The following is a 111212-nucleotide window of genomic DNA, read 5'->3' as shown; positions in this document are numbered from 1 at the left end:
GGAGAAAGGGGTAAACAGTGAGGTGGCAAAGTTTGCAGATGATACTAAACTGCTCAAGATAGTTAAAACCAAAGCAGATTGTGAAGAACTTCAAAAAGATCTCACAAAACTAAGTGATTGGGCAACAAAATGGCAAATGAAATTTAATGTGGATAAATGTAAAGTAATGCACATTGGAAAAAATAACCCCAACTATACATACAACATGATGGGGGCTAATTTAGCTACAACGAGTCAGGAAAAAGATCTTGGCGTCATCGTGGATAGTTCTCTGAAGATGTCCACACAGTGTGCAGAGGCGGTCAAAAAAGCAAACAGGATGTTAGGAATCATTAAAAAGGGGATAGAAATAAGACTGAGAATATGTTATTGCCCTTATATAAATCCATGGTACGCCAACATCTCGAATACTGTGTACAGATGTGGTCTCCTCACCTCAAAAAAGATATTCTAGCACTAGAAAAGCTTCAGAAAAGGGCAACTAAAATGATTAGGGGTTTGGAGAGGGTCCCATACGAGGAAAGATTAAAGAGGCTAGGACTCTTCAGCTTGGAAAAGAGAAGACTAAGGGGGGATATGATAGAGGTATATAAAATCATGAATGATGTCGAGAAAGTGGATAAGGAAAAGTTATTTACTTCTTCCCATAATGCAAGAACTAGGGGTCACCAAATGAAATTAATAGGCAGCAGGTTTAAAACAAATAAAAGGAAGTTCTTGTTCACGCAGCGCACAGTCAACTTGTGGAACTCCTTACCTGAGGAGGTTGTGAAGGCTAGGACTATAACAATGTTTAAAAGGGGACTGGATAAATTCATGGTGGCTAAGTCCATAAATGGCTATTAGCTAGGATGGGTAAGAATGGTGTCCCTAGCCTCTGTTCATCAGAGGATGGAGATGGATGGCAGGAGAGAGATCACTTGATCATTGCCTGTTAGGTTCACTCCCTCTGGGGCATCTGGCATTGGCCACTGTCGGTAGACAGATACTGGGCTAGATGGACCTTTGGTCTGACCTGGTACGGCCATTCTTATGTTCTTATGTTCTTATAATCACAGGATTTTTATTCAAAGAAAAAATGTAAGAGGAAACCTCAACATTAATGTAAAGGTAATATTAACAAAATGTCAATTGCTTGTTTGGGTTTTTATAAACTTGTTTGCAGCTTTAAATATAGTTATAAGAATGTTATAGCAAAAATGTCAACCCACCCCCACAAAAACAATATATATTATATCTGGTTATGGTACAAAATGTTAAAGCTAACTAAATTTCAACAGGTTTCCACCTTTGTCTCCCAAATACAATCAAGTGTTATGGAAGTTTAATATCCTCAAAGTGTTTGTATAGACCGTAATTTAAAATTCAGTTTGGTTTAATTATTTTACTCTTTTCTTTTATGTTATATTAATTGGAAATAGGGGTTGTTAAAGTTTGTGCTTCTAAACAGTTAAAAGAGGAGTTGGTATCACAAACAAATTAACTCAAATATGTTTGGGTAAAATTTGTTACTAACTCTTTTGCTAAAACAGAGTGATCAGCACGGGAGAGATATACACCTTCTCACAGAAGATTGTGAGCTTCTATTTTAGCAGTTAAGCACTACATTTAGTATAAAAATTTAGTCATGCATTTCTTAAGTTAAAAGGAATATCTATGCAACAACTTCAAAAATATTTAATACAGGCAGGGGTGAAAGTAACTTAAAGGACTTACCTGTACACCGGAGTCCTTGTTGGGGGCGTGGCCTCAACCAGAAGAGGCATGGCCTTTCAAGATTTAAAGGCCCTGGGGCTCTGGCTGTGGCTGGGAGCCGCAGGGCCTTTAAATCACCCTGAGCAGCTGGGAGCCCCATGGCTCAGGGCAGGGGCAGCTCTATAAATTAGGCCGCCCCAAGCAGCGCGGCGCGCTGCGCCGCCCTTCCCCGGTCCCACGGCGGGTGCCGTGGTCCTGCGGCTCCGCTTGAGCATGGCTCGTCCCAGGCTCCGGTGGACCTCCCGCAGGCATGCCTGCGGAAGGTCCGCTGAAGCCAAATGCCGCCCCCCCCCCGGGAAAGGGCCGCCCCACGCGCCTGCTTGGCGCGCTGGGGTCTAGAGCCGGCCCTGGCTCAGGGATGAATTAAAGGGCCCAGGGCTCCGGCCACCACAGAGCTGTGGGCCCTTTAAATCACAGTGGGAGCCTGGCTGCCGGAGTTCCAGCAGGGATTTAAAGGCCCCAGGGCTCCCTGCAGTGGCCGGAGCTCTGGGCCCTTTAAATCCCCACCTGAGCCCAGCTGCCAGAGCTCCAGTGGCACTTTAAAGGGCTCGGGGATCCCCACAGCAGCTGGAGCTTTGGGCCCTTTAAATCCCCTCCCGAGTCTGGCTGCTGGAGCTCTGGTGACACTATAAAGGGCCCGGGGTTCCTCGCAATGTCTGGAGCCCTGGGCCCTTTAAATCACCACCACACGGCATACTGGCTCTTGTCCAGTCCGGCACGGCATACTGGCTCTTGCCGGTACACCATACCAGACTGTACTGGCTTACTTTCACCTCTGAATACAGGTCTATTTGTGCTAAAGAATTGAGAAAAATAAGAACAAAAGCATAGCTTGTGTTATAAAAGACTTGGTCCCTGTTATATTGCAAACAAACGTAGTTGTTCTGTGTATTAAATTTGGGCTACTGAAAAAAAGAGAATTGTAAAACAAGCCATCAAAAACTTTATTATGCTAACCAACTTAAGCTGTTTAACGGTGCATCCCACAGACCCGAAGACACCAGGAGATATCAATGCACAGTACTACTGGGGAATTCTGTGCCACTGCACGTGTGCAGAAATTATGTCCCCCGCAGATTTATTTGCTTCCACACAGAAAAATGACTTTCTGATGAGGAAGCAAAGGGAAGCCACAAGAGCGGTCATGAGACCCTCCCCAGCAGTATGTTTCGGGTGCCCAGGGCAGCTTGCAGAGAGGTAAATCACTGTGGGGTGAGGGGAGGGATTGGGGAACAATATTGTTCCTAGAAAGCAACCAAGCCAAGCCACAAAACTGTGATGCAATTTACAGTAAATGCAATGAAATGTGTAAAGTGTATAAAGGGAAAAGGGTTTGTGTAACTTTGGACCTGTAATGTACCCTGCATCCATTCTCCCTGTGTTTGAGTCTAATCAACTCAGTGTAGCACTGCTGTATGTAACTTGCAATTTGTATAGACACATTTTCTGTTAGTTCCAGTCATAATTTGAGGTCAGTGATATTGCTCCCTGAGGCACATGTTATTCAAAACAATATTGTTCGGTGTCTGGTTACCAGTATTGAATCCTGGCACAGCAATACTTAATAAATTGGTTACTGTCCTTTCAGTAGGGTATCTGGAAGGCAGCAGCTATAAAAATAACTGGATCTATGTCAACTACTGGTGTGTCACACAGCAATGCAAACCTCAAAAAGCACCACACATGGCTTGTTATGCTAGAAATGTCTTGACATCGCAAACCCACTGGCAACTGTTACAGGAAGTGTTAGAAGTATGTGCAGAGCAACAAAAGCATTTGAAAAGAGGGTGATCATCTTATTTGTGCACATATATTCCAGAACAGCCTTTGGAGTTGATCCTGCTGAAATGTATCTTGAAAGGGCTTTCAGTTCATCACCTAAATCACTCACATCAATATTGCGCGTGTCATCATGTGTCAACACTGTCTCTAGTGCCCTGCATTGCTGGTGTAGGTCTTCTTCAGGTAGAGTGAGGAGTTTTGGAATATCATACAACATCCCAAATATACTGCTGTGCTCCTTGAGCTGCATGAAACGTTCTTCAACTGACTGTATTGCAAAATCTGGCACCCGGTTAAAGAATTCAACTTTGAATTGTTGTTTGGGGTCTCTTATGAGATTCTCCTATAATCAAAATGTTTTCTCCGGTGACTCTTGTATTTTTGAATGGGTGGGAAAATAGCTTCAGCGTGAAGTTCCTCTGCCAACTTCTGTGCACTCTTCAGAACATTTTGAAATCCCTCATCTGACTGGTAATACTGTAGGTATGACTTTGCTTTGTCCAGTTGTTCCATTGCTCCAGATATATCAAGGTCAACACCTTGGAGTCTCTTGCTTACAACATTTATTTCAAACAGTATGTCATGCCACAACACTAACCCACACAGAAATTTGAAGTTATATATGTTTCTGGTGATTCTATTTCCCTCTGCCACTGTTCTCCACAAACAGTTCCTGTCATAGCATTATCCTCCATAATGGCAACTATGGCATCATCTATCTTCCCAATTTGCTGTTTGATAGGCTTTATCGCCTCCACTTGACTTTCTCATCATGTGGCACTCAGTGTCAGAGAGGGTGTTCCCAGATGTTGCTTCAAAATTTGCCATCGATGAGTTGATGCAGAGAAAAATACATAGATGCTTTGAATTACATTAAAAAATTCAGCAGCCTCACTAGAAGCTGATGCTGCATCGCTGACCACCAAAAAGCTCGAGGGTTTAACTCTCAGATCCATGTCTGCACTCCTCTGTTCTTTCCTCTCATGTTGGCACCATTATCGCAGCCCTGCCCTCTCATGTCAGCTATCGCAATTCCCATATCTTCCAGCTTTTTAAGAAGCACATTTGTCATACCAGCTCCTGTAGTATTATCAATGTCAATAATTCTAGAAAATGCTCTCTGACAGTCACCATTGCAGGGACATTTTCACTAGGTTCTGTTGTTGTTACAAAATGCACCGTTAAAGTCATTTGTTCCGTATGGCTGACGTCAGGTGTGCAGTCCAGAATAACAGAGTAATATCTTGCTGATTTCAGATCTGCCACAATCTTCTGTTTGACTTTTGTTGCCAGTAACTGTATGATCTCATTTTTAATTGTTTTTCCAAGGTAGTGGTGTGTGTACATTTCTTGGGTGGTGACTCTTCTTATATGCTCCTGAAGTACAGCATCAAACGCAGCAATCAGCTCCACAGTTTTAAGGACGCTTCCATTGTTTGGCACATACAGCTGATCTGAAATGCTAAGTTTTGGGTAGCAAGCATTCTCACAATGGCAATGAGCTTTTTCAGAACATTTTGCCAATAAAGAGACTCTGATGCAATCTTCTCTTGATGATGATCATCTATGGTGGCCTTTAACCTTAGTCTCATCTCAAGCTCTTTCCACCTATGGAATGCTTTCTGGTGAATTGCTGCCTTCCCATGGCATGCCAGATTTCTAGCCAGATTTTTCCGGTCCTTTGTTCCTGTAGAACCCAATGTGGCTGGAACATTAGACTGGAAGAGTTTGCAACAAAAACAGTATGCAGTATTCTGGGTTTTTGAGTACATAAGCCATGGCCTCTCTACTTTGTCACCATTGGGGATTTCACGCCAGTAATGTGTTGGATGGAAACTTCTATTTTCATTGTCTTTGGGGAACATGAAGTTTTTCACTTGCTGTGGCCCAGGCAGTACAAGGAAGTCCCTCGGGCTACTGCTCAAGTGGGTCCACAGTCCTGAATCATCTAGACTTAAGGAACTAAACTCAGAAGCAGCTGTTTCTTGCGCCTCCACCACACTCTTCTCTGATCTACACTTTTTTTCAGGAATGTGCATGGTTACATACATTTGAGATGGAGATATGGATGCTGCAGTAGCTGCCAGGTCACCTGCACTGTGACTAACTGGAAGATCAGGCATCTCCTCACCACTCACATCCTCACTGGGGCTGGAAGGCTCACCGTGAACGTTTGTGTCTCTGTATCTCAGGAGAGCTCCTTCCTGCTTAGGTAGAAAAGCTTCCTTTGCTTGCTTGCTTTTTCTGAATGCTGCCCCAGAGGGGCATTTTCTTCTTTCACTCATGACTGCTGTTCTGTGCAGGGGCGGCTCTAGGCACCAGCAAAGCAAGCTGTTGCCTAGGGGCGCGGGGGGGGGGGGGGGGCGGCAGGCTGCTGCCTGCGTCACATGCGTCATGCCTGAGGGAGGAGCCGCGCGCGGGACCTGGACCAGGCCTGCGAGGCATGGGGGGGGCTGGTCGGCGGCCGGGGCTCCCGCTCGCGCAGGCATGACTGCGGGCACTCAACCGGACGACCGCGCCCCGCCGTCCGCCGCCCGCCGCGCGTGCGGGAGCTCTCGTCCGCTCCGGTGGAGCTCTCGCTCCATGCCTCGGCGGGGTCCGCTCCCCCCGTCCCCCCTCGTGGCCCTGGCCGCGCGGACTCAGCTGCAGGAGGAGGGGGGACGGCCCGCGGGACCGGAGGAAAGCGGGCGCGCGCACCGCGCTGCCTGGATGACTGCCCTGGTTCTGTGCCAGCTCTAGTGGCTCTCAACACTCAGTTGAAGGGGGCAAATAAGCAGGCTGGTAACAGGGCCTGAGTGAGGGAAGATATCAGCGTCTTAAGGGCCTAACTGGCTCCTACTACTTCAGTTGACTGCCTGTTCTCCTCAGGTGGGTTCAGGGAAGCAGCAGGAAACTGGAAGCTCCCTGAGAAGCTGGTGTTAATCAGTCCAGGCTCCTGGGGGTGCTAGAGAGGTACATCAGAGGCTCCTCCTCCTCTCTCTTCCTGCAGCTCCTGCTGCTTTCTGTTATTCCCTCTCACCTTTTCTCTTGCCTGCCTGTTATGTCTCTTGTGCCCTCCTTCCTCCAGCACAGCACTCCACCATCTCTGTGCATCTAGAGCAGAGAGAAAACATATGCACCAGCAGCAGACACAATGTTCTACACTCTGGATCCTAGCGGTGCCCCCCCACACAGTCTGGCACCTGAGGCAGCCGCCTCAGTTCACCTCATGGTAAGGCCAGCTCTGTTATATGAAGGACTCATTTGTGATGTCACTCACCAGATTTTCGGTTTACTTTTTATATATATTGCATTGTGAAACACAATATAATAATGCCTAGCCCATTGTTTCAGAACACTCAGCCTAATCCTTATGATTGTGCTGGTGGCAACAGTAATTTCCCTACTTGAACTCATGGGTGAAGTTTGGGGGGGGGGGTACAGGAGGCCATTGCCCTCCCAAACAGAGGGTAGGTGTGGGCACATGACCCTGTGTGATACCTACCACTCCCCCCCCCGCCTGCCACACACATTTCTGCGAGTGCTGAGCTGCCCTGCAGGGAATGCTCTGCTCAGCCTGCCCGGGAGGGGGCCTCTGCCCTTCCCACGCTGTGCCTCCTGCTGCCCTGGCACAATTTGGCTGGTGGGGAGAGGAGAGGGTGGGGCAGAGCAGCTTTTCCCCTATGCTCCAGGCTGCTGCCTCCTGGGTCCTAGTGCCAACCTGTTTCCTGTACAATGATGAGTGTCCGCCACTGAACTGATAGAGAGACAAAAGGAGTTCAGATGCAACAGGTATTCTATGTCTAATCTCTGTGGTGATGGCTGCCCAGACCGAAAACCTTTTCCATTTGGCTGCATACAAAGTTCTGGTGTAATCTCTTCTACTGTTCACTAGAATGTACCGAAAGAATGAGATAGGTGCTTCCTAAAAAGAAGGTCTGCATGCAGGAGATGAGATATGGTTGGTATTCTGGTCTCAACAGAGATATAAACATGATTGTTTCAAAGTCACTGAAGTCTGGTGAGAAGGACCTGTGCGAATAATGCTAGTGTGTGACACCTAGAAAGCTTAAATCTCCTTTAACAGACTTCCTGAGGCCTCTGCGGACAGTACGGTTTGAACTGCATTTGGGGCTTAAACTGATTCCTCTTTGTCACTGGGGTGTGGATACCCAGCAAATGAAGGGTTACACGAGAATCTTTCAATCCTTGCATCATTGGTTTTCTGGGAGAGCAGTTTAGCACGTGGTACCTGACACGTCAATCACTGCTTGGAGGGACGTGGGACCAGAGATATGATCTTCAGATACTTTGGCCAAAAACTGATCCCTGTTTTTGCTCTGGTAGTTTGCCTGCAAATTTTGACATTGCTGATGAGTTAATAAAAGTATATTTGAACAAGAGTGCTGGATAATGTGACACCCTCATTTGAATGCTTGTGGTGGCATGATGGGGTGTCTCAACTCCACACTGGTGAGGTGAGGATTAAGTAGCTGCTTTAGAGAGAGAAAGCTACGCCCCCTTGCCTCTACTAGGCATGCTGCCAATGGCAGTAGCATTTAAAAGCTCAGCTCAGTCTGGGTTGACCAAGGAGGAGAGCAGTAGGGTTCAGCAGCCTCCTGCCAAGAAGTCACTGGGACTCCAAATTGCAGGGACTGAGCCTCTTAGCCAAGACACTGGAAGCCCATTGACCATGGGAGCTGCGGGTGATGACTCGCTATCACCAGGGGAAGACACTCAAAGTCTGTGGACAGTTCAGTGCTCAGTTTGATTTCATCTACCTGAAATAAATGAATTCAGAATGTTCCCTTTTGAATTGACAGCAACGGTCTGAGAAAAGTTCACTATAGAAACCATCAAGGATTGTCTTGGCCGCCACCTATGGCTGCTGTGAAGAAAAACACCCACACAAATTGGGCAAGGGAGTGTAAAGAACCTTCTGTTCAGTGTTGATTCCCCTCAGGGTTTCAGATCCCCCCTCTCTCACCTCCCCACCTATCATGCCTAGACACCATGATGATAGACATCTAGTAAAGAGTTTATAATATTTTATATTTGTATTTTCCATTTCTAGTGCATTATGCACCTTTTCAAAATTAGAGGTTTGGTTCTCTTTGCACTAATGAGTATGTGGAATTACACACAGTAAGATTAGTATAAGCGGGAGAAGAATCAAGGCGTAGAATCACAGAATATCAGGGTTGGAAGGGACCTCAGGAGGTCATCTAGTCCAACCCCTTGCTCAAAGCAGGACCAAACCCAACTAAATCATCCCAGCCAGGGCTTTGTCAAGCCTGACCTTAAAAACCTCTAAGGAAGGAGATTCCACCACCTCCCTAGGTAACCCATTCCAGTGCTTCACCACCCTCCTAGTGAAAAAGTTTTTCCTAATATCCAACCTAAACCTCCCCCACTGCAACTTGAGACCATTACTCCTTGTTCTGTCATCTGCTACCACTGAGAACAGTCTAGATCCATCCTCTTTGGAACCCCCTTTCAGGTAGTTGAAAGCAGCTATCAAATCCCCCCTCATTCTTCTCTTCTGCAGACTAAATAATCCCTATTCCCTCAGCCTCTCCTTATAAGTCATGTGCGCCAGCCCCCTAATCATTTTGTTTCCCTCCAGTGGACTCTCTCCAATAGGACATTAATGTATTTTTGTCAATTAAAAGAGAAATTACTTAGAATTTAGTCCGTGCTAGTTTGTGTCTTGCAGTTTACTTCAGTGATGTATTGTGGAACTTGTGTTTAGAAGGAAGGAGAGTTTGGGCTTGAGTATGAGCCAGTGAGACAGATATGGCTCAAAGGCTTGAGCAAAGCAATAAAAAGGGGTGGTTCCCCCTACCGCAGCAGAGCAAGCTGGAGAATTCAGGAACCGTCACCACTCTGATACAAAGCAAGGACTCTACCATTTGAGCTAATCAGGGATGAAAGTAACTCACAGGACTTACTGGTACAGCCGGAGTCCTGGGGAGGGTGGCCTCATCCAGAAGAGGCGTTGCCTCAAGATTTAAAGGCCCTGGGGCACCAGCTGTGGCTGGGAGTCCCAGGGCCTTAAAATCACTCAGGGGGCTCCCAGCTGCAGAGGTGGCTGGTAACCCCCGGGGCGAACTAAAGGGCCCAAGGCTCCAGCCGCCGTTGAGCTCCGGGCCCTTTAAATGCCGGCCCCAGCCCGGCTGCCAAAGCTGTGGGTGGGATTTAAAGGGCTCTTCCGGGCTCCCCACTGTGGCGGGGAGCTTGGAGGAGCCCTTTAAATGCCAGCCCCAGCCCGGTCGCCGGAGCTGCAGGCTGGGGCTGGGATCGGGGTCAGGATTTAAAGGGCTCCTCCGCAGAGGTGAAAGTAAACCAGTACGGTCTGGTATGGTGTACCGGCAAGAGCCAGTATGCCGTGCCGGACCGCATCGGCTTCTGCGGCAGGGATTTAAAGGGCTCTGTGGGGAGCCCTGAGCTCTTAAATCCCAGCCCGCAGCTCCTGCCGCCGGGCTGGGGCCAGCATTTAAAGGGCTCCTCCAAGCTCCCTGCTGCGGCAGGAAGCCCAGAGGAGCCCTTTAAATCCCAGCCGCGGTGGCTGGGCCGGGCAGCGGGGAACTTGGAGGACTCAGCTAATCCACCTGGCAAAAAAATGGCTGTAATCTGATGTCCCATTGCAGCCTGTTGCTTGTATCTGAAATGGCTGGAGGAGGTGTCCTTCTCTGGGCCAGGGTAACTCAGACTGTGGTGCTACTTACATCAACATTGAGTCGCTAGGCTGGTTTCTGATAGGCTTTTGCCTCTGGTTCTTGCTCTTGTCCATGACCGCTATGGACAAGGGCCAAAAGAAGAGTGAGGTAGGTGGCCCAAACACTCCCCAGGGAGCAGGTGAGGGCTGTTGTCCCAGTGCCTAGAGAAGGCATCAATCCTAAGTGAGCGCTAATCCCTGTGTCAGGTAACTGACCCATGTTGGGTGGAGCTGGACCACGTGTGGTGACTAGTATAAAGTGTGTCTGTACTGAAGCATGTCAATTACAGTCGATGCAACTCCTTTGGAAGGTCTTGGTAGGATGGAGCTGAACAAGCTTCCACAGAAACAGAGTGAAAATGTTTATTTAGATTTATTCGTGACTTTTACAAGCAGTAACACCCATACGTTACCCAAAAGAGATTACACTCCAAAACAGAAGAGAACATGAAGCGAATTAGGAAAATATTTCAGGGCAGCGATAGTGAGAATAAAAAAAACAGAGTGGCTGCTGTTCTCACTCCTAAAGCACCTTCTCTTTGGTGGGCCTGAACCCCACATCCTTGATGCAAAAATGTATTGTCCTTATTTTAATGCATTACTTGTGTTTGAGTGGTGATAGGAGACCTAGTCATGGCCCAGGACTCCATTGTGCTTGGTGTTGTACAAACACAGAACAAGAAAACTGTCCCCAATTCTGAGCCCCAGAGAGAAGCAAAGGGAGAAGCATGTGAAGGAAAAGGAATGGGTTTTTTTCAAAACCAAACATCATTCCTGGAATCAAACTTTCTTAGCAACCCCCACCTCCTACTAGCCAGGCTTTCCCATTTCCCCAAATCTGCTAGCCTTACAGGAGCTTCATAGTTGTGTTTGTTTTTTTTCTGCTGTATTTGGAATGTCTCGTGGTGCTGCTGCTTATTTATGCAGATAGGCATCAAGCCAGAGCTCCTCAGAATCCTTCAGAGAGCTGCAGGAGAGAGAGGGGAACCCAATTAACCATAGCAATTGTTGTGCTACATCAGCCCAGTAGCTGAACGACTGCTTTATCTTATTACTGGCATTTCCTACCTTTTGAGTGCTTGACTCTGCCACCCTAGCATTCTTTTAACATAGTGTTTTAAATACAATTTGATATACTTTTAGCATATCCCCTCTTATCTGTCTCCTTTCTAATGTAGACAGTCTTGTTCTTTTTCATGTTTCTTCATTTGGAAGTTTATCCGTGCCTTTAATCTCATGTCTCTGAACCAAGTTTACTTCTGTTATATGCTTTTTGAGATTGAGGTTATCTGCAGTGAATACTGTGCTCAAGGTGAGAGCTTCCCATTAATTTAAACAGCGGCATAATATTTTCATATTCTCTATCCCATTCCTTATGGAGCCTAACACAGTCTGCTTTTTTGACTGCTGCTTCACATTGAGCAGAATTCTCCATTGAGTTATCCACAACGGGACCCGGGTCTTTCTCTTCAATTGTTTCAGTTAATTTAGAAACCAACAAAGGTGTCTGAGTATTTCAAAATTAAATTATTCTTCCCACTGTGCATTATCTTGCAATTGTCAACATAAGTTCCATCTGCAATTGTGTTATCTAGTTCCCGATCTTTGTTAGGTTCCAAAGTCTTTCCTGGTCTTGGCTGAATTAAATACATTTGTCATCTGCAAACTGTACTACCTCTCTGCTCCCGGCTTTGACAGAGCTTTAATAAATATATTAAGTAGCATGTTAATACCCTGCCATGATAAAAATGGACCATTTTCCTACCTCTTTATTTTCTGGCTTGTAGCCAGTTTCTGATCTGTGACAGTCCTTTGGCTCACATCTCAAGAAGCTGAAGTCCAGTTTCTCTTCAGAAAAGGTATGACAGGCAGTGGTTGGAGCAGTTTCCCTTATGCGGTCCCCTGCCAGTATAGCTCCTTCCTAATCTAGAGGATCCCCTCTAGGGGTCAAAGGGCAATTCTTTCTACAGTCCATTCCATCCTATGCATCTCTACTGACATTTACAACAAGAGAGGAAAACAGGGCCAATTATTAGCGTAAGTTTTGTGATGCAGACACATGTCCAGTAAGAATTAAAATTAGAATCCTACCAACAGTGAGAAACGAGAGGGGAAAAGTCTGAGTGTCTGGTAGTTAAGAACTCAGGGTAGGGTGGGGTGGGTTTGGGGAGACTTGGGACCAGAAGGGCTTTTGGGGTCACCCTGCAAGGAGTAATGAGGCTGCTGGAAGCCAGGGTGAGACCTTTCTGCTTGTGGGCTGGCCACTGATGCAGGGGCTCTGGGCCATAGCTGCCTAGCATTAAGGCATCCAAAGTTACAGGTGGTAACAAAGTTACAAAGGGCTCAGAGAAGCCCTAACTGGTTTGGGTGATGACCAAAAGTCACATCTTCCTCCTTTATCTCCAAGCCATTGTACATCCCTCCCTGCCGCAGCCATGAGTTTCTTGCTGGCCCCCTGTGAGGGAGCAGAGAAACTGCTGCCTGGCACAGCAGAGGTTAAAGAAAACCTTTGGGTTCAGCTATCCCCGCCCCACTATACCTGCGGCCAGTGCCAGGCCTGGAGGGGGAGAAAAGAAGGGAGACTGGCTCTCAGTTGGGGTTGGTCTGGAGAGAAGTCAGGAGCTCTCTGTTTGCCTGCTGGAAGGGATGGATCAGCGACCTGCCAACCAGTGCAGCCCCTGGAGCCAAGTAAGTCTTCCCCTGCCAACGGGAGCCTGCAGTTAAGCCCCGATGGCAGGGCCACTGGACTAGCAGGGCCATGCCCCAAACTAGAGAGACTTTAGTAGGAAGTCAGGAGAGAGCCCCATCTCCCCTGTTTAGGACTTGAACTACACAGGGCCTTGGGCAGGGACCTGGGGGGAAGGGAGAGCCTGGGTATCCCTACTACTCTATCTGATTAATGATCTAGCCACTTGGCTGCCCAGCCACAGAAGGCCCTATCACACCCCCACCCCCTAGACATACCAAATGCTCCCTGTGCCTGTGTACTCCTGGACTGTAATTCATATCATAGGGGCACAGAGTGTGAGAGGGGAAGGATCGTATCTGGGTAGAGAACCAGACCAGGTTCTTATCCAGATCAGTGTTCATTGGGACATGGCTCATTTGTGTCACCCAGACAAGCCAGATACTCTCTAGAACCCTGTGGAGACAAACACACACAAGGCAGTCACTGATTCTCTGCTTGCCCAATCCACTAATACACATATAGATCTACTTGAACACTACAATACAGGCAAGTGACAATCCCATGGACCCAAGCCAACAACTGTTGAGTCAAATGTCTGCCCAAACAGTCAGACTCCAGAAAAACATTTGCATACTTCAGCCAGCCAATGGTAAAAGGGCTGTACAAGGGATGGCACAAAGGGAGACCATGTATTATTTGAGTCAGGGTCAGGGCCCATTGTACTAAGTTCTGTGCAAACACAGAAGTTACAATCCTTCCCTGAAGCGTGTACAGTCTAACTGAGGACAAAACACAAGATGATGCATCAAACAAGCAGGGAGGATGAGGATAGGAGGAGACACAGAATAGGCATGTGCCCAATTTGCATAATGAAGGTTGTTTTGAAAAACCCATAGTTTGTCCTGCTGGTCCCCTGCCTTGCTGTTGGGAGCTGGTGATTTACTACCATAATCCAAACAGATTTAGGGCCTGTAGAGGACCTTAAAACCAAGCTATTTTTGTCATGAACAGAGTGTATTTTATCAAAGAATTGAATGTAGAAACTCTGCATCCAGGCCAGGTCCTGCCAGAGAGGAGATGAAGAAGAATAACAAATCCATGCCCCTCCCCTGTCTCCACATAGGTTCTAGAAACTGCTGGATTCTGTTGAACTTTTTCTTCTCCCCTGGTGACTGAGATATGACTAGTGGGTACCCACCCACAGCACACCTGAAGAGTGTATTGTTTAGGGTTGAGAAACACTGGACTGCAGCTTTGCAGCCCCCACCCCAACAGCATCCTATAGCAGCAGGCATCCTGCTTTGCTCCTCCCTATGCATTGTAGTGCACATCCACTATATAGCTGTTTTATTTATTAACATTTGTGCCTATCACCATGATCAAAGGGCACATTTGGATAACTAAAAGAGAGCAAACTGGTGCTGGTGAGTGATTCAGATCAAACAAGTGGCCCTGAAATGAGAGATTTCCAGAGCCAGAATTATCCACTATTAGAAATGCCCTGCCACCCACATCTCACTCTAGAGAGCTCCTCCCTGGGTACTGAGGAAAGGAGCTTTCCATCAGAGTGAAAATGCCATGGCCACAGCATAGCAGGTGAGAGGCAGACTTAGGGACACTCAGCTCCTGTGACGTTATTGATATAAACTGGGACCATATAGAACATGGTTTGCAACCAAGGTAGTGGCACCAAATCTTATGTAAAGGGGGTCATATAAGGTGCTGGTTATGATTATGCTGTCTGTATGTCTGTATCATTTTGTAGTTGAAGTTATGAGTATTGGATCTATACTGTCTGTATTTCAAATTTGTGCTGTTTCTGGGAAACATCCCAGACAAGATGGTGTTAGCTCTGCCTAGCCTGCTTGATGGCCCATTAAGGACCATCAGCTACACAATTGACCCATGGAGAGGAGGCAGATAAACTTGTAACTCAGCAAAGTATGCAGGGTCTTGCCCATGTGACTCCAGACTCCATTTTGCTGTAACTTTCCACAGTAAGAACAAAGGGGTTCTTACACCTGGAAAAGCCTATATAATACTAATGCCCATCTCCATCTTGTCTTCAATCCTGCTTCTTACCTCTGGAGGGACTTTGCTACAATCTGAAGCTCTGAACAAAGGACTGATGACCCATCCCAGCGAGGGATGTTCTCCAGAGACTTGATTTAAACCTGCAGTTTATTCCATCACTGCTACAAGCCTGAACTAAGAACTTTGCCATTACTGTATGTAATTGATTCCATTTAACCAATTCTAGCTCTCATCTCTACCTTTTTACCTTTATAAATAAACCTTTAGCTTTTAGATTCTAGAGGATTGGCAACAGCGTGATTTGTGGGTAAGATCTGATGTGTATATTGACCTGGGTCTGGGGCTTGATTCTTTGGGATCGAGAGAACCGTTTTCTTTTATTGGGGTGTTGGTTTTCATAACCATTCATCCCCAGGACGAGTGGCACTGGTGGTGATACTGGGAGACTGGAGTGTCTAAGGAAATTGCTTGTGTGACTTGTGGTTAGCCAGTGGGGTAAAACCGAAGTCCTTTTTGTCTGGCTGGTTTGGTTTGCCTTAGAGGTGGAAAAACCCCAGCCTAGGGCTATGACTGCCCTGTTTAAGCAATTGGTCCTGAATTGACACTCTCAGTTGGGTCCCGCCAGAACCACATCGTCACAGCTCCGACTTAGTCAGAGCTTTTATAGAGGGTAATGAATAAGGAGCAGGTGCAGAGTTACTAGAGCACAGTGCGCTGAACATCCTACACACAGGAAAAATTTGGTGGAGGGGGTGTGAAAACTTTCTTTAATTTGAAAGCTAATCACAACATTCACTATGGAGAGAGAATTTAGTAATATCCATCTTCACACCGCTACAGAGAGAGTAAATATTCTGTTGTGAAACCTTTACAGTTACTACACACTCAATATACCTGACACAAAAGCAAGGAAATAAAAAGCTAAGCCACCTGCCAGTTTATCATTGTTTACAGGCACACGCCTGGCCTCTATCACAACTCCTGTACCTCAAAGCAAAGCTTCATTGTGCCCCCTCTAGGGATGCCAGGCTTCCAGCACCCTCTTCACCAAACTTCCCTCACCAAACACACTACGCTATACCAGAGCCTCTCTTCTGCTCTCCTCCCCCGCAACACTGCTCACTGTGCATGTTTAGTGTCATAGTCTGGGTCAGGGCTGGCACCAGCACGCGGGAGCCGCCAGCAGGGGGCGGCATGCTGGCGGGGGGCCTCCGCTGGCTCCCGCCTGGCCGGTATGCTCCATGCATGCGGAGCCGGCCCGGGGCGAGCGGGACCTGCCGCGAGTCACGCCCGCGCGGCGGGCCCGTCTTCCGCGGCCAGCGGCTGGCTTGAGCCGGCGGGACCGCGCTCGCTCTCCTCCTCCCGGCCCCCTGCCCCGCCCGGGCGGCGCCGGCGCGAGCCCGAGCTCCTCCCCTCCAGGATGCCGGAGCCGGGGGAAGAGGGGACCGGACTGGGGGGGGGGGGGCGGGCGCAGCGCTCCGCGCTGCTTGGGGCAGCCTACTTTGTAGAGCCGCCCCTGGTCTGGGTGTTTGGAGGAAATAGTTTGGTAAGAGGGGTCCTGGATGGTTGGCATCATTAGGGGGTCAGAATGAAGGTTACGGTTTGTGTGGTCTGGGAAGATGGCGACCAGAAAACAGGGGACAATTACATTATTGTCATGGAGGCAATGAAACCTGGATTTCCACATGAATCATTGTATATCTGAATTAGTGATGTCACCCAGGCTAGAACAATAAATCTTAGAAACTCCAGGCCCAGTCCCAACAATAGCTCAGGCAGTAGGGTACTTAGGAGGTCATACAGACTTTTACCCTAAAATCATAAATCAGATGTCACTGTGAAACAAATGTTCTAAGGGTGTAACACCTCATGTGCTCCTGTGTCCTTCAAAGTTCTTTGTATATACACAGTTGTGATTAGGCAGCACTTACCACCCAGTCTTTTCTCTGGATTGTCTTGTACAATGGAAAGTACTGGAAGTAGACAGGAAACAGGAATGGGGGCAGTGCTGGAAGAGGGTATGAGGAGAACATAGAGATATTATTAATCCCATCAGCTAATCATTGACACCAGCAACTAAGGAGGGGTCAGCTGCTGTTTACCATCCTCTCTATTTACTGTTGCAATAGAATATGTTTTATTATCACAGTAAGATGTGAATACATCATCTTGCTTCTTTCCAAATCCAGAATGGAAATACACTTTGGCCTTTCATCATCATTAATGACAATTTTACCATCCCTGTCTGGTAATACAGCTCTACTCTTGCTAAGATTTCTCTTGTTCCTGATATATTTTATTAATTCCTTCTTATTGTCCTTAATCTGACTGGCGGTATATTTTTGTTCATTGATATCTTTAGCTTTCCTAATCAATTGTCCATTTCACAACTGCTAATTTCAATTTATTATATACTGTTCTTATTTTTTATTTCTTCATTCACTTTCTTTCTTAACCAGGATGATTTTTTTTAAACTTAAGAAACTTTCTTTCATGAATGTGGAATTGTGGGGGTTTTGTGCATATAGTAACATTTTCTAACACAACTTTCAGTTATTATTCACATTATTTTGTTTAATTTTCCTCCCAGTAAATTTTGTTTTCAACTTCATAAAATTGGCCAAGTCCTTCTATTACTGGGACTATAATCAGTTTGTACAAAATGAATATAATTAGGTCATGCTCATGTGCACTGAGGCAACTACTGATTCTTCTTCAAATATGTGTAAACATGGATCCCACTGTAGGTGCACATGTGCCTTGTGTTTATGAACTTTGAATTTGTTCTAAAGTAGCAGTGTCTGTTGTGGTCACACATGCTTCCTTGTGCTACCATGTGACAGCATAAAGGGCAGAGATATTGGGACCATTCCCTCACTGTCCATGGCAGCAAGACAGAACTTGGACAGTGCCTGACTTGCTGTTAATTATTAGACTTACATTTCAGGTGCTTACTGAATTCTGTGAAGTTCTATCTTCATTTATCTCTTTTTGTTTTCTAATTGGATTTAAAAATAAAACAAAACATGCAAATCATCAGACCCCTGTACACCTTCCTGTATGGCAGGGTGAAGTTTCATCCTTGTTGATTGTACAATATTTTAATGCCCTTGATTGATAGGCATGGCAGATCTCTGTTCTGCGTCATTGAAGGACATATCCCAACAAATGCTCAATCTGCCTCTCCTTATCCTACACCCAGAAATCCAGGGATGTGAGGCTCAAATTACATTTCCTTGGGCAATCTATGAAAGTCACATCTGATCCTGAAGGGGTAGGAACCACTAAGATGGAGTTGAGATGACTAATTCACGGCAAGTGTCCCCACAGGCAGGCATCATACCCTGAGTTTGAGCAAGGCGAAGAGGACATACATAATGCATACAAATCCACAACACTGGCACTGGAATCCTCGATACCATTAGTACCGGCACCCTCAACGTGAGCAGCGGCTGACATCAGGGCAGGTAGATCTGATGCTATGCCTTCTGCTTTGAAAGGTGCCAAGGGGCAGACCCGTGTCAATCATACGCACAGCTCTGGGTGTTCCATGGGGCCATCTTGCAGGCAGGACTCAAAGTGCAGCTCCAGAGACAAACCATCCAAGAGCACATTGACATCAAGTGCTGCGATGAAGTGCTGATTGTGATGAAGGCCCAGAAGACACATCTGGTACCAACTCCATTGCTGAGACTCAGACTGATACTGACTCTGGCACTCATAAGCAAGCCCATCTTGTTACCGAGATACATATTGCCAGAAGAACAGCCAACTCCTCTTACTTCAGCATCAAGACTGGGACCACCTGGTACCAGGACAACATCCAATGGCACCTCTGTTCCAGATGCACGTTTTATCACTGTCTCCTAGATGCTCCTTCTGTCCTATACTGAGTGGAGAGCTTTGTCCCCTCAGGCTAGCAAGGCATGCTACAGGGAGTTCCAGAGATGCCCTATACAGTGTGCTGCTACACAAATGGCAATGGGCTAGGCCAACACAGCCTGGCCAGTATCCCTACAACTCACCTCCTTGGCCTCCTGGGCTTTACTGGGGTCCACCCTCCCATACATCTAGGAGCAGATCCCCAACACATGCCTTAAGGAAGAGGGGGAGGTCTCAGTCACTGGTAGCTTCTGTGGTTAGGGCCTCTACGCCCAAAACTGAGGGGAACCCCATAACCAGGCAGAGAAGATTCTGGAGACACAAAAAGAATCTTCATCTTCACCTGAGACAGCATTCATATCAGCCCCAACACCTGCTGTCAAGGCCTTCCAGGACTTGGTTACAAGAATAGCCTAAACTTTAAACACCAAGGCTTTGGTGATCCAAGACAACACACAAACTGTTTGACATCCTTGGCTCCTTGGCCATAATGAATTGCTCTCCTGATGAACTAGGGTTACTGGAACCAGCAGAAGCATTTGGGGGCACTCCAGCCTTACTTCCCCCAACACTGAAGCCAGAAGAAAAATACTGATCAGATGGTGACTGAAGGATTCAAACGCTTTTACACTTATCCAGTCCCAGGGTTTCTGGTTGTGTCTGTGGTGCAAGAAAAGACCAGGTCCATCAAGGGGATGCTAAAGTATGAGGATCCCAAGAAACTGGACCTTTTCAGTCATAAGCCATATTCATCTTCCTTCCGCCAACTTTGGATCACAAACTTCAAGGCCTTTTTAATGATTGCAGTTTTTTGACGTAAAAGGGCATTATAGTTCCCATCCAAACTCCCACAGGAATGTAGAGAAGAGCTGAGGAACGCCATCAGACAAGGCCAGATGGTTGCAGAGACAGTACTGCAGGTATTGGATGCAGCCAGCAGATCCATGGCCCTTGGTGTTACAGTACTGTGCCTGTTGGTTGCTGGAATCCAGTATTCTATAGGAGGAGCAGATAACTAGAGAATTTGCCCTTTGAGGAGATGTGGCTCTTCAGCAACAAGATGAGTGAAGTACTCCAGTCCCTCAAGGATTCAAGGGTGATGCTGAGTTCACCAGAGATCTACGTTGCAGCACTGTATTGTGTTTAGCCTAGAGAATAAGGCTGATGGGGGTGGGTGACATACCAGGGTACCATCCAGACTGAGTAGCTGTGTCACCCCTATCCTCTATCTTCAGCCTTGTGTGAGATGGATCACACCAGACAGGAGCAAAGTACTCTGCTGTTGAATAGCCGAGTGCAAGGGCTGATGTTATAAGCATCCGGTCACTTGCACGCCAGGTTCAGCTGACCAGTTTTCTGAGCACCTTGTTCCGAGTGTTTACTTTGGCTGTTGTCTTCTCCAAGTGGTTGAGGTATGGCAATGACCTATACAAGGTCATGCTGAGGTAAACCAGGTTTGGGTCATGCTGCAGGCATTGGCCATTTAAGAAAATATTTAATTCGTGGCTTGAGCTTGCATTATGCAGATGGAATTCTCTAGAAACCATCTTGGAAAAGCTCAGCTGCTGGCGCCATCAACTACAATCATCTGCCATGAGCTTCATATCATCATTCAGGTCTGTGTCAATTACTAAGAAGGACTGAGATTGATAGCGGCAGCAGACATTGGCATAGATAAACATGCATGAGAGTGTTGCTGGTAAGTCGCTGATGTGCACATTGAACAGTATTGGTGAAAGAACTGAACCTCAAGGAAGACTATTAATCTGACACTTCCAGGAACTGCAGCAGTCGCCCATGTATACTCTGAACCACCTATTTTGGAGGAAGAGCTCTACTACTTTGACCACCCAATGCAGAGCAACTTGAAAGAGTTTACACAGAAGGCCTCTGGGCCAAACCGTGTCATAAGTGACGATCAAATCCAGAAAGACGGCTCTTGTCTTTAGATCTTGTTGAAAACTGTTTTTGATAAAGGTGGTCAAGGCCAAGACTAGGTCACAGCTGCTACATCCTTTCTTGAACCCGGCCTGCTCAACTGAAAGACATCATCCAGTTTGGGAGTGATTTGTTGTATGATCAAATGCTCAAATATCTTGAAAAACACTGACAGCAAGGATATTGAGCAGTAATTTGCCATGTTGTTTGTGCCCTTACCTGGCTTAAGCACGGCAATAATCTTTGCTTGATGCTAAGTGTGTGGTAGCTTCTTCTCATTAATGACCCATATATAGAAATTAGTGAGCCACTGTGATGCCTTTTGACCAAGGTGGCTCCTTGGAATTGGTGGTAAGTTTCATCGTCTGGCATACAATGTGACGGAATGGTAACCACACTACATTCCAGTGCATTGTAGAACTTTTCCCAATTTGTCTTACGAAAATTCCATCAATGCTTGATTGAACTTCGAATGATGGATAGCTGGAGCCCGATGAGGATGAGTGATGGTGGATGTTGGCTGCGAGGGAAGTTAGGAAGTACAATACAACGCACTGGTTGTGGATGGCAGTCTAGCGAACTGACACAACAAAGATCAGTTGACTACTCTTTAGATCATCTGATTGACCACTCCTCCAAATGAAAAAAATTCTTCACATGCACTACCGAACATGGCCTAGACCCAGTGCAGGCCCTGACAAGAAAGATTCTCAACAGTTTGCTGCAGTTAAAATGCTGTGGACTTTCCTTTAGCTCAATCAAGATCCACGTAGCTGTAATATCAGTGTGTTTTCCACTATTACAGCTGCTCTTTCTTCTCTCATTTGATGGTGTTGAAGCTTCTCAAGGGCCTAATGTATACTTACACAGAGGAAGAGATTCCATGCCAGCATGCAACATCATCCTTCTGAAGCCCCATCATATGGAGCCCCACTATGAGCCCCCCTCAGAGTGATCCATCTACCATCTCACCCTAAAAAACAGTCTTTTTGGTGGCCATCACTGTGGCTAGGAAAGTGAGTGAGTGGGATCTGCACAGACTACCACATCTTGAAGAACCACAGTTACTGAAGGTTAAGGAACCATTCTCTTTCGTTAGTTTAGTAATCAATTCATCTTGTTCTGTTCGAATGAGGTTTAATAAAAATTACCCCAGGTCTGGTGTTAGAAAATTATCATCTACAATTTTTAGAAACTCCAAGTAAGTTTTACTAGTGGCAGCATCTGTCCCCCCAAATTGAAATCCCCCATGATGAAATAGTTTTACTTTCTATACATTACAGATAGGGGGTTGAGCTGTTCCTCCTGTTCTCTACTCTGACTGGGTGCACTTAAACAGACTGTCACCTGTGTCCTGTATTGTGATTTGTCACTTTGAACATTTATCCATGAGTATTCCAGCTTCTGTGCTTCTGAACTGTCAATTAGTCTAAAGCAGGTCATGATATCTGTAATATAGAGTGCCACCCGCACTTCCCTTTCACCCTCTCTGTGTTTAGAAATTGTGTGCACCCAGCGGTTATAACATTACAATATTATGAATCCTCCCACATGTTTCAGTATAACTTATGTCAAATATATTTTTATAAATTAGCATTGCTAATTCCTCCTGTTTATTTTCCAGACTTCTAACATTGCTGATGGATAATTAAAGAATAATTTACATATTGCATATCTTGACACGTTGATCCTTTATGTTCATGATACCTTGAACATGAGATCTTTGTGTAAATTTACTGTGTTTACCCATAGCACTCTCCCCTTCTATTACTAGTTTAAGACTGACAAGGGAGTCTGAGTCATAGAACAATGAAGTAGGGGAGGAGAGAAATGGCGCTGCTTGTCAGGACCAGAAGAGATCATATGCCAGAGAGATGACAACAAAGGAGGACAAGAGGTGATGGGAGAGGAGGATCCTGTGCCCCACACTCTGTAGCTCACACACTATGACCTGTCAGACTGTACAGAGGAAGGGGAGTCCTGTCTCTGCCCCTTTCCCACTGGGAAGAATAATTCAGGCATCTGTGGCAATTGCTGGGTGAGTGCCCTTTGGGGAAGTAGTGATACTCACTGACAAAGAAGTACTTGTGCTGGTGGTTGTAAGGCATGAACTTCTTCTTCATCCCGAGCTGTGAAGGGAGAGAGGACCATGGCAGGTCAGCTGGGCTCAAGACACCCAGGCACACGCTTTCCAACCCTAACCCACCCTGAGAGTTACCCATTCAGCCACTTCCCAAGTTAAATGACCTTACAGGTAACAACAAGATTCACAATTGCAACCAAAATACTGTAACCTTAGGTGTCTGTCAGAGGTAACTAGAATACAACATGCACCTGCCTGGGATAGGTGTGTAGGGTTTGTCTCTTGTTCATTCCTCAATATTCTCCTTTCATCCCTTAGCCTCCCTGCCAGAGGCACCAGCCCATGCAGAATGGGCAGGCAATGGACTTGTCCAGAACTAATTAAACACAGGAGCAATCTCAGATTGGGAGAAGTAGGAGATGGGATAGAAAATGCACAGGTGCGTGCCCCTAGCAGGGAGAAACCTCTTGTTATGGGAGTTGCCATAAAAGAAAGGACTTTACAGCCATTCAGATCCCTGCTGTTGTTCGTTATTTGGACATGAAAAGCTGCTGCAGGATATGCCTACTGCAGCCTCCATGTTATACTCTATTTTAAAAAGAATGTCTCAGCTGTTTTTGCTCTAACTTTCCCAAAATATTCACCTTTGGGCAGAGACCATCTCTGAATAATACAGTTTGGAAGATGAACTTTTGAGAAGCTGTGATAAGCAATTTAAATGGAGTGTTAGAATGGAAACACGAAGGCAACCTAAACTATTTGTATAAATATCGATGTGGAAGTAGAGAAAGAACTGACAGGGATTTGATGGGGATTTCAATGCAAACAGTCCCCTCTGTGAGCAATTGTCAGGCTAAGCTGTAACCCTAATAATGTGAGATTTGTAGAAGCGAGAATTGTGTGAGGCAAGTGGGAAAGAACTGCATGAGAAGTTGTTGCAACCTTGAGTCAGATAAGTATGGAATGTAGACTATAGTCTAAATTGGTGAGAAAAATAAGATATCAGGATGACCTATGTATAAACAAAATGCAGCTGTTGCACATTATTGTTTGTAACAAAAGGTATACATGCTTGCTGTAATTGTTTGTCAGGGAGAGATCTGTTTAGCTCTCTCCCTCCACACAGTTGCTAGAGATAATAAAGTATCTGACTTTGCTGCACCCAACCAGAGAGTGAGAACTCTGTTTTTCTCTGACATCACTAACTTTCCAGGGGTTTCTCCTTTCCTCTCTTCTGCCTTCTTTTTCTCTCTGTTTCTGTTCTTTCTTCATGTATATCTGCATGCCCCACAGGAACAAATGAGATTTTAAAGCACACGGCCATGTACCCACCAGCCCTTTCCCAGAATGCCTGAGATGCAGGTAGCACAGCTTCTCTGAAGCCTTACAGAATAGACACTTTGTTTCTATCCATGTACAACATCTCAAATTTGGAATCTTTCTTTAACCCAAACTGTCCTCCATGCTCACCTCCACCAGAAGATACAAAAAAGGAATGATCTCATCCATTATTTCTTCTCCCCTCTTTGAGTTAGACCATGTTCCCCTCCTTGCTGTATATATAGAGCAGATCCTCAGTGAGACTTTTTCTGAAGTCAGGTGGATATCCCATATTAATCAGTCCTACTGAAGCTCCAGTTAGCACTCCTAGGTTCAGGATCAGGTACTTAACAACAGTTGGCCTATCACAAACTTTTGAACTACATGGTTCCATTTGAACTTGCTGAATACCGAGAGGTGTCCCAAATCATGTTGCAGATACCCAGCTTGAGACTGGAAGGGAAAAGGGATCACTGAGCAAACAAAAGCGAAGGTAGTGAAATGTCCATTTTCTACATGTTTATTCTAGAGACTCCTCTCTCATTGTCTTGTCAGCATCCCCTCACCCCACAGTCTCATCTAGGTGAGATATCTTCTCTCTGCTGATATTAGGGAAATATTTCCAGTTCTTGCACAGTCAGTCCTTGTTAGGTATGTAATTAGGCCAAAGGACACAGGAACTTATAGACAAACTGACCAGTGGCTGAAGTTAAATTCAATCTGGCCATTGCATTTGCAGAAGTACCGAAAGACTCTGTCTCTGTTTGATACCAAAAGCCTGACTCTGTTACCTTGCACCTTGTGTAGTATTTATACTAGTGCAAAGTGGGTATAAAATGTTATCAGATCAAATTTCTTCACTCACTCACACCCATAGCAGGACTTACATTCAATGCATGCAGGTGTAAATGACTACTTAGGGCAGAGGAGAATCAGATCCCAAGGTTCATTATAGAAGAACGTATGGAGCAAAATACATTAGTGATAGCAGTGTGCTTTGTGGCAATGGCAAAAAATTGAAACATAACAACTTGGAGTACCCCTATTCCACTGCCAGTGAACCCTCCCCTCAAGCTCATAAACTGGCAGAGAACAGTTAGGTTGTTTTCATGAACAGAGGAATGAACAGGTGTCACCACACTAGCTGCTGTTATTTTCAGGTAAGTGATCTAACAGCCTGGGGTGAATGTACCAGGTTTATATACAAAAGCCCTAGGAGAGCTACTAGCAGGAGGAGCAACTGTGGAATAGCAATACATAACCGGTGCTTAGCATCCGGAATAACTGGCTCGTCCACAGCTATGTACTGTAGAGTGGGGACTTTACCAGGGAGGTTGTCAGCAGCACCGCAGAGATGAGGAAAGGTAGTAGGGAAGTCCCAAAGTACCAGAGAGTGATCCACCTGGTAGCCTCTAGCAGCAGAATTTGCTGGAAAATCAGGAAGAAGAAGAGGCTGTTGGGGTTCAGAAGTTCCATCCTCTCGATGGTGGTGCGTAGCTCACAGAAATCCTCTACCAGCAGTTTCTGGGGAAGACTCAACATTGCACACTCTGTGCTCTGGATGTGCTGCACAGAAGTCTCAGAGATGGGGGCATTTCTCTGCTTACTCTAGAAAAGCCTTTGGACTCTGCTCCCTTGGCGGGTGTGGCTGGACATTGTGAGATAAGATGCACTTGACAGATTGTGCTTCTTCACGGGATCTCTCCAGCTGTGGGAAAAGGTTATGGTTGATGAATGCAGCTCACTCACCAGCCAGAGCGAGGGATGTGTGTGTGTGTCTGAACCGCTCTCCGCTGGTGCACTATGTGGTATTTCAGGCTCTGGCTGAGCCTCTTGGGTAGGATTATCTGCTGCTTCTGCCAGTTCAGGCTCGCTGGTGCCCTCTGGCGTTGGAGTTGTTGACGGGGTTGCAAGCGCTGTACTCAATGCTGGTAATGGTTCTGGTGCTGGTTGCTTCGCGAGTTCCGGGACTGGATCCACTATGGTTGTAGCATTTGTGGGCTGAAGATCCAGCTTCACCACCTCTGTCTGGGTCTCTGGTAACACAGACGGGGCCCTGGTGGAAAGCTCAGGTACAGGGATAGATGTGAAAGCTTGCTTAGCCTGGCTGTGGGTGACCATTCCCACCCTCTTAGCTAGCATGGTTGGCCAAGTCTTCCCCCAGCAGCATGGGGATGGGATAATCATCATAGACTGCAAAAGTCCACACTCCTGACCAGCCCTTATACTGGACAGGCAACTTGACTGTAGGCAAGTTTAAAGTGTTTGACATGAAGGGTTGAATTGTCACTGGAGCCTCTGGGTTGATGAATTTAGGGTTCACTAGGGATTGGTCGATAGTTGACACTTGTGCGCCAGTGTCCCTCCATGCAATAACCTTCTTTCCGCATGTCTTCAAGCCTGACTTCACTCAGTATATTGTCCAAGCAGACATGACCTCTTCATGCTTGTTCACCTACCTACATGAGTAATCCAGTCCCTATGTTGGTGGTTAGGCCCTCAGAAAATATGCAGGGGTCCTTTTTCTATCCCCAAAACCAACTAAGATTCTGGTGACAGACATGTCCACTCCCTGCTTCACTAGCTGGGTCTTTTTTTTAGGCATGGGGGAGGAAGGGCAGGGTTCTCTTTCAATCATGAGCAGCCAGGCTGGGAGCAGGTGTGGTTAAGTTTGTGATCAAAATATTTCAAGGCTTGGGTTCAGTCTGATTATTTTCTGATAGGGACAATACTCTGTTCCCAGGGCTTGATAGCTAGAATCTGGATCTATATCATCCCAGTTGGAGCATAGTGCTCTTGGGGGATTATGGAAGTTAATGTGCTCTCTGTGGGAGGAAGGTGAACAAAGGGAGAAAGATTTATGGAGCCTTGTAGCGATTTGGCAATCAGAAGGGCAGGGTGCTTGGCAGGCTGCCTGATTACTCCACACACAGCTAATGTAAAAAGGCAGAGCCTGCACAGTGTCAGATGAGGCAGGCGACAGCAGCAGGGGGAGGATCAGTGGGTCTAAATGTGAAGTGTAGTGATCGTGCTGCCGCCAGAACCTGAAGGTAAGGTGGCTGAAAAGAACCCAGAATCTGGTGCGGGCTCCTCCCTGTAGCTCTTCACCTGGGAGGACATTGGGCTCCACACGGGCCAGGGGCACCCGCAGCATGAGCGGTTGCTGGTGATTGACAGGAAGGTCTATGACATGGGACAGTTCTACCAGCAGCACCCGGGGGGGTGCCCAGATCATCAGTCACTATGCAGGACAGGATGCCATGGTGAGATCTGGGGGTGGGGAACCCAGATTATCAACTATTCTGCAGGGCAGGCTGCCATAATGAGAACCGGCAGTGGAGGGAAGAAGGAAGAGCACCTAGGTCCCTGCTGTTAACCTCCTCCCATGTTGAAAATGATCCTTATCCCTAGTCTTTGTTCTCTGTTTTTTTTAGCCAGTTCCTAAATCCATGACTAGACTTTACCTCTCACTCCATAACAAGTTAGTTTCCTTACTGCCCAATCATGTAGGATTTAGTCAAAGGTTTTTTGAAAACGCAGATCAAATATATAAACTGGCTCATTTATCCACTATTTTGTTGAGAAGCTGAAAGTTTTCCAGAGAGGCACAACTTTACAGAGGCCACGCTCATGTGTCCTAATAAGACCAGCATGTACATGTGAACTTTATTTATTGATAGAAGATCATTGACCAAGGTGCCCTGAAGCCCTACACTGCCCTTCTCTATCGCTCCTAGTGTAGGCATGTGGCTGGAGGTGGATGAGAGGGAGGTCACAATACTATCCTACACTGCAGCCATACAGTGTTCTACTTACTTGAGCCATGGGCTGCACCAGCCCTCAGAGCATCAAGATTAGGGAAATGCAAAGGTGGTATAAAAGGTAGGAGTTTGTCCAATGATTCATTGGGAACTAGATGGACTCCCAATTTCTCAAAATTTGTGTCAGTATTTTAATACCCATATTCTACTGCCTTCCACCAACCCATCACTCACAATGCAGAAATCAAGACCAGTGGTCTCCAATAAAAAGAGAACCCAGTCAGAGCCACAGCTTTCCAGGAGGTTAAAGGGAACAGGTCCATGATCCCCTTTCAACTGGAACTGTGCAGGAGTGGTTTGTTTTCTGTATTTTTCCTGCATTCCCTTTCACTGAGCGAATTTTCCCTCTACTCTTCATGTTGGAATGTTCACCACAAAAGCCAAAAGAAAAGAAGAAAAAAAAGTCAGCATGAGCTTAGGCAGAGAAAGGAGGAGGGGACCAGTCAGAGCCACTTAGCAACCATGATGATCTCCCTCAGTAAGGGGTTAACATGGTATCTGGCTTGTGCTCATCCCAGGTGTGTGCTTTTCTGCCCCTATTTCCTCCTGCATCCACAGGAGACCTTTGTCACATTCCACGTCAACAAGGCACTGGTGAGAAAATACATGAGCTCGTTGCTGATCAGGGAGCTGGCACCAGATCAAATCAGCATGGAGCCCAGCAAAAACATAAATGTCCTGAGGGATGGCTGCAGGTTGGGATCCCAAATAGGGAGGAACAGGGTAAAATAATGCAAATCTGGGTTTCTAGTTATTTATTGGCTTCCAGGACCCTCAGCTGTAGCATTGGGCTCATGGCTTCATGGAGTCACACGGTGCCTGCTGGGGGAGAGGGGCCCATTGGTTGTTGATTTCTGTATGCCTTGAAGCAAACTGGATTGTTAGGGACTCAACTCATTAGTCATAGGCTAATCCCAGTGATACAGGGACATCCCCACCCCAGAGTCAACGAAAACAACCCCATCACCTGCATCACTTCCAGAAGGACCAAGCCCAAGTCCACAGTCCAAGGAGGAACTGATGTCTCCAGCATCAAGAGAACAGTTCCAGGCTGAGCAGGAAGCAGATGACAGCCTTCAGAAAGCTTGGGTGGCGGCACGGAGCACCCCACCGCCTCTCAGCTCTTCTAACCGATCCCGCTTTGTTTTAGAACAAGGACTTTTATATAAGGATATTCTTTCTGGTGGACACCAGGAAGACTGGCATCCTCAAAGACAGTTGGTAGTTCCAACTAAATACCGGGTAAAGCTCTTGAGCTTAGCCCATGATCATCCTAGTGATCATTCTGGGGTTAACAGAACCAAAGTCTGATTGGGGAAGTCCTTCCACTGAGAAGGAATGGGCAAGGACGTTGCTAATTATGACTGGTCTTGTGAGGTGTGCCAATGAGTGGGAAAACCCCAAGACCAGGTCAAAGCCTGTCTCCAGCCACTCCCCATAATTGAGGTACCCTTTCAGCGAGTAGCTGTGGATATTCTGGGTCCTTTCCCAAAAAAGATACCCAGAGGAAAGCAGAACATACTAACTTTCATGGATTTTGCCACCCGATGGCCAGAAGCAGTACCCTTAAGCAACACCAGGGCTAAAAGTGTGTGCCAGGCATTAGCAGACATTTTTGCCAGGGTAGGTTGGCCCTCCAACATCCTTACAGATTCGGGAACTAATTTACTGGCAGGGACCATGAAAAAACTGTGGAAAACTCATGGGGTGAACCACTTGGTTGCCACCCCGTACCACCATCAAACCAATGGCCTGGTGGAGAGGTTTAATGGAACTTTGGGGGCCATGATACGTAAATTCGTAAATGAACACTCCAATGATTGAGACCTAGTGTTGCAGCAGTTGCTTTTGCCTACAGGGCTGTACCACATCCCAATTTAGGGTTTTCACCATTTGAACTTGTGTATAGCTGCGAGGTTAAAGAGCCATTACAGTTGGTGAAGTAGCAATGGGAGGGGTTTACACCTTCTCCAGGAACTAGCATTCTAGACTTTGTAAGCAACCTACAAAGCACCCTCCGACACTCTTTAGCCCTTGCTAAAGAAAACCTAAAGGATGCTCAAGAAAAGCAAAAGGTCTGGTATGATAAACATTCCAGAGAATGGTCCTTCAAAGTAGGAGACCAAGTCATGGTCTTAAAGGCGCTCCAGGCCCATAAAATGGAAGCATTGTGGGAAGGGCCATTCACAGTCCAGGAGCGCCTAGGAGCTGTTAACTATCTCATAGCATCCCCCACCTCCAAAATAAAGCCTAAAGTATACCATGTTAATTCTCTTAAGCCCTTTTATTCCAGAGAATTAAAGGTTTTCCAGTTTACAGCCCAGGGAACAGATGACGCGGAGTGGACTGAAGGTGTCTACTACGAAGGAAAAAGTGATGGTGGCGTCAAAGAGGTGAACCTCTCCACGACCCTTGGATGTCTGTAGTGACAGCAGATCAAGAAGCTGTGCACAAGCTTCACGCCAATGTTCTCAGCCACCCCAAGACAGACCGAACGGGCATACCACTCCATTGACACAGGTAATGCTCACCCAATTAGAACCCCACCCTACCGTGTGTCTCCTCACGCCAAAACTGCTATAGAATGGGAGATCCAGGACATGCTACAGCTGGGTATAATCCAACCCTCTACCAGTGCATGGGCATCTCCAGTGGTTCTAGTTCCCAAACCAGATGCGGAAATGTGCTTTTGGGTGGACTACTGTAAGCTAAATACTGTAACTCGTCCCGACAACTATCCAATGCCACGCACAGATGAACTATTGGAGAAGTTGGAACATGCCCAATTCATCTCTACCTTAGACTTAACCAAGGGGTACTGGCAAGTACCGCTAGATGAACCCGCCAAGGAAAGGTCAGCCTTCATCACCCATGCCGGGGTGTATGAATTTAATGTGCTCCCATTCGGGCTGCGAAATGCACCCGCCACCTTCCAAAGACTTGTAGATGGTGTCCTAGTGGGACTGGGAGAATCTGCAGTTGCCTACCTTGATGATGTGGCCATTTTTTCTGATTCATGGGCAGAACACTTGGAGCACCTGGAAAAAGTCTTTGAGCGCATCAGGCAGGCAGGACTAACTGTTAAGGTTAAAAAGTGTCAAATAGGCCTAAACAGAGGGCCTTACCTTGGACACCAAGTGGGTCAAGGAACTATCAACCCCTTACAGGCCAAGGTGGATGCTATCCAAAAGTGGCCTGTCCCAAAGTCAAAGAAACAGGTCCAATCCTTCTTAGGCTTGGCCGGATATTACAGGCGATTTGTACCACACTACAGCCAAATCGCTGCCCCACTGACAGACCTGACCAGAAAGACACAGCCAAATGCAGTTCAGTGGACTGATGAGCGTCAGAAGGCCTTTAACCAGCTTAAGGTGACACTCATGTCTGACCCTGTGCTAAGGGCCCCAGACTTGGACAAACCATTCCTAGTAACCGCAGATGCGTCCAAGCATGGCATGGGAGCAGTTTTAATGCAGGAAGGATCGGATCAAGAATTCCATCCTGTCGTGTTTCTCAGCAAGAAACTGTCTGAGAGGGAAAGCCACTGGTCAATCAGCGAAAGAGAATGCTATGCCATTGTGTATGCACTGGGAAAAGCTATGCCCATACATTTGGGGAGGGCGTTTCCAGCTACAAACTGACCATACTGCGCTGACCCCTTGGATCTTAAAACAAGGGAAATAACAAAAAACTTCTTTGGTGCAGTTTAGCTCTCCAAGATTTTGATTTTGAAATACAACACATTTCAGGAGCTTCTAACAAAGTGGCTGATGCACTCTCCTGTGAAAGTTTCCCAGAATGTCCTTGAAATGTGAAAAATCTTATTAGTTTTTACATAATCAGTAGTATATGTACAGGTGCATGTGTTTATTAATCTGTTTATTCTAAATTTCTAGGAAGAAAATCACAGCCAGCGTGGTCCAGCACTGTCTATGATTTGGGGGGGCGTGTCATAAACAGATAGTAAAGGGTTAAGAAGTTCCCCTAGCCTAGCTTACACTTGACCAGAGGAACCAATGGATGGACAAGATGTTTCAAGAGGAAGGAGGGAAGTTTTTCCTTTGTTCTGTTAATTAAATTCTGTGCCGGAGTGAAAAGATCAAGGAATCACCCAGGGTAGTATTAGAGAAGGAATGAATTAGCTTATGTTTATTTCCTTTTTTGACTTTGTCTTTTTGCATTACAGGGATAATCAAATTGGGTTTTCTTTTGTGTAACTAAGGTTTTTGCCCAGGGGAACATCCTCTGTGTTTTGAATCTGTTGTCTGTGAGAGTACCTTGTATGCTAATCTTGCAGAGGTATTTCTTTTACCCCTTTTCCTTAATTAAAAGTCTTCTTTTTAAGAACCTGATTGATTTTTTCCCCTTGTTTTAAGATCCAAGGGGTTTGGATCGGTGTTCACCAGGAAATTGGTGAAGTCTCTCAAGGTCACCCAGGGAAGGGTTACAGTACTTGGGAGGGAGAGATTTTGTGGGGGGAAGACAGAGTTTCCCAAATGATTCATAAACAGCTGTTTTAAATGATTTGGGTGGTGGCAGCAACCAGATCTAAGCTGGTAATTAAGCTTAGGGGTTCTCATACAGGTCCCCACATCTGTACCCTAAAGTTCAGAGTGGGAGTGAAACCTATGACAGGGCCCCCTTACTTTTCTTACATACAAAAGATCAAATGGGGAAAACCCTGTGAAATCTTGGGGTACCTCCCTGTATGCATACAACAGAAATGGCAATAACTCATCCCAATTTTGGACCCTTTTCTTGGTGTACATCCCTAGCATGGATTTTAAGGTCCCATTGAACCTTTCCACTAAGCCATTGGCCTGTGGGTGATATGGGGCAGTTTTAAGCTGTTTCACCCCACACAACTTCCACAGCTCATTGAAAAGTTGTGACATGAAATTTGCCACTCGATCAGATAAAATCTCTTTAGGGAAACCTGCTCTGCTGAATATAGTGAGAAGGGTCCTTGCCACAGTCTCAGCTTCAATATGAGTCAGAGCAACTGCCTCAGGATACCTGGTGGCAAAATCCACTACTACTAACATATACCTGTTCTCTCTCTGGGTGGAATGCTGCATAGGGACCACTATGCCCATGGCTACCCTTAGGAATGCTTCCTGTATCATGGGCAAGGGACACAGAGGAACTTTCTGAGGTCATACAGGTATCACAATACACAAGACCTGCAATAATCTTTTACACCAGTCTGTATTCCTGGCCAGTAGAAAATTCTCTTTAGCCTGTCATATGTTCTCTGTACCCCCAAGTGAGGAGCAAAAGGACTATCATGTGCGAGCCACATTAGTTCCCCACAGTGTGGCTGGGTATAACCAACTGCTTAAAGGGCTGCCCAGTGCTTTTGTTTTTTCCCACAGGAGCCTCTCTATACAATTTCCCGTTCTCCTCAAAAAACTTCTTATCCCCCTTGGCTGGGGTTCCCTCTAGAAGATATTTCTTTATGCTTTCTAGGGTGGATCCAGGGTTTTGCAGCTGAGGAAAAGAGAGACTTTTTCATTTTGTTCACATATTCCCCATTATTCATGCCAATATCCCTCTTTCATGCCAATATCCCCTCATTATTCATGTCAATATCCCTGATACTTGACAATATCCCTCTTAAGATTCCTAAATTTAACTCTATATGTTTCAGGGGTAATCTAAAACCTTTGAAAAACAGTGTTTTTGAATTTATAATTGTCTAAAGCCTCCTCAATGGGCATTTCATTCAATACATTTAGAGCTTTATCAGTTAATTTCACAATCAAGGTAGAAACTCTCTTGGCGTAAGGGATTTCATGCACTTCATGCAGCCTTTCAAAAGTAGTTAAATATTCAGAAACATCATCTGCTTCATTGTATGCAGGACATAAATGGTCCCAATTGAGGATTTTTGGAGTGGTGGGAATCGTTGGGGTCAGTGTGTTCTGGTTCTGCTTCTTTAGGAAGTCCAGTTGGTGTTTTCTATCTCTTTCTTTCTCCTCAGATTCTCTAGCTCTTAGTTCTGGGGCCCTAAGATGTGTTTGTTTCTGGTTCTCGGATTCTCTCTTTCTCTTTTATCTTGAGATCCTTTAGCTCCAATATTCTCTGGGGCTCCCTTTCTTATTCTGCAACCTGCAGTCTAAACAGCTCCAGCTTCATAGTGGCTTCACTGCTTTCACTCATTTTCCTGCTTTTCTGTCCCTCCTTCCCTTTCCCAAAATAAGCAAACAGAAAATAACAAACTGGTGCCTCCTCCTGACTGTCCTTAACCACCATACCTGTGTTGTGTGTTATACCCCTAGTCCCTGTGCTTGGAGAACATAAGTCCACCAGGAATATCTGGTGGGCATTGCTGAGTCGCAAGGTGAAGCAATACCCCCAGTATGTCTCCTGTGAGTGAGCCATTGAATTGTAACTCTTCTGATGGACAATGGCTGGTGATATCTGTTTGGCACCTGCCCAGGCATTGGTTACCTCCCTTGCTATTGTCTTTGGGGGAGCTAATATCTGGCTCTTCCCAAACCCACAACATATTTTGGTGACAACCATACAACACAATTCTCATAACTTCATATGCATTAATGATATACATATTTAGTTGGAACAGTGGGTTTCAAAGGATCATAGCCTTTCTCATGATACCTTACAAGGCATGTTTTATATGCATGTGATGGGGTGGAAGAGACCCCGTCCACTGATCTTGATCTCCAGGCCATGAGGCCTAAGGGCAGGAGTCCATAGAGATGCCCTGATCCGCAGGGTTTTAAGGCCTACTGGCTGGAGTCTATGGAATTGCCTTGGTCCACAGGGCAATCGGGTCATGTGACCCACATCTGGGGGGCAGCCCTTCTCTGTGAGGCAGTAAGGCCTAGCATTCAGAGACCATGGGGTACCCTGGGGTTTGCAAGGCAATAAGGCCCGATGGCTGAAGTCAATAGGGATACCCTGGGTCTACAGGGCAGTAAGGTGTAGTGGCCAAAGTCATTAATGATCCACTGGGTTCCTTGGTATCCAGGTCTAGTGGCCCAAGTCAATGAAGATATCCCTGTGGGCACAGCTGTATGGCCCAGCGGCCAGAGTCAATAGGGTGGCCCTCTGGGTGGGGCTGTAGGGCCTAGCAGCAGGAATCAATAAAAACACTCTGGGCAGTGTTGCATGGGCTAGTGCTGGGATTCAATAAAGTTGCCTTCCGAGCGAGGCTGTAGAGTCAAGCAGCTGCTTGGGGTGGGGGGAAGTGTGGGACACCTCCCAGAAGGGGGGTGGCGGCCAGGTAGGGGGACCCAGGCCCTCCCTGCTCCACCAGGTCCCAACCCAGGGCCCTTGCAGTGGCGAGTGAGTCTGTCACTGGGTCAGTGGATATCCGTCAACATGCTGACTGGCCTCAGGACAATGACTTGTCCCCCCTGGGCTACTTGCTATCTTGTCACTCCCATCTGTGATCTGTGCATCTTTGCCATCTCTGGGTTCTTCGGCCGGTGCAACTTCCTGTAGCCTGGACCTCCCTGGGGTGTCCACAGGTAGCTGGGCATCCGTGTGGGTCTCAGCGCATCTGGCTTCTGCAGTTCGGGGCTTCAGTGGTTCCTGGGCATGAGCCAGCAAGGAGCATCCTTCCTCTTTGGCAGTCAGCCCAGACTGAGCTGGGTTGCTACCTCTTATACTACTGCTACACCTGGAGCATGCCCAGTAGGGACTTGAGGGCATGGCTTCCTCTACCCACAGTGAGGAGTTAACCCTTCCCCTCCAGTGCAGGGTGAGTTCACCCCATCATACACCCTCTCCCTCAAGAGGGTATCTGGTGGGGGCTCTTTCTTTCTCCCCTCCCCTGTTATGCTAAAAAAAAAAATTGGCATTGGCATGCAGTTTCCCAGGGTGATGTAGTACCTGAAAGTCATATGGTTGTAGGGCAAGATACCAGGGCATGATTTGTGGGTTTGTATCCTTCATTCTATTCAACCATCACAAGGGTGCATGGTCAGTGATCAGTCAGAATGTATTTCCTAACATAATACCGCAGAGCTTCTATGGCCCACTTAATGGCCAAGGCTTCTTTCTCAATAGTTGAGTAGTGCGTATTTGGGGTCTCTGGGTTCCCTCTTAAACTGCTGCTACACCTGGAGCCAGGGGCGGCTCTAGCCATTTCGCCGCCCCAAGCACGGTGGCACGCCGTGGGGGGCGCTCTGCTGGTTGCCGGTCCCGCGGGTCCGGTGGACCTCCCGCAGGCATGCCTGCGGATGCTCCACCGAACCCGTGGGACCAGCGGACCCTGCGGGAGGTCCGCCGGAGCCGTCTGCTGCCCTCTTGGCGACCGGCAGAGCGCCCCCCGCAGCATGCCACCCCAAGCACGCGCTTGGCGTGCTGGGGCCTGGAGCCGTCCCTGCCTGGAGCATGCCTGGTAGGGACGTAGGTGTGTGGCTTCCTCTATCCACAGTGAGGAGTTAACCCTTCCCAGTCCAGTGTGGGGTGAGTTCACCCTGTCACAATGCAATATCATAATGATATGCAAATGATTAATATGGGGGATATAGGGCACTCCCCTGAGGTATAGAGTGCCACAAACACCAGATAAACCACTACATTACTAACTACACTAAATTAAGCAACAACTACAGACAATATGAGAATTCCTGAAGGCTGGTTAACCAAAACTCAAAGAGCGACAGTGAGCTCCAGCTCTTCCCCACAGTGGTCAGAAGGAACTGAGAAAGAGGCAGCAACCATGCCCTTTTTATCCTTGGCTTGGTGCATGAAGACAGAAGGGGCGCATATGCTGCTGCAGATGTAGCTGAAAGAATCTGACTTGAGTGCATTGGGTGCATATACACCTACAGTGGAATGTATATGTGCTCAGTCACTTGAAGGAGAACATTCATTTTTTTTTAATCCTTACATGTTTCTGGACACAATATTTGCTAGTAATGAGTTCCACAGGTGATTTCTGTGTTTGAAACAAATACTTCCCCTTTGATCAGTTTAAATGTGTTGTTTTTCAGTGTCATGGAATGTCCCCTGGTCCTTGTATTATGAAGGAGGATTTGTGCATAGTGAGAGCATGACAAAGGACCTATTGAGTGCAAAATATAGTGCTCAGAGGCTCTTAGGATTTGGCCTGATTTGAATCAAGTATTAAGGATGATCCTTGGGTTGGGCTGAGTGGTGCTTGGGGCAGGAAAAGTGCTGGATTAAGGTATAAGATAACTGAGCTACAGCCTAGGGCCTCACAATATGAGAGGCCTCTAAAAAAGAAAAGAACTGACTCCATTTCAAATTTTATCAAAATCGGTTGATAAATAAAGGAGATATGAGAAAAAGAATATTCTTTCTATATAGAGACATTTTCATTCAAATATGACAAAAATATACATATCTGGCTACACAAATACCCATACCCATACCCTTCACTAATTGTTCATTATTGACAGGCGGGAGGCCAGGGCTGAGAAAAAAACAATAATTGCACTTGTGAAATTACTATTTCTACAACTAAGTCTGCTATCAGTCTCCCAAGGCAGCGTTTTGCGGCCACCTGCTCCTGCTAGAATTCTGACTGTCTCTTCATAACTTATTTAAATAAATAAAAAAATTAATGTTCTCACTGCTGATAAAATTGGGAAAAAAGTGAGGTCAGAGAGGGCAGTGTCGTGAAGCAATCCTGCCAAGCTCCTACTCGTATGTTAGTGTGGTCTTTCTTCTTTGGATCTGTACATATGTACAATTGTATATTTAGTGCACATGCTGCTTTCTGCTTCATGAGCTACCCATGCTTCACATGATTGAGTTTGCAGGTGATCATCTTATAGACTTGAGTCAAGTGGATCTTGAGGAGGATAAATTTGTGTTGGCTTCCCTCTGTCAGTTTCCGGAACCTTCACAGTAAATGTCAGAGTGCTGACGAAAGGACAAATAGAGGGTTTTGAGTGAAGTGAAGGAAGATATACATATATATCAAAATATTCTGAGTACTTGGTGAGCAAGTTATTTCAAACTATGTGCATATATGATTTATAAGCTATTAAAGCCTATACATTTCATTATATTTGCTTGAATATAGGCTAGTTTTTCTCACTTTCTCAATGCCTATCTAGAGATTACCAGTCTTTTTTCTGGTAAATTTTTTCCTTCTCTTTCATGCATATAGCTTGTTGTCACTCTGTGTGTCCAAGGTGTTTACACGAGATTAATTAGTGGTCTTCAGGGAGACAAAGGATAGAGAAGCAAACATGAAGAGAGATGTCTGCCTAGAAAAAAGACTGGGATTTTCTGCTTGGCAGCAGGGCCGCCCCGGGGGGGGGAGGGCAAGTGGGGCAATTTGCCCCAGGCCCCGGGCTCTGCAGGGGCCCCCATAAGAATGGCTGAGGCTCCCGTCCCAGCCCTGGCCCTGGCCCTGACCCAACCCCACCTTAGCGCATCCAGGAACGTCCCTGGACAGCTGCAGCATGGCTCGGGCGGGGCCCCGTTCAGAGGCCGTGTGGTAAGGGGGCAGGGCTGCGAGCTCCAGGCCAACCGGAGGGAGCTCAGGCCCCGCTGAAGCTCGCAGCCCCACCCCCTTACCATGCGGCTCTGAGTGGGGAGGAGCTCAGGCCCCTCCAGAGCCACGCTGCAGTGCTGTTCCAGGGACACTCCTGGATGTGCTGAGGCTCCGGGTGAGGGGAGAGCTGGGGGTAAGGGGCCGGAGGGGTTGGATAAGGGGCAGGGAGTCCTGAGGACAGTCTGGGGATAGGGAGGTGGGCAGATGTGGGGGCTGTCAGGGGACAGGGAATGGGGGGGTTGGATTGTGGGCGTTCCGGAGGTCTGTCAGGACTCAGCGGAAGGGTGGGGTGGATAGGGGTTGGGGCAGTCAGGGGACAGGGGGCAGGGGTGGGGTCCCAGGGTGATGGTTGGGGGGGTATCTGGGAGATGGTGAGCAGGATGGGTCGGGGACAAGGAGCAGGATGGGTCGGGGATTCTGAGGGGGGGCAGGCAGTCGGGGGGCAGGAAGTGGGTGGGGGTTGGATAGGGGTCAGGGCCAGGCTGTTTGGGAGGCACAGCCTTCCCTACCCTAAAGCTCATTCAGCAGTTTGAGGCTTGCGGAAGAGCCAAGCTGTTAGCTTTTCCATTAGGGCTACCATCCCTTTCACTTCTCAAATGCCAAATTATAGTCTATATTTAACTTCAGTGCCATAGGGAGATTCATGTCAGGGGAGGGTAGCTTCATTTAAAATTAGCCACTGGGGGAGGGATCACATGAGAAGAGCAATATCCTACACCACCTACCTCCTTCCCAACCCTACCAAGGGAGACCCCCCCGCCTCGCATTCCCTGAGGCTTCAGAGGGGTTAATTCAGTGGTTCTCAAACTTTCATACTCGTGACTCCTTTCACATAGCAAACCTCTGAGTACGACTCCCCCCCATAAATTAAAAACACTTTTTTATATATTTAACACTATTCTAAATGCTGGAGGCAAAGCAGGGTTTGAGGTGGAGGCTGACAGCTTGCAACCCCCAGTAATAACCTCGTGACCCCCTGAGGGGTCCCGACCCCCTGTTTGAGAACCCCTGGTTTAATTTAATTTTAGCATCCTGTGTCCATTCACATGCATGTGCTATTTTGAGCATTTCAGTTTTCACAACATAGGGTCATCCCAGATTCTGGAACAAGCTCAAATGCTCAGTTCGTGGAGTATGTACATAAGCTCTACTAAAGACAAACCCACAGTAACCGTCTCCAGTTTGTGTGGGACCCCATGGAGCCAGTCTCTAGGAAACAGCAAAAAGCATGTAGGTTAAGTCCATTAATGGCTATTAGCCAGGATGGGTAAGGAATGGTGTCCCTAGCCTCTGTTTGTCAGAGGGTGGAGATGGATGGCAGGAGAGAGATCACTTGATCATTACCTGTTAGGTTCACTCCCTCTGGGGCACTTGGTATTGGCCGTTGTCGGTAGACAGGATACTGGGCTGGATGGACCTTTGGTTTGACCTAGTATGGCTGTTCTTATGTTCTAAGCTAAATGAACCCAAAGTTATGGAGACAGATATGAGTCAAGGAAGCCAGCAGAGTATCAGAAACCTGGAAAAATCTCTGACTGGATGGGCTCGGGCGTTTGGTCACAAGCTGAGGTGATTCAAAAGTTTTGGATTTTTTTTAAGCAGATTTTTTTTATTGTTTCTTTAAACAATCAAACACAGCAAGCAGCAAATATTTGGCCACACACTTCTGAAACCCCAAACCATATTCAGGTTTTGGCAGACTATTTTCAGCTTTTCAATTAAAAAAACCACAACAAATTTTGAAGGAAAGCAGACATTGTCCGTGATTTTTTTCTGCTTTTTAAAAACCCCTAGTTTTCGATCCAAAAAAAGTTTTGATGGAAATATTTGTCCAACCCTTTTAATGAGCTTCAGTGCCTTTTAGCACTAGGTGATGCTGAGAACCAGTGATACCTTGTAAAGAAGTTTTCTCAAAACTGGATTTGTGCCGAGATGCGGAAGGTTTATTTTTCCCAGGGCCGCCCATGGGGAGGGGCAAGTGGGGCAATTTGCCCCGGGACCCACAGGGGCCACCACGAGAATATAGTATTGTATAGTATTGCAATTTTTTTTATGGAAGGGGCCCCCGAAATTGCTTTGCCCCAGGCCCCCTGAATCCTCTGGGCGGCCCTGCTTGGCGGGTTTGGAGCATGCAAGATAATATTTTATTATAGGCAGTATGTGATGTACAAATTCTTATATAGACTTGTAAATCACGTATCATATGCATAATACATTGCATTTTTATAGTATGGCAAAAGAAAAATCCCAACAATTCATTGTTTTGTGGCAAAAATTAAATCAGAATAAACATTTGTAAATATATTTTATATATAATGTGGATAAACTTTGTATTTCCCTAATAAAATTAATCAAATGTTTTTTTCCATTTATTCACATGAAAAGAAGGATAATTTTTCTTATTCACGGTGAAAAAAAAATTATATATCCACACACACACAATTTGTTGTTGTATAGATATAGATTTTTTTTTACTGGTTTCAATAAAAACTTTCTGATACTAATTTTAGTACCAATATTAGATAATTCAGCATAACTGTCTATAAAAAAAATCAATTTATTGGAAAAATACATCGTGCATACAATTTTCTGATGGTTTGCTTATTACCGAGGTGTAATTCATAGCAATATAACTAACAGTTGAGCTTTAAGCTTGTGGGTTATCTGCATCCTATATACTCTATTGCTTCTCATATCCTCTGTTGCCATCTTATATCCTCTAAGACAGGGGTGGGCAACCTCTTCAGAGGTTAATATGCAGCTCCTCGCTCCTCGCTGAGGCTGGAGCTACAGATGCTAACTTTCCAATGTGCTGGGGGGTGCTCACTGCTCAGCCCCCAGCTATGCCCCAGGCTCTACCCCCACTCCACTCCACCCCTTCCCGCCCCCCTCCCCTTAGCCTGTCATCCCTCACTCCTCCCCTCACTTCTCCCAGAGCCTCCTGCACCCCATGAAACAGCGGATCAGGAGGTGTGAGGAGGGAGGGGGAAGTGCTGATCGGCGGGGCTGCCGGTGGGTGGAGGTGCTGGGAACTGAGGGCTGGAGCTGATGGGGGGCTGCGGACATATTACTGTGGCTCTTTGGCAATGTACATTGGTAAATTCTGTCTCCTTCTCCGGTTCAGTTTGGCCACCTCTGCTCTGAGTCTCATTGTGCATTCAGAAAAGGAATTTCACTGTTTAGATGCCCCAACAGAGAAGAAAAATTTCCTGAGAACTCTTCTAGTAAATTGTATTATTTACTGTATTTTTTTTATTTTGTATTTTTATATTGTATTGTTTACTTCTATTTTACTTACATACGCAATTAGTTCAAAGAATTTGTATCCAATTTTTTTTGTCATGATGTCATCGTTACAGAGAGGGCTGCTGAAAATGAAGATTATTATTCTATTTTTACAATTTCACCTTTGTATGTATTCAAATATAAAGCTTTCATGTTTATATATTCAATGTCCTTTCTGTGAAAACAAATGAATTCTTTTTTTTTTTTTATGGTATGGTGCCTCTTACACTTGACATAGCTTAGGGCTTCAGAAGGTCATAATCCGGCCCTGGACAGGACTGAAGCTGGGGGGTGGAGGGAGTAAAGGCGGTTTTATGCCAGTTGAGGGTCTCTTCAGCCCCACCGCAAATTAGAAAAGCCTCGGGACTATCCTAATTTGCACTTGAGTACTCACGGCTTTAAGGGCCAGTGTGGCATCTTGCTGTATCAAAAGTACAGTGGTTCTCTGGCTGTGGACACTCTGCTAGGCTATACAGGCAAGGCACTGCCTGCAGTGGGGTAATCCTTCTGCCTGCACCAGCTCTACTCTACATGGGAAATTTCTAGCACAGGGGAACTTCAGCTGGCCAGATTCACAACCAGAGTATAAAACTCAGCTCTGAATCAGGAGAGAGGAACTAGTTCTAAGGAAGAACTTGCTGAAACCTCAGTGCAAACCCAACCTCTTTTTTAAACCTTTCAGATGTCAAGTAGTCAAATCAAAGTCACCGCTCTTGTGTTTCAGTATGTATGACGTGTGGAGTGACACAGTCCTCCGAAATGCATTCCTCCGGTTTCTGTGAAAGAGCCTAGAAAAGTGTACTCTGATCTGGGAGGATATGGTCAGCACATTGAAACTCACGTGATCTATGGTATGGGAATTCCATCCCTTGCATAGATTACTTCTGCCCATGGCTAAAACAGTCTGTGCAGAGAGCTTTCCCTGGTTGGGTCAGTATATAACCCCATAGTAATTCTGCTTTCATAGCATTGAAGTATACCCATTTTCACCCCACAAAAGGTGGCATCTAAATTTAGACCATGGTGTCTGGGGCCTGCAGAGAGGGCAAAATTTCAAAATTGAGCCTTGGGCAATTGTGACCCAGAGAAATCAGGGACTGCTAAATGCGAGGTTTCAGCATTGTAGATTCCTAACTGAGGGTAGTAAAAGAAACCTCTTGCATGTTGTTTGGCATTGGATCTGTCCTTGAGTGTTTTTCTATCATATCCAGAACAGCATGAATCTCATGGCCCATGGGGCTACAGACCTTGATAATGCTTCACATTCAGTAACTAGCATTTTCCTATTGTGTTTGTTTTCTGCAAATACTTTTTCCAGTGGAGATATTTCCAGTCACCCAAAAGTAACCCAGGTTGTCAGTGAACCACACTGGTGTTTAATTTCCAAAGTCTGTGGACAGTTCAGTGCTCAGTTTGCTTTCATCTATGTGAAATAAATGTATTCAGAATGTTCCCTTTTGAATTGACAGCAACAGTCTGGGAAAAACTTCACTATAGAAACCATCAAGGATTGTCTTGGCTGCCATCTACAGTTGCTGTGAAGAAAAACAACCTCACAGATTGTTAAACGGAGTGTAAGGAACCTTCTGTTCAGTGTTGATTCACCTTGGGGTTTCAGATCCCCCCTCTCTCACCTCCCCACCTATCATGCCTAGACACCATGATGATGGACATCTAGTAAAGAGTTTATAATATTTTATATTTGTATTTTCTATTTCTAGTGCATTATGCACCTTTTCAAAATTAGGGGCTCGATTCCCTTTGCACACTTGTGAGAATCATGAGTAAGTGGAATTACACTGGGTAAGACTAGTGTAAGTGGGATGAAAATCAAGACATAGATCATAATATATTAGAGAGGTGAGGTTTTTTTACCCATGAAAGCTTATGCCCAAATAAATCTGTTAGTCTTTAAGGTGCCACCAGACTCCTTGTTTTTATACTAGAAGAAGTAATTCCATTACAATATCTAGTATAAAAAGAAGACACTTGTAACAGGTCACTGACACTTTCAGGTTCTATTGATCTAAAATCTATACTTTGCCTTACTTTGTAGGGACAAAACTCACCCATTTCCTGGGATTGAACTTTATCAAACAAAGAAATGAGATTAAATTCCAACCAGTTCTCTTCCTCAGGATTGGCTCATTTTAGGGTTGTTAGTGCTTAGGCTAATCCAGATCCTTTCTGCAGCAGATACAAGACCTTTCCATCAGGGCCAAACATACTTTTTTCCCTTTTATTGCATCCAGGCTTCATACTGCTGGCAGGGCCTATTTCCAGGAGAGACCTGTGATGTTATCATAGAATCACAGAATATTAGGGGTTGGAAGAGACCTCAGGAGGTCATCTAGTCCAACCCCCTGCTCAAAGCAGGACCAACACCAACTAAATCATCCCAGCCAGGGCTTTGTCAAGCTGGGGCTTCAAAACCTCAAAGGATGGAGATTCCACCACCTCCCTAGGTAACCCATTCCAGTGCTTCACCACCCTCCTAGTGAAAAAGTTTTTCCTCATATCCAACCTAGACCTTCCCCACTGCAATTTAAGACCATTGTTCCTTGTTCTGTCATCTGCCACCACTGAGAACAGACGAGCTCCATCCTCTTTGGAACCTCCATTCACGTAGTTGAAGGCTGCTATTAAATCCCCCCTCTCTTCTCTTCTGCAGACTAAATAACCCCGGTTCCCTCAGCCTCTCCTCATAAGTCATATGCCACAGCCTCCTAATCATTTTTGTTGCCCTCTGCTGGACTCTCTCCAATTTGTCCACATCCCTTCTGTAGTGGGGGGACCAAAACTGGATGCAATACTGGATGTGGCCACACCAGTGCCAAATAGAGGGGAATAATCACTTCCCTCGATCTATTGGCAAAGCTCCTGTTTATTAATACAGCCCAATATGCCATTGGCCTTCTTGGCAATGACGGCACACTGCTGACTCATATCCAGCTTCTCATTCACTATAATCCCCAGGTCCTTTTCTGCAGAACTGCTGCTTAGCCAGTCTGTCCCCAGCCTGTAGCATTCATGGAATTCTTCCTTCCTAAGTGCAGGACTCTGCACTTGTGCTTGTTGAACCTCATCAGATTTCTTTTGGCCCAATCCTCCAATTTGTCTAGGTCACTCTGGACCCTATCCCTACCCTCCATCATATCTTCCTCTCCCCACAGCTTAGTGTCATCTGCGAATTTGCTGAGGGTGCAATTAAGCCCATTATCCAGATCATTGATAAAAATAATTGATGAAGAAAACTGGCCCCAGGATCGACCGCTGGGCCACGCCGCTTGATACCGGCTGCCAACTAGACATCGAGCCACTGATCACTACTCGTTGAGCCCGACAATCTAGCCAGCTTTCTATCCACCTTATAGTCCATTCATCCAATCCATACTTTTTTAACTTGCTGGCAAGAATACTGCACGAGGGCTGATTTGAACACAGGCTGATTTTAGTCTTGGTGGTGACACATCAATATAAGAAAAGTGGCCTCTTTCCATACTTTGCCATTACACTATTTCCATCACTTTTAAATAACATGTTCCTGTGATAGTAACAAACTGGCTACCAGTTTCACAGTGTTTTGAGATATGATGAAATTACCTCCTCTCATCTTTACCATACATTGAAAAAAAAACCCTCAGTGTTACTAGGAGGCTAAAAATCTTCATGTTTATGCACAAAAGTTTGAGCTTTAAGATAAAATCATCCCTGTGATGCTCACAGGATCCTCTCTTCTACAAAACTAATATAGATTTTGCAACACTAGTTAACAACTGGAGTTTGCCAGAAGGAATCTAGTGCCCTGCAGATACCAATAGTTACGTCCATCCAAAGTGTTGGACTATCACAGCCTGGAAAACCTCCATCTGTCTCACCTCTTCCTCCGTCCCTTTACAAAGAGAAGTGAAAGTGAATCATTCACACTTTACCCATCCACCTTTTGACACAGCTGATCCAACCTCCTTCACTCTAACCTCCAAAACATGTTCAACTCTCTTTTCCTAATACTTTGTCAAGGCCTAATCGCCCTGTGGCATTTTCACATGGAAGTGGTCTCAGTTCTAGTTTTCTGTCTTCCAAGTTTTTTCAGGCTGATCCATTGAAGACTTTGGCTTCCCAGGCCCAGATGTGCCCCAGGAGGCATTACTCCCAGGAGACCCAGGAGAAGCCCTCACGGTCACCACAAGATTTGCAGATTGCCTGTGCAGCCGAGACTGGCTAGTTTGAAAAATCCCACGGTAGGTTTTTTGTTTGTTTTGGTTTTTATTAAAGGAAAGTGCTTGTTGGGGAAAGAAGTGGGGGCTATACTCCAAATTTCAAACAAAGGCTCAAATTTGATTCAAAATTTGAACTTCAGTTCAAACCAGCTATTTTTCTCCTCTGGTTCACTCCTCCTTAGTCTATGGAGTCTGTGAAGTATACTTAAATGCAATGTAGAGCAAAAATTGGATCTTTAAGTTGTTATCATTGTGATGAAGTATCCTCTGGATTCTGAGAACTATGTCGGTTTTAGAGTTGATTGCAGATATGTTTAACGTTTTTTGAAATCTGTGGGACAACCCACACACTTAGAATTAAACATACATGTTTGCAGGATAGGGTCCTTAGTATGAAAGTATGAGGTGGGAGAGAGCACCCGTGAATTGATAAGTAATTTCTAATGAGAAAAAGTAAAATACCCATAACACTACTCAGCAAGCTGAGCAACAGAGAAGAGAAAGAAAAGGTAAGTAGTTTTTTTTTTTTTCAGGAGGAAAGAGAAAATACCTAGACCCTGCTGTGCTTAGAATAGCAGAAAGCCCACATCTACTTATCCAGAACCTTGAGTAATGCCTTATTTAATCAAGCTTCTCCAACAAATATTGTCATATATTTACTGACATAGAAATTACCATACTTGATCAGAGCGGTGGTCCTGCTAGTCCAGCATCCTGCCTCTTAGTGGCCAGCCAGGTAGAAGGTGGAAGAAACCCCATAGTAGGACAATTACCGAATAACTTGCTCATAAGGGAAGTTTCATCCCAACCATATCAGTTAGTGGTTGGCTAATGTGCTGAAGCTTGGGGGTTTCCATCCTCTTTTAAACACTGTTCCCTTTTATGAAACCAGCCAGGGAGCTGGTTCAGTAGCACAAAACATGCTGAATAAATCATTCAATGGGAAATGGTTACAATGTCATAAATATAGTAATTGGAGATATACCTATCTCCTAGAGCTGGAAGGGACCTTGAAAGGTCATACCCCTGCCTTCCCTAGCAGGACCAATTTTTGCCCCAGTGGTCCCCTTAAGGATTGAACTTATCACCCTGGGGTTTAGCAGGCCAATGCTCAAACCACTGAGCTATCTAGTGACCACTGTAAATAGTGTAGTACAGTGACTACAGTAGGAAAGGGAGCGGGCTCTTGTAGCTCATTTGCCCACAGTACCTTATGAAGAAAGCTCTAGTATGTGTCTCCCTCTTTTACCAGTTTATTACTGTGAACACTCCTATACTCTGCAGCCAAGACCTGATGCCTTTGTTAAGGAGCTATAACAATGATCAGCACAGTCCTCAGGGAAAAAAATGCACCTGCACTTTAAAAGATTATTTCTTCATTTCCGCAGTTTAACACTTTTTCCTGCTTCTTAAAACAATAGGGCATTCATGTATTTTTGTCAAATACAGAATAAATTAGTTAGAAGTTAGGCCGTGCTAGTTGTGTTGTGCAGTTCACTTCAGTGATTGATTGTGGAACTTGTGTGTAGAGGGACGGGGAGTTTGGGCCTGAGTCTGAGTCTGAGCCTGGGCTTACAGTGCAGTGCAGACGGACCCTAAGTTCCTTTTCCATGGTCACACAGGAAGATGTCAACTGAGCAAGAAATTGAAACTGGGGTCTCCAGAATCATGACCAAATCCCTCCACTATTAGACCATCCTTACTCTACTGCTTGAGCTAATTTCTCACCTTCAGCTGACATGTCTGGTGCCAGTGAGACAGAGATGGCTCCAGGGTCTTGAGCAAAGCAATAGAAAAGGGGTGTCTCCCCCTACCACAGCAGAGCAGGCTGAAGAATGCAGGCATCAATCCCATCACCGCTCTGATACAAAGCAAGCGCTCTACCATTTGAGATAATCCACTTGAAAAAAAAAAAGGCCCTAATCTGATGTCATCCCATTGCAGCCTGTTGCTTGTATCTGAATGGCTGTAGGAGGTGTCTTTCTCTGGGGCTGGCTAACTAAGGGCAGGTCTACACTAAGGGCGGGGGTCGAACTAGGGTCTCGAAGTACCCTAGTTCGAACTACTTACCCGTCCAGACGCCGCGGGATCGAAGTCCGCGGCTCCAAGGTCGACTCCGCCACCGCCGGTTGCAGTGGTGGAGTACCAGAGTCGACTGGAGCGCGCGGGGAGTTCGAACTATCGTGTCTAGATTAGACGCAATAGTTCGAACTCCGAGAAGTCGAACTCACTGCGTTGACCCGGCAGGTAAGTGTAGACTAGCCCTCAGACTGTGGTGCTACTAACATCAACATTGTAAGTTTGAGTCTCTATGCTGGTTACTAGCTACCTGTAGACAGGCTTTGGCCTCTGGTTCTTGCTCTTGTCCATGACTGCTATGGGCAAAGGGCCAAAAGAAAGAGGTGGCCCAAGTGCTCCCCAGGGAGCAGGTGAGAGCTGTTCCCCAGCTCATAGAAAGCCCTGACCTTCCCATGTTGTTCCAGAGGCCATAAAGTACCCTCAGCGGTCTGTTGCTGCTCTCCAGAATGACCAAGGGAGCAGTACTTCTGGTGGGCCAGTTTGTTCATTAGAGTGTGGTTCTAGTGACCCCTGCAAAATCCCACTGCCTCGAGCCTTGTTCTCTATGACCTCCAAGGAAATGGTGACTATATCCAGCCTTGCTCTCCATGACATTGTATAACCCCACTGCCTCCAGATTCACCCTTATTGACGCCCTCCATGACTGTAGCTGCCTCCAAAGATTTATTTGTTGACCCATTTTTGGTTCCCACTCCATAAAGCTTCACCCTTAGTCTGTAAGCAAGGATTGGCCTATCTCCCAAGGTCTGTCGCCCAAGGTCTGTGAGAGTGAGGGATCGTCCTTCAGGAAAGGTTGTACAGTTCTTGCTTACAGACAGCCTCCCAACCTGAAGCAAATACTCAACAGCAACTACACACCACACAACAAAAACACTAACCCAGGAACCTACCTCTGCAACAAACCCCACTGGCAACTCTGTCCACATATTTATTCAAGGGACACCATCATAGGACTAACCACATCAGCCACACCATCAGGGGCTCGTTCACCTGCACATCTACCAATGTTATATATGCCATCATGTGCCAGCAATGCCCTTCTGCCATGTACATTGGCCAAACCGGATAGTCTCTATGCAAAAGAATAAATGGACACAAATCAGACATCAAGAATTATAACATTCAAAAAACCAGTCAGAAAATACTTCAACCTCCCTGGACACTCAATAACAGACTTAAAAGTGGCAATTCTTCAACAAAAAAAACTTCAGAAACAGACTCCAACGAGAAACTGCAGAACTGGAATTAATTTGCAAACTGGACACCATTAAATTAGGCCTGAATAAAGACTGGGAGTGGATGGGTCACTACAAAAACTAAAACCTAATTTCCACATGCTAATTTCCCCCTACCATTACTCACACCTTCTTATCAACTGTTTGAAATGAGCCACCCTGATTACCACTACAAAAGTGATTTTTGTCCTGTTGATAATATCCCACTTTATTTGAATTGTCTCGTTAGAGCTGACCCCCCACCTGATAAGGCAACTCCCACCTTTTCATGTACTGTTATATATATCTTCCTACTCTATTTTCCACTCCGTGCATCTGATGAAGTGGGTTTTAGCCCAAGAAAGCTTATGCCCAAATAAATGTATTTGTCTCTAAGGTGCCAAGTACGCCTCATTGTTTTTTCTGATACAGACTAACATGGCTACCACTCTGAAATGTAGGCAATTGAAATGTAGTTAATGAGGCCATTGTCAGCAACTGGCATTGGCGTACTAAGGACCTCTGCTTATTTATTCTGGGTAGTGGTGGAGGTCATTTGAAAAGTGAAATTAACACACACAAATTCATTTGGCGTTTACATAATGTAAAGTAAAGATCATATTTTATTTGACTTCACAGGGTGCAAATAAGTCTGGTCCTGACTACCCTAAGGCCTGGTTTACACTTGCAAGTTTTTTTGCCAAAAGGCAGCTTTTGGCAATGAAACAGCAGAGGAGTACACACTGCAAAGTCACTTTTTGCCATGAAACTTCTCAGTTGCAGCGCTATAATAAAACCACCTTGAGGAAAGTGATAAGGCTTTTTGTGCAAAGGTTTTATCAAAACCACCTCAAGGAGAGTGATAAGACTTTTTGTGCAAAGGTTTTATCGCCAAAGTGCCAGTGTAAACACCTTGCTTGCTTTTATCCTTGTAATTGGCATCCCACAATGCCTGCAGTGACCACTCTGCTCATTGTTTTGAACTCAGCAGCCCTGCAGGCATGCACTCCTCCCCTTTCAAAGCTCCGTTCTGACAGCCAATGCTGGGCTGCTCTGCTCCGGAAAACAAAGAGCAAATCAGGGGTTGATGTCAGGGTTTCCCCCTCCTCTGCCTCAGGACTGGTTGCTTTTGGCAGCTGTCTAAACTTAGGAGACAGCATGCTGCTCTCCCCCAACACACACTGTCTGTCTCTCCCCCTCTCTCCCTTACACACACACTCCCTGTCATACACTCTTCTCCCCCCCCCATCAGTTGAAAAGCGGATGACAATCTAGTAGGATGCCCATGAAACCATGGGATTGAGAAACCTGCATCATGTGACACTGCCCTTGCCCCATGAGACACTGCAAACCTTTCCCAAAACACCCTGCTCCATTTGCGTGGTGGGATAGCTACCACAGTGCACTGCTCTCTGAGTCGTTGCTAGTGTGGATGCGCTCCAGTGACACAAGGAGCTGGTAAGCACATGCAACAGTGGTTTTAATTAAAGCTCTTTAATAAAAATGGAATAACTTTTGGCAAAAAACTTTGCAGTGTAGATGTAGCCTTAGGATCTTCCACCCTGGAAAAGAGAAAGAAAAACTCCCGCCTACCATCTCATAGCTATTTTGATCTTAATTCAGCAAGGCACTTAAGCACCTTTGAAGTCAATGGGATTTTAGCACATTCTTATGTGCTTTCTTGAATCAAGGGTTCTGTTTGAAAAGAAGCAGTCAGTGCAGAAGAAGTCTATATTTACTAGCTAATCTAACTGCACCAAAGAGAGTCTCTCTGAGAACTGATCTGTCCCTTCCCCTGGACATTTCCTGAAACAAGCAGCAGAGGAGACTCTCACAGAATGCTGAGGGAATTGGCTGATGTGATTGCAGAGCCATTGGCCATTATCTCTGAAAACTCGTTAGGATCAGGGAAAGTCACGGATGATTGGAAAAAGGCAAATATAGTGCCCACCTTTAAAAAAGGGAAGAAGGAGAACCTGGGGAACTACAGACCAGTTAGCCTCACCTGAGTCCCTGGAAAAATCATGGAGCAAGTCCTCAAGGAAACCATTTTGAAGCACTTGGAGGAGAGGAAGATGATCAGGAACAGTCAACACGGATTAACCAAGGGCACAGATTAACCAAGGGCACGTCATGCCTGACCAACCTGATTGCCTTCTATGATGAGATAACTGGCTCTGTGGATATGGGGAAAGCAGTGGACATGATATATCTTGACTTTAGCAAAGCTTTTGATATGGTCTCCCACAGTATTCTTGCCAGCAAGTTAAAAAAGTATGGGTTGGATGAATGGACTATAAGGTAGATAGAAAACTGGCTAGATTGTTGAGCTCAATGGCTAGGGATCAATGGCTCGATGTCTAGTTGGCAGCCAGTATCAAGCGGAGTGCCCCAGGGGTCGGTCCTAGGGCCGGTTTTGTTCAACAACAGGATGGATGGCAGGAGAGAGATCACTTGATCATTACCGGTTAGGTTCACTCCCTCTGGGATACCTGGCATTGGTCACTGTCAGTAGACGGGATACTGGGCTGGATGGACCTTTGGTCTCACCCAGTATTGTCATTCTTATGTTCTTAACATCTTTATTGATGATCTGGATGACGGAATGGATTGCACCCTCAGCAAATTCGCAGATGACACTAAGCTGGGGGGAGAGGTATATGTGTTGGAGGGTAGAGATAGGGTCCAGAGTGACCTAGACAAATTGGAGGATTGGGCCAAAAGAAATCTGATGAGGTTCAACAAGGACAAGTGCAGAGTTCTGTATTTAGGAAGGAAGAATCCCATGAACGCTACAGGCTGGGGACTGACTAGCTAAACGGCAGTTCTGCAGAAAAGGACCTGGGGATTATAGTGAATGAGAAGCTGGATATGAGTCAGCAATGTGCCCTTGTTGCCAAGAAGGCTAACGGCATATTGGGCTGCATTAGTAGGAGTATTGCCAGCAGATCGAGGGAAGTGATTATTCCCTTCTATTTGGCACTGGTGTGGCCACATCTGGAGAATTGCATCCGGTTTTGGGGCTCCCACTACACAAAGGATGTGGACATATTGGAGAGAGTCCAGCGGAGGACAATGAAAATAATCAAGGGGGCTGGGGCACATGACTTATGAGGAGAGGCTGAGGGAACTGGGCTTGTTTAGTCTGCAGAAGAGAAGAGTGAGGGGGGATTTGATAGCAGCCTTCAACTACCTGAAGGGGGTGTGACGTTGCAGTCTATATGATTTTATAAAAATATGCTAATGAGTGAATATAATGTAACTGGAATATGCTTCATGCAAAAGGTCTCTTGTGAGGTATCATTACAAAGCTTATAATCTACTGAGTGTGATTATCCTATATGTATAAATGTACCACTCTTGTATCTGAACCTAAAAATATGAACTATAACTCTGAGGGCCTATTGTAATTATACAAAGTGTGGGCCATTAATGGTGGTTTGGAATCTTGATGACTCCCATTAACCAGGACAATTGACTGCAGATGGCTCTGTTTTACCTGTAAGTCTTCCTGTATATGTGTGTGCTGGCAAGTGAGTAATGAAGTCTTACAGTGACATGTAATCATGTCACCTGAACTGGAATCCATCTATAACCTGGTGCTTTTCCATTGAGAAGGGGCGGGGGGGAATCCAGAGGGACAAAGGATTCCCGCCTTATGCAAAAGATACATAAATGGGTGGAACAGAACAAAGGGGGCGGCCATCATGAAGAATCCCCTAGTTACCACCTGAGCTGGAACAAGAGCTGTACCAGGGGAAAGAATTGTGCCCAGGTCTGGAAGGTGTCCAGTCTGAGGAAAAAACTTACTGAAGCATCTCTGAGAGTGAGTGTTTGGCTACACTTGCATTTCAAAGCGCTGCCGCGGCAGCGCTTTGAAGCGCTAAGTGTAGTCAAAGCGCCAGCGCTGGGAGAAAACTCTCCCAGCACTGTCCGTACTCCACTTCCCTGTGGGGAATAACGGACAGCGCTGGGAGCGCGGCTCCCAGCGCTGGGGCTTTGACTACACTGGCGCTTTGTAGCACCGCAATTTGCAGCGCTGCAGAGGGTGTGTTTTCACACCCTGCTGCAGCGCTGCAAATTTGTAAGTGTAGCCAAGCCCTCCGATTATCTGTATTCAATTTGATTAGACATAGATTTGCATGTGTTATTTTATTTTGCTTGGTAATTCACTTTGTTCTGTCTGTCACTACTTGGAACCACTTAAATCCTACTTTCTGTATTTAATAAAATCACTTTTTACTTATTAACTCAGAGTATGTGTTAATACCTGGGTGGGCAAACAGCTGTGCATATCTCTCTATCAGTGTTATAGAGGGCAAACAAAGAGGGGGAGGGATAGTTCAGTGCAGGGGTCGGCAACCTACGGCACGTGTGCCGAAGATGGCATGGGAGCTGATTTTTCATGGCACGCGGGGTGGGCTGAGCTGCTCAGCCCGCTGCCGCTCTGGGGTTTCTACTGCTGGCCCCTTGCCAGCCGGGGTCCTGCCGCCGGTCCTGGCCTAGGGGAAGGAACCCCAGGCTGGCAGCGGGCTGAGACCCCAGCTGGCAGGAGCCGGTGGTGGAAACCCCAGAGCTCTGGTGGTCAGCCCATGGCTGCTCTGGGGTTCTGGCTGCTGGCTCCTTGCCAGCCGCGGTCCCCGCAGCCCCACTCATCTTGCTTCCAGTTGGAGTTCCAGCGCAGGCCCCCTGCCAGACAGGGTCCAGGCTTCTGGCCCTGCTCAGCCCTACCAGCCGCCAGCTCCACTCACCTCAGCTGCCGATCTGGGGTTCCAGCCGCTGACCTCCTGCCAGACAGTTATCAACTTATAACTCAGAAGCCTGTGTGCAGCTTAAAGTATCTAAATAGGTGCCACCAGACATTGGAAAACTCAGCAAGGAAAAGCAAGGGCAGGATCACACTAAACTAATAAGATCTGCATTTTAATTTAATTTTAAATAAAGCTTCTGAAACATTTTGAAAACCTTGTTTACTTTATATATAACAGTAGTTTGGTTATATAGTATAGACTTATAGAGAGACCTTCTAAAAAACGTTCAAATGTATTACTGGCACCCAAAGCCTTAAATTAGAGTGTATTCATGAAGACTTGGCACACCACTGCTGAAAAGTTGCCGACACCCGGTTCAGTGGTTTGAGCATTAGCCTGCTAAACCCAATGTTGTGAGTTCAATCTTTAAGGGGGCCATTTAGCAATCTGGGGCAAAAATCAGTACTTGGTCCTGCTGCAAAAGCAGGGGACTAGACTTGATGAGCTTTCAAGGTTCCTTCTAGCTCTATGAGATCAGTATCTCTCCATTAAAAATTTTTTTTATAAGTTTACCCTGTATAAGCTTTATACCAGGTAAAACAGATTTATTTGGGTTTAGACCCCATTGGGAGTTGGGCATCTGAGTGTTAAAGACAAGGACACTTCTGTTAGCTGCTTTCAGGTAAGCCTACAGCTGTTAGGAGACATGGTTCAAACCTGAGTCTGTGTTTGCAGCAGGCTAGCGATTCTGGCTCAAACCAGGCAGGGCACTGAAGTCCTAAGCCAACAGGGCAGGGAAAGCAGGGGCAGAAGTGGTCTTGGCACATCAGGTGGCAGTTCCCAAGGGGGTTCTGTGATCCAACCCATCACAGGGGGGTTCCAAAGAGGATGGAGCTCAGCTGTAGTCAGTGGGGTAGATGACAGAACAAGGAGGAATGGTCTCAAGTTTCAGTGGGGGAAGTCTAGGTTGGATATTAGGAAAATCTATTTCGCTAGGATAGTGGTGAAGCACTGGAATGGGTTACCTAGGGAGGTTGTGGAATATCCATCCTTAGAGGTTTTAAAGGCCCAGCTTGACAAAGCCCTGGCTGGGATGATTTAGTTGGTGTTGGTCTTGCTTTGAGCAGGGGGTTGGACTAGATGACCTCCTGAGGTCTCTTCCAACCCTAATCTTCTATGATTTCTTGTAGGACAAAGTGGGAACGTGATACTAACCCCATCACTGTCTCAGCATGGGGCCTTGGTACTGAATTTAAGGCCTTGTCTACACTACAAAGCTTTGTCGGCAAACATTATGCCGCTTTAATTAAAATTGCTGTTGCATGTCCACACTATGATCCTTGTGTTGGCAAAGTGCATCCAGAGTAGCAGCTCTTGTATCGACACAGAGCAGTGCACTGTGGTAGATATCCCACTATGCAACTGGCTGCAGGATGCTTTGGGAAGGGTTTGCAATGCCTCCTGGGGCAGGCACAGTGTCACATGCTGCAGGTTTCTCAATCCCATCCTTCCATGGGCATCCTAGTAGATTGTCAGCCCCTTTTTCTACTGAAACATCTGGGGGAGGGAGAGGAGAATGGAGTGTGTGTGGGGGGGAGGGAGGGAGAGGAGAATGGAGTGTGTGTGTGTGTGTATCTATCTATCTAGATATATAGATATATAAACAGCAGGCTGACCAACCTATCCTGAGGCAGGTGGAGGGGGACACCTCCCCCTACCTCAGCCTCTGGCTCTGCTCGGCACAGCAGTCTCTTCCTGCCTATGGTTCTGTGATTCCCTCCGAGTTCTGCCACAGCCTCCTCAACTGCCAGGAGTGGCACCCTGAGCAGCTCTATGAGCTCTCCATGCTGAGCAATGTCAAAGCACCACAGCAGTCTCCCCCTCTCCGCCCCGCCCCACCCACAGCAGCAGTCTGTCTGCCGCTGTGGGCCTAGTGCAGGGCAGAACAGGAGCATTCCAATGATTTGCTCTTTGTTCCCCAAATGGAGCAACACGCTCAGCTGTCAGATACTTCCTGGAGCTTTGAAAGGGGAGTGGTGCATGCCTGCAGGGCAGCAGAGATCAAAACAGTGAGCAGAGCAGTCAGGGCAGGCATTGTGGGATGCTGGCAGAAGCCAGTTCTGTCGATGAAACAAACAGCAGTGTCTATACTGATGCTTTGTTGCTTGAACTTTGCCGCAGAAGTCTTTATGCCTCTCAGCAAGGTGGTTTTATTTTGTCAGTAAAAGAGCAGACTTTTGCCCCCCAAAGTAGCTTTGCAGTGTGTACTCCTCTCGTTTTGTCAGTAAAAGGCAGCTTTTCCCGCCAAAACTTTGTAGTGTAGACAAGGCCCAAGGTCTAACATGCCAGAGAATACATGGAGCTTTGACTATGATCCAAAGGAAATAGGGCATTTCTTATTTGTTGAGTCATCCATTCCCTTCCCTCCTACATCGCTGTCCTCCATTTATGTTTCTCCAGCCTGCTTTCCTCTTTCTCGTCATGCATCTTTACTATGCCACTTGCCACTGTCAGAAGACAGGATACTGGGATAATAAATGGACCTTTGGTCTGACCCAGTATGGCTGTTCTTATCTGCAGTAAAGGAGATTTAGGTTAGATATTAGGGAAAACTTTCTAACTATCAGGATAGTTAATTTCTGCAATAGGCTTCCAAGGGAGGTTGTGGAATTCCCATCACCGGTGGTTTTTAAGAACAGGTTGGACAAACACCTGTCAGGGATGGGCTACGTTTACTTGGTCCTGCCTCAGTGCAGGGGCCTGGATCTCATGACCTCTTGAGGCTCCTTCTAGCTCTAAATTACTATGATCAACTAGCCTGATATAGTGTTTTCCCTTTGTTGTCCTCACTTGTGTTATGTGGACCTTCTATTGACCATTCACTAACTGGACTACACAGGAGACATTTAACTATATGGCTACTGGGTTTGGCAGGCACAAGGGCCTTTTACTGGGAGTTGCTGGTTTAAGCTCAGTACCCACTGGCAGCCCTGCTGATCAGTTCCTCCCTCTGCCCCCACAGAGCCTCCCACCTGCTGGGATGATCGCCTCTCCCTCCTTTCCAACATCTCCTGCCCACCGCGATGAGCAGTTCAGCAGCATGCAGGAGGCGCTGGTTGGGGCAGGGGAAGGAGCAAGGACAGGGCACTGCAGCTGCCCATTAGCAAAGGGTTTTGTGAAGGGCTGGGTATACTTACCACCCAAAGTTTGCATTGGTGCCACAAGTTGGGTAGCATTTGGGAATCTCACCTTTTTTCCCCTCGTTCAAGAAGAAGCCAAGACCAAGGAGCCCTGCAGGGCCTGTGGGTATATTGAAGCCCCAACGAGGAGGAGCCAAACTCAAGGAGACTAGTTGAGCCAACAGCACACATGATCATATTTTGAACGTCTGCATAATTTACTTTGAGAGGTGTCTCATTTTGGCAAATCTCATGGGCACACCATCACCATTTTTTCTCAGTCAGCTTTCGCCCCACCCTCTGTTGTCCCTGTAGCATATCGACTCTGCCCTTTTAGCACATGAGCTCATATTTCTCCAGACACATCCTGTGATGGGTTCAGTCACAGAGACCCCTTTGTGATTGTCACCTGATGTGCTGAAATTACCTCTGAGCCTGTTTTTCCTGCCAGCTTGGGACTTCCAGAACCCTATCTTATTGAGCCAGACATGCTAACCTGCTTCAACACAGACACAGGGTCTGGGCCATGTCTCAAAAGCTGCAGGCTTTAAGTGAAAACAGCTCTGCAGGTTACCTGACTCCAGCACCCAGACACCTAGCTCCCAATGAAATCCAAACCCCAAATAAATTTGTTTTACTCTGTATAACGCTTATACAGGGTAAATTCATAAATTGTCTGCCCTCTATAACACTGATAGAGGGATATTCACAGCTGTTTGCTCCCCCAAGTATTAATCACTTACTCTGGGTTCATTAATAAACAAAAGTGATTTTATTAAGTATAAAAAGTAGGATTTAAGTGGTTTCAAGTAATAACAGACAGAACAAAATAAGTTACCAAGCAAAATAAAGCAAAAACATGCAAGTCGAAGCCTAATACATTAAGAAACTGATTACAGGTAATATCTCATCCTCAGAGATGTTCCATTAAGCTTATTTCACAGACTAGACTCCTTCCTAGTCAGGGCCCAATCCTTTCCCCAGCACAGTCCTTGTTAATTACAGCAGCCATCTCAGGTGGTAACTAGAGGTTTTCACATGACTGGAAACCCCTTTGTCCTGCTCCACCCCCTTTACATAGCTTTTGCACAAGGCGGGGAGTCCTTTGTCTGTGCTTGGCCCCCACCCCTCCCTGAATGGAAAAGTACAGGGATTAAGATGGATTCCAGTATCAGGTGACATGATCACATGTCCTGTGAGACCCCACCCTCCATTCTTCCTGGCCTGGCCCACAGGTACACAGGAAGGTTTTCAAGTAAACTGAGCCATTTACAGTTCATTGATTCTGAAGCCCCCTTAATGGCTTCCACTTAATATGTTTACATCAGTGATACAAGTTTATATCTTATTATCCTAACTTCAGACATAGAAATAATACATGCAAACAATTAGGATGAACACACTCAGTAGATTATAAGCTTTGTAATGACACCTTACAAGAAACCTTTTGCATAAAGCATATTCCAGTTACATCATATTCAAATTCATAAGCATAATTTTCATAAAGCATATGGAGTGCAACTTCACACATCCCATCTGAAGCTCCTGTAGACGCAGTACATCCTATGCAGCAGTACATGCTTCTTCCCCATGTATTTAAATATCCCACCAGGCTAGGAGGAAAAGTCCTCTCTGTCTGCTTTCTTGGAGGAATTAAACTGGGAGGCTGTGGCAATTGCTCGGTGTGAACTCGCTCATTCCACATGCACATGCCAGCCGTGTTGAAGGGCCACTCTTACCCTTTCCCTGAGCCTTCATTCATTAGAGGATGGGCAGAGAGTGCAACTGGCTTGTTTGGTTGAAAGGCTGTGAGGAAACCTCACCACTGACTTCTTGCTGCCATCCTGCCTCTCACTGGAGGAGGGGAATGCCATTCCAGAGAGGGAACTCAGCCCTGCCCAAAGAGGGACAAGGGATTCGTTGGCAATCACCTGGTTGGCTCTGGGCTAATTGGCTGGCATGGAAACAGGGCTGGGAGAGAGCCATAGACTGGGGCAGTTAGCATTTATTGCTGCTGAAGGCAGCAGGCTCAAATGCAGCTTGAACCCAGAGCTAGGGAATTTGCTCAGGAGGAGGCCACATTCCAACTTCAGCTGGGCTAGAAGAGTGACTCAGACCCTGCAGAGGAACCATGACCAACACAGCAATCACAAGGGTGGATGCCTGGTGATGCAGCAGAAACTGGGATTCATGACTCCAAGCTCACACTATGCCTAAGCAGCTTGGACTCAATTGGGTTAGATAGTATTGCTCTGTATCTTTAAGTGTTAGAGACCCAGTACATTGTCCTATGCTAGGTGGTACATGTAATTACCCGTAAGGGCCTTGAATGGTCCCTTTCATTAGTTCAGGTTTTGTCCCTGCCCAGATAAATGCACTGGCAATTATATCAGAAACCAGCATTTATCTGAGGTTAATTCCTGCCTCTCCAAAAGTTGTGGAAGGGAACCAAGAGACTTGGGGGTAGAGGGAGGCAACTGGCATTCTCTACCCTGCCTCCAGACACATGGCTTGGAATGTGAGGCCTACACAACAAATGAGGGTGTCCCTACCACACTAGGTGAGGGCCTGATGGTTGTGCAGGAAAGAGGAAATACTCACTGATGAAGTATTTGTGCTGATGGTATCAATTTCTTCTTCACCATCCCAAGCTGTGAAGGAGAGAAGACCACAACAGGTCAGCTGGGCTATAGAGATCTCCTATCCTTCCCTGAGAAACACCCACAGAAGCCCACTTCTATTTCCTCCTTGAGACGCACCTTTTTAGACAGCTCCTAACTCTCCCACTCCTCAATCAAATAAAAAACTGTATTGCCATGACAAATGACACTGATGCTACCAAAGTGTAAGAGGGATTAGAAGCCTCTGATTTCTCTCAGAGGAAGATATGGTCTAAAACTTCTCACCAGGTTAAGGCGTGATAGTGAGTTTGGGGTCCCTGTGCTCATTTGTTGTTTCCCCATTCTTGATTTGCTGGCAGGTTGCTTCATGGTGTGACGCTGTCTCTGCTCCTGCTTTCCTTTTTCCAGGGGTGAGGAACAGTTTTTTCCTCACCAATCTTTTTCTTTAAATATATTTTAGCATCTCTGATAGTTTGAGGAAGCAACTGTCTTACTTTCTTTGGAGTAAAAATACCTTTGTTTTAGTCTGTCACCTTAGCTAGACAGTCCAGTTTCCATGGGTTCCCACATTACTTTGCTCCTCCCACTTTACTATTCAGTTTGCGATTCCTGATTCTGAATTTGGTGAGAGTCTGCCTGTCATTTGCATATTTCACAATAGTAATGTGGTTCGCTTCTGTGAAATTTCTGTTTGGGGATCTGTAACAGCCTAACTATTTAATTTCTTTTAAAATCTGTTCTTCCTTACGGTTTGCCTACTGATGTTTTTTCTCCCAGTCACCTAACTATCATTCAGGTTTGGGTGTGGTTTTTGGTTTGTTGTTCAGGAGGTTAGTCGTATAAAGTGACACTTGAGAGTACTGCTATGAGAACGAAGTGGGTTTCATCAGGTTGGCTTGGGTTCCTACTGGTTTGATTGAGATGCCTCTTATTTTGGTACCTAAGTAGGAACTGAGCACTTTCCAAAATCTGGCCTTTAATGCACCAGTGATGAAGAAGGATCTCTAGGATATTAGGTATATTTCTATTACTGTCCCAAGCCAGGCTCTTGGGAACACTGATAACAGTTTTGAATTTCTGAATCACATAAAGTTATATAAAATAATCATAGTCCTGACTAAGCTACTGGACACCTTCCCTTGTAAACTACACTCCCCGTGCTGAATGATTAATACACCCACACTGAACAAACAAGGTGAAACTCTTTGTTTCTCCAGGGAACCACTACTGTTCCAAGGAGCAAGTATGACTCAGCACCAGCCCTTTTCCAGAATGGCTGCAATCCTGCAGTGATTCAGGAGCTCCAAAATCACACACACTGGACAAGTTACTTCCAATACACTACAGCTTCCTGACTGCTAGGTCTTTTAGCACTATATCCTTTCAGAAACCAAGTTTGTTCAAAACCATTCCCTCATACTCAGCTCCACAGAGAGTGTCTTTCCCAAGGCAAAAAGGGAGGGATGTAGTAGAATATCAGGGACCTTCGGGAAGCAGTTGGTTTTGGCGTGATGCTGGTTATGTTGGCAATTCCGCCACGTGGATGAAAATCCCTGCAGGAATCAAAACACACTGCTGCCAAATATAAATGGCCTCATTTATTATTATTTTATCATTTGAACTCTGGTAGTGCCTAGAAACCCCAACTGAGATCAGGGCCCTGTTGTGCTAAGCACTGGACAAACAGTTCCTGCACTGAAAGGCTTACATTTTAAATAGACAAGACAAAGGGGTAGGGATGGGGGAGTAAAAAATCTAATATACAAGCAGAGTGAATAACATAATGGCTGCAAACATATTAGTTCCACAAAATAAATAAATAAAAATGAGTTCTGAGTGAGGTTTTGTTGGGGAGAATTAGGTGCACAAAGGAAGTGAAAAGGGGCATAGAAAGAAAGGGGATAAAAGAAAAAAAGGGAAAGAAAAAAGGAGTGAAGAAGGGGAACAGGGAGGGCAGTCTGAGTGAGACTGAAGTGAAGAGATTCTGAAGGAGGGAACTGGAATGAACAGCCAATAAACATAAGGGAAGAGCATCTGAAGGTCTCTGCTGTGGTGCCTTGCCTCTACTCCTGTTGGATGAGTTTTTCGGTGGCCCCTCTAGCAGTTTTTCTTCCATGAGCTCACATGGCTGGGGCATGGGGAAGCCTGCATGAGCCCTCACCATTATTTGTTCACCCTTTCCTTGAGAATTGCATCATGTTCTCCTCTCTGCTACATTTATGGGGCAGACTATCCATGAGAGACTTTCTGAACAGAAGGGGCTCACTCTTTTAACCTACCCTGATGAAGTTCCAAAGGGCACCCTTAGGCACTTACCTTTACATTGCACACCACAAACTCATGACACAAGTGGTTCCATTTGGACTTGGTGAAGACTGAAAGGTGCCCCAAATCATGCTGGAATCACCAGCCCTGGAACTGGAAGAGAAAATGCATCACTGATAAAATAGGGCCAGGGTTCCTTGAACTTCTGTAACAGGGCCAGGGCAGTGCTATGTCGTCTTTGCACATTCAGTTCTAGATGATCTGGTGGTCCCTTCTGGCTTTAAACTCTATAAAACCAGCCTCTGTCAATCAACCCCAGCTCCAACAGGATGGCAATGCCTCCTGATGACACCAGGAATCAATTTCTACCCTCCACACTCACAGTGCAGGGTAAAAGATGTCCCTAAAACTATCATTTAAACAACCTAACTTGATGAATGTGCCCTTTGCTATATTGGGGTCATCTTTTGTATCCACTATACACTCAGTCCTAAAGAACACCCCCACCTTATTATCAGTGCATCCCAAGCCCATACTGGGGAGAGCACAGTGAAAGGGACCAGAAACACATTTGTCTCTACACATGAATTCCTGGGGACTCCTCTTTTCCATGCATCCCAACCTCAACCTGGTGAAGGTACAGAGCACCACCTGACTTGGCTGACACACATGGCTTGCCTCCCCAAACAGCCAGGCGTGGCCCGGCACCACCCCCTATCCAACCCCTCCTGCTTTTTGCCTCCTGACAGCCCCCCGTTCAGGACTCCTGCCCCGTCCAACCCCCCCGTTCCCTGTCCTCTGACGGCCCTGACCCCATCCACACCCGTGACCACCCCCCCAAACTCCCCTGCCCTCTACCCAACCCCCCCGCTCCCTGCCACCTTACCACACTGCCTGGAGCACCGATGGCTGGTGGCGCTACAGCTGCTCTGCACTTTCCAGGCAGCTGCGCCGCCCGGCGGGAGCCAGCCACGCCACCGCACAGCTCATAGCACCGGGTCAGTGTCCGGCTCTGCTGCTGTGCTGCCCCAGGAGCTCGCAGCCCTGTCACCCAGACTGCTCCAGGGGAGGGGGAACAGCAGGGGAGGGGCCGGGGGCTTGCCTCCCAGGGCAGGAGCTCAGGGGCTGGGCAGGAGGGTCCCACGGGCCACGCCGTAGTTTGCCCACCTCTGGCCTAGCTCTTATTCTGAGACAGTCTTGTGGGTTGTACCGTGTGTGGGATATGAAGCTCAGAATGGTGGAATGGGGCTGTGCGGACATGGGAATGACTAGTTACCACATTGAAAATGATGCCAAAGAGGTAAGTTTGCCAGGACAAATTGGTTCTGTTATCGGAGAAGCTCACTGAACTTCTCTTGAGTGGTACTAGGCACAATGGACCAGCTCCATGATGGGAGCTGGGAACAAGCATGCTCAGTGTATGCCACAGGAGACATCTGGGGAGAAGAGAATAGGTATGACTGATGCATGACACAGACGTACAATGCTGAAATTGTAATGGGGAGCTGCAACTAATCCTTGGGTCAATACAGCTACACGTAACACAGTGAGGGTCAGTGACAGGATCTGAAGAGGAATGATGGTATAGAATTGTGTTGGACACAACATAACAAAACCTGTCATTTTCTGTGTTAGGGATAGGTCAGATTTGGTTTGGCCTCCGTGCCTATTGCTAGCTCCAGGGAAGCAGAGTTAAGGTTGTGTGGAGGTGTAGTGTAGAGATGTTACCTTAATTCTATATTTCCTGGTTTTCAGAAGTTTAAAGTTTGCCTTAACTCTGTATTAATTAAGTTTTCTGGAAGTGAACATTCAACCTTATATATGCAACCCACTGGTCAATATGTATAATATGGCCTCCTCTGTGCCTAATCCACAAAAGATGTCAGACAGTTGCCAGTCCAGTCCGTGGTGTGTTGGCCAAGGTGGCGGCTGTCAAATACACACTCATATTTTAAGTATCTACCCTCACACCTCTGAGAATAGAGCCTCTCTGGAAGCAAACTTAAATTTAAAATTTCAGAAAATAATTCTTTAATAAACACTTATAAACCAACACTTGAGAGCTGTTACATGAAATGCATGCAAATTGCAAGAGAATAGATAAATGCCATAATTTAACTTTTACACTGAAAAATTTCTGAAATAAATACTGTTAATGTAACTTTTATGTTTTAACAAATTAATTGGGCAATAAGAATCTTTCCTAGTGAAGCCTGTTGTTTTTGTTCCTGACGGTGAATGCTGCTATGTGAAGGAGGATGTGATATATTCCATAACATGCATTGATTGATTTTGCAATGTAGTATATAAACTACAGAATTGCATTGTGTTGTAATATGAGTTACCTTTTGACTTCTTGCTTTTGATGGGCAACAAGAAAAGTCCAGTTGACTACCTTTCTGCACAGAGATCTCTGTGGAAGTGGGGGAAATCTATGCTCCCACCAGGGGCGGCTCTACAAATTTGGCCGCCCCAAGCAATGATGCCCGGGAGGCGCCCCCGAGCCGCGGGAGCAGCGGACCTGCCGCGGGCATGACTGCGGAGGGTCCGCTGGTCGCGCGGCTCAGCTGGACCTCCCGCAGCTGCGGGCGGTACGCTGGTCCGGCGGCTCCGGTTGAGCTGCCGCAGTCATGCCTGCGGGAGGTCCAGCCGAGCCGCGGGACCAGCGAACCGTCCGCAGTCATGCCTGCGGCAGGTCCGGTCGTCCCCAAGCTCCGGTGGACCTCCCGCAGGCATGACTGCGGCAGGTCCACCGGCCCAGCCAGGGGGGCCCAGCCTGCCGCCCCCCTGGGAAAGGGCCGCAGAGGCAGGGGCCCCTCCCACAGAGGCAGGGGCGGCTCTAGACACCAGCGCGCCAAGCAGGCACTTGGGGCGGCCGTTTCCCGGGGGGGCGGCATTTGGCTCCGGTGGAGCTCCCGCCGGCATGCCTGCGGCAGGTCCACCGGAGCCCGGGACGAGCGGACCTGCCGCAGGCATGACTGCGGCGGGTCCCGTCTTCCCGCGGCTCCGGTTGAGCTCCCGCAGGCATGACTGCGGCGGACCTGCCGCAGGCATGCCGGCAGGAGCTCAACCGGAGCCGCGGGAAGAGGGGACCCGCCGCGGGACCGGGGAAGGGCAGCCCGATTTCTAGAGCCGCCCCTGCACAGAGGGAGTCACTGGGACAGTCTGCACTTGACAGGCTGTGCCATAACTAGAGGGAATCTGTGATGCTGGGGATATCCAATAGCTGATGGGTTCTTCCTGCCTGCTACCACTATGTGGGGAATCATTTAAATGTGGGGGAAGTAGGGGAGCTCAGTGAGGGTCAATATTGCACCAAGGTAAAAGCATGGCTGATTAGCATTCCCGTCCATTGGCATTGTGGCTCTATGTTGCAGTGTGATGTATAATGTGTACCAGGAGTTCTGGCTGCCACTAAATGAATGAAAAATCTGGTTTTGCATTTTTGGGGAACAAACTTGACTCCCAGATCCCACCCTACATCAGTCCCTTAAAGACACTCACATTTTTGCAGGGCTCAAAGCTGGGTTGACCAAGTGCCAGCTCCCCAATCAGCAGCAAGTTCATGGACTTTCTCACCAGTGTTTTATTGATATGGAAAGCTATAGAGGCATCCTGTAAATGCACAAAGGAATAGGGTGAGAAAACAACACACCAAGCATGGGGAAATACAAACAACATGAAACAGTAAGAAGCAATACTGTTCGGGAAGGCCCCTCCTTCTCTATCTATTCAAGATATTGCTGGGATAAAGTTTAATACAACACTGTATGCACTTTATTTTAAGCTTAATTACATTAAAATAAACTGTGGTTGATTGGTATATGTCTGCACACATCTATATCAAACTACAAATTGCATTTTGTTTTGTGATCGTCATTTGGATTGTAAACTGGACTGTCTCTTCACTTTTGCTGCTTAACCTCTATTTTGAGCAGAAACACACTGGAGAAATTCCTGCACCTAGCAAAGGGCTAAAAATAGCAATCCAAAATCATTAACCTGATGCTCTATCGGTCAAATGGAAGCACCACAGAACAATGATCTGGCTGCAGTCCAGAGGACCCAGTTTCCCCTGGTAAGTGACTCATCTGGCAGAGGGGACTGAAATTTATAAAAGGGATGATCTCTCGGTGGTCATTTTAGAAGATACTATAAAGAGATGGTAAGCATGGATAGGAGAAGAGATCTTTTTATTTTCTAAATGAGTATAAGTAGAGATTCAATCTATTGAAACAGCATCAGCAAAACATAACAAACAAAACATAACAGCATCAGAAAGATATGTCTGAGTCTAATAAGGCTGTTCAGAAATTATTGACATTCTAGCAATAAGAGCTACAAAGAGTGGGAAGGAAAAGTCATTCTACTCAGTAATTTGTGCAATATCAGATAGGTTCAAAAACATCCTACTGCATATCTTGGGCTATAAAAATCCTTTTAATTTGAATATGCATCAAATAATAGCTTTGTCTCTTTGTGGTTTAAAAAAAATCATCTGAATTTGAATATTCAGATTAGGAGGGTAAGGAATGGAAGTTGCACATCCTTTTTCAATTTTTTCTTTCTGCTACTTCATAAATATCCAAAATTAGGACTTGTGTAACCTTAGCCATGACAGAAAATATGATTCTTACTACAGCTGGTTGGGAATTTTCTGATTTTTGTTGTTCTTGGAAAATTCCAATTAATTGAAGCGGAAATGTTTCATGGGAATGTACTAGTTTTGATGGGAAAAGTTTATTGGATCCTGGATGGAATGTCTCAGAGAGACTCAACCCAGAATATCCTGGTAGTTAAGGCACTGATTTGTGAGACCTAAGTGCAGAGGAGGATCTTGAACTGGGGTTTCCCACATCCTGAGTGCAGGCCTTAACCACCAGGCTGTTCACTCTCACATACATACACATGTATTTTTACTTTTGAAAGATCTCAGGTTCATTTCGGAAGGTAGAAAAATAGTTTCCCACCCACCTCTATTCTTAATCCCTAAAAACTGTGACGCACATGTTCAAGCTGTGCCACAGCTGAAAACATTTATGCTATGTGCAGCGGCAGCCAAAAAGGCTAACGGAATGTTAGGAACCTTAGGAAAGGGATAGATAATAAGACAGAAAATATCATATTGCCTCTATATAAATCCATGGTACACCCACACCTGGAATACTGGGTGCAGTTCTGGTCATCCCATCTCAAAAAAGATATATTAGAGTTGGAAAAAGTACAGAGAAGGGCAACATAAATGATGAAGGGTTTGGAACATCTTCCATATGAGGAGAGATTAAAAAGACTGCGACTATTCAGCTTGGAAAAGAGACGACTAAGCGGGGATATGATAGAGGTCTATAAAATCACGACTGGTGTGGAGAAAGTGAATAAGGACGTGTTATTTACTCCTTCACATAACACAAGAACCAGGGTCACCCAATGAAATTAATAGGCAGCAGGTTTAAAAGAAAAAAAGGAAGTATTTCTTGACACAACACACAATTGACCTGTGCAGCTAGTTGACAGGGATTGATGTGAAGGCCAAAAGTATAACTGGGTTAAAAAAAGAATTAGATAAATTCACGGAGCTTAGGTTCCTCAGTGGCTATTAGTCATGGTGGTCAGGGACACAGTCCCATGCCCTGAGTGTCCCTAGCTTTGGATTGCCAGAAGCTGGGAGGGGATGACAGGGAATGGACCACTCAATAATTGCCCGGTTCTGTTCATTCCCTTTGAAGCACATGGCATTGGCCACTGTTGGAAGACAGGATACTGGGCTTTATGGACCATTGGTCTGACCCAGTATGGCTGTTCTTATGTTCTTAGCTTTTCTCAGGGCAGCTTGGGCTGGGGTGGAGGACAAGGGAGCTGTAAGTCCTTGTATTCCCCTGCACATCTGCACTGTTAAGGGCCAGGCCAGTCCCAGACATAATTTAGACCTCCCTTAGGCTGCTCTACATTATGGCTGGCTGCAGTAGCCTCAATGAGGCATTCCACAGTGTGACCAGAAGCAATCCTGTATTCACAAAATATCCACTCTGTAATAATCTTTGTACAAAATATGCCTTGTGAGGTATTATTTGAAAACTGCTGGTCAGTAATATCATGGTGAAATATATGTAGCAATATTATATGTAAAGTTATGAAATCCCCCTTATGATGTTATTAGCATGTGTTCAAAATCACACAGCCCTGCCTCTGGGAAAAAGTTGTTAAACAGGTCTGTCCTAAACAAAGGAATGTGTGTGTGTGTGTGTACTTCAGTTTACATATGTAGTACACAGAGTCCTCATGACAGCAAAGGCAGGAGACCAGGCAAATCTGCATTTCAGCAAACAGAAGACGTGAGAAGAAAGAGCATGGAGTCACCTTCACCACCTGTGCCTTCTTCACTGTTTGAATAAACTTTGCTTTGAGGGATAATCATCAGAAGAATCCACTTCAAAGGGTGACTGGACTATAAAAGTGATGAGCAAAAACACCCCAAGGCATCTTTCTTTCCATCTCTCTCTTTCACAACAAGGGAACCAGCCCTTTGACTCTGGGGGAGAGGGGAGAATCCCGACCTGAGAATTTGGTCAGTCATGTTGCTGGAAACACATGGTAAGGACTTAACAAGCTAGATTGGGTTCAGAGTAAAGTTTTAGCTATTAGAAAGTGTTTTATCTGTATTTGTCTTGTAATCATTGCTGACTTTAATACCTTATACTTGTACTCACTTAAAATCCTATCTTCTATTGTTAATAAACTTGTTTTCCAGTGTTGTCTTTAAACCAAAATGTTTGGTAACTCCGGTTAAAGTTGAATATTGACCCACTTACAGGGGCAAGGGACCTCTGTTCTCCAAACTACCCAGGAGAGGACAGGACAGTACAGAACACAGTTTTGGGAAAATCCAGGACTGGGAGTGTGTTATTGTCACCCTGCAAGTAGTAACTAAGGCTGGTGGGAGCCAAAGTGGGGTTGGTGCTTGCTGATAGGCTGCTGGACCAGGACTACTGCTATACACAGACACTTCAGTGTGACCTGCACAATGGCAGGCTATTTGTGAGCCGCCCAGGTGGGGAGCTACAACAGCAAAGCATTGTGAGGCACCCAAGGTTGCAGGGCAGGCAATGACACAACCCCTCACTAGTTTGGATTGTACCTTGGCATGTGACACACCATTAGGGGTCTTCGAAGTCCAGTCAGCCCAGCCCTGTCCTATTCCACTTGATTCACTTGCAAATAGCCTCCTAAGATCTGGGGAAGGGGTGGGGAAGGCACAGAGTTGACCATAACATCTCTTTAGTATTTCCCTTGGATTCATTCATGACACAAGAAATCCCAGCTGGCTTTTTAAGCCAGTTTTCCAGCGCTTGATTGGTTGGTCACACCTTTACAAATCTCCTGGGCCTCACCATGGTATCCTGTCCCACATAGTAGCTGACAAGCAACATGATCCTTCCCTTCTTCTCAGCTCTTACCATGGCATCTTGCCCTGCACAGTGATACCTTCTGCTACATGTCCCCTACCCCCCATCCTGGCTCTTACCAGGCATCTTGCCCTGCATAGAGACTGATAAGCCATGCGCTGCCCAGGTGCCGCCGGTAGAACTGGCTCATGTCATAGACCTTCCTGTCGATCACCAGCCACCTCTCCTGCTGCGGGTGCCCCCAGCCCGTGTGGAGCCCGATCTCCTCCCAGGTGAAGAGCTGCAGGGGCCTGCCTCCTCCACTGTATCCCTCAAACGCACTTTAGGAGGAGTTGACTCTGAAGCTATCCCCAGCTGCCTCAGCACTGAGCAACTTCACTCTTCTCCCTGCTGCCGTCACGCTCCTGAGCTAGTACTGAGCTAGCTGCTCTCTCTGCACTATCCATATTGAAAGTGACCCCACCCAGTCTTGCCCACCCAAGAGCCAATTGGCTACCGCACTCCTTTCAGTTCCAGCTCTCCCGGGGCCCTGAAAACCCACTGGTCCTGCCAAACTTTTCCCTGTTCTACCCTTATTAGAACTCCCTTTGCCATTTACCTCTCTCCCTTGGTAGTTTGGTAGTTAACTCCAAAAGGGATGATGCAACTGGATAAACACAGATTCTGACTCAGGTTCTGGGAACAGAACATTCTTGGCAGCATGATCCCAGCTGTCAAATGCCATGCCAGAACAAATTAGATTAAGAAAAAGCCTGACTGCCCATGTTTTGTCAATAAAGTCTTCCATCGGGATGAAAAACAGAACAGCAATGAATTCTACAACCTTAAGTTTTGGCTGTCCCGCACTACCTGTAAAAACAGAGATGAACAAATTATGAAGCAATAAATCTGTAAGCACCTAGAGGACAATAGGGTTATAAATAATAACTAACATGGATTTGTCAAAACAAATCATGCCAAACCAGCCTAATGTCCTTTCTTTGACAGGGTTACTGGCCTAGCGGATGGGGGGAAGGTGTAGACATGTTGCAGCTTGATTCTAGTAAGGTTTTTGACACAGTCCCATATGACATTCCCATAAGCAAACTAGGGAAATGCGGCCTAGAGGGAGTTACCAAAATATGAGTGTCCTACTGGTTGAAAGACTCTATTCCAGAGTAATCACCAATGGTTTGCTGTAAAAGTTGGGGGATACCTGTAGTGGGCCCCCCCAGGGGTCTGTCCTGGGTCTGGGTATGATTCAGTATTTTCTTTGGTGACCTGGATCATGGAGTGGAGTCTGCTTATAAAATGTGCAGAGGACACCCAGCTGGGAAGGGTTGCTAGCACTGTGGAGGATAGGATTAGAATTCAAAATGACTTTGACCAGCATCCCCACAAGAGAACAACCTGACTTCTTCGATTCCCCTCCCACATACACTTCTGGCAGTCTATTGGCTCGCACCCTCTCGGGAGCCCTTTGGATGCTGAATACACCAGGTGCTGCCCACGACATGCCCCTTCCCTTACATGTGCTCTGCTCCCTCAAGGCCACTAGTTTCACCATCAATTAGTTATCCTTGGGGGAGCAGGTCCCATGTCCCCAGTCCATTTTCAAACTTGGCACTTTAACAGGAAGAGGTTTTTAATTATTATTTTTAAATGGCTCCCACCTCTAGCCACAGGGGAGATGGTTTATTTGTATTCCCTTTGTTTTTAAACTCCATTGGTCCTTCCCTAATGTCTACAGCTACCTAATGTCTCACTCACTGTTAGAATGGCAAACAGTGCTCTCCATAACAAAGAGAAGAAATCAATATCCCAGATTACCCCCCAGTCCTAATGCAAGGAAGGGTTACAGAAGGAAAGTGTTATTAGAGCACTGTGAAATACTATTATCAGGGCTTGTCTACACCACACATGCATTGCTGATCCCCCTGGTAGAAACGTGGCTTAAACCAGCAGGAGTTTTTCTGCAGGCATAGCTAAACCACCTTCCTGGAAGACATTAGCTTTGCCGAGTTGCACCAACACTGGGGGTAATGCCAGAATAGCTACATTGGCAAAGAGTGTGATTCTCCCTCCTCCGCCCCAGCTGACATAGCTATGCCAGTGAAACTTTGTAGTGTAGACAGTGGGTATATGTACTCTAGAAATGCTGTAGCAGACACATTTAGGCTGGGTCTACACTAGTGAGCTTACAGCAGCACAGCTGTACTGATGCAGCTGTGCTGCTGTAAGATTGCTTGTGTAGCCGCCCTATGCTGACAAGGGAGAGTTCTCTCGTCGACATAATAAAACTGCCTCAATGAGTGGCAGTACCTATGTCGTCGAGAGAGGCTCTCCCGCCAACATAGTGCTGTGCACACCGGTGAAACTTATATCACTCAGGAGGGGTGTTTTTCTTCACACCCCTGAGTGACATAAGCTTTGCCGGCATAAGTGGTAGTGTAGACATGACCTTACACAGCAACAGGAGGAGTTCTTCCATCGCTGTAGTAAATCCACCCTCAGTTTCTTCTCTGCCATGAAGTTCTATAGCAGAGAACTCCATAGCAGAGGGGAAGGAGGGAGGGAGGGTAGTGGAGCACCCATAAGGACACATATTTTGAAGAACTGCAGATACTGCACAGGGTGAATAACCTCTTCTTTGAGTAGTAGTACCACTATGGATGCTCCACTCTGGATGATTATTGAGCAGTTCACACTAAGGAGGAGGGAGCTTTGGAGTCGAGTCCAAAACTGAAGATAACACAGCAGAGCCAAACGTAGCATGGGAAGCTGAGATCTGGGTTACTGCATAATGTTCAGAAAAAGGTATGTATAGAGGTCCAAGTCCTGGACCTTTACATTTCAGTAACAGGAACATTTTTCAGAAAGGCTATTCAAGTTTAAAGATCTCATTGAGTGCGTTTGTACACCTGAAGGAAGTTGGAGACCTCAAGATTGATAGTGACAATTAATGCAGCCCTATATCTGCCTAGTGTCTCTGCTTGGAGACAGCCGACCCTTTAGATCTGTCTGCAATAGAGAAACAATTTGAAAGACTTTCTAAAAGATTTAGTCCTCTCAAGTTAAAAGGTCAAAGCCCTCCTATCACCATGCCTCAGTGAGTCACAGCTGAGGATGCCAAATTCAGGATAAACTGCTGAGAAATAGGGCAAACTCACACCAAACTGGTGGTTATTCTCTCATTAGATTATATGAGGCCAGTAACAAAAGTAAATTTCTGTCTCACTACATTGGTTAACAAGAAGTCAAAAAATGTAGTCTCTGGGCATTCCAGCTCTTCCTTCACCGCCCAGACACTGGACTCTATGATTAGTGGTTACTGAAAACCAATTTCATCAAACAAACGGTCCTTCTGATCTCAAGAGATCAGCCATGTAGCCAGAACACAGAGACTGGGGGGAAGGATTTGCCTGGCTTCTCGAGAGAAAAGATGAGGGATGGTCTGGAAGATGATCAGAGAGCAAACAGCCAGCTGGATGAGGTTAGAGAATGTCTGTCTGTCTTGGCCACATCAGGACTTCTAGGATATCCCTGGCCTTGTCTTTCCTTATCTTGATCAGAACCAGGAGTGGCAGAAACACCCTAAAAGTGGGGGAGGGGGACCACAGGTGCCCAAACCGTGGCCATACTCCCATTGTGCTGCCCAGCTATAGGGTTCCCACCTTTCCCTGAAGGGTTCCTAACATGACAATCTTTAATTAAGGATTAATCTTTAATTCCTAGAGACTCCAAGGCAATCCTGGAGGGTTGGCAAACCTACTCCCCCAAGGTCCCGCTCCTGCACCACCCCTTCCCCCCAAGTACCCACCCTCATGCCACCCTTCCCCCTCTGAGCCTCCACCCCACACCGCTTCTTCCCCTGAAGCCCCACTCCTGTGTCACCTCTTCCCCTCAAGATCCCACCCCCCATTTGCTCCTTTCTGCCACTTCCCCTTCGTCACTCACCCTTATGGCTAGTAAAAATGGGGGGCATGGTCTCCTGGCCCCCCTGTTCTGCTGCCCCGGATCAGAACTTTGGATAGTAAATGCTTTACATCTTTTAGGAAACTTGTAATTATATAAACCATTGTTTTTGTTATAGCTCTAGTGTGGGAGCCGTTCTCTGCCACTTGCAAAGCTTAGGTTTCCATTGAGATGAATAGTCCTTTTATTTTGCTTTAATCTTGCTGTTTATATAATGTTGTTATATAAATCAATGGTTCACCCTTCCTGGAATACTGTGTTCCATTCTGGCACCCTATCTCAAGAAAGATATAACAGAAATAGGAGTTCAGAAAGAAGGGGATGAGAATATTTGGAAGAGTGGAGAGATTTCCATATGAGGGGACATGAAAAGATTGGATCCATTTAGTTGAGAAAGGAGTTCAGTAAGAGGAAACATAATAGAGATATGCAAAATAATGTATAGCATATGGGCAGTAAAGGGGGTGCTCCTGTTTATCCTTTTCAATAATACAAGAACAAGAGGACTGTCCCAGCTCACCTGAGCCAGAGGTGTCTTGCAAAGTGAGCTCAACCAGTTTTCAATAGTCCAGCCAACCTCTAACTTGCACAAAATGAATCTAAAAGGGGTCTCCATGACCTAAAACAAAGTGTGGTCAGTAATAGCCCCTGACTTGACCTGACTTCTTGGATTGTGGTAGAGGGAAGATCCATCCTTCCTCCCCTGGCTTCTATATGTGTAATCACCTCAGAGACCAAGCACTGGTTAATATTTTCTTTTCTATTTTGTGCTGTTTCTGATTTATCCAGGCTGGTTCTGATCTAATTAATACTGATGCAAGAAATAGCATGGACTATTCAGAAACAGTCACAGAGGGATGGGGTTGGATAGAGATTGACTAGAAGAATGTTCTAACCCTAAGGGGCAGATAGAGTTAAGGAAGGCACAAAATTAGGAGTAAGGGAAAGTTAGGTGTAGGCATGAGCACTGGGGGCTGAGGGAGACTCATTGCCTGCCACCCCTAAATTTTTACTCTCTTGTTGATTGAATTCTTCCGTATGGCTTTACATCTCATGAATTCTCAAATTGGACTCCCTAAGTATTCTTAGGTGGTTGAACCTAGGACCCCAATCTTCCCTTCCTTCCTTTGCCAGGAGAGTAGCTTCAGGAGGTCAGAGCAATGACTTACCAGCAGGAGGAGAGGCCATTTTCTCAAATTTGCTGCCCCTGCAATTGCCTTATTACTGACATTTACATGGAACTCACTATCTAGTTAATCTCCTTTTTTGCGATATGTAGTTAGTGATGCAATGTCTTGTGGGCCAGGAAGAGAAGAAACTAAAGAGGAGGTAGGAAAATTAAGCCGGGGACATGGCAGGAAGTTACAGTTGGTCAAAATGGAAAATAAAAGGGGTGGGCTCAAAATAAGTAGGGGAAGGGAACAAATAGAAAAGGTTTCAAACTAAAAATGGAGCAAATAGGTTAAAAAAACCCAACACCCTCATGTTTAATCCCTTTCCCATCCCTAGTCGTCTCTCCTTTCTCTATGTAGCCCTTCTGCTAGGGTTTCCTCTTAGCAGTACAATACAGAACTGGTTCAAGCCCCTACTCTGTAATCTGGGAAAACTGACCACACCTCTGGGCACCGCTAAGAAAGAATACTTCCCCTCTTGCAAGCACTGAGTCCCCATATAGCAAAGAAAACTTTGAATAAAAAAGAGAAAATAACCTGACTTTAATTCGGGAAAACACCACAGCTATGATTCAAAAGCATATGACCACGTGTAAAACACCTACCCCAGAGTACGTTGGGCAGTGTCCTTTGCCTCACCTTGTGGTGTGAAAATCTGACAAACAAATGTTCCTTTAACATGCTACTCGCTGCTTCTCCACTGCACCTCACTCACACTTGCTGTCCTTGGCCAGCGAAGACCCAGAATTCAGAAGTGCATTCATGTGTGTTCACCTCCCATTGAGGAGGTGAAGGAGGGGGGAAGGGAGCAAGGCATCAAGCAATGCCTCAGATACTGCTGCCATGCCACTTACTCTGCGTCGCTGCCCACTGCTGTGCAATCGTTCACTCCGCCGCTGGCCACTGTGCTGTCGTTCACTCCGCTGCCATTGGCTGCTTGTGCCGTCACTTTTTCTGCTGCCACCAGCCCCTCTACTGCAACCTCTGCAATGTCTTGAGGTCCCACCACTTAATATAGCTCTCAGGGATTTCAGCAATTATTGGGGGAATCTCACTGTTTGTGCAGGCTGAGTAGGTTCTTTCACTGAAAATGCTGTCCCAAAGCAGATCCCAATGCTGTCCTCGTTATCAGCCATTTCAGTTCTAGGGATCACTGAACAGGGCAGAACTGTGGAGCCCTTATTTCACTGAGGGACAAATTCAGACTACACTTCCACATCTGTATAAATTCTCTGTTTCACCCTGCTTTCAGCCCTGAGGCTTTGGAGGCTATTTTTTGTAGTTCTTGTTGCACAATGATTTTATGGCTTAAGAACAGATTTATTTCATTGCTAAACTTATTCACCATAAGGCTGGTTACACAACTGTAACCTCTCGCTGCCCAATGAAGTTGAGCTTTTGCCAACAACTCCACCCACTTGTACTGCACCAGCCATGCAGGTTTTCATTATTGATGGCTGGCTAACAGTTTCTGTTTGTCTGGCATTTATTTCATTGCCTTGAGTTTGAGGTTGTATCGGAAGTGAAAGAATTAAGTTTAAAGTACCATGCATACCTTAATCTGCAATTTAGCCATTTAGGTGAGTGGTAAAGGCTTGAATGGTGGCTTGGTCTGAATTAAGAACAGGAATAAAAACTTCTAGTGGTCCATCATTGCTTTCCATGGAGGGGTGTTTTAATAAAGGATCACTGATGCAGAACTGTGCAAAACAACTCTTGTTATGTACTTTAAAGTCACTGGAAGCTGTTAAAATTTCAGCGTGGAAGGCATGGCTAGCTAGTTTGGTATTATTTATTTGTAGTTTAAATGCCTGCAACTGGTGTGATCCAAGAACTACCCGGCTGGGACTAGTAATGCCATGAAAGGAAATGCAAGTCACTGCCTGTAGTGAGTGTGTGTGTGAATGTGAGTCAGTGAGAGAGAGTAGGGGAATCTGAATGAATGAACCAGAATGTTTTTTTCATATTGTTGGCCAGCAGATACTTCATGTATATGGAAGTAAATCTGAAAACAAACAAGCCTGGCCCTGGGCAAAGGAATGTTTTAAAGACACTGTCCCTTTAAATGTAATTATTTTCTGTCTCTGGGAAGAGACGATTGTTAAAAGACTGATTGTACAATTATGCAGCCCAAAGAGGGCTGCACAAAACTTGGCAGCTGTGGTAGGTGTGTGGGTGCTCAAAAACATCTAGGGAAGCTAATTTTGTGGGGTTGTCTAGACATAAACTAGGAGGCTGGGTAGGTGGAAGTGGCAGGGGGATGGTGGGGGTCAGCTACAAGAAGTTGGGTTTGTGAAGTTGACAAGGGGCAGTTTGGTGGAGGAGGCTTGGAAAAACTGAGGGTGTACTTAGACTTGCGGGGGGAGAATTTGAGGGAGGTGTGTGTGTATGTGTAGGGGAACACTGGGTGACTGGAGAGGGAATTTTGAGGAAGCTGGAGAGGTTCTGGGGTGGCTGGGTCCCCTGGACCTCCCTTCACTTGCTGCTGCTTGCTTGGTTCTCCCCACTGCTCTACCCCTGCACAGATCCAGCAGAGGGAGCAGTGAGAACTGCAGTCACCACAGTGGCCTCTAGTGGCTGTGAGCTGAAATTGCAGGCTATTCCATGTGAATGTGGGACATTGAGTTTGGTCCAGAGGTGGGCAAACTACAGCCCACGGGCCCCTCCTGCCTGGCCCCTGAGCTCCTGCCCCGGGAGGCTAGCCCCTGGCCCATCCCCTGCTGTTCCCCCTCCCCTGCAGCCTCAGCTCACTGTGCCACTAGCGCAATGCTCCGGGCAGCGGGGCTGCGAGCTCCTGGGGCAGCACAGCTGCAGAGCTGGGGCCTGACCCGGTGCTATGAGCTGCGCCATGGCATGGCTGGCTCCTGCTAGGCGGCGCAGGTGCCTGTCCTGGTGCTCTGGGCAGCGCAGCTGTACCACCGCCACCCACCCATGCTCCAGGCAGTGCGGTAAGGGGGCAGGGAGCAGGGTTGGATAGAGGGCAGGGGAGTTCAAGGTGGTGGTCAGGGGACAGGGGTGTGGATTGGGGTCAGGGCAGTCAGAGGGTTAGGAACAGGGGGACTGAATGAGGCAGGAGTCCCAGGGGGGCAGTCAGGAATGAGAGGAGGGGTTAGATGGGGTGGTGGAGGTTCCGGGGGCTGTCAAGGGACAGGGAACAGGGGTAGCTGGATGGGGCAGGAGTCCCGGTGGAGCAGTCAGAAGCCGAGAAGCAGGATGGGTTGTATGGGGGGGGAGGGGCGGGCCATGCCTGGCTGTTTGGGGAGGCACAGCCTCCGCTAACCAGCCCTCCATACAATTTTGGAAACCCATGTGGCCCTCAGGCCAAAAAGTTTACCCGCCCCTGGTCTATGCAAATGAAGAGGCTGGCTTGGAGTGGCACTGCTAGGCATAAGACAGACTAAGTAATTGCTTCAGGCCCCCACACAGCTCAAGAGGGCCCCAATTTGTGGAGATAATGCAGTTAGAATTCTCAGGGGGGTGGGTAGGGACCACCCATCCCCATTATTCCTGCGTAGGGCTCCGATGAGCTAGCACCGACTCTGGTGGCTTGCATGTATCAGTGGCATACAAGGTGCATGAAATGTAGCAGATCTGCTCCTTGGGTAGGTTTCAGTTTCTGCTAGAGTTAATAGGGGTGCAATATAAAAGCCTGCTTGTAGTAGGCCAGAAATATTAATGCTTGTTTTATGTTGTTGTTTAACAGACTAGGGTAGCTCTTTAAAGTAGGGGTAGATGATGGCTTATAACATTTTGCTATTTTTTTCCCCATTATAAATTCTGAAATAAAAAGCTGCAAGCACATTTTCCTCACTTCATGGCATCCTTAACTAGTTCAGTTGTTTTCAGTATATAATTACCCTGCAATCATTATAGATTCAAAACGGTATCAAACTTACACACAGCAAAGAACAGTTATTTATTGCTACTAAAAGTTACATACAGTAAGAATTAAAACTTTATGCTATATATTGTATGCTTGTCCTCCAGAAACACATCAATTTAGATCCATCCTATGTCTTTGTTGTGGGTGGTGGTGGTGGTATATTTCCTTGTATATCACAATAAAATATTAAAAGTGTGTGTGTGTTGGGGGGGGGGGAGTAGAATTCTCATTTTCTGCCTGAAGAAAAGGTTACTCACTCTGCGCAGTAACTGAGGTTTTTTGAAATGTGTGTCCCTGTGGGTGCTCCACTTCAGGTGTTGATGTGTCCAAGTGCCCCTGATTGGAGATTTTTGGTAGCAGTGCCTGCTTGGGATGTGTGTGCACAATAGCCATCTCATGGTGCCATTGGCACTTCATCTAGTGCTCGCACATCTTGACCCCCTCAGTTCCTTCTCTACCATACAGTCCTCAAAGCGAACTCCAAAGTAGAGGGGAGGAGGATGGGTAATGGCACACCCACAAGGGCATACATCTCAAAGAACCTCAGTTCCTGCACAGGGCGAGTAACCTCCTCTTCTTTAAGTGCTGTCCCTATGGGTGCTCCACTTCAGGTGAATGTAGAGCAGTGCCCTCATAAGGATGGAAGGGACTTTGGATTGTGGTTCATTGCTGAGGCTAGTACCATGAGGCCTCATCTTGTGTCTGAGCTTGAACTGAGATTAATGCATAGTGGTTTGTGAATGTGTGTTTGGAGGTGCAGGTGGCTGCCCTGCATATGTCTAGAAAGGAACTTTTGTGTAGGAATGCTATGGAGGTAGATAAAGCTCTTGTTGACTGGGTTCTGATGCCCCGCGGGGCTTCAGTGTTGTGTAGTGAATAGCACATGTGGATACAGCTGGATATCCATTTGGATAATCTTTGCGTGGATATGGTAGAACCCTTAGACCATTCTGTTGTTGACACAAAGAGTTGGGGTGATTTTTAGAAGGGTTTCATTCTGTCCAGGTGGAAAGCTAAGGCACAGCACACATCCAATATGTGCAGGGTCACCTCCTCTGTGTTAGTATGTGGTTTTGGATGAAATGCAGGTACATGGATCAGTTGGTTGAGGTAGAACAAATATGAAATTTTTGGCCTAAATTTAGGGTATGTTCTAATGCTTGAAGAATATTGTGTATGGGGAGTGAGCCATGAGAACCCTTATCTTGCTGATTGTCCACACTGATGTAATGGCAACCAGCAATGCCACTTTCATAAATAAATGAAGTAATGAGCATGTGGCTAAAGGTTCGAATGGGGCTCTGGTTAGCCTTTGGAGCACAAGGTTTAAGTCCCATGCTGGTGTGTGTTCTCACATGTCTGGGTACATGTTCTGTATGCCCGTTAGAAATAGTTTAGTAAGGAGCAAATATTGAGGTCCTGTCTACCTCTTGATGGAAGGCCATGATGGCAGCAAGATGAACTTTAAGTGAGCTCATAGCAAGTCCTGAGTTCTTTAGGGATAATAAGTATTCCAGGATTAGTGGAAGCGGTGCCCGTCTTGCAGATATTTGTTTGGTCTGGCACCATAAGAAGAATCTTTTCCATTTTTGGAAATAAGTAATATGTGTCTTCCTGCCTAACACTTGTTTTACTTGTTCTGAGCAGGTTAGTTCATCGCATTGGAGCCATGCCTTCACGTGAAGTCTCTCCAGGTCCAGATGGAGGACTTGACTGTCATCCTGAAAGAGAAGATTCTGTAGGCGAGGGAGTGTGAATGGTGTGCAGATCGCCATGTGTGACAGGTAAGGGAACCAAGTCTGTTCGGGCCATGTCGATACTATGGAGGATTATTTTGGCCCTATTGGTTCATATTTTGTGTATTATCCTGGAGATCAGAGGTATCGGTGGGAATGCATATAGGAGGAGAGCATTCCATTTGATGAGAAAGGCATCTCCTAGGGATCATGCTCCCAGTCCTGCTTGTGAGCAAAACTTTGAGTACTTTGCGTTTACTGTCACGAACAGATCTCTGTGCAGGGATCCCACACATGAAATGTGTGTTGTAATATTTCGTTCATTTCCTATTTGTGTTCTTGGGGAAACAGTCTGTTAATGTGTCCGCCATTATGTTCAGTTGACCTGGGAGGTATGCTGCGGTAATAGTGATGTTTTGTTTTATACACTAGTTCCATAGTTTTAAGGCCTCTGTGCATAAGGAAAGGGATGTGCTCCACCCTGGCAGTTTATATAGAACATACATGCAATGTTGTCCATCAGGACGCTTATCATTTTGCCACATGTAATAGGGAGAAAGTGTAGGCACATGTTGTGGACCGTGTGAGATTCGAGCAGATTGATGTGTAAGTGTGTTTCTGTGGGGGAAAATTTGCCTTGGATTGTATGTTGGTTCAGGGGAGCTCCTCATCAGATCAGTGAAGCATCTGTTCTGATTTGGATGGAGGATCTTACTGAAATGGGATGCCTGAGCAAAGTTTTACTGGGTTTGTCCACTATCGTGGTGACCTCTGGGGTCGGTGTGAGTCTTTTGGTTAGAACGTACTTTCGTGGGATGTATTCCAAGCTCAGCAGTACTTGGAGGAAGCACATGTGTCGTCTGGCGTGTGTTACAATGAAAGTGGAGGCTGCCGTACATCCCAAGAGTTGTAGGCAGGGGCATGTAGACACCTGTGCTGTCTGAGACCACCGATATGAGGGAGGTCATTGCTGTGAATTGAAGCATTGACAGTTATGCTTTTGCCTCCACTGAGTCCAGGTGTGCTCCTATGAAGTCAATTGTTATATTGGAGTTAGACTAGATGGATGGTAATGTGAAAATATGCACTTTGTAGGTCTATAGCTGAGTACCAGTCCCCCTTGTGCAGCGCAGGGATGATAGTGTACAGGGTGACCATTCTGAATCTGTGGGTACAGATACATTTGTTGAATTTCCTGAGATCAAGAATGGATCCCCATCCTCCATTTTTCTTTTGGGTCACAAAGTAATGGGAGTAGAACCCCTTCCCCCGTGTTGTCCTGGAATGAGTTCCATGGCACCTAGCTGTACAAGATGGATTACCTCTTACCACAAAAGATGCTAGTGAGAAGGGTCCCTGAAGAGGGATGGGTAGGCGGGATGGAGATGAAAGAGATGGTGTATCCAGATCCTACTATCTCCGGTACCCAGTGATCTGTGGGGATAGATGCCCATGCTTGGTAAAATGGCCATAAATCAGTGGCCAAACAGCTGGATGGGTTGTGTAACATGCACTGGGTGTTGGGGGAGGTCGATCAGACCCTCAACCAAATCTTCCAAATTGTGTCTTGGCTGGTGGTGCCTGTGATGCAGTCAGCTGGGACTGAGGTGGTCAGCATCTCTGTGAACAATGTCTTTTGCAGGAATTGTTGAAAGGTCGCTGTTGTCAGTGAACCGATGTGTCCCTGTTTTGGTTATAAGGTTGGTATCTCCTAGGTCTATTAGGGGGTATATATATGCCCAGGGTTCCGAGCATTGTTTGAGAGTCCATTAAGTGTAGGACTTTATCAGTCTTCATGGAAAATAATTTTTCTCTGTCAAAGGGAAGGTCTTTAATCTGGAGGTACTTTAGGATTCTGGCAGATTGTAACCAGGATGCCAGTCTCGTGACTATAGCTGTAGCCATCACGAGCGGCCATGTCCGCTACATCAAGGGACGCTTGTAGTGCTGTCCTCAGAGACAGGCATAGCATCCTTACATGAAGTGCAGTGTTTAAAACCAGGGGAGCCTGGCATTTTCATTATCCAATTTTGTCATGGTACATGGAGATAGAAACTGAGAGGAGAGCTCGGAGATTTTTTTTTTTTTTGGACACACACACACAGGAAAGTTTAAATGGTTAACTGGAAACGTAAGATTAACTAACCGCTGGGAACTAAACTTAGTAACTATTTCTAAATCTTTTCTCGGTAAATTTCTGACACTGCCATCAGAGCTCAGTCTGTAGCTGAGGACAGTTGAGAAGGAACTGAGTGGGTCGGAACACAAGATGACTACTGCGCACATACACGCCCGACCAGGCACTGCTACTAAAAATCTCCAATCAGTAGCACCTGAAGTGGAGCACCAACAAGGACAGCACTCGAACTGTATTTATGAGGACCCTTTCAGAAACACAACACAGGAAACAGCCAAGTGTAATATACTGCCTACAGTGTATGTGCACCATTGGCTCAACTTGATGGAAAGTCAGGTATGTATCATAAGCGTTAATACTGCTACAATTAATGAAGATTCTCTAAATGGTAGCGGCTTGTGATTGTGGAGTAGAATGATGCAAGTTCCATCTCTACTGACAGCTGTTAAGACTGGGGAAACTTGGATCTGTTATTCTGTCTGTAATGGACAGTAATGATTCAGCCCTATTAATTGGTCAAACACCCATGTTCAAATGAGCAACCCCCCTCCCCTTTTTTTTTTTTTTTTTAATTTTCTAAGAGAAGCCAGGGAGACAGCACCACTTAGTTGCAATGTTGGGAATCCCTTAAAGCTTCAGGCAGCACCATATAGGTAAGCACTAAAAGCCACAATATTGACGTGTCTGTGACATCTTTTACAACTTATGATACAACAAAAATTAAATCACTCTGCCTCCGAGTCTTGCAAGATTCTTTCTCCTAAGCTAAACCTCTAGAGGTATTTTAACACCTAAACCAATGGACTTGGGATTCCCCTGGACTAATGTATATCCTGATCACGCATGCAATATCAGAATTTGCTCAATTAACCCTTTTATTCACCTGAATTTGCCTTAGGCAGGGGAGAAACTGCTCATACTCTTTTCACTGGAAATTGCAAATGGACAACTAACCTGAGATCGAGGTTCTCTACTTGTTTTACACACATATATATAGCCAAAAAGGCACTCACATAAGTGGGTCCACTGAACATGCCATATCAGCTCTAGTCTCATGTCTATGCTCTTGTGTACTGCCTCTGGTTTCATGGCTAATCCTGCTTGGTGTTTTCACCTCGATGGTTTTGTATCCATCCCCACCCTGAGTTTTGGCCCCTCTAATCCCATGTCCACACTATTCAGTCTCGCATCCACATTGTGGCTTACCTACCTAGTTTATAGATTTTAAATGTATATTGTAGCCTTTAAAGGCTCTTCCTTTTCTTTCTCAGCACTGGCTTTTCTCCTTATTTCTCCACATTATCCCTCTCCCCAGAATTTACACTGTCCCTATTTTCACTTTGACTGTTTCACACTAGGAAGAAGTTGGATAGGATTCACTGCCACGTACACAGCAAGGGAAATGTCAGCAGAGAGAAGGGCTGCTGTTCCTATTGCTAAAGCCACCTTCCCCATAGTAAGGTTAACCCCTAGCGGTCCCCATATACCCATACCAAACCTTACAGAGGTAGAATAGGAGAAAAAGTTATCATAAAACCCCACACTCACACTGAAACTAAGCCCAACAGCTCTCCCACTGCAGCAACTAGGCTCACTCATCTCCCTGAACCTGCTTGCCCTCCACTGCTGTGTATTACATCTTCATGGCAGTAAATCCCAGGTAACTCCTCCTTAGGAGCTGCTGCTGCTTATCCATGCAGATAGGCATCAAGCCAGAGTTCCCCCGAATCCTTCAGAGAGCTGTAGAGGGGAGAGAGTTGGAGCCCAATTAGTCAGCAAAGGAGACTGAACATAAAATCAAGAGAAAAAAAATACAGGGGTGAGACAGAAAGCAAGAATCTAGTGTGAAGCCCCATCTCCCCTGTTCAACTCTGGAAGGACAAGAGGTGATGGGCTCAGAGCATGCGTGACAGCATTCAGCCTCTGGACTACTTGAGAATGCTGCCTCACAATATGAAGCTCCTTTTGAGGTCTCTACAGAGCTTTCTAGGCCATTTTGCCACTGTGCTGACTAAGGGGTACTGATTAGGGAAGCACATATAGCAAAGTGACCAGAGGAAACAAAGCATCAGAGCTCTGACACTCTCCAGTGAGAGAGATGGGGCAGGAAGAAGAAATTAAATTTCATTACTGCCTAGAAACAAACCCAAACAGGTAAAATAAAGTTAAAATCAATACAGGCAAAAAGAGGCCTGAACCTCAGCTTTTTCCACAGGGAGACAGAACTCTGCTGAGCTGTTTTGAATACCCACACAGACCAAAGTACAGCCCAACAGTGATAGGGGCTGATATCAAGATCCAGAGAAATCACACTCCTCTTCTGAGGGATTAGGTGAATTCTAATAGATAACCCATATACAAAACAAATCCAAGTAAATTTAAAAGACTAGTGATAAATTGAGTACAAACTTACTCAACAGTAGCACATTATTGTACATCTAAATGGTTTGCCTAAGGCCAAGTCCTTGTGTACTAATCATGAAACAAAAACTATGTGGCAGGACCCTTAATTCTGCTCCTTTGTTTCTCCATCTTAGGCACTGAATGAGGCAAGGGTCGGGGTTGGGGGGGGGGGAGGAGGAGATGGGACTTGGGACGACCGTATGTGATCATGCAATTAAAGACTTTATCATAATGCATATGGAAAAGATTACAGAACTATGGTTGTACATTCAACTGCAAATTTGGTATTTCCTAACTTTCAAGTTCTTGACTTTGCAAACTAAATAACCTGTGTGTGAGTGAGAGTGTGTGTGAGAGATTGATTTCCTAGGTTTTTCTTTAAAAGAAAGGTAAAAACCAAATTCCATTATGTGCAACTCTGATAATCTATATCCCTCCCACCAAACCCATCATGAATGATCAACAGGATTTGAGCCCTAAACCTTCACAGGGCAACACAGCATATTATTACTCAAGTTACCGGACTAACAACATTAACTGGCAGCAGGAAAATGTAGTTTTCCCAGAAGAGGGAATAGGGAGACAACCCTGTCTCTCTCCCCCACTTCCCCAAAGAAGAAGTAGCTCCTGACACATGTATTCCCCCACAGGAGGGACTGGCCACTGGCGCCCTGTGCTGGGTACAGGATAATGTTTGGCGAGAGCCCAGCCTCTCCCTTCCTGCCCATAGGGGGAGTTGGGGGAGCTTCTGGCCCATGTGGGGCCTCAGTAAGTGTAAATAGGCCACTGGGGCCTTACACTGGTCCAAGGGACAACACAGGAGAAGCCAGGTTATCTTCACTGCACACCACTACCACCACTTCAAAAGCTCCAGCTGTTCCCAATGCATAGCAGGTGAGAACCCAATCTTGGAATGTTCAGTGATTTTGGCAGGCTGCCAACATTTCATGAGGCAGACCAGTGAGAAAAGGGAACTTTATATCCGAAAGGAATTTATGGAGACAAAAACGGCATTTCTGTAGCTCAGGATGATTCCTCCTGCTGAAAATTAAAAGTCTGATGCAAAAAAAAAAATATATATTGAGGTGTGAAAGCATCGTAATGAAAAAGTTGAAAGAATCCTGTATAACAGAGGTTCTCAAACTGGGGGGAGCACACCCCTGGGGGGAGCACAGAAGTATTCTGTGGGGGAGGGTGAGAAGCTTAAGGAGAGTGGCAGCTGCTGGCTGGCCGGCCATACCATGACACTCTTACTTCTGTGCTGCTGCTGGCAGCAGTGCTGCCTTCAGAGATGGGCACCCGGCCAGCAGTTGCCACTCTCTCTGCTCTGCCTTCAGAGCTGGTCAGCAGTATATGTTCTTGTGCAGTGGGAGCCGTGAGGGAGGGAAGGCGGAGCATAAACGACTACAGACAAAGAAGGGGAGCACGATAAAATAAGCTTGAGAACCACTGGAACAGGCTGGGCAATGTAAGAAGAGGGATCACTACCAACTCCCTCATATAATTATTCACATGCAATACACACACACACACTATACAGAATGCTTGTAACAAGAGGTGTTTGTCCTCACTATTTAGTGATCTCCCTCTCTGTCTCCTAATGTTCTTTTAAGGGCAGCAGCATGGAACAAGGCAGAGGAAACCCAATAAACTTCCCTTATGGAGAAACACAGAAGAAACAGACAGACAGAGCAGAAAGATGCAAAGACAGGTGGAAAGAGCTGGAGGAGGGTAAAACAATGGACATTCTGTAGATTTATGCAACATGCACACACAAAGGGACTTGCATAATGTCATTTGCTGCTATTTGCACAGCTGCCTAGTTGTATCATACAGACCTAGGCCTAGACTGGAAGCTATGATCTAGAACTGAAAGACTCAGTATCCCATTCTAAGGCAGCGGTTCCCAAACTCTTTGCCGCCATGACCCCAATTTTAATTATTTATTATTATTTTTTTCCAGGGCTGGTGCAAGAAAGTTTCACACCCTAGATGAAACTTCACCTTGCGCCCCCTCCCCCCCCAGCCCTGCGGCAACTCCCCGCCCTCCCTCCACCCTGCAGCGCCCCCCCCGCCCCGTGGCAGCTCCCCCTTCCCCCCCGGGGAGCCGTGCAGTACCTCCCCACCCCAGCTCACCTCTGCTCCGTGTCCTCCCCGAGCACACTGCCCCCGCTCTATTCTCCTCCCAGGCTTGTGGCGCCTGGGAGGCGGGAGAAGCGGCGCAGCGACTGTGTGCTCAGGGAGGAAATGCTGAAAAAAAAAAAATTGGGGGGGCACTGCTTTTTGGCGCCCCCAAATCTTGACGCCATAGGCAACCACCTAGTTCGCCTTAATGGTAGCACCGGCCCTGTTTATTTCCTTCCAGGACCCCAGACAACATGGAGGATGCTATTTTGAAAAGCAAAATGGTGTCCTCTAAACAGCATGACCTTGCACGCATGGTACATGTAAGGTCATGCCACATGGGGGATGTCATTTCACTCTACAAAAATTGCATTTTCTGCATTGCATGACCCTGTATGTATGGTGCATGCATGGTCACACTGTGCAGACCAAAATGGCGTCCTCCACACACGAGGATCGCTGCAACCCCATCTGCTGATGGTGTGATTGACAATCTTTAATGTATTTGTTCTTAATATACTCCTGAGAGTTAGGGCAGTCCTATTATCCTATATTACAAATGGGGAACTGAGGCACAGAAAGGCAAAGTGACTTGCCCAAGGTCACTCAGGAAATCTGGCAAGATAAAAATTGAATCTGGGTCTCCCAAGTCTTAGGCTAGTGCCCTAAACACTGGACCATCTTTACTGTGAGTCATTCACAATCTTGAGTCATCCAGTCCCAACTCACCTATATCCTGCATCCCTCTGTCTCAACACCTGACCCCATTTTGCCAGCAACTATTGCACCAACCCTTTCTGTTCATACTTACCGCAAAATATCTCCAAAGCCAGTGAGCAGAGGCTTGCTCTGGTACTCGATGCCATGTTTGGCACATAGTGACTTCACCAGAGGAGTCACCTTCCAGTAGTTATGTCGTGGCATCCTAGGAAAAAGACTGTGGAGAAATAATGAGGCAGTTTCAGTGGGATTTCTTCAGAGCTCTGTAGAAATCCCATCCCTCCCTCGGGGGCCAGTACTCACTGGTGCTCCATTGAGAATTCCTGCCCTTTCTGCTGGATGCATTACCCAATGGTGCCCCTGGGAGTTCCTTCCCCGTCCTGCTGAGACCTATTGCCACCAGTGCCCCCTGGGAATTTCCTCTCCTCCTGAGGTGCCTATACTCACTGATGCTCAATTTGGAAGTTCAGGTGCCCAGTTAACCAGTCATTGAACAGGGACTGATCCACGTTGCATGTCGCCTGGAGCTAGGGGAGAAAAAAAAGAGAGAAATGGAGTGTGGATCTACGGAAGTGGATTAATTGGTAACAACCCTTGACCTCCACTTTCTTCTAACTTGAGCAGGGTTGCCTGGGGGTGGTGTGGGGATTACAGTTCCTTGTTCATTAGAACAGGGAGACCAGGCCTGGGTGAGAATGGCATGCTAGGATATGGAATAGTTACTGAATTAATCAGGTCCTCACTCGGTTGGAGTGACATGGCCTCGTCAGTTGGACTGGCACAGGCTTGTTCTCCCACTCCTTATCTCATATCTTCTATTGGGGAAAAATGGCCACAGGGTCAAGGAAGCAGAAAGGAGAAGAATATCAGAGCCTCTTATGCAAGGAGAGCTGTATGTGAGTGCCCTGAATCAGGAAGCTTTTACCTGCCATTCTCATTCTGGTTTTTACATCAATGCAGTCTCCATGTAACCCCCAATCAATCCAGGCTTCATTCCCAACCACCCCACACAGATGATCACAAGTCTCCTCTCCCAATATCTCATCATCCACGGCCTCCTGGTTGACCTTTATCCGCACTGCAAAATTTCATGTATGCTCCCAGTGTCCCTGCCCTGGGATTCACACCCACAGACCCTGGTAAAAGAGGGTCTCTTACCTGTGTAGAGAACCAGTCCATATTGTTATCATAATCAATGTGCATAGGGATGTGGTTCAATTGCGATATCCAGGTAAACAAGATACTCTCTAGGACGCTGTGCAGATACAGACAAAGCAGTCATTGCCACATATAGTCACAGTAGACGGAGACCCACACATGAAGCCAGCCCAAGAACTGCCCAGTAACTTGCACCCAAGCCAAAGGTTGCCAGATAAGACCCCAGTCCAAACTGGCAACAGATAAGTAACTGGCCACCACACCCAAAGCACTGACTGCTCAGTAAAATGCCCATGCAAACTGGCAATGGCCAGTAACAGGCTTGCAATCCCAAACCAATGTCTGCCTGGTAAAGCGCTTTCTGGCTAGTAAAAGGCCCCCTCAGACCCACCAAAATGAGTGGCTACCAAGTATAACTTCTCTCTTATGTTCCACCTCTCACAAAACTAAGTGATTGGGCAACAAAATGGCAAATGAAATTTAATGTGGATAAATGTAAAACTATACATACAACATGATGGGGAAATAATTTAGCTACGAGTCAGGAAAAAATCTTGGAGTTATCGTGGATAGTTCTCTGAAGATGTCGCCACGCAGTGTGCAGGCGGTCAAAAAAGCAAACAGGATGTTAGGAATCATTAAAGAGAATAAGACTGAGAATATATTTGCTTATATATAAATATCATGTACGCCCCACATCTCAATACTGTGTACAGATGTGGTCTCTCACCTCAAAAAAGATATTCTAGCACTAGAAAGGTTCAGAAAAGAGCAACTAAAATGATTAGGGAGACTCTTCAGTTTGGAAAAGAGAAGACTAAGGGGACATGATAAGGAAGTCTTTTTTTTCACGCAGCACAGTCAACTTGTGGAAACTCTACCTGAGGAGGTTGTGAAGGCTAGGACTATAACAATGTTTAAAAGGGACTGGATATTCATGGTGGCTAAGTCCATAAAATGGCTATAGCCATGGGTAAGAGAATGGTGTCCTAGCCCTCTGTCTGTCAGGGGATATAAATTCATGGTGGCTAAGTCCATAAATGGCTATTAGCCAGGATGGTAAGAATGGTGTCCCTAGCCTCTGTTCGTCAGAGGATGGAGATGGATGGCAGGAGAGAGATCATTTGATCATTGCCTGTTAGGTTAACTCTCAGGGGGGCACCTGGCATGGGCACCTGTCGGTAGACAGATACTGGGCTAGATGGACCTTTGGTCTGACCCGGTACGGCCTTTCTTATGTTCTTATGTTATGTTCTAGTGAGTCATCAGTAAAAGGTCCCCACAAAAGTGAGGGCAATGTATGGAAAACAATTTGTACTCTTATAAGAGAAATCAATGATGGGAAAGGGAGAAAAGCAGAGTGGCTAGAAGCAATCACAGATGGGAAGGAATGAGGGATGAGGGCAGAGAAGAACGGTCAGTCAGTCAGGTGTGAGTACCAGTAGGCAGAGGGAGTCATGCCTAAAGTGAGGATTACTTGAGCAGCAGGAGGAATCCCAGGACACCCGTTACTCCCAGTAAGGGCTCGAAGAAAAGAAAGAATCGGATGAAGTAGGTCAGAGTCCAAGCTAGTTCCTGTGAGACAGAATGAGAGAAACCTTCATCAGGACAGCAGTTTACAGCAGAACAGTACCCTTCCACCATCCCGCAATGGGAGGAATAGAAGTCCAAAATCCCCCCAAGTAAGGGTCACTCTGTTTCTATCCTTTGCAGATCCCCTCAATTCTCCACATCAGTGAGAACACAACTTGGAAAGTTTCCTTGTAACCTGCACTAATGGTCTGTGTATTGTGGATTTCCCCCATTACCTCAAACCAGAGAGTGCCCAGCCCAAAAAAACTTCACCCAGAAAGGCCCACTCACTGTTCCTGCACTGTAACTTCCCTCAGCTACAGTGGAGTAGCAGGAATCCAGCTCAAGAAATCAATCCTCTAAGCCCCGCTGGCTGCCCCTGCATTCTAGTTCCCTTTCATCACCTCACAGCAACATGAATCCAGCCCCAGAAGATGCCTTGGATCCATATGCTGTAATTCTCCTTCACCATTCTAGGCAAACAAGGGCCTGGTCCTAAAACCTCCTCAGAAGAGCAGCTGCCCGTTTGCAAAGGTTTGTAGGAAATACTGAGTGCACTTACCCTCCATAGTTTGCGCTGGAATATGAAGTACAAGGAGTACAACTGGAACACTGGAACCACAAGCAGGGGCATAGCTGGAGAAGAAAACAAGAAGAGCAGAGACATTAACAGCCTCACCTAGTTAACGAACACCCTGGAAACCAGAATGAAAGGAGAGCTCTGTGCAGCTCCGGGGCTTTCCAGTGCTCATCACTGAACTATGCTTCCCAAGAGATTTCGCTCCTCATCTTCCTTACTTACTCTCCTCTTTACTCCCCTTCCTTTCTCCCTCCATTTTATAGATTCAGAGGCCAGCAATCCATAGACAACTCAACTCTGCACCTGCTTCCAACTAAATGCAAATCGTACCATCTCCCTGCACCTGAGAGTCAATAGGCGAACCTGATGCTACACACCATCTTTCTGAACTTGTCAATGCTTCTGAATACCCAAATAGCTACAGCAGTGAAATTGCTCTCTTCTATCCACTGGTGGCCTGGAGAGTGCACTCCTTTCTGTCAGATTTGGACTTGATCATGATGATCCACATTTTCATGACCTCCAGGCTTGACTCCTGTAATGCAATATATCAGAATGAGAGCAATATCCTGTAAAGTGTTCCTGCTGGCTCAAAATGCAGCAACACACACATCAACACAGACCATGGACAGTGCATGACTCTGGCACTACACTGTATGCCAACTGCCTGTCAAATACTGAATGAAGTTCAAGGTTTTGATCCTGATCTTTAAAGCCCTCCATTATATTGTTCCTATCTCCCTGACAGACCACCTCACTCTCCATAATCGCCACCTTGCATTAGGGCTACATTTGTCAGTAATAATGGAATTGTCAATCACCTTGGCAGCACCTCTTCACCTCTGGATGGAGACAAAGACTCTTCTGATTTATAACATTTGCATCAATAAGGTGCTCAGATAGCATAGTGATGGTACGGAATAGATGGATTCTCCCTCCGTCCCTCTCATCTCCTCTCATCCATGACTACTCCTCAGTTTCCTTTCATCTGTCCCTCATCTTATCTCCTTCTCCTCAATTATCCTCATCTCTCCTCTCCTTTTCATCTTTTTGCCATTGCTTTGTGTCAGCTGTTTTAGCAAATGAGGTGACAATTTCAGCCATAGATTGTGTACCCCAAACACTGTAATCTCCTATAAGACTGTCATAGGAGAGAAGTCCTCTCAGACCCTGGGATTATTTAATATAGGAGTCGGTGGTGACTGTTAGACAAGGACCTGTTGGGCAAAGTAGGTATACTCACTGACGAAGAAATACTTGTGCTGATGATTGTAAGGCATAAACTTCTTCTTCTTCATGCCGAGCTGTAAAAAAAAAAAAAAAAGAGGAGGTCATGGCAGGTCAGCTGAGCTAGAGAAACGTTCACTCAAATAAATTTCATTGCCTCCTCCTTCTCGAGATACACCTGCTCAGACATCTAAATCCACTGAATTACAACAGCGTAAGGGAGATCAGAAGAGGCCTCATTACATCATTATATACTATTTCACAAACAGTGCAATATAATAAACATTTTCCCTACAATCTCAAATACATACATGTAGCATCTTGCAATTTCCCCCCCCCACTCTTGCATACTTAATGTCAGTGACATACTGGTCCAGAAACTTTACACCCAAAATTGTCTTCTGTCTAAGGAGTATATTCTAGTAGAAGACCTTCCAGGTACAAGACCAGATGTTTTCCTATGGAAAAACCTGAAGGAGGGCCTCCAATTGGGAGGAATACTCCACAAGATTCCAGTTGAGGAGCCTTCTCTAAATTCTTCCCTTGTGATGCAGGGTTCACCACCCTCCAGAAGAAACTGGAGGTTCAGAAATTGTGGATATTGGAGATCTGCTGGCAGCTATCACCATTTGTGCTAAGGCCCTGTGCCTCCACGTTAGCTGTGAGGCACCTGCCCCAACTCCACCCAAGTTTTCTAGAAGAAAGACCACCATTTCTGCACAGAGGGGGCTCCATGAATAAGTTACTGCATTATCTGCCCACCACTTTCCCTGCAAAATTGCTAGCACAATGCTGTACCTGACCTCACCTACTGATCTCAGGACCCATGTGGAGGGACATGTAGCTGCAGAGGTGGCTGATTTCCCCACTCTTCCATGTGAAGTAAGTGAGAATCAAATGTGAAGGGGACCCTCCATGTGCAAATCTCAGATGGCTCATCATGATTAATGGCAATAGTGGGTATTGGCAGATCTTTCCTCCTGCTGCTAAGAATAGACTCTTGATCTTCTTTTGGGTTAATATGGATACCTCTACATTGCAGCTGGGAGCGAGCTTCTCAATGCAGACAGACAGACATGCACTAGCTGTGCTCAAGCAGCAAGCTAAAAATAGCAATGTTGCTGTGCGCAGCTTGGGTGGTGGCTCAGGCAAGCTACCCAAGTACCCCGGGGGTTCAGGTGGGTTTGTACTCAGGCAGCTGCTGCCTGTGCTACACTGACTACACTGCTATTTTTCATGCACTAGTTCAAGCAGAGTTAACACATGTCTGTCAGCCCATGCTGGGAAGCATGTAGATGTCTCTTTGTCTCTAAAAATGTCAGTGATATAGGAAATATATAAAGCATAGTTCTGTCAGTGAAGTGATAATAATATCGCTCCAGCAGTTAATGAAGTTAGGTTGGAATTGTTAGATTGGTTTACAAGAGGGAAAGGTAGCAATAAGTAGCATTGTGCAAAGCTCTAATACAGTGGGTGTTAGATTGTGGCGCATGGAACACAACCAGGTGATCCACAGAGCTGCTTTTGTCACAGTGGTGAAGCACCAGGAGGCGTCACTGCTTGAATACTATCTGTCTTGATTTTTATACTAAGCCCATATTTTGATGGGCTTCTTTTTATTGTGAGAAGGCTAAGCCATATAACTGAGTGCTGCACTTTGTCCTGAAGATAGTGAGATTTGTCATCCTCACATGTTCCAGGGCTGACAGTTCTGTCTCCAATGGTCAATAATCTCATCCTTGAAGTGGACAGTTCCATTGTACCACAGGAACATAGCAGTAGTGAGCAGTTAGTCTCACAGAAGAAAACTGGGCTAATCCCTGGAGAGCTTTGAATATTGGGACCAAAACTCCACAAAGCATTCTATATTATCTGGAGATCCAACACAGAGAGGAGCACAGGGGCAATGTGCTCTCAGAGGCCTTGGCTGATGAGTAGGTAGCTTCTGCATCCTGAACCAAGTGGAGCTTTTTGCGGGGTCTGTGGTTTATTCATAGATACGATGAATTGCAATAATCAAGCGTGAAGTTCATAAATGTATGGATCACTATGGACAAACCAGTGTATGATACGTCTGGGTACACATTCTGACCAGTCATATAGACAGAAGGGGGCATTTTTAGCAGTCAGTTATTTGAGTATCTCAAAGTAGTGGGTGGGTCTTTGCTTGCTAGGTGGCTGTTCATTGGCAGGAAGGGAACATGGGCAAGGGTCTGCATCTTAGCAAAGAAACAACAAAGTTCCTGTCCAGGGAGGGTGCCTGATGCCCTGTTCCCAGCTGGAGAAGCTTCTCAAAGGAAGGAGAGGACTATAAAAAGAAAAGCAGGATGCCCCAAATGATCTTTCCCCTTGCTCTGCCCATGGCATTCACAACATCTGAAGAACAAAAGGAAGCAGCATTAGACTATGGGAGGGATCCTAACTGAAAGAAGTTCAGCCAATAGAACTGCTGAAGCATGTGGTGAGAGACTTTGCTTTGAATTTACTCATTTGTTAAGTTAGGCATCAGTTCATTTTACCTTTATTTTACTTGTAACCAACTCTGACTTTTATGCCTCGTTACTTGTGTTCACTTAAAATCTCTTTGTATTTAATAAACTTGTTTTATTGTTTTATCTACACCGGTGTGTTTGGATTGATGTGTTTGGGAAACTTCATTTGCAATAACAGGATTTGTGCACATCATTTTCTAGTAATAAAATGACAGACTTTCTATGAACTCGTATTGCCCAGGAGAAAGCTGGGCAGTATGAGACATACATTTCTGGGAAAAGCCTGGGATTGGGAGTGTGCTAGTGTCACACTGCAGTGTGGTTCAAGAGTGCCTGCTGCAGCACTCACACTATATAGCTGGGATTGACTTACATTCTGAAGGCTGTGTCAGAGCACATCGGGAGTGGTAACTACTGCAGGAAAACAGTCTGAAGGGCACCCTAGGAGAGAGGGCTGAGGTGACATAGCTGTTCATCAGTCTAGATTGTACCCTGGGCATGTCACAGCAAGGAAGTGGGAAAGGAAAATTAATCTGGTGTCTTAAGGGGACAGGGGTGAGAATCAGCCCATCCTGATGTGTGGTACACCTATTTGATATAGGCAAATGTAGGCCACAACAAAAGCTCTCCCTCATTTGCTTGTTGCCTTTTGTTCTCACTGTTTTCCTTTCATCTTCTGTTCTCTGTTTCACTCTTCCTTTTTCTGTTTCTGATAGAACCCAAAGAGATTTCAGGCAGCAGATCTGTATCCCATCCTTGCCCCTTGCAAGATCCAGGGATTAGCTTGTTCCCAAACATACAGTCTCCTGATTTCTTTTAGCATCATATCTTTTCAGTGGTCTAAATAATTCCTAGCCCACCCCCACACTCACCTCCACAGAGAGTATCTTTCCCAAAGCAAACAAGGAGGGATGCATTGCAATATCAGGGTCCTTATGGAAGCAGTTGGGCTTGGCATGGTGCTGGGAATGGTGGAGAGTCCACCACTGTGCTGAAAGCCCCTGCAGTAAACAAGGAGACCACAGGAATCAGACCACAACACTACTAAATATTAAAATCACCTAATCTGTCACATATTGATCATCTTCCCAGTGCTGCACCACATTCTTCTAATTATATGTAGAGTGCAGAATGTCAGTGTAATGCTATCTGAACTGAAAGGGGACCCCACCATGCTTGATCAGTTCTGCCGAAGTGGGGTGAACACCCCCAGTATCAGGCACTTACCTTCAGATGGCTCATCACAAACTCGTGAACCAAGTGGTTCCATTTGGTACTGCTGAAAACTGAAAGGTGCCCCAAATCATGCTGCAGGAAACCTGCCTGGGACTGAAAAAGAATAAAGATCATTCAACAAACAGGGCAAGGTTTTAGTACACAGCTGCATCAGGGCCAGGGCAGTGGTATGCTCAGTTCTACCGATTCCATGAAAATTGGGAGGTCAGTGCTCCTTAACTCAATGAGACCTCTTCCTAGTACCTGGGAGATGTCCATTCTCTAGAGGGATGTTCTCTCCCTGTACAGTCAGTGCAAGCCAACCTGATGAGAATGCCCTCTGCTGGTATGAAGGAAACCTTTGTATTGTCAATATACTCTGTCCTAAGGTACTCCTCCGTGTGCAGTGTCCCCTGCCTGCAATCTGTTGAGACTCCATTCAGTGAACTCTAGGGCAATTGCTCCATTTTCACTATAAGAGCATTCGACCCCAGATTGGTAAAAATGTGTGTTCCTGGTATCAGTAAAGGATTTTTTTCACACTACCAGCTACTTTGGTGGGAAGAGAGTAGTGGGCGAAGGGAGGGTTGTGAACTAAGACTGAGCTAAATCTATAGAAGTAGTTTGAACTCTGTAGACGAGTACCCTTCCTTTGAGAAGAAACCTCCTCTGGTTTGCTGCCATCTCCTCTGAGCATTAGTAATGCCAAAGGACCAACCAGGCAACTGTGTCTTTCAGTGCTTCTGTGTCCTCTGCTCTGGGGCACCTCATGCTCCCATTTGGGACACAAGAAAAAGCTTGGTTCATACACAGAATGTGTCTTGAAGTTCAGACTCAAAAGATCAGAAGCAACTTTTTTTTTTTAAACATAAGACGACTACTGTATGGAGTGAGGTTGTCTAGCAGATTATGGGAAGGAGATGTATTGAGAGTCCTGATTTCATTCACTCAGTCAGAATAAAACAAACAAAACAAACATTCCATGGGGTTGAGTTTACTAGATGCAGCATCTCTACCTTAGGCTAACTTCTTTACACAGACTTCTGGGAGAAGCTGTGACTAGAACTGCTGTGAGCCCCTTAGAAACTGCGTTTCTGCATCATTGCCTACTGTACTTCCACCAGCTGGATGAGACTGAGGACTTGAGAAATTGTGAGCTCCCCACATCCATCACTCCTATGACATTTTCTAAGGTGCCTCTGGCGAGGCAAGACAAGAACTCCAGTAACGGAATACTGATTTGCAGGGAGTTCAAACAGTCCTCTGAGTACCTCTACCTGAACCTTTTATCTTTGGCATTGATACAACCTCAGGTGAAGAAAGAGCATCCTGCTAGTCACAGCAAAGATAAGAGGGATGGCCATGTAACAGGAATATGTAACTGGCCCTGAGTGTGAGGAAGGGTAAGCTGATCCCAAACTACATTCTGTGGGTTGAGGAATTTACCTGAGAAATGGTCAGCAGCACTGTAGAGATGAGAAAAGGCACTAAAGATGTCCCAAAATACCAAAGAACAAACCATCCAGCAACATCCAGCATCAGAATGTGCAGGAGAAGCAGGAAGAAGAAGAGGTGGTTGGGGTTGAGAAGTCCCATCTTTTCAACAGTGGTGTGCAGCTCCCGGAAGTCCTCTACCAGCAATTTCTGTGGGGAGACCCAACGTTATACCACTTTTCACTCTGGGTTGGCAAAACAACAGCCTAAGGAGCTGGCAGGGTTACTCTGCTCCTGCTCTGCAGAGAAGCCACCATGGTAGTGAAGGAAACATTTTACCAACAGGTTCTATTCCCTCTGAAAGGAGACATTGCAATACTAGGAACAGCTGACAGGCTCTGTCAACCCCATTGACAGTGTTTGTACCACTGGGAAGATCCCGTGGCTGACATATTCTTCCCTACTGTCGCTGCTATGTGGGATTCACTGTGGGAATTGTGGATTGGGCAGAAGTCTGTGAGAGACTGGACCTGCCATTCCCAGTGTGGGTCACTATGACACCAGGGGAAGCTCTCAGCCAATGTTTCTTCAGCCCTCCTCCACCAGAAAACTCTGGTTTCAATATGCAATGTGAAGTATACTGGGGGTTCTGACAGACTGTACATGAATGGAAATGTGGATTTGCATTTTCCTAGAGCATCCTCCCAATCCCAGATCCAGTTGTGTTTCTGGCCTTTTGTACAAACTCACATTTTTGGTGGGCTCAAAGCTTGGTTGATCCAGGGCCAGCTCCCCGATCTGCAATGAGCTCATGTACTTTCTCACCAGCCCCTTATCAATGTGAAATGCCTGAAAGGGATCCTGAAAAAAACATAAGTGAATGGAGTGAGAAAAATCCCAGAAGATATTAAACTAACATCTTATTAATACAATATTAAGCTAGCTGAAGAAAATTAGGTCCCATCTCAGCAGGAAGCAACTCTGGATTAAAGTTCAGTACAATACTGTACATTTCCTGTTCTATTCTGCATCTGAAATCAATGCATTAAAATTCTCATTAAAAAAAGTTTAACTTTTATAATATGCTAAACAGAGTATGCCTGCAACATTTAATTACAAATGTATACTTTCATATAAAACTCAATTTCACCATATTAAATCATGTTAGATCTGTTTCAAACATGAAAAAAAAAATCACAAAAAATATCAACATTGTTCCCCTTTCACTGGGTTCAAAACAGACCCCTTTTCCTTCCTTCCTTCTTTCAATTATTAGTGAATTTTTAAATCTAAACATTTATCCAAAACATTTTAAAAATGGTATCAGTGTTTCTGAAATTTTGTAAATAAAAATTCCATTATTTACAATAATGATTTGTATGAAATAAAAGTTTTGATAACCATTTCCATCATGTTTTTTGGTAACCCTTTTAATAATAATAAAAAAAAATCCTGAAAAAATCCTAAAACATTCTGCAAAAAATGAAAAGTTTCAAAAAAGTGAAGTTTTTTGGGGACAAATTTCATTTTCAAAACAAGGTAATATTTTCCGTGAAAGTCTTTTTGTTCAAAAACATTTCAGTCAGGACTATGTGCTGTATTTAAAAATAGCAGCAAGAAAAAAATCCATATGATAAATCTGTGCTCATACATGTACTCTTGAGAGTACTGGAGATGTAGCAATAAAGGGGTATAAAAATGGGTAAGAAAGTCATTCTTGGTAGTTTGTACATTAGGTGGATTCAAAACATCTTGCTTCATATCTGGGTCATCTGAAAGACATGCTCCTATTACAGAAAAAATAATCCTTGAAAATTTGAAAGACCCTGAAAGACCTCCTGAGGTCTCTTTCAACCCTAATATAATAAAATATTTTGAGAGAAATGATCATTTTGTCTCATTTTAAAAGTATCTTTTAGTATCTAGAGCTTTAGTATCTAGAGTTGGGCAAATATATACCTATTGCATAATCTATTTGAAAATATTGGTAAAACGTTTCTGTTAATTTATTCAACGGACATTGTAAGCGCCTTAAGGCGGGAACTGTCTGTACAGTACATAGCACAATGAGGTCCCGGTCTATAACTGGGACTCTTAGGCACTACTTCAATATAAATTAATTGTTAATGTTATCAGTAATAACACTATTTGACAAGCTCTAATGGGACTTGATCCTGCTCCCATTTAAGTCAATGGAAAAACTCCCATTCATTTGAATGGTGAAGTATTAAGCCCTTGGTATGCATCAACTGTCTTAATAATAAAGCTTTAGATGACTCATTAACCGAGACAGAGAGAAGATGGGTGAGGCAATATCTTATTAGACCAACTTCTTAGAAAATCTCTGTGCAGCTCAAAAGTTTGTCTCTTCTGCCAACAGAAGCTGGCCCAATAAAACGTATTACCTCACCCACCTTGTCTCTCTCATATCCTGGGACCAACACCACTACAACACTGCAAACAACTTGTTAATTGCCAGTTTTACAATATTTCAGTTGGCAAAATGTTGTTAGAGCTAACAGGTTCCACATGCCCTCAAGATCCAGACACAAATCATTTGAACAAACCCAGTCATGAGCTCCCATGCTCTTTGACCTTAGTGACATTTTATATATATACCTATCTCCTAGAATGGACCCTGAAAGGTCATCGAGTCCAGCCCCCTGCCTTCACTAGCAGGACCAAGTACTGATTTTGCCCTAGATCCCTAAATGGCCCCCTCAAGGATTGAATTTACAACCCTGGGGTTAGCAGGCCAATGCTCAAACCACTGAGCTATCCCTCCCCTTCAATCTTTGGGATCCATTACAAAGGAACAAAAAAGTAGGATAGTAGAATATAATTTTTTTTTAAATGAACCTGCTCCTTTGTTTTTTGTATTTTAATTATACATTTTCTTCTCCAAAGAGAAACTAATTCTCTTTCTGCTGTCCTAATCTATATAGATAGATTAGACAGACAGATATTAATGAATGAATGAATCAATCAATCAAACAAACTGAAGGTCAGGAACAATATCTAGCTGGGCTGTGCCTTTCTGACCCTGATCTTTGAGTCAGTACTCACAGACATTGAAATTCTGCCCAGCTTCAGGTAGCCACTGACAAAAAGGCACCCGCTTATCCTCAAGAAACCCCCAATTCCTAGCATCACTTGAGTGGAATCCACCAAGTAGCACAACCTCCAGAAGATGCTGTGATAGTTGGAACCTGCAGGCGGTGTTTTGAATCCAAGATGCCATTAGCACCACAGTGTATTAGGCACATTTATCAACTATAAATCTATGCTAGTGATGCTGGAGTCAGGACTTGTGGTTGCACATTAACAAGCTGAGTGCTTTGAGAGAGACGGTATGCTCAGAATCAGAAATATGTAACCTCACTTTGCCATCATAATCCAAGCCAAAGTCAACACCATTTGGCAGGACCTCTCCATTTCTTCATTCTCCTCTCCCTCCCCTCCTGAATTTCTGTCTTGGAATCCAATTTCTTTTATTCTGTTCCTCTCCAGCCTCCAATTCCATAACGTGTGTCCTCAGCCTTGTCCACTTCCAGTCATTTTCTTATCCTAAATCTTTCCTCTGGTTTTCTCCCCTCTATCTCCAATCCCAAAATATCCTTTTGACACCACCTGTCTCTTTAATACCCATATCCCTCCTCTCCTTCACCTCTAATCTCATGTGAGCCCTCCATTTCCCTTCCTCCAGTTCTCTCTTTGACCCTCTACAGTATGAGCTTCACTCACTTCAGAGTAAATCTCTGTCATCTATATCCCTAACTACTCTCTCCTTTAGCCATTACTAATTGGTCTCTTCTCCATCATCATTATCCTTGGCCCCTGCCATTTCAGACACAGTAGAACAAAGATCTAAAAAGTTCCAGTGGCGGAAGATGAAGCTAGACAAACTTGGACTAGAAGTAAGGCACATGTTTTTAACAGTGAGGGTAGTTTACCATTGGAACAACTCTGACTCTGGTGGATTTTCCATCAATGGAAATGTTTAAATCAAGATTGGATGTTTTTCAAAAAGATATGGTCTAGTTCAAATAGGAATTAATTCAAAGAAGTCTTATTGCCTGTGATGTACAGGAGATCGGACTAGTTGATCACAGTGGTCCCTTCTGCCTTTAGATATTACAAATCTATGAAACAGGGCTTCCATTGTTCTCCACTTTCTTGGTATCCATTTTTGACTTCTCCATCTTGGCCCTTCACATACTCCTTTCTCTGTCAGAGTCCTCCAGGTCTCTCTTATTTTCTCTTTACATTCTCTCCTTTGGATAACTATATTCAATGACTCTCCTGAGTTCGGTATCATCTCCACGCTGTTTCCCAAATTTACCTCTCAACCCCAAAACTATTACCATCAGTCCAGTTCCACGTCTCCACCTATTGCCTATATTCTCCCCTTGGAAATCTCATAGCCACTAGAAAGTCAATGGCCCAAATGGATTTTTGATCCAAGATCACTGACTTGGTGGCGTTTCACCAGGACTAATTTGGTCCGAACTCAGAATTTATTTTGCCTTTCAAAACCATTAATATGTTTCCTATCTTCCAAGTTCACATCATTGGCATCATCTCTGATTCTTCTTCTTGCCTTTCCTCACATACAGATTCTGCAAATCCAGCCACTTATTTATCTACAACAAACTAAGATTTCTGAGTAAAGGAAAGATTGGGAAAAAAGTACTTCCCCTCCTTGTGACCTTTTCTTGAATCACTTTACAGCCAAAATGGCAGAGGATTGAAAGCTGAAATTAGCAGGGAAACAACCCATATTGAAGGGCTTTTGAGACTACATCTACACTGCAGCAGGGTGGTGTAATTCTCAGCTCAGACAGACAGATACATGTGAGCCCCGCTCAAGATAGTGCACTAAATATAGCAGCATGGCCATGGCAGAACAGGTAGCCGCTTGGGATAGCCACTCAAATACAACCCCATCCTGACCCCATTTGAGTGGTCCAGAGAAAATTGGTTTTGATTTGACTGAGTCATGGGGCTTCGAAAAACATTTGCTGCACGTGACCAATCTAGTTTGTATGAGTCTTCCTGCTAGACTCACACGAGGCACACCTAAGGAAGACAACATCATGCATGAAGGTACAGCTAATGAAACTGCACAGTGAAAAGTGTTGACCGGGGTGTAAGGGCAGGACACGGGCTCCTCTCCTCCCTTTCTGTACACTAATTCCCTCCAACCCAAGACCTCCTATAACTGGGTATATAAATCTTATTATATAGGTCACTCTGTGCTCTAGACCCACAGTACATAAAAATCAACAGAAGGGAGAAGGCGAGGAACTGCTATACTGGGCACCTAGTCAGGTAGGGAGTGGATGTTAAACACAAACTGGTCAGGGGGCATTCAAACCCCTGGCCCACAAGTCAAAGAGTCACAGACCCTAGGACTTGTCCACATCAAGCAGCCACTCAAATATCCTCCACCCTCACTGGTGAGGCAGTCATTCAAAACATCCTCCCTTCTCAGTGCAGGGAGAAGGAATAATTCAGTCACTTCTCCCCCAGGTCACTTCTCCCTTCTCCATCAGTTTCTCTTTCTCACTGTGATGGAATGCACACCCTACTGTAATAATCTTTGTACAAAATATGCCTTGTAAGGTATCATTTGAAAACTAATAACTTACTGGTAGATAATATGATAGAATGTATGTAGCAATGTTATATGTAAAATTATGAATTCCCCCCCAAATAATGTTGATAGAACCAAGGAAAATCTGCATTTCAGCAAACAGACATGAGAACAAACAGCATGAAACTTCTTTCACCACCAGACACCCGGTTACCTTCTTTACTGTTTGAATGAACTTTAACTAGGGGTAACCCCCAAGAAAATACATTTCAAAGGGTAACTGAACTATAGATGTGAGGGGCAAAAGACACCCCAAGTTCTCTCTCCTTGTTCATCTCTCTCTTTTTACTTAAGACAACAAAAGAAACAGCTGTTGGACTCTGGGAGCAGATCCTGGCTTGAAAGTTTGGTCACCAATGTACTGAAAAACATGATGTAAGAGATTTCACCTTGAATCAATTCTAGTTTAAGTTTAGAAAGCGTTTTATCTTTATTTTTGTAACCATTTCTGACTTTAATGCCTTATTACTTGTTCTCACTTAAAATCTCTCTTTGCAGTTAAAGAAACTTATTTTATTCTTTAATTAAAACTAATAGTGTTGTGAATTGTTTGGGTAACCTCCATTTATGGCAGCAGACTGTTGTATGTTGATCCCCTTAGAGGGGCAATAGACTGTCCAGGAGAGGGCTGGACTGCGGAGAACATATTTTTTGGGGGGTGGAAATCTGGGACTGGAAGCCTGTTAGGGTCACCCTGCAAGTAGTAACCAAAGCTGGTGGGAGCCAGAGTGTAGCTGGTGTTTGCTGGCAGGCTGCTGGGGTCAGAGCTGCTGTACCAGGGCTGTGACTATACACAGAGACTCAGGGTGTGACCTGCAGGCTGACTCTGAGGAGCTTAGGTTTGGAGGAACCCCAGGTTGCAAGGCAAGTGGTGACAGCCCCAGTGCTCTGAATGTCTCATTCTCTCCCTCTCATGTTCATGACCCTACTCCCCAGCAGCTCACTTCCCCATTCCTCTGCTTGTTCCCATCTCTCCAGGTAGCTCCTAGCTCCTTCAACTGCCCATCCCAAGTGCTATAGAACCTGCTGGCCCCAATATACTGCCCCATCCCCTGCTAATGGAGCATCACCCAGAAGATTCTGGTGCCTGTTTGAGCAGCTGGAGGGAGTGGGGATTCCCCAGTTTACCCGGGCAACACAGACTGACCAGTGCCCAGTGTTGGTACCTGTCCCGATATTTGTGGGACAGAGCCTGAGTTCAAAGGACTGCCCCATGTCCCTCTTTGCTGTAAAGCGGTTCTGTTAACAGCCCAGTTTTTTCCTACTGTACCCGTGCATGGTGCTGGTCTTGAGGCAGAGCTGCTGCTGCTGCATACTTACAGTGGCAGTCAGGTGGCCATACCTCCCCAGAGAGGACTGGAGCCTCCGCCATTGCACTGCAGAGTTGACAGCAGGGGCAGCACTTTGTGGGTCACCTACAAGCAGCTGTGACCGCAGCCTAGAGACCAGACAGCCCTGCAGTGCCTCATGTCTATCCGCAGAAGGGACTGTGCAGGGCCCCAGACCCAGCCAGCCAGAGATCAGAAAAGAGCAACAGAAAGATCCCTGATCACACGTAGCTCTGTTGCCTGCACACACAAAGCAACGGAGCTGAAGGTAACAGAGACCTGGAGAAGGGGTCTGGTGTCTGCACTGGCCTGGCCCTGCCACCACATTCCTTCCAAGTCCCTGTATGGCAGATGACAGTGCCAACTTGGCCCACTCATCCCTGCCCAAGCCATTACTCAGGGTTAATGCCAGCCCAGGGCCAAGAAGTTGAATGCGCAAGTGACCATTGATGCTGGTGTTTGGACAGGGTCGGGGGATCATCAGGGCTGGTGCAAGGATGTTTTGCCGCCTAGGCGAAACTTCCACCTTGCGCCCTCCCCCGTCCCCGAGCCCTGCGGCGGGTGCCTGCTCCCACCCCCCGCCCGAGGCGCCTCCCCCTACAGCAGCTCCCCCCCCGGGGAGCCGTGTGGCAGCTCCCCACCCCAGCCAATCAGCTTAGGCGCCGCAAGCCTGGGAGGTGGGAGAAGTGAAGCAGCCACGGCATGCTCAGGGAGGAGGCGGAGCAGGGGTGAGCTGAGGCAGGGAGTTCCTCTGCGTGCTGTCCCCTGCCCCAGCTCCCTCCGCCTAAATGCCGGCGGCGACTGGGGCGGCCGAAGATCCAGCCGCCGCAGTCGCAGCTGAAGAAAATGCCATTCCCCCAAATCCTAGAGCCCTAGGCGAGTGCCTAGGTCGCCTAATAGGTTGCACAGGCCCTGGGGATCATCTGTATATGTATATTGGGGATTAATTTTTTCCAACATGTATTACTTTGAGCATTGGGCAACAAAATGGTAGATGAAATTCAATCAGACAGTTTTGTAAGAGCCCTCTTGCAATCAGCTTTGGATTTATCTATCTTGTAAAGTTTGCAAATAATACAACTTCACTGTTCACTCCCTTTTCCTGATCATTAATGAATATGTTAAACAGCACAGGTCTCAATACAGATCCTTTGGTTCTGTCCACCTCTCTCCATTGTGAAAACTGACCTTTTATTCCTGTCCTTTGTTTCTTATCTTTCAACCAGTTACTGATCCACGAGAGGACCTTCCCTCTTATCCCATTTCTACTTATTTCCTTCAGCACCGTTAGTGCCAAATATCACAAGACTCATGATAAAATCACTAGAGTAGGCAACACTATTGTAGGTCTGTAACTTGTCTTAACTGAGGTAGCCAACATGTTTAGTCGGTACAATACAAGCCTGGGAGTCAGGAGAACCCAGACTCTAGTTCCTGTGTTTGTCACAGACTTGCTATGTGTCTTTGCACATGTCGCTTAAGTTGTCTGTACTCAGTTTCTTTGCCTAAAAATATGGATAATAATCCTTACCCGCACTTGTAAAATGCTGCAAGATCTTCAGATGAAAGGTAACCTAAAGTATAATTATTATATCATCATCATCATCATAATCTCGGGGCTAGATTTTTACTTTAGGCACAGCCCTGACGAAGCTGCACCACCCCAGCTGTAGTGTTGGGATGCATTGTGACTCTGAGCCACAATTCTTTCCTCCATGCTCATAAGACCTATACCACCAGTAAACTACTTCCTCCTCCTGCTGGCTCAGCTACTCTGGCCCATTCACTTGCTTGAGGTGGTAGTAAGCAGGTGAGTAGCCCCACTTACTCCTTTATAAATGAACCACATGTCCAGGTAGCTTACTCATGGATGTATGGGAATTTCTTACTCCTTTTAGAAGTGTGCAGTGCAGGTAACAATCTAACCCTATGTTTATAAAGCACAATTTATAGGCAAACTGTATTTCTTAATAATTGTTTTGGTGTATAAATACTATGGTGATAGACATGTTACAAAGAGCTATAGTAGGATACACTTTAATGCCACCCACACCTCATCTGGTTACAAGGAACACAACAATAAAGCAGAGATGGAAAGTGAAAGCAGGTGAGGGCTAGCTTTTGGTAACGGGCTGATCAGGGAAGGAAGAGAGAAGCGAAGATGGGGACCTAGAGCAGAAAAAGCCTACAGAACATCAGCAGTTCTGTTACTGGAGCTGACAGCTGTTTGGCATCATGGCACGAGGTAGTAAGACACCTTATGTAACTGAGTAGGTTGGATACACCTAAGGCTACTAGGTGTGTGTACCTGTTGGAGGGCCTGGATACATAGACAAAGCAGGAATGATGACATTATAGTTTAGTCTAGACATGGTATCTTTCAAGGTGCTTCTATAGCCATTACCATAGTATCAGAGTGCCTCAATCTTTTGTTCTATGGAGCTGTACAATACCCCAATAAGTTAAGGAAGTGCTATTATCCCCATCTAACAGATGGGAAACTTCAGTACAGAGAGATTAAGTAGCTTGCCCCATGTCTCACAGGGAGTCTGAGACAGCAGGTACTTCAACTAGTGTTCCCAAGTCCAGTCTACTGCCCTAGCCACTGGGATATCTCCTTTCATTCACCTGGTGGCTGTAGAGTGGCAGTAGCCTCTAGTGGAGGCAAAGTCTCTAACACACATTTTGGAAATGATAGTACTAACAAAGAAGAATCATGAGCCACAGTCTTAAAGGGACCATGCACTTTTTTTGTGAAATAATTTTATTTTAGATTTCCTTATTACCTCTGGCCAGCAATACTAGTGTTACTGTAGAGAAAGTAATTGTGCTATTAAGCAACTACATTCAGATCAGTCTCCTTCTGTAAAAAAACAAAACAAAACAAAAAACCCCCAAAAAAACAAAACAAAAAACTTGAGCACACAATTTGATCACAATGAGAAAAAAACAGCCTCCTCATGAATATCTATCTCCACTACATCCCTTGGAGAAAACCCACCCTTTGAGAATAAGGCAGTCAGCATAACACAGAGCCACCCAACTTCCTCACAAGCTGATTAGCTGACTGCTGGTTACCTCTTACTCTTGATTCCACTTCCCCTATTTGAGACCGTAGGCAGGGAGCTCCCTGCACGCATCCCTCCATGGGGAGAGCTTCAAGATCTTGTATGAGAAGGCCAAGGGAAGGAAACACACATGATCCCTTCCATCCCCTCACCCTTCTTCAGTAAGCCCCAGTCTCTTATTTCCTGCTTCTATTCCCAAAGGCAAAAATCAAACAAATACACACAGGATTGGTGGTGAAGAGGTGACATCCAGTTCTGAAGTAAGGCTGATATTTACCAGTATGTCCTGACTCGTATTTCATCACTTTTTCTAAGGAATATTTCTTTAAATCAATAGTGCCCCTCTTCCTTCTTATATTTCTCATGCTGCCCTCAATGTAATTCCAGGGATGGTGAAGCAATTTAAGAGTGAGGCTGCTGAAAGCCATTTAACCAAACTGTAAACTATATTATATATATAAAATGGAAGCCACTTCAAGCCAGAAGGTGCTGCCACACTCCCGCCAGCACCCCTAGTTCCAGCACCTATGTGTGATTCCCACCTGTCAGCTTTTTGGTGTGAAACCAGCTAGGAGTAGTGCACAGCTGATAAGATCAAGGGTGTATGGATCAGCTTTCAGGGTAGGCAGGTACAAACAGTGTTCTTAAATGCTTCAAAATTGGAGTATCAGAGGGGTAGCCGTGTTAGTCTGGATCTGTAAAAGCAACAAAGAATCCTGTGGCACCTTATAGACTAACAGACGTTCTGCAGCATGAGCTTTCGTGGGTGAATACCCACTTCTTCACAGGCCTTGGGTGGCAGGCCAGTCCTCGCCCACAGACAACCTGCCAACCTGAAGCATATTCTCACCAGTAACTGCACACCGCACCATAGTAACTCTAGCTCAGGAACCAACCCATGCAACAAACCTCGATGCCAACTCTGCCCACATATCTACACCAGCAACACCATCACAGGACCTAACCAGATCAGCCACACCATCACCGGTTCATTCACCTGCACGTCCACCAATGTAATATATGCCATCATATGCCAGCAATGCCCCTCTGCTATGTACATCGGCCAAACTGGACAGTCTCTAAGGAAAAGGATAAATGGACACAAATCAGATATTAGGAATGGCAATATACAAAAACCTGTAGGAGAACACTTCAACCCCCCTGGCCACACAATAGCAGATCTTAAGGTGGCCATCCTGCAGCAAAAAAACTTCAGGACCAGACTTCAAAGAGAAACTGCTGAGCTCCAGTTCATCTGCAAATTTGACACCATCAGCTCAGGATTAAACAAAGACTGTGAATGGCTTGCCAATTACAGAACCAGTTTCTCCTCCCTTGGTTTTCACACCTCAACTACTAGAACAGGGCCTCATCCTCCCTGATTGAACTAACCTCGTTATCTCTAGCTTGCTTCTTGCTTGCATATATAAACCTGCCCCTGGAAATTTCCACCACTTGCATCTGAAGAAGTGGGTATTCACCCACGAAAGCTCATGCTGCAGAACGTCCGTTAGTCTATAAGGTGCCACAGGATTCAAAATTGGAGGTTTACATTCTGAAATTTATCTACCAAAAATGATATCCTAGCCCTCCGGATTGGCTAAAATATCCCAAACACCAGTTGTGATTTATGAGGGAGCTCAATGTACAACTGCAGTGATTTTTTTTATTTTTTATTACTATTTTAGAAAGGTTGGAAAGGGAAGCAGGAAGAACACTATTTTTACCTGTTGGTTTTGTTTCCCAAAACACAATGAAGAGGCAAGAAAACCCATGAAACTGCAGACATCTTTAGCACCTTTCTGAATACCATCTGTTCTTTCACAAGTTTCCCAGCATTTGTGGGAGGGATAGTTCAGTGGGTTGAGCATTGGCCTGCTGCTAAACCCAGGGTTGTGAGTTCAATCCTTGAGGGGGCCATTTAGGGAACTGGGGTAAAAATCTGTCTGGGGCATTGGTCCCCCTTTGAGCAGAGGGTTTGACTAAATGGCCTTTTGAGGTCCCTTCCAAACCATTATATTCTATGATCTGGTACTGTATCACTTAGCAACAAAAATGAATGATTAACCATTTAAGGAAAGGGTGAGAGAGGAGTTCTCAGTACTGAAGAGCCAAAAGGAGAAAAACTCCAAAGGTGAACAAGAAATAAACTTTTATATGAAGAAAACTGAGCAGAAATACAAAAGATAGAATTTAAATGCAACCCAGCCATAATGGAGCCCAATGATTTCAGTGGGACTGTAGGTTGTAAGATGCAGCTGCATTTTCAGTCACAGGCCAACCCTCATAAAAACTCCTAGGTGAAGAAGGTGGATGAATCAGAAACAATGCAGAAAAATACCTTTTGCTAGTAAAAACTGTCTTGCTCAGATTGTTTCAGGTTGGGTGCTAGCCAGCTGCCCAAGTCACAGAGGGTGGCATAAGACTGGAGGCCACTGAAACAGGGGGTTACAAAGGTATTTTTGTGGTCTGCACTGATAATAAGATGTCAGATAATTGAATGTCTGACACGGATTTAAAGAGGCTTATAAAGGGACATCTACAGCTGGGCATTAGGGACTGAGAGCAGGAAGCACTGCCTATGGAATATTGGGTTTTGGCTTTGTTTGTCTGCTCAGTGATATCTTTTCACATCTACACAATGTGCCAAGAGTTAAGAGATTCTTTTCCACCCACAGAAACAGGAAACTCAGCTCTTAGCAACCTGTGACTTCTAGTTCCCCAAAACAGCAGAGTGTTTTACCAGTCAGTTATTATTTCTCCCACAAGAATCCCTGTCACTGAGGAGGGAGGGATCTGAGTGAAAAGAACATTTGTTTCTATCTATGAGCATTAGGAGAGGCAGTTTCCTCTGCCATTCAACTCCCAGCATAAACCACCTCAAGTGACACATCTGTCTGTAGGAACCACACTCCAATGCAGATTGGATAGGGAAGTTCAGTCGGCTAGAAGTCACCTGAAGTCACCAGCCTATCAGTGATATAAAGGATTAGATAAACGCTGTGCAGTTTAGTGCGATTGCAGGCACAAATCTCTCTCCTATGAGAAATACTTTCTCCTCAGCCTGCCGCTGAGTCCTTGCCCCTTTTGTAGCCTTGATAAATCAATTACTGCTCTCCAACGCAGGTGTCCTGACCGTAGAGAGGCCAATTACTTTGGCCCTCCCCTCTGCTGCCACCAGCGTGGCATCCTGTCCCGCACAATGATTGATAACCCAACTACCCCATCCCCTGCCCGCCTGGGTCCCAGTTCTGCCCCCTGCCCTGCCCACGGTGATCAACCGGACGCCTCTGCCCCTCACCGTGGCGTCCTGCCCCGCGTAGCTGCTGATGACTCGGGCGCCCCCCGGGTGCCGCCGGTAGAACTGGCTGATGTCATAGACCTTCCTGTCGATCACCAGCCACCGCTCCTGCTGCGGGTGCCCCCGGCCCGTGCGGAGCCCGATCTCCTCCCAGGTGAAGCGCCGCGGGGAAGAGCCCGCACCCGGCTCCTCCATCCCCGCCTTAGGACCCCGCAGCGGAGCCATTCCCCAGCCCGCTGTCTCAGCGCTGAGACCCGCTAAGGCAGCCAGCTACTGAGCCCCGCCCGCTCCGCTCTATCATAACCAAACTGCGTATTGTGAGCAAACCGACCCACCTCGGCCGCGCCCTTCCCCTAATCTATCCGCCGGGACGTGCCCTGGGGAACCCATTGGCTCACGAAGGCCCAACCACAACTTCACTTCCTAAACTACATCCCGTCCCTCAAGAGCCCATTGACTGCCCCGCTCTCTTCAGTCCTAAGGCGACTCACTGGCTATCCCAGCAGTCAATCAAATCCCAGCCGGACAAT

The 111212-nt window shown here is 45.9% G+C and overlaps 2 protein-coding genes across 3 annotated transcripts; both read right to left on the bottom strand.

The window, feature by feature from the left end:
- Positions 1 to 11183: 11183 nt before the first annotated feature.
- On the bottom strand, positions 11184 to 69927 carry LOC120403991 (acyl-CoA (8-3)-desaturase-like). Its single transcript, XM_039536007.1, has 9 exons — positions 69642 to 69927; positions 65624 to 65734; positions 25507 to 25704; positions 24528 to 24633; positions 23505 to 23560; positions 22849 to 22906; positions 16889 to 16965; positions 13870 to 13986; positions 11184 to 11201 (listed from the first exon to the last, which is right to left on the bottom strand). The coding sequence occupies exons 1-9, from the start codon at positions 69675 to 69677 to the stop codon at positions 11184 to 11186; spliced, it is 777 nt and encodes a 258-aa protein (XP_039391941.1). The 5' UTR covers positions 69678 to 69927.
- A 9390-nt stretch (positions 69928 to 79317) lies between these two features.
- LOC120403579 (acyl-CoA (8-3)-desaturase-like) lies at positions 79318 to 111005 on the bottom strand. 2 transcript variants are annotated; one of them, XM_039534832.1, is made up of 12 exons: positions 110683 to 111005; positions 98080 to 98190; positions 97342 to 97539; positions 95908 to 96009; positions 95553 to 95681; positions 92205 to 92265; positions 90944 to 91017; positions 90287 to 90384; positions 88810 to 88906; positions 88099 to 88178; positions 87743 to 87868; positions 79318 to 84144 (listed from the first exon to the last, which is right to left on the bottom strand). In XM_039534832.1, exons 1-12 carry the CDS (start codon positions 110905 to 110907, stop codon positions 84093 to 84095), a joined length of 1353 nt encoding a protein of 450 aa, XP_039390766.1. In that variant the 5' UTR covers positions 110908 to 111005; the 3' UTR covers positions 79318 to 84092. The 2 variants fall into 2 exon arrangements, with proteins under 2 accessions (XP_039390766.1, XP_039390767.1); XM_039534833.1 differs by lacking the exon at positions 110683 to 111005 and adding an exon at positions 108379 to 108412.
- Positions 111006 to 111212: the final 207 nt, after the last annotated feature.

This window comes from Mauremys reevesii, linkage group 4 (genome assembly GCF_016161935.1).
Source record: "Mauremys reevesii isolate NIE-2019 linkage group 4, ASM1616193v1, whole genome shotgun sequence".
In the NCBI taxonomy this organism is placed as follows: Eukaryota; Metazoa; Chordata; order Testudines; family Geoemydidae; genus Mauremys; species Mauremys reevesii.
This window is presented reverse-complemented; position numbering and strand designations above follow the sequence as displayed.

Bases quoted from the DNA above. Each gene is read 5' to 3' on its own strand.
- LOC120403991 (XM_039536007.1), bottom strand. From the start codon at position 69,677: ATGGCTTATCAGTCTCTATGCAGGGCAAGATGCCTG. The intron at 65,735-69,641 runs GTAAGAGCCAGG...GTGCATTTACAG, and splicing joins TATGCAGGGCAAGATGCCTG to GATGCCTCTATAGCTTTCCA. The intron at 24,634-25,506 runs GTAAAGTCCCCA...TTTCCCTTCCAG, and splicing joins TGCTGCTGACAACCTCCCTG to TCTCAAGCTGGGTATCTGCA.
- LOC120403579 (XM_039534832.1), bottom strand. From the start codon at position 110,907: ATGGCTCCGCTGCGGGGTCCTAAGGCGGGGATGGAGGAGCCGGGTGCG. The intron at 95,682-95,907 runs GTAAGTGCCTGA...TGTTTACTGCAG, and splicing joins TTGTGATGAGCCATCTGAAG to GGGCTTTCAGCACAGTGGTG. The intron at 88,179-88,809 runs GTAAGAGACCCT...TTTCTCCCCTAG, and splicing joins TGGACTGGTTCTCTACACAG to CTCCAGGCGACATGCAACGT.